We start from the raw sequence: 144179 nt of genomic DNA, 5'->3' as shown, positions 1-144179 counted from the left end.
CATCCCTCTCCAATTCTCCCAAATCCCCCCTCCTCCTCAAAGCTGCCTCCTCCCTACTTCGTCTCCCTTCTATCTCATACCTCCACCCCCCCCCCCCCAACCTGATACTTTCCTCTGCCCCCCCTTCAAACAACCCCTCACTGTGCCTCATCCCATCACCATCAAACCTTTCGCCCTCCTCATCCTTCCCTTTCTTGTAACTCTTCTGTAATCTCTGACACACTATCAACTGCTCTCCCTACCTCCCCCTCTCATCCTTCATCTGACCCTACCCCTCACCTCCCCTGTCCTGCACCCGATGCTCCCCCTCTCTCCTCACTAACGGTATGGACCTCAAACATCCGGGGCCTTCGCTCAAACCTGATTGATCTCTCCATACAGGTTGCTTCTGACAATCCAGAATTGATTTGCTTAACAGAAACTTGCCTCCTTCAAGATGTCTCTGATTCCTTAATATCTCTTCCTGGTTACTCCCTCCTCAGGTATGATAGACCTGAGCCTCGTCCTGGTGGTGGGGTTGCTATCTTTATCAAAAACTCTCTTCCTCACTCTCCTTGCACTGCCGTCTCTCCACCTCACCCCCACGAGTACCTCTGGCTACGGCTTCCTCTCCACTCCCACCTTTTGGTCATATGTGTTCTGTACCGTCCTCCAAACAGTGATGACTCCATTTACATCTCCCTGTCTGACAACATGGACCAACTTCTATCATCTCATCCCAACTCTCACTTCCTCATATGTGGCGACTTCAACTGTCATCATGCCAGCTGGCTGGGTGTGGGTTCCTCTCTCACCAGCCATGGCACCTCAGCAAAGGACTTCTGCGACTCATTGGGACTGACACAATCTGTCAATTGCCCGAACCGGATCTCAGTCAATGGAGTATCTTCTCTTCCAGACTTGGTCATGACAAACTTCTCTGCAAATGTCTGCTGCTCTTCTTTTGCTCCCATAGGTTCTTCTGATCATGTGCTTGTTAAAGTGGACATCTCTCTGGCCATTCTCAGAGAGCCTCCTCAGCGTCGACGAGTCTGGCATTTCACACAGGCTGACTGGCACGGGCTGCAAGCAGCCAGCAATCATCTGGACTGGTCTCCCATCTCCACTGCCTCTGACATCAATTCTTCCTGGGAATTCTTCCAAAGCAAACTGCTCTCTCTCTCTCATGCACAGATTTATCCCATCTCGTCTTCAGTTGTCTTACCCTTCCTCCCATGGTACACTGAATCTTGTGGTGAGGCAGTTGCCCTGAAACAACTTGCCTTTGCCTCTTGGAAGGCAAATCCAACTGAAGGCAATCTCAGTTCCTTCCACCAAGCTCGGAACAAGTGTATGTCTACATTCAGGAGTGCCAGGAAGCACTATCTCTCCACACTCAAGAATGAACTCTCAAACCTGTCTCCTTCCTCCAAATCCTGGTGGCATCTAGTCAAATCCGTTTCTGGTGTTTGTTCCCCCTCCGTCCCCTCCCTTACCTCAAATGGCCACACAGTTGACACCGCAAGTGACAAAGCCGAATGCCTCAACTCTGTGTTTGCCTCAAAATCTTGTGTCCCGAATCCATCCCTCTCTGTACCCACCTTTCCCAGTCGAACCCAGCTGCTCCTGGACTCTGTGTTCTTCTATCCTGACAAGGTGGAGAATTTTTTGTCAAACCTCAACTCAGATTCTACAACTGGACCAGATGGCATCAGCTCACGGGTCCTAAAATCCTGCTCTGCCGCTCTATCTCACCCTCTCTCTGTTCTTTTCACCCTCTCTTTTGCTCAAGGTCATCTGCCAGCATCTTGGAAATCAGCAAACATTACTGCTTTACACAAAAAAGGTGCAAAAACAGATCCTTGCAACTGCAGACCAATCAGCCTGCTCCAAAATATCAGCAATGTCATGGAATCCATCATTGCTTCGGATATCAAATCCTTCCTCTTCTCCAATGGCTTGATCTCTGATCATCAATTTGGATTCCGACCAGGTCATTCTACTCTGCACATGTTGCTTCTGCTGTCTCAACAATGGATTGAGGTCCTCAATGCCAAACAGGAAATCAGAGCTGTCTCCCTTGACATATCACGTGCCTTCGATACGGTCTGGCACCCAGCTCCGCTCACCAAACTCTCCTCCGATGGTATCAATGGAAATCTCCATGCATGGCTTGTAGTCTTCCTCTCTGGTTGTAGTCAACGTGTGGCCCTGAATGGATTGCTCTCATCTCCCCTGCCTGTTCTGGCTGGAGTTCCCCAAGGTAGTGTGCTGGGCCCTGTGCTTTTACTTGTCTTCATCAATGATCTCTCCGACTCTCTGGAAAATCCTCTCTATCTCTTTGTTGATGACTCCACTCTCTGCTGCTCCATTCCTCATCCATCAGAGTGGCAGTCTGCAGCCTCCTCACTCTCTGCAGACCTGGACAAAATCACAGACTGGTCAAACAAGTGGAACACGTCTTTCAATCCTGACAAATATCACACTCTTACCATGTCTCTCCGAAAAGACCGACTGGAAAACCCTCCCAACTACTTTCTCAACAATCCTCTCCAAGAAGTTCAGTCGCTCAAGCTTTTGGATATCACTATCTGCCATGATCTTTCTTGGGAAAACCACATTTCCAAGCTGGTCTCCAAAGCCAGTCGCCGACTGGGCATCCTCCGTCGTGCGAAGTCCTTCCTTGGCACACCTGAGCTCCTCACCACATACAAGGCTTTCATCTGCAGCTCAATGGAATACTATTCCCCCTTCTGGGCCGGTGCTCCTGCCTCACACCTATCTCGGCTTCACGCTGTTGAAACCAAAGCTTTCAGAATCATTGGAATCTCCTGCGATGAAGCTACTTTCAGCAAAAGATGAAATTAAAGGGCCTTTAAATTAAAAATTAAATTAAATTAAATTATTTTAAATTAAATTAAATTTAAATTAAATTAAATTAAATTAATTAAATTAAAGGGCCTTTCACTCACTCACCGCAGGCAGGTTGGTGGTCGTTCTGTCTTCTACCGGCCCCTCTCCGGCCTTGCTCCGCCAGCTCTCTCTGTGCTCTGCCCCCCAAATATTCCTACAGGTCGCACAAGATCTGCCAGCAACCCTCTTATGGTTAAACTGACAAAATCTTGGCTCTCTGCTCACCTTCACGCTTTCATTCCCCTTTTCTCCCACCTCTGGAACAAACTCCCCCACTCCCTTCAATCCCACTCCTCCCTCCAGGTCTTTAAAACAGCTATTCACTACCATCTCTTATCTTCCCCCATCCAAAACCTTGATCTTTTCTACCCCCGCTAATTCACCCCAGATACACTTTTTTGAAATTCTAACTTCTTTCCTGGAAGTCCCTGCAGTGTCCATATGTTTTATACCTCTCCCACCTCCCCCCAAGCCCTCTCTCTCTCCCACAGATCTCTCGATGTCCCTGCTCTCGAATGTTGTGTGTGTTTCCTTCCCCCTCTGTCCCCATATTTTCTACCGCTTCCCTTATTTTGTGTTTTATGTGTCGGTTTGACTTTTTGTGTGATTAATGTTGGTTCTTTCACGAGCCTCGATTTTGTATCCAAAAAAAATAATAATTGCAGGAGTAAATAATATATGAGTTATTGTAGCATAGAATTATTGGTAATGGCAAAGACCCATTAATAATTCAGTGGTTGACACCACCTGATAATACATTGCTCTGTTTAAAATGCTATAACTGCAAGTATCAGGACCAATCAGCAATACTTCATTCCATCCCTACTTTCAATGGATCAAACACCATCCTTTATCGTGGGGATGCGGCGAGTGCACACCTTGGTGGGGGTTGGGTGGAGATGGGAAGGAAAAAGAGGGGAAGCAGCTGGTTTTGTCGACGATTAAATTATTAACTAGAAAGGCATTTGCTATAGTCGGTAGAGCGCATCCCTCCGCCAGGCTAAACAATTTACGTTTTCTATCCCACTGAACCTAAATATAATTGGCTTGTTCTTGCGGCATAACAAACTCGTCCACCAAGTTTCCTATGAATCCGTCCACAATTTTTTGTGATATCATGCTATATATCGTTTTTGGCCTCATCACTCAATGGTGAAGAATCGATTAAAAAATAAAAACTTCTGGTGTCTGGATCGGGATTCTGATCTTCACCAAAATCGAATCGATTTGTTCTTGTCACACACTCAACCTGTCCACCAGGTTTCGTCCGAATCGATCCACAACATTTTGAGATATCCTGTTCAGAGACAGGCAGACAGACAGATGAAAAATCACTCATAGAGCGACACTTGGCAAAAGCGAACAAAGTAAAATGGCACTAAGTAGAGCATCCTTTTGACCTCACAAATAATTGACCTCACGAATCGATCCACAACATTTTGAGATATCCTGTTCAGAGACAGGCAGACAGACAGATGAAAAATCACTCATAGAGCGACACTTGGCAAAAGCGAACAAAGTAAAATGGCACTAAGTAGAGCATCCTTTTGACCTCACAAATAATTAGTGGTTGAATTCAGTGACCTGATATGCAAATGGTCTTCAAATTTTAAGTTAATCGGATGAAAATTGTCAATTTTTAGAAATTTGGCCTATGTTCACCTTTTGGCCTATGTTGCCACCAAAAATAGTTGGTGGTTGGTTTCACTAAGCTGATATGAAAATCCTTTTCAAATTTCAAGTCAATCGGATGAAAATTGATGATTTTAGAAACCTGGCCTTTGTTAACCTCAAAGATAGTTGGGGGTTGAATTCAGTGACCAGATATGCATATCGTCTTCAAATTTTAAGTTGATCGGATGAAAATTGACAATTTTTGAAATTCGGCCTATGTTGACCTTTTGGCCTATGTTGACCTTTTGGCCTATGTTTACATTTTGGCCTACGTTGACCTTTTGGCCTATGTTGACCTCATAAATAGTAAGTGGTTGTTTTCAGTAAGCTGATATGCAAATCCTCTTCAGATTTGAAGTCAATCGGATTAAAATTGAGGATTTTAGAAATTTGAAAGAAAGTGGTTTCCCTTTGGCCTATGTTGACCTTGTGACCTATGTTGATCTCAAAAATAGTTCGTGGTTGAATTCAGTTCGCAGATACGTTAATCCTATTCAAAATTCAAGTCAATCGGATGAAAAGTGAGGATTTTAGAAATTTGAAAGAAAGTGGTTTCCCTTTGGCCTATGTTGACCTTGTGACCTATGTTGATCTCAAAAATAGTTCGTGGTTGAATTCAGTTCGCAGATACGTTAATCCTATTCAAAATTCAAGTCAATCGGATGAAAAGTGAGGATTTTAGAAATTTGAAAAGGTTGTTGGCCTTTTGGCCCATGTTGATCTCCAAAATATTTGGTGGTTGAATTCAGTTTGCCGATTTGAAAATCCTATTCAGATTTCAAGTAAATCGGATGAAAATTGAGGATTTTAGAAACTTGAAAAACGTGGTTGACCTTTTGGCCTATGTTGATCTCAAAAATAGTTGGTGATTGAATTCAGTTAGCGGATATGAAAATCCTATTCAAATTTAAAGTCATCGGATGAAAATGGAGGATTTTTGAAATCTGGCCTATGTTGACCTTTTAGCCTATGTTGACCTCAAAAAGATAATTGGTGGACGAATTCAGTCAGCTAATATGCAAACCCTATTCAGATTTCAAGTCAATCGGATGAAAATTGAGGATTTTCGAAACTTGAAAAGGTTGTTGACCTGTGGCCGATGTTGACCTTTTGGCCTGTGTTGACCTCACAAACAGATGGTTGAATTCAGTCAGCTGATACGCAAATCCTATTCAAATTTCAAGTCAATCAGATGAAAATTGAGGATTTTAAAAATTTGAAATGGTTGTTGACCTTTTGGCCGATGCTGATCTCAAAAATAGATGGTGGTGGACCTCAGTTTGCTGAAATGCAAATCTTATTCACATTTCAAGTCAATCGGATGAAAATTGAGGATTTTAGAAATTTGAAAAACTGTGCTTGACCTTTGGCCTATGTTGACTGTGTGACCTATGTTGACCTCAAAAATAGTTGTTGGTTGAATTCAGTTAAATGATATGTAAATCCTATTCAAATTTCAAGTCAATCAGATAAAAATTGAGTGTCCTACTATAATTCACCAAATGTCTGTCTGTCCGTCTGTCTGTCTGTTTGTTCAAGGGTACCGCAAAAACGGCTTAACCGATCGCAACGATATTTTGGGTGGGTAATCCTGGGACCCCCTGGAGTAAAATAGGCTGTATTGTTTTTCCAAGTTTTCCAAGTTTTCCAATTTTCCCAAACACAATGGAATAATATTTACCGATATTAACAGTGATGTGGCTTTTGTTGAAATTCTACATACCAGGAGAGAGTAGATCGAATCCTGACGAACTCCTCCTATATAAATGTGCGGCTCCGAAGTAACATGGCAGCGTGTGCAAAGCGACTGAGAAACAGGTATAGCAGCCGCTTCCATGTTGCAGATTCGGTGCGCACTCTTCACATATAAACGTGCGATTGAGAAAGACGTGTAGCGGCCGCTTCCGTTTTGCAAAATTCAATCTTTTTTCAAAATGGGCGCCAAGTACTGTTTAGATTTTCATGATTTTCGTGTGATATGATTCAGCGGATGTTTATATGAATCGTTTAAAATAAAAAAAAGCCTTCAATTTCTGATATTTTGCCTTTTCATTTGGGCCTCCCAATTGAAGCCCCGCCCATAGGGTGGGTACCGTTGCTAGTTTTAGAAATTTGTGAAAAGTGGTTGACCTTTGGCCTATATTGACCTTTTGAGTTTTGACCTCAAAAATAATAGGATTCTGTCAGACCATAAACTCTACCATTTGGTGGAGTTTCATGAAGATTGGTATAAAATTGTGACCTGTAGGCAAGTATAAGTGAGCAGGCACACAAACACACACACACAAACCGGAGTGATCAACATACTTGTCAAAAAAAACTTGTTTTTGCCAAGTAACAAACAGAATAATGCCGCAACCAACCAATATACTTGAAAAAATCATCGATTTTCACAAGTACCAAACAAGGGTGAAAACATAACCTCTGTCCACCTTTGGTGGTGGAGGTAAAAACGTGGATTCATCATTCTGCAGCAATGATAGGTCACAGAGAATTCTGTTGTTATAAAGGAATGTGATGGATATTGAAGGAAATTAAAGGAATGTGGGAGGAGATTGAAGGAATGTTGGATGGCATTGTGTCGGTCATGGCAGGCATACACTGGTTGTGGTATATGTAGGAACTATTAATATAGGGAAAATTAACTCTGTAGATTTGTAAAATAGGCATACTATTTTGGGTAGATGACTGAAAGAAAATTTGATGTAAAAAAAAAAAATCTGGTATTCTTTCAACAACAAGAAATGGCAAATACTTCATGAGTAGATCAATAGCTGTCAACTTGTGGTTGGAAGAACGGTACAGGGAGCAAAGTTTAGGGCTTAGGAAGCAATTGGAATATTTTCAGGGTCAAAATGACTATTTCCAGATTGAATACCAGAGGCTGAATAGAAAAGGGGTGGCAATGTTTGCAATGGGAATTGAAGAAAGAAGTAAGGCTTTTTTAGGCTAGAGAAGGCTATAAAAGAAGGAACTGAAACGGATCATGTGATTGGGAAGCAGAAAAATAATCACAGGAAGGGAAAAGTTGAAAAGAAAAAGCGTTCCAAACTTATGCCAGGAGTTTAAAAGATAAAATGGAAGAGCTTGAAGCTGAAGTAGATGGGGAAGAGTATGACAGATACAGTAAGTGAGATGTGCTTTAATGAGGAGTCAAATCTTGAACTCATCAAGACTTGAACTCATCAAGATGTATCGGTGTGCCAGAAAAGGGAAAACAGGTGTCACAATCTGAATAAAAGACATATTGAAAGAATCGGATGACATTAACGAGGGAATTAATGGAGAGGATTCCATATAAATTGAGATTGGAGATTGAAGGCATTATAAGATAATTTCAGGATGTGTTATAGGGCTCCAGGAATGAGGGAAGAGCGCGCATTGAAAAGTGAGTTTTTGTATACAAGGTCGAGGCTCGTGGAAGAGCTGAAGCAGAATGGAAGGGAACAAATGGAAAGGGGGTAAGACCAACAACAGAGTCCAAGTGAGAGTGAGACCAATGGCAGGGGGAGGACACATTGAGTGGGTGAACAAGTGTTACACGCAAGCTAAAACACAGCAAGAAGAGAAAGGGGGAAATTGGGATGAAACAGAAAAGGCACAAATCAACCACCAACTAACAAATGAAAAGATGTGAGGGGGAGGGAGTGGCGGTACGAGGGGAAATCACAATAACCTGGAAAAGGGCGCACTTGGGGATGGTCAACAATATTATATTGGGGTCAATGACCCCAGACACATCACCTAAAACCACATCACACATGACCCCAGAAACCCCCTCCACCCCCCACCTCCCTTCCAATCTTCAAAGATAAGGAATGGATATAAAATGAACAAGACTCTCTCAAACCCTGTACCTTTTGCAAATCTCCTGTCTACTCCACTGGTTGGTGCTCAGATTAAGGCCTAAAGTATTGTTGCTTTATACTTGCTTAGATATATGCAACTTTTATTTGCCTTTTCTATTGTTCCATCTGCAATTGTCCTCATCTTTCTTCTTGTTTTTCTCCCAATGTACCTTTTTTGTTAAAGTTAGATCACTTTAACAAAATGTGACTCAGTTGATCAACTTGTCTTTATTTGCACATGCGTATACAACTGTGAGTGTGATTTTTCTTTCTGGAATATTCTAATATCAACAGTCCACAGTTATTCCCATATACGGCATTCCGACAACTCACTTCGTTGTGCGTTACAATCCATGCGAATGGTGATGTTGTCCTGATGCGTTTTTGTTATTTTTATTTTAAAATAATGTGATGAATTTTCAATGATAATGAATAATATGATGAATTTTTGTGATTTTCAGCTGGTGACCTTATCCTGCAAAAATGAGAACCATAATTTTGTTGCTCGGCCTGGCCACTGTGCTTTGCGCTTTCCTGATTGGTAAGTTCACGCTATCACTTCAAGCAGTATTTTCAATGACATCACGAGAAGACGGTTCAACCAGTAATTCATGATTATGGTGTTGACTTCATTATTACCCTCGCCTAAGGAGAGAGTATTGCATTTGAGTCCGTTCGTTTGTTTGTTTGTTTGTCCGCACAGAATAAATATGATTTTCTCTGCAACCGTTGGTCCGATTGACAGGAATTTTTCACCATATGTACAACTCCACGTGCAGAATGTTTTCATGATAATTATGACGTTAGAGTTCACAAGGTATTGGTGCCGTCTTGGAAAACCCTAAAAAATTTGCACCTCTATATCTCAGAAAGCGCAGCATAGAAAAAAATGAACACATGGCTCATTGTAAAGAACTCTCCATGGGGAATAAAATATGTTAATGATGATGTCATGGGTGCCTCCATTATGACGTCATAATTCGACAAGTACAAAACTTTATCCGATCAAGATGAAATTTATTGAGCGTCATCTTGGGATAAATTGGTGGAGAGAAAAAAAGTAATTATGACGTCATCGTTCACGTGGTTCGGCCGCCATGTTGGAAAAACCGAAAACATTTGCACCTCTATATCTCCAAAAGCGTTGCATCGAAAAAATTGAGACATGGCTCATTGTAAAGAGCTCTCCATGTTGAATAACATCTGTTAATGATGATGTCATAGGTATCTCCATTATCATGTCATAATTTGACAAGCACAAAACTTCATCCCATAAAGATGAAATTTATTGAGCATCATCTAGGGATAAATTGGTGGAGAAAAATAATGATGACATCATCCGTCACGTGATTCGGCCGCCATATTTGTTTTAACACAGAAGCCTTAAAAACCACTGCAAACACGTCCTGACGAGGGTCTGCAATCTCTGATTGCTCTTTCTAGTTGTGTTTGAAATTCTGCAGTTTTAATCCATTGTTCTTCAGCTCTTACTAACTTTTGCTCTAAGTTGCAGCACAATAACACATTGCATTGCAAGAAAATATATCATGTAATCTGAGATTTAAGAGTTGAATCCTGACAGCAGCCATTAAACATGTGCAGTGAGTTACATTTAGATTCAGTCAACAACACTTGTACAGCTCATTTTAACTGCGTATTTAGAAAAGATGAACTAATTCTGCATTTACAATATTTTTGTGTAATACTATTCTGCATGTGTAATAATAATAATGACAAAATTTAACCATAGACAAAAGGTTCACATTGATTTCCACAGTAAAAAAAAAGTTGCTTGATAGTTTTGTAGCCACTGGATTTTATGCGTTAACATATTCTTTCACAATTCCTTACAATGGCAGATGATATACAAATGCCATGAGCATTGCAAACCTTCCACTTCACGAAGCACTAAAAAAAGAAATATAGGTAATTATTACTGTTGAAAAAACATCATTGTTTCCTGCCTCTTCGATCCAAGGTGTGTGTGTGTGTGTGTGTGTGTGTGTGTGTGTGTGTGTGTGTGTGTGTGTGTGTGTGTGTGTGTGTGTGTGTGTGTGTGTGTGTGTGTGTGTGTGTGTGTGTGTGTTTACCTCCAGTATCAGAGGCGAAGCCTTCAGGTGAAAAGAGCGATGAAGAGTTTGTTCCAGAGCACGTGAAAGTCGTGCTGTCGCAGGCTGTCCAGAAAATTCAACTAATCCTGGAGCAAATTCGTGCCTCCAACATGGGAAAACTTACAAGGTAAATATTATTCTTCAATTCTCTGCTGATTTATTCTTTAATTATAAAAATAATAATATTCTTCAATTCTCTGCTGATTTATTCTTTAATTATAAAAATAATAATATTCTTGAATTCTCTGCTGATTTATTCTTGAATATTAATAATATGCTTGAATTCTCAGCTGATTTATTTTTGAATAATTATAATATCTTGAAGTATTTGCTGATTTATTCTTGAAAAATAATAAAAATTTATATTCTTGAATTTGCTTCTGATTTATTCTTGAATAATAATAATAATGATATTCTTGAATTCTCTGCTGATTTATTCTTGAATATTAATAATATTCTTGAATTCTCAGCTGATTTATTTTTGAATAATTATAATATCTTGAATTATTTGTTGATTTATTCTTGAAAAATAATAAAAATAATATTCTTGAATTTGCTTCTGATTTATTCTTGAATAATAATAATAATGATATTCTTGAATTCTCTGCTGATTTATTCTTGAATATTAATAATATTCTTGAATTCTCAACTGATTTATTTTTGAATAATTATAATATCTTGAATTATTTGCTGATTTATTCTTGAAAGATATTTAAAAATAGTATTCTTGAATTTGCTTCTGATTTATTCTTGAATAATATGGATAATATTCTTGAAATCTCTGCTGATTTATCTTGAATAATCATAATATTCTTCAATTCTCTGCTGATTTATTCTTGAATAATATGGATAATATTCTTGAATTCTCTGCTGATTTATCTTGAATAATAATAATAATATTCTTCAATTCTCTGCTGATTTATCTTGAATAATAATAATATTCTTCAATTCTCTGCTGATTTATTCTTGATTAATATGGATAATATTCTTGAATTCTCTGCTGATTTATCTTGAATAATAATAATAATATTCTTCAATTCTCTGCTGATTTATCTTGAATAATAATAATATTCTTCAATTCCCTGCTGATTTATTCTTGAATAATATGGATAATATTCTTGAATTCTCTGCTGATTTATCTTGAATGACAATAATAATATTCTTCAATTCTCTGCTGATTTATCTTGAATAATAGTAATAATATTCTTCAATTCTCTGCTGATTTATTCTTGAATAATTATAATAATATTCTTGAATTCTCTGCTGATTTATTCTGGAATAATAATAATAATATTCTTCAATTAAATGCTGATTTATTCTTGAATAATAATGATAATATTCTTGAATTCTCTGATTAATTCTTGAATAATAATAATAATATTCTTGAATTCTCTGCTGATTTATTCTTGAATAATCATAATAATATTCTTGAATTCTCTGCTGATTTATTCTTGAATAATAATAATAATAATATTCTTGAATTCTCTGCTGATTTATTCTTGAATAATAATAATAATATTCTTGAATTCTCTGCTGATTTATTCTTGAATAATAATAATAATAATATTCTTCAATTCTCTGCTGATTTATCTTGAATAATCGTAATAATATTCTTCAATTCTCTGCTGATTTATTCTTGAATAATAATAATAATATTCTTGAATTCTCTGCTGATTTATTCTTGAATAATAATAATAATAATATTCTTGAATTCTCTGATTTATTCTTGAAAAATAATAATAATATTCTTGAATTCTCTGCTGATTTATTCTTGAATAATAATAATAATAATATTCTTCAAGTCTCTGCTGATTTATTATTGAATAATCTTAATAATATTCTTGAATTATCTGAATTATTCTTGAAAAAGAATAATAATATTATTGAATTCTCCACTGATTTATTCTTTAAAAATAATAATAATATTATTGATTTCTCTGCTGATTTATTCTTGAAAAATAATAATAATATTATTGAATTCTCTGCTGATTTATTCTTGAAAAAAAAAAATAATATTATTGAATTCTCTGTTGATTTATTATTGAATAATAATAATATTCTTCAATTCTCTGCTGATTTATTCTTGAATAATAATAATAATATTCTTCAATTCTCTGCTGATATATTCTTGAATAATAATAATAATAATATTCTTGAATTCTCTGCTGATTTATTCTTGAATAATAATAATAATATTCTTCAATTCTCTGCTGATTTATTCTTGAATAATAATAATAATAATATTCTTCAATTCTCTGCTGATTTATTCTTGAATAATTATAATATTCTTGAATTCTCTGCTGATATATTCATGAATAATAATAATATTCTTGAATTCCCTTTCTTAGACTGCTGTTGTTAAATGGTTTTCCAACCCTGTGGGGTGATTATACATTGCTTATTTTGGGTTGTGGTCTCCAACAATTTGAGGTTTCCCTTTTTTCATGACTCTCATGTTTCTTCCGGGCTGAAAGGATGGTCTAGACTCTAGAGGTATGCAAATTCACCCCGAAGATTGAATCTCAATATCCAGTGTTTCCTAGGCAGGGTGATTCATCAATGTTTGTGCAGTCCACCAGATGGACGCTAAACTGATGTGGAAAGTTGTTGGATGTTAACAAAATATCCCACAGTGTCCTTTGCGAGGACTAGGCGAGCTATATCTCACCGGCACCATAAACAAATTACAAATTCCTGCCATATACCTGCTGCTGGGAAGGCAACAACAAACCACCAAGTGTCATCCTTGCCAATAAACTCATTCGGCAGTACCGACACTCTGTACCGAAGGAGAATGGTACATCAGAATCAGAATGCTACTTCATTATTTTTGTCTATTATTACATTTTTTTGCTCTTTTTAGACATGACTGTCCTCATGAAAGGTTAACAGGTAAACCTAAAAAGAAGACAAATTCTGGGTCACACATTACAAACAGAAATATTCTCAAAGTTCCTTTTTTTAAATCATTATGTGAAGAAGGTCGCCCCAAAATGGAGAATTCCAAAGGAAGGAATGGCTTTCAGTCAAATGGCAATAGCAAGGAGGGCAGGAGTGATTATCATGAACAATAAAAATAACTTTAAAACGGAAGGATATGATAAGAGATTCTTGTCAATAGGAATTGCTCTTGCACTGGGGCCGATAATCATGCAGATTCTGATGCTCTAATTAATTGCTCAAGATTACAACACAAGACCTTGTTTGGTATTTTATTGTTGTTTTTCTTTTACTAATCATTGCCATGCTTTGCTTACACGTTTTTGTTTTTCGTTTGTTTAGGGACTTGATTGCTGAGACCATAAAGGTTATGAAACCACACGTGGATGATTTGAAGGAAAGAATTTCCCAGCGACTTGATGCATACATTGCATCAGAATAAAGAAAAACAGGCGACAAGTCCATTCCCCACTTCCCTTTACTTTGCTATCTTGTCTTCAACAACAATTTATTCACAGCCTAAGGGTAAAAGCATGAGAATTTGACCAATCGTTCACTCTGAACACCAGAATTGCCAATTACAATGATCGTTACCTTACTGAACCACCTTCAGAAGCCATTTTTCCCCACAGAGCAGGGGTTGGCCATTTTTGGGCACCATGGTCCCCTTTTTGAAGGAATGTTTCATGGCCGGATGCCCTTCCTGCCACCAGCCCTGTTAGTTGCCTCTTGCGACACGCAGGGAATTACCAGTGAACTGGTACTCAATTTGCCAACCTCCAGGCGCAGGATGACAGGCTGAGTCAACCCCCCTGACGTTAATTCAGCAATGGACCTGGATTCAAACCCAGGATCCTTGGATCCCAAGCCGGCACCCTAACCGCGATGCCAACACTAGGCTTGATCGTTACCTTACCAATAAAGCAAACACTATGGTAATGGAAAGGCATTGATTTTCACACCTCAGGAAATGAGTAAAAGGTGCTGAACATACACTACTACAATTTTCTCCCTCACACCCCTACTCTTCCCACCAACATTCCAGACAAAGATATGCATATCTTCAGATAAGCAAAACAATATTAAAGTGTCATCCCAGCAGTCAATGAAAAATACACACGAGTAATTACTCATTTTCAATCAATGCAAAATGGAGACTTTCTGACAACCTTGATCAAACTCCGATAAATGTAATATTTTGGAGACTGGAATAAACCTGTTTTGACCCATTGCTATCTTTTGTTTGTTTCCCTCATTATTAGACATGTTGGGTATTTTAAAAGCTTTTATGTACACCTGCATTTTGTAATCTTATTATAATGGAGCAAATGTAAATGGTTATGTCTGTATATTTGTTACTAAAACGATTTCTTCTTCTTCAAATATAATTAAACCCGAAAAACACGGTCCTTGAAGCCGTGAGGCGGTGAAGCCGTGAAGCTATGTGATTATATATCTATTAATTACATACTGCTTGAACGTCAGTTGCATCCTGTCTATTAATTAAGTACGTCTATTAATTACTTACTGTTGGAATATACCTTTCGACCCTTCATATTGCTGAGGCCCCTGAGAACTTTTAAGTCCCCCAAGACCCTTAAGACCACCAAGACCGCTAAACACCCAGAAAACCCAAAGACCCTTAAAAACCCTGAAGTCCCATACCCAAAATACCCAGAAGACCTAAAAGACCCTGAAGTCCAAAAATACCCCAAAAACCCTTAAAGACCCAACATATCCCGAAGACCCAAGATACCCTGAAGACCGAAAAGATCCTGAAGAACCAAAAGACCCAGAACACCAAAATACCCCAAAGACCCAAAACACTCTGACAACACAAAATACCAAAAATACACCAATAACATAAAAGACTGAGGAGACCCAAAAAACCGAGAAGACCCATTAGACCCAAAAGACCCCAAAGATCCTTAAAAACCATGAAGACTGAAAAGACCCATAAAGGCGCAGGTTACCCAAAAGACGGAGAAGATCCAAAAGACCCAAAGGATCCAAAAGACCCAAAAGATCCTTAAACACCTGTACACCCAAAAGACCCAGAGAAACCAAAAAACACTTAAAGACCACGAAGACCATTAAAGACCACAAAGATCCAAAATACCACAAAGACCCGTAAGATGCTTTAGACACATTCGACCACCTTGGACCCTTGACCATTTCGAGCTTTACGCCAGTTGGTCCTTTTTAGATCTACTATACAAGAGAACCGCTGGTCTGTGTGTCGCCATTTTTCTCAGAGATGGCAGAAAGCATCTTCCTCAAACTTTCAGAGGGTCATCACTGAGTGTCGGGGAGTATTTTGGACAAAAAACTTTTCCAAAAAAAAAAGTTCGTTTTTTGGGATTAAAAAAAAATCGCTCTATAGACTATAGTGCCAAAGCGTTCTTGATTAATGACAGTTATATACAAGTAGACATTCGAATAAATCAATACAAAACAATCACCAGACATTTTAACACAAACAAAACAATTCTGGAAGCGGTCGAAGTTGGTGGTTGGGGGAATGTCATTCCAAAAGACACATGTCTTGGCGCGAAGCTTTGTTTTATCAGCTCCTTGATGAGCTTCATGTAAGTGGGAGAGAATTTCACACTGCATCATCTGCGGTATGACAATGCGTTCACTTTTCATAATGACCCCATCCTCAATGGCTAGTTCGTCTCTATAGGCCTGGGCCTATAGAGACCCGTAAGTATTGCTGAACCGTACCCGAACCGAACAGTACCCGTATTGCTGAAGCTGGTGAGGTACGGACATACGTCGATCCGGCCATCCATTGATAATGATGTGTTTCAATTGCTGCAATTCCTCATCCATGTGCATAGGTTGGCGTAATTCTGCAAGCTTATTGGCAAAAAACTGGACAAGACTGATGGATGCACCAGTGTCCAGGGTGTCGACATGGTTTTCGCATGGTTGGCGAGACAGCTCATCAGCCAGAAGCATGTCCTTTCCTAGGACGTACACAATGGTCAGGTCATAAGGTAAAACACAGAGAGGTAGCCGTTGAAGTCACTGAGGCGCTGCTGAAAGGTCCTTGAGGTGAATCATTTCTCATGGTTTATGCTCGGATTCCACAGTGAAGCGACTTTGGTAGACGTATGTGCAGAACCTCTCGCACCCATAGACTACTGCAAGTAGCTTGCATTCAATGTTGGCATACCTGGTTTCAGCGTCACTGCGAGTCCTCAAAGCAAATGCTATGGGTCTGCCATTCTAGCATAGAGTGGCGCCGAGCCCGTGCATCGATGCGTTCACCTGTATGACAGTCACGCTGTGTGGATCAAAGTCGCTGAGCGTCACCTGGCGATAGAGTAGTTTTTTGATCAAGTCAAATGTTTGTTGGTGTGACGAAGTCCATTCAAATATAGCACCGTTTTTTAGGAGTTCCCCAAGTGGTTTAGGTTGTTCCGAGAGATGCAGTACGAATGATGCCATTTAGGTCACAATGCCGAGGAACTGTTGTAGTTCTGTGATGTCAGTGGGTGCCTTCAATTTGCTGATCGCCTCAACTCTACCAGGGTCTGGGTGGAGTCCATTTGAATCAAGGATCACTCCAAAAAACTTCACACATGGCCTCTTAATTTCACATTTGTTTAAGATAAAGACGAGACCATGTTCACGGGCGGTGGTCATGAGGCAATGGAGGTTGATGTCATGTTCCTCGTTAGTCCGGCCATGGATGATGTCGTCAGCAATGCCATAAGCGCCTCGGCAGTGCTCCAGTATCTCCTCCATTTTATGTTGGAATGCGTCATGGCTCATGTTGAGACCAAATGGCAGCCTGAGGAAGCGATAATGGTTGAACGGGCTGTTGAAGCACGTGAGCATGCTGTATTCATCGTCCAGCTCAATAAACCAGTATCCATACATCCAGTATCCATACATCCAACTTAGAGAATACCGATGAAATGTGGAAATATGGTGTAATTTCCTCCAGCATTGGGGTATCATAGTGGGACCTTTTGATGGCCTTGTTGAGGTCCTTCGGGTCAAGACATATCCGGAGCTGACCATTAGGTTTCCTTGTGTAGACTAGGCTAGATACCCAGTCAGAAGGTTCAATCACTTTTGTGATGACTCCAAGGTTTTCCATCTCGTCGAGCTTGCGCTTCACTTCCTCCTGCACGTGTATGGGACAGCGGCAAGGTGCGTGTTTAGGTGGAGGTACGGAATTATCCGTGGTGATGTGTAACTTCCCCTTGAAATGACAAATCCCTTTAAATCTGTCTGTGTAAAGCTTACAGAGGTCGTCTTTGGATGTGCCAGGTAGGGCTGTGATTTGTCATCGTCCTTCACAGAGCAGTTGAGCACCACAAGCCATAGGGTGGTTGATGTTGGTCGGCCTAATATGGCTGAGCCAGCAGACTCTGTGACGTAAAACTCAGCATTGGCTGTTCTGCCCTGGTAAGAGCAGGGTATACTGCACGCCCAGCCCCAAAGTCAGGTATGTTAGATCACTCATATGCATGGAGGGTAGTCTTCTTGGGAATAGTTGCACCATTCTGGGGAAAGCCGTAAAAGTCGTGAAAACATTTCTTTGAGCACCTGTGTCTATCTTGGCTTTGGGACTGGCTGGAGTGTTGGGACGGTTGTCCAGTCGGATGTCTGTGATGGCAAATACTTCATCCTGCTCTTCACCCAGAGCGAGGCCAACAGAAGCAGCCCGCACAATATCGAACGTCAGAGTCTCAAACCCTTCCTCCAGAGTAAGGGAGGGTGGAGCGCATGCAGGTTTCCCGGTGACAGAGGGCATCCAGTGGTCCGGAATGCTGGATCTCCGTGGGGAGCCTCTGCGCTGCTGTCGACTTCGACTGGGTGCGCACTGTTGCTGGGTGGATTTGCAGATGGCTTTCCAGTGTCCCCGCTTGCCGCATCCATCACATGTGGATCCAAAAGCTGGGCACTTGGTTCTGGGGCCCTGGGAGTGATCCCCACCACACCATCGGCAATGATCTTTTTGACCATTGGACAGCCTAAATTGCAGTGTCGTTAGGGATTTTTTCCAGGTGGGCCTGGGTGGCCTCTTCCATACGAGCCAGGTCCACCACATTGTCCAATGTGAGGTTTTCGTCCTTGCCGAGCAATGTTTCTTGGACTTTCTTGTGCCTGGTGCCGATGATCAACTGTTCAATTAGACGGTCTTCCAGCTCTTTAGTGGTGTCAAATCTGCACTTTTGAGTCTGTAGCTGTGATCCGGTCATTAATTCATCGATGGATTCAGCAGGTTCCCGTTTATACTTCTGTAGGTGGAAACAATCGGTCGGAAGTTGGTCCTTGGCTACAGATGTGTTGTGAAACTTCTCCCATATTTTATTGGGTTGTTTGCGATCATCGTCAGATAGGTCCCATAAATTGCACATGTGGAGGCCTTTCTGTCCGACCCACAGTAGGATGTAGGTTACTTGCTCCTCTGGGCTTATTCCAGCGAGAGGTCCCCCGAGTAAGAGTTCAGCATACTGCTTAAAAGCGGCGAATGCAGAGGGCAGGTCTTGGGTCTGCCAGTCCATTCTAGGTGGATCAATGCCAGACAGGTTAGCCATGCTGGTCATGGGAGAATGTGCGTGTGTCGTCAAGGAAAAAAAAATCGTTCGAAGAACGTGTCGGAATGGCGTCTTCCCCGAAGCAGGCCCGAAGCGCACAGGGGTTGGGGCACCGTCGACGAAAATGTGCTCTTACCCTGTCAAGTGGTTTAAAAGTGGAACACCGCTGCCACCATGTGATAGATCGGGACTGAGCGAGGTGAGGTAATAACCACGGGAAGAGCACGTACACAAATAACCACGAGCCAGGTTCAGTTAGTTGCAAGAGGACCTGTATTGACCAGTGCACCGGAAGAGGAAGCACCCCAAAAATCATGTGTATAACAAACTCAACAAAAGTACAGAATTATAGGGGTAAATAAAATACGAGTTATTGTAGCATAGAATTATTGGTAATGGCAAAGACCCATTAATAATTCAGTGGTTGACACCACCTGATAATACATTGCTCTGTTTAAAATGCTATAACTGCAAGTATCAGGACCAATCAGCAATACTTCATTCCATCCCTACTTTCAATGGATCAAACACCATCCTTTATCGTGGGGATGCGGCGAGTGCACACCTTGGTGGGGGTTGGGTGGAGATGGGAAGGAAAAAGAGGGGAAGCAGCTGGTTTTGTCGACGATTAAATTATTAACTAGAAAGGCATTAGCGAAATTCGATAGAGCGCATCCCTCCGCCAGGCTAAACAGTTTACGTTTTCTATCCCACTGAACCTAAATATAATTGGCTTGTTCTTGCGGCATAACAAACTCGTCCACGAAGTTTCCTATGAATCCGTCCACAATTTTTTGTGATATCATGCTATATATCGTTTTTGGCCTCATCACTCAATGGTGAAGAATCGATTAAAAAATAAAAACTTCTGGTGTCTGGATCGGGATTCTGATCTTCACCAAAATCGAATCGATTTGTTCTTGTCACACACTCAACCTGTCCACCAAGTTTCGTCCGAATCCATCCACAACATTTTGAGATACCCTATTCAGAGACAGGCAGACAGACAGATGAAAAATCACTCATAGAGCGACACTTGGCAAAAGCGAACAAAGTAGAATGGCACTAAGTAGAGCATCCTTTTGACCTCACAAATAAGTAGTGGTTGAATTCAGTGACCTGATATGCAAATAGTCTTCAAATTCTAAGTTAATCGGATGAAAATTGTCAATTTTATAAATTTGGCCTATGTTGACAGCAAAAATAGTTGGTGGTTGGTTTCACTAAGCTGATATGAAAATCATTTTCAAATTTCAAGTCAATCGGATGAAAAGTCAGGATTTTAGAAACTTGAAAAAAGTGGTTGACATTTTGGCCTATGTTGATCTCAAAAATAGTTGGTGATTGAATTCAGTTGGCGGATGTGAAAATCCGTTTCAAATTTAAAGTCAATCGGATGAAAATAGAGGATTTTTGAAATCTGGCCTACGTTGACCTTTTGGCCGATGTGGAACTCAAAAATATAATTAGTGGTTTAAATTCAGTCCGCTAATATGCAAATCCTATTCAGATTTCCAGTCAATCGGATGAAAATTGAGGATTTTAGAAACTTGAAAAGGTTGTTGACCTTTGGCTGATGTTGACCTTTTGGCCTATGTTGACCTCACAAACAGATGGTTGAATTCAGTCAGCTGATATGCAAATCCTATTCAAATTTCAAGTCAATCAGATGAAAATTGAGGATTTTAGAAATTTGAAGAAAGTGGTTAACCTTTGGCCTATGTTGACCTCACAAACAGATGGTTGAATTCAGTCAGGTGATGTGCAAATCCTATTCAAATTTCAAGTCAATCGGATGAAAATAGTGGATTTTAGAGATTTGAAAAACTGTGCTTGACCTTTGACATATGTCGACCTTGTGACCTATGTTGACCTCAAAAATAGTTGTTGGTTGAATTCAGTTAAATGATATTTTAATTTGAAATCCTATTCAAATTTCAAGTAATCAGATGAAAATTGAGTATCCTACAATAATTCACCAAATGTCCGTCCGTCCGTCTGTCTGTCTGTCCGTTCAAAGGTACCGCAAAAACGGCTGTAACGATCGCAAAGATATTTTGGGTGGGTAATCCTTGGACCTCCTGGAGTAAAATAGGCTGTATTGTTTTTCCAAGTTTTCCAATTTTCCCAAACACAATGGAATAATATTTACCGATATTAACAGTGATGTGCCATCTATCTATAATTCCAGTAATCTCTGTGTGTATGTTTGTATGTATGTATGTATGTATGTATGTATGTATGTATGTATGTATGTATGTTTGTATGTTTGTCTGTGACCGCTGTTTCTCGACAACTACCGGTCCGATATACTTGAAACTTGCCAGGTATATTGCTGGGGACCCGAGGATGTGCCTTTTCAAGGTTTCATATTAATCGGAGAAGTAGTTACCGAGCTATGTCCAAAAAACGCTTCAACCAATCAGAGAGCAGCGAGCTATCACGTGTGCCGAACGTGGCGAACAGACTCTGCCTCGGACGGCACATTTGAGAGCGTATTCATTTATTTCACGTTGGAAAACTATGTTGCCGTTAAACTATGTTTTAAAACTAATTAAAACTAATTTGCGATTCATCGTAACTGCGATTTGCGACCTTCCGGACAGTGAAGACTTCACTTCCGGCAGCCAATCACAGAACGCTTTGTTGCGTAGGCGTGGCCGATGTGAGAGCGAGCCGAGCCGAGCGCGTGCGCCATTACGGTTCGTAATTCGATTTCTTCCGGAGAAAATAATAATTTCTCGATTTCTTATGCGCATTATTTCTCCCAATTCAGTCAGAGCGAAGGGCGGAAGCGAAGAGCGTTGTTTTTTTTGTTTACGGGCGTACGGGCGGGGTAGAGCGTACGGGTAGCGTTTTTTTTTTTTTGGCAAGGAACGGGCACCCACGTACGGGCATGCCCTAGTGGTTGGAAATTCTACATACCAGGAGAGAGTAGATCGACTCCTGACGAACTCTTCCTGTATAAACGTGCGGCTCCGAAGTAACATGGCAGCGTGTGCAAAGCGACTGAGAAACAGGTGTAGCAGCCGCTTCCATGTTACAGATTCGGCACGCACTCTTCACATATAAACATGCGAATGAGAAAGACGTGTAGCGGCCGCTTCCGTGTTACAGATTCGGCGCGCACTCTTCACATATAAACGTGCGACTGAGAAAGACGTGTACCGGCCGCTTCCGTGTTACAGATTCGGCACACACTCTTCACACATAAACGTGCGACTGAGAAAGACGTGTGGCAGCCGCTTCCGCTTTGCAGAATTCAATCTTTTTTCAAAATAGGCGCCATGTACTGTTTAGATTTTGATGATTTGCATGTGATATGATTTAACCGAAGTTTATATGAATCGTTTAAAATAAGAAAAGCCTTCAATTTCCGATATTTTGCCTTTTCATTTGGGCCTCCCAATTGAAGCCCCGCAAATAGGGCGGGTACCGTTGCTAGTTTTAGAAATTTGTGAAAAGTGGTTGACCGTTGGCCGATATTGACCTTTTGAGTTTTGACCTCAAAAATGATATATTCTGTCAGACCACAAACTCTACCATTTGGTGGAGTTTCATGAAGATTGGTTTAAAATTGTGACCTGTCGGCAAGTATAAGTGAGCAGGCACACAAACACACACACACAAACCGGAGTGATCAACATACTTGTCAAAAAAAACTTGTTTTTGCCAAGTAACAAACAGAATAATGCCGCAACCAACCAATATACTTGAAAAAATCATCGATTTTCACAGGTACCAAACAAGGGTGAAAACATAACCTCTGTCCGCCTTTGGTGGTGGATGTAAAAACGTGGATTCATCATTCTGCAGCAATGATAGGTCACAGAGAATTGTGTTGTTATAAAGGAATGTGATGGATATTGAAGGATATTGAAGGAATATAACCACCTTTAGAGGCCATTTTTCCCCGCAAGCGGGGGTTGGCCTTTTTCGGGAACCGTGGTTGTTGTTGTTTTTTGGTCCCCTTTTTGAAGCAATGTTTTACGGCCGGATGCCCTTCCTGACGCCAACCCTTTTTGCCGCCTTTAACGACAAACAGGGAATTACCAGTGAACTGGTACTCAATTTGCCGACCTCGGAAGGATGACAGGCTGAGTCAACCCCCCTGGCGTTAATTCAGCGATCGACCGGGATTACGAACCCAGGATCCTCGGATCCTAAGCCGGCACCCGAGCCGTTAGCCCAACACCAGGGAAGGAATGTTGGAGGATATTGAAGGAATGTTGGATGGCATTGTGTCGGTCATGGCAGGCATACACTGGTTGTGGTATATGTAGGAACTATTAATATAGGGAAAATAACTCTGTAGATTTGAAAAATAGGCATACTATTTTGGGTAGGTGACTGAAAGAAAAGGTGATGTAAAAAAAAAAAATCTGGTATTCTTTCAACAACAAGAAATGGCAAATACTTCATGAGTAGATCAATAGCTGTCAACTTGTGGTTGGAAGAACGGTACAGGGAGCAAAGTTTAGGGCTTAGGAAGCAATTGGAATATTTTCAGGGTCAAAATGACTATTTCCAGATTGAATACCAGAGGCTGAATAGATTGCAATGGGAATTGAAGAAAGAAGTAAGGCTTTTTAGGCTCGAGAAGGCTATAAATAAAGGAACTGAAACGGATCATGTGATTGGGAAGCAGAAAAATAATCACAGGAAGGGAAAAGTTGAAAAGAAAAAGCGTTCCAAACTTATGCCAGGAGTTTAAAAGATAAAATGGAAGAGCTTGAAGCTGAAGTAGATGGGGAAGAGTATGACAGATACAGTAAGTGAGATGTGCTTTAATGAGGAGTCAAATCGGAGGGCAGGACTTGAACTCATCAAGATGTATCGGTGTGCCAGAAAAGGGAAAACAGGTGTCACAATCTGAATAAAAGACATATTGAAAGAATCGGATGACATTAACGAGGGAATTAATGGAGAGGATTCCATATAAATTGAGATTGGAGATTGAAGGCATTGTAAGATAATTGTAGGATGTGTTTTAGGGCTCCAGGAATGAGGGCAGAGTGGGTTTTGAAAAGTGGGTTTCTGTGGGTTTTGTGGGTTTGAAAGTGGGTTTTTGTATACAAGGTCGAGGCTCGTGGAAGAGCTGAAGCAGAATGGAAGGGAACAAATGGAAAGGGGGTAAGACCAACAACAGAGTTCAAGTGAGAGTGAGACCAATGGCAGGGGGAGGACACATTGAGTGGGTGAACAAGTGTTACACGCAAGCTAAAACACAGCAAGAAGAGAAAGGGGGAAATTGGGATGAAACAGAAAAGGCACAAATCAACCACCAACTAACAAATGAAAAGATGTGAGGAGGAGGGAGTGGCGGTACGAGGGGAAATCACAATAACCTGGAAAAGGGCGCACTTGGGGATGGTCAACAATATTATATTGGGGTCAATGACCCCAGACACATCACCTAAAACCACATCACACATGACCCCAGAAACCCCCTCCACCCCCACCTCCCTTCCAATCTACAAAGATAAGGAATGGATATAAAAGTGAACAAGACTCTCTCAAACCCTGTACCTTTTGCAAATCTCCTGTCTACTCCACTGGAAGGTGTTCAGATTAAGGCCTAAAGTAGTATTGCTTTATACTTGCTTAGATATATGCAACTTTTATTTGCCTTTTCTATTGTTCTATCTTCAATTGTCCTCATCTTTCTTATTGTTTTTCTCCCAATGTACCTTTTTTGTTAAAGTTAGATCACTTTAACAAAATGTGACTCAGTTGATCAACTTGTCTTTATTTGCACATGCGTATACAACTGTGAGTGTGATTTTTCTTTCTGGAATATTTTAATATCAACAGTCCACAGTTATTCCCATATACGGCATTCCGACAACTCACTTCGTTGTGGATTACGATCCATGTGAATGGTGATGTTGTCATGATGCGTAATTGTGATTTAAAAAAAAAAAAATAATATGATGAATTTTCAATAATAATTAACAATATGATGAATTTTTGTGATTTTCAGCTGGTGACCTTATCCTGCAAAGATGAGAACCACAGTTTTGTTGTTAGGCCTGGCCACTGTGTTTTGCGCTTTCCTGATTGGTAAGTTCACGCTATCACTTGAAGCAGTATTTTCAATAACATCACGAGAAGACGGTTCAACCATTAATTCACCATGTGTTATCTTGATTATTGTATTTGAAATTCTGCAGTTTTTATCCATTGCCCTCAGCTATTACTAACTTTTGCTCAAAGTTGCAGCACAATAACACATTGCATTGCAAGAAAATATATCATGTAATCTGAGATTTAAGAGTTGAATCCTGACAGCAGCCATTAAACATGTGCAGTGAGTTACATTTAGATTCACTCAACAACACTTGTACAGCTAATTTTAACTGCGTATTTAGAAAAGATGAACTAATTCTGCATTTACAATATTTTTGTGTAATACTATTCTGCATGTGTAATAACAATAATTACAAATTTTAACCATAGACAAAAGGTTCACATTGATTTCCACAGTAAAAAAAAAGTTGCTTCATACTTTTGTAGCCACTGGATTTTATGCGTTAACATATTCTTTCACAATTCCTTACAATGGCAGGTGGTATACCAATGTCATGAGTATTGCAAACCTTCTACTTCACGAAGCACTAAAAAAAGAAATATAGGTAATTATTACTGTTGAAAAATCATCAGTTTCCTGTCTCTTCGATCCAAGGTGTGTGTGTGTGTGTGTGTGTGTGTGTGTGTGTGTGTGTGTGTGTGTGTGTGTGTGTGTGTGTGTGTGTGTTTACCTCCAGTATCAGAGGCGAAGCCTTCAGGTGAAAAGAGCGATGACGAGTTTATTCCAGAGCACGTGAAAGTCGCGCTGACAAAAGCTGTCGAGAAAATTCAAGTAATCCTGGAGCAAATTCGTGCCTCCAACATGGGAAAACTTACAAGGTAAATATTATCTTGAATTCTCTGCTGATTTATTCTTTAATTATAATAATAATAATAATAATATTCTTTAATTCTGTGCTGATTTATTCTTGAATAATAATAATATCTTGAATTCTCTGCTGATTTATTCTTGAATAATAATAATATCTTGAATTCTTTCCTGATTTATTTTTGAAAAATAATAAAAAATAATATTCTTGAAATCTCTACTGATTTATTCTTGAATAATAATAATATCTTGAATTATTTGCTGATTTATTCTTGAATAATAATAATAATATCTTGAATTCTCTGCTGATTTATTTTTGAAAAATAATAAAAATAATATTCTTGAATTCACTGCTGATTTATTCTTGAATAAAAATAATAATATTCTTGAATTCTCTGCTGATTTATTCTTGAATAATAATAATATTCTTGAATTCTCTGCTGATTTATTCTTGAATAAAAATAATAATATTCTTGAATTCTCTGCTGATTTATTCTTGAATTATAATAATATTCTTGAATTCTCTGCTGATTTATTCTTGAATAAAAATAATAATATTCTTGAATTCACTGCTGATTTATTCTTGAATAAAAATAATAATATTCTTGAATTCTCTGCTGATTTATTCTTGAATAATAATAATATTCTTCAATTCTCTGCTTATTTATTCTTGAATAATAATAATAATATTCTTCAATTCTCTGCGGATTTATTATTGAATAATTATATAATATTCTTGAATTCTCTGCTCGTTCAGTCTTGAATAATAATAATATTCTTCAATTCTCTGCTGATTCATTATTGAATAATAATAATATTCTTCAATTCTCTGCTGATTTATTCTTGAATGATCATAATAATATTCTTGAATGACCTGATTTATTCTTGAAAAATAATAATAATATCTTGAATTCTTTGCTGATTTATTCGTGAATAATAATAATATGTTGAATTCTCTGCTGATTTATTTTTGAAAATTAATAAAAAATAATATTCTTGAATTCACTTCTGATTTATTCTTGAATAAAAATAATAATATTCTTGAATTCTCTGCTGATGTATTCTTGAATAATAATAATATTCTTCAATTATCTGCTAATTTATTCTTGAATAATTATAATAATATTCTTGAATTCTCTGCTGATTAATTCTTGAATAAAAATAATAATATTCTTGAATTCTCTGCAGATTTATTCTTGAATAATAATAATAATATTCTTGAATTCTCTGCTGATTTATTCTTGAATAATAATAATATTCTTCAATTCTCTGCTGATTTATTCTTGAATAATCATAATTATATTCTCGCATTATCTGATTTATTCTTGAAAAGGAATAATAATATTATTGAATTCTCTGCTGATTTATTATTGAAAAATAATAATAATATTATTGATTTCTCTGCTGATTTATTCTTGAAAAATAATAATAATATTATTGAATTCTCTGCTGATTTATTCTTGAAAAAAAATAATAATATTATTGAATTCTCTGTTGATTTATTATTGAATAATAATAATATTCTTCAATTCTCTGCTGATTTATTCTTGAATAATAATAATAATATTCTTCAATTCTCTGCTGATATATTCTTGAATAATAATAATAATAATATTCTTGAATTCTCTGCTGATTTATTCTTGAATAATAATAATAATATTCTTCAATTCTCTGCTGATTTATTCTTGAATAATAATAATAATAATATTCTTCAATTCTCTGCTGATTTATTCTTGAATAATTATAATATTCTTGAATTCTCTGCTGATATATTCATGAATAATAATAATATTCTTGAATTCCCTTTCTTAGACTGCTGTTGTTAAATGGTTTTCCAACCCTGTGGGGTGATTATACATTGCTTATTTTGGGTTGTGGTCTCCAACAATTTGAGGTTTCCCTTTTTTCATGACTCTCATGTTTCTTCCGGGCTGAAAGGATGGTCTAGACTCTAGAGGTATGCAAATTCACCCCGAAGATTGAATCTCAATATCCAGTGTTTCCTAGGCAGGGTGATTCATCAATGTTTGTGCAGTCCACCAGATGGACGCTAAACTGATGTGGAAAGTTGTTGGATGTTAACAAAATATCCCACAGTGTCCTTTGCGAGGACTAGGCGAGCTATATCTCACCGGCACCATAAACAAATTACAAATTCCTGCCATATACCTGCTGCTGGGAAGGCAACAACAAACCACCAAGTGTCATCCTTGCCAATAAACTCATTCGGCAGTACCGACACTCTGTACCGAAGGAGAATGGTACATCAGAATCAGAATGCTACTTCATTATTTTTGTCTATTATTACATTTTTTTGCTCTTTTTAGACATGACTGTCCTCATGAAAGGTTAACAGGTAAACCTAAAAAGAAGACAAATTCTGGGTCACACATTACAAACAGAAATATTCTCAAAGTTCCTTTTTAAAAATCATTATGTGAAGAAGGTCGCCCCAAAATGTAGAATTACAAAGGAAGGAATGGCTTTCAGTCAAATGGCAATAGCAAAGAGGGCAGGAGTGATTATCATGAACAATAAAAATAACTTTAAAACGGAAGGATATGATAAGAGATTCTTGTCAAAAGGAATTGCTCTTGCACTGGGGCCGATAATCATGCAGATTCTGATGCTCTAATTAAATGCTCAAGATTACAACACAAGAATTTATTTGGTTTTTTATTGTTGTTTTTCTTTTACTAATCATTGCCATGCTTTGCTTACACGTTTTTGTTTTTCGTTTGTTTAGGGACTTGATTGCTGAGACCATAAGGGTTATGAAACCACACGTGGATGATTTGAAGGAAAAAATTTCCCAGCGACTTGATGCATACATTGCAACAGAATAAAGAAAAACAGGCGACAAGTCCATTCCCCACTTCCCTTTACTTTGCTATCTTGTCTTCAACAACAATTTATTCACAGCACAAGGGTAAAAGCATGAGAATTTGACCAATCGTTCACTCTGAACACCAGAATTGCCAATTACAATGATCGTTACCTTACTAATAAGACAGAAACACCATGGTAATGGAAAGGCATTGATTTTCACACCTCAGGAAATGAGTAAAAGGTGCTGATCATACACGACTACAATTTTCTCCCTTACACCCCTACTCTTCCCACCAACATTCCAGACAAAGATATGCATATCTTCAGACAAGCAAAACAATATTAAAGTGTCATCCCAGCAGTCAATGAAAAATACACACGAGTAATTACTCATTTTCAATCAATGCAAAATGGAGACTTTCTGACAACCTTGATCAAACTCCGATAAATGTAATATTTTGGAGACTGGAATAAACCTGTTTTGACCCATTGCTATCTTTTGTTTGTTTCCCTCATTATTGGACATGTTGGGCATTTAAAAAACTTAAGTGCATCTGCATTTTGAAATAATAATAACTGCTTCTGTTTGCCCTCACCCCCTTTTCTCTGATATAAGACTTGCGGATCGAGAAAATTCCAGGCAAAAAAAGCAAACCGCATTAATCAATCTGCAATGCATTTTCCTTTTTTGTATACAGAATCGAGGCTCGTGAAAGAGCTAACACATTGAACATGAAAACATGCGCAGACACATAAAACAAACAATGAAGGGAGCGGGAGACAAGAGGGGGAGAGAGGGAAGCACACAAGTACAACAGTAGAGAACAAGGACGTCGGTCGATCTGTGGACAGATGATTGGTCATGGACTGGATGATTGGTAGGTCGGAACTCATCTGAATGTCCCCATCTCCGACCTTGTGGGAGAGCCGGTGAACAATAATGTGATTTGATTAAAAATAATAATAATAAGAGTTTCTTACAAGGAACTTCAATAAAGGATGCCACTCGACCCATTAAACCTCCGCTAGCCCAGCGGCATAGTAAAAAATACGAAACCAATTGTTCAAATTGTTCTAAAAGCACCAAAATTGGCACACATGTAGATTAATACATTCTGAACAATTTTTGGATATGGAGGCATTCAAGATTCCAACAGACAATCCAACTGCACTGAGGCGCTGGATGGTTGCCGGACCAGAGGTTGACTGGGACTGGGCTTTTGGTCGACTATATAACTACAATCTGACCATACTGTAAACTCCCCGTACTCTGTGTATTATTTTGACTACCATTCCATTGCAATTTTGCCAGCAATTTGAGGGCCATTTTTGAGAAGATTCATCTAAATATCTGTTAAACACTTATTGATGTTAATTCTGATGTAAAAAAAAGGAATTTTGGCCCATCTAGCACCATACTAACGACACATAATGAAGTCTATGTAATGACGCTAATGGTAAATGGCGGCCATTTTGAACAATGGCCGCCATATCTTCCACAGGGCTAATCTTGAATGCCTCCATATCCAAAAATGTTTAGAATATATTAATCTACATGTGTGCCAATTTTGGTGCTTTTAGAACAATTTGAACAATTGGTCTGCTATGCCGCAGGACTACGCTAGAATTGGCTAGTTAAGCTTGATTATCCTTGCTATATCCTTTTAAAATTGTTGAGAGTCAAGCAAGGAAGCAGCATGTATCATTTTTAAAGCCATCAGTATATGACTCAGGCCAGGGCTCGAACCACCAACATTCAAGACTCAGAGCGGACACTCTATCCATTAGGCCGAGTCTGGTATATAAATCTTAAGAATGCCCTTAGTTTTAAACTGAGAATAAAATACATGTCTGAAATCGATACGGATCGTAATAATAAACCACTAGACAGTATTGAATGTTCTATGCTGACTTGATTAACATTAGTCACGAAGAACCAATAAACTATTTTTGACATGTTGATAAATTGCTGACAATCATTTCAAAATTCCATCTTGTAACGTCTACAATTAAAGTTTTTGCAGTCATTTCCTTCATAGAGTGTGCCACATTTAAATGACCCATCAGGCTTATTTGTTAACAAATTTGTTTGAAATAACTTCTGCCCTGCTGATGAGTGAACCCAAATCTGTTATTTTCAAAGGGTGAAAAAAAGTCAGCAGAGATGAAATGAGGAAGTTCTTTACAAATATGGCAGACTAAGTACCTAATCGAAAAGCTAAAAATGGGATTAACTTGAAAAAAAGAAATTTGTATTTGGAGGAAACTGACTGAATTAGAGATATTGTACTCTCGTAAAAATGAAGAGATGAAGGGAGATATATATATATATATTTATATATATATATATATATATATAGAGAGAGAGAGAGAAAGAGAGAGAGAGAGAGAGAGAGAGAGAGAGAGAGAGAGAGAGAGAGAGAGAGAGAGAGAGAGAGAGAGAGAGAGAGCTCTCTCAACAAATTCCAGTGTTGTTTGCATAAGCGCAGACACTAATACGTTTATTGAGTAGATAAGTATGGTGGAATTTTCGACCTTCCCACTGTACGTGTTTTACCACAATGAACAATTCTTGAACATGAATTTCATTGAACATAAATGTAATTTAACAATAAATTTAAGAACAATAATAAATTTAACAATAAATTTAAGAACAATTAATTTAATTATTGAACATAAATGAATTTTACCACAATGAACAATTTTACCACAATTGTTGCCGATGCTAGACCGATCTGTACAAACGTTATGTTGAGAATATACACAGGCTGTTTCAAAAGTTAGTTTACTGAGAATTCTGTTCTCCTATTCATTTAATAAATAAATAATAATAATAATAATAATGAAAAATGAAAAACCAATATATTTAGAATCGTCTTAGTTGCAAATCCAAATTGTACACAAACTGTTTAAATTTTTACGAAACCATTTTAATCTTACATCACGACTTTACAGAAGGTGCTCGAATTGGCCACCTTTGCTCTCCATACATTTTCACACCTTTTGATAACATTATGAAATCAATTAAGGCAGACATCCATGCAAAGTTCAATTTTGTTGCGAAAAACATCAAGCGATGTTTCATGTTCCATCAAATATCTCATTAAGCTTGTGTATTGCTCGTCTTAATGGAAAAGTAACACTTGGAAACTTATTCTCAAATGCTGTAGAAATCTCTCGAATTCTTTCGTTTTCCACCACAACTACAAAATAGAAATTCTTTCCTCCTTAGTAAGATTCCGCTTCATCTCTAGAGTAGCACTGTGCTCACCTACAACAAAAAATAACTTTCTCTCCAACCACCCCCCCCCCCCACCCCCCCCCAAAAAAACCTCAAGAGTTGGGTAAAGTAACTCAATACAAGAACATAATTCTCGGTAAATGAACTTTTACAATAGCCTAGATCTACAGTCGTCGCCAAAAATATTGGCACACTTGCACTTTTTTCAAATAATGCACCATTTATTCCAGAAAATTGTTAAAATTATTTTTAAAACTTTTGGTATCCACATATGTGTTTCTTTGGTTTGCAGTGGAACAAAACAAAGATAGCTGAAAAAATAAGGAAACCTTATTCCACACATAAATCCTAAAATGGCCCAGACAATATTATTGGCACCTTTTAGAAGTTGTTAGAAGTAATTAGATTTCAATCAGATGATTCTCCTTTACTTTGGAAATAAAGTGAGTTGCAGGTGCCTGCAATAAAATTTTAAAATCACTCATTCAACCAGTTTGGATAGAGAAAAGGAGTCATTCCGCTGTTTTGTGTCGCTGTGTACCGCAATGAGCATGGAGAAAAGAAAGAAAACCTGAGAATTGTCTGAAGAGACCTCAATTTGTTAGCTCTTTCACGAGCCTCGATTCAGTATACAAAAAGAAAAAAAAAAAAGAAAAAAAAAGAGGTCAGACAAGATTGTAGCCAAGCGTGGACAATCTCAAGGCTACAAGTCCATCTCCAGAGACCTTGATGTTCCTGTGTCCACCGGAAGCAATGTTATCAGGAAATTTAAGGCACATGGCATTGTAGCCAACCTCCCTGGACGTGGCCGCAAGAGAAAACTTGATCGAAGATTGCAGCGAAAAATTGTTCAAATGGCGGAGAAAGCACCTCAATCAACTGCCAAACAGATTCCAGCTGATCTTCAGACACAAGGTACGACAGTTTCAACTCGCACCATCTGTCACCAACTCAATGAAAGGGGTTTCTATGGTAGAAGACCCAGGAGGACCCTGCTGCTGAGAGAGAGACCTGCTGAGAGAAAGCCCGACTGGAGTTTGCCAAAACACACCTGAACAAGTCAAAATCCATCCTGTGGACAGATGAGACCAAATTAGAGCTTTTTTGGTAAAGCACATCATCTCGATGTTTACAGAAAACAAAATGAAGCCTTCAAAGAAAAGAACACCTTCCCGACAGTCAAACATGGAGGAGGTTCAGTGTTGTTTTGGGGTTGCCGTGCTGCCTCTGGCACTGGGTGCCTTGAATGTGTCTTCCTCGGTGATGTTTCCTGGGCACCGCCTCTCCCACAAGGTTTATCTCATGTATTTCGTTGTCTGTTGGATTAACTCCTGGCAGAGATAGCGTCTGTTGCTTCTACACCCCATACCTTTGCCATTTGCTCAAGTGGACATGCAAGTCGATTGTCAGTGTCTCCAGAAATCGAGGCCATATTATGCATGCGGCAGATGAGGTACTGCAACCTTTATTAGTCATGTTCATTTTGGCATCCTTGAATGAATATCTGTTATTCATTCCAATCTGCGATTCCCCCTGAATCCCAGCTTGAAAAATTAATTGAAGCTCTTGAAGAACTGCGAGATGGGAACATGGAAACAATGGATACAAAAGGTGATGCTGGAAGTCTTCTCATCAGCATCTTGTCATACACTTTTACTGCATACCCTTACAACCTTTACTTTTGGAGCCCTGTGCTGAAGGAGATTGATGACGCTCAAAAATACCTTCAAACGCCTCGCCTGCGAATAGACCAGTGTGCATTGAAGATGGAAGTGCTCTTACTTTTTTTCACGAGGAACGAGATGCACCTGTCACCGGGGCTGATGCCAAGGCCATAAAAAACTGCAAAAAAAGTTTCAACAGAATTCCGCGTGAGATGGAGGAAGAGAATGACTGGCGAAGGAGCAGTAGTCGCAGGTTTGACTCTGCAACAGGAACTCCGCACAGAACAGTACAAAGTGTGGGCATTTGAATTGCTTCAGTGGATCGTGAAGTGGGCTACATTGAAACCTTACCCAACCTCTTCATTGCATTGCATATTCTGCGAACAATTTGTGTTTCAATAGGCAGTTGCAAGCACAGCTTTTCCAAGCTAAAACTGATCAAGAATTACCTCAGGTCTTCCATGAGTCAAACAAGGCTCAGCAACTTGGCAATCTTGTCCATAGAAAGTGATATTGCCCATAAAATTCACTTTGATGAAGTTTTGAATGATTTTGCCACACTTAAAGAAATGAGGATATTTGTACATACTACAGTGATCCAGTTGGTCAATTGGACCAAATTTTCATTCATCTAATCAATGTAGAAAGTCATGGCGATCAGTTTGGTGCATCACACTCCCCTTTGGAAAGGTCCTTGCATTTCCTTTGGAGATAATCTTGCCTTGTCTTCCTCTGCTGCTCTGTCTCACCAGCTCTAGTCTCTAGGAGGATTATAGTCCGTGACTGGATGGAGCCTTCAACATAAAAAAAAATGGAGGAACTATTAATATAGAGAACATCAACTCTGAAGATTTGAAAAATAGGTATAGGATGTAGGGTAGATGCCTGAAAGAAAATGGTTGTGATGTATTTTTTTCTGGTATTCTTTGAAGAATAAGAAATGACAAATACCCATCTTCCCATCCATGGTACACTGAATCTTGTGGTGAAGCAGTTGCACTGAAACAAATTGCCTTTGCCTCTTGGAAGGCTAATCCAACTGAAGGTAATCTCAGTTCCTTCCACCAAGCTCGGAACAGGTGTGTCTTCCCTCAGGAGAGCCAGGAAACAACATCTCTCCACTCTCAAGACTGAAAGGGCGTGTCGGGACGAGCAAGGGCGTGTCGGGACCTGGTTCGTGCCATTGACCGAGTGGTTCGCACCAACCGGAGCTGTTTTCGGATGACGTGCTGATGTCCTTGGACTTCGCGCGAGGCTCTGGGCTGACCGGGCCGACGTGCATCGAAGTCCTTTCCAAGGGTGTGGTGCTGACCGGGCCGCCGTGGTGCTGACCGGGAAACGTGGTGTGGTGCTCACCGGGCAAACGTGGTGTGGTGCTGACCAGGCCGCCGTGGTGCTGACCGGGCAAACGTGGCGTGGTGCTGACGGGGCCCCCGCAGCCGTGATGCCCTCCCATCCCGCCCCCCCCCCCCCCAGAATTTCCATGTTTTAAACGTTCCCCAGTGTTTACCCTGGATTAGAATAGGTACACCGTATCCCTGCGTGTCGTAAGAGACGACTAAGAGGGTTGGCGTCAGGAAGGGCATCCGGCCATTAAAAAACATTGCCTCAAAAAGAGAACCATGACAATTACAATTACATATGGGCAGGGTACAGCCCGAAGTGGAGATCGGTTTCTGAGGTTTGGGACATGGCATGTAGGGACAATGACAGGGAGATCAGGAGAAGTGGTGGAAGTATTGGTCAGAAGAAGAGTGGACATATGTTGTGTGCAAGAGACAAGATGGAAGGGAAGTGGTGTGAGAATGGTGAAGGGTAGGCAGGGACAGAAATACAAGTTTGTGTGGCAAGGGTGCCTGGAGGGCGTGAATGGTGTTGGTGTCCTGTTTTCTGAGGAGTTTGTAGACAGTGTGGTGAGTGTGACTAGAGTGAGTGATCGGTTGATGATGGTGAAAATGATGATTGGAAAGCTCTTGGTGAATGTCATCTCGGGATATGCTCCGCAGGTTGGTCGGAGCGATGAAGAGAAGGACAAGTTCTGGTGTGCGATGGAGAAGCTGATGGAAAACGTGAAAGATGAGGAAGTTGTTGTGGTAGGAGATCTAAATGGACATGTGGGAAGGAGTATGGATGGTTTTGAGGGAGTTCATGGGGGTTACGGATATGGTGTGAGAAATGGAGAAGGTGAAAGGATTTTGGAGTTTGCTGATGGAGCTGATTTGTTGATATGTAATACTCAGTCCCAGAAAGAGGATAATAAGCTTGTTACATACACGTCAGGTGGGTCGACGACAACCGTTGACTACCTGATGGTGCGTAGGCGAGATAGGGGGCACCTCCGGGACACAAAGGTGATCCCGGGGGAGGAGGCTGTTTCACAGCACCACTTGGTTGTCTGCGACATAAGAGTGAAAGGTGCGAGGAGAGCTCGGCGGGTGAAGTACCAACCGAGAATGAAGGTGTGGAGGTTGAAAGAGGTGACAGTAAGGGAGGCATTAAAAGAGAGGCTGAGTAGGGTAGAGGATGATGTGGTTGAGCTTGAAAGTGGTTGGATGTCAATGAAAGCTAGTCTGTTGGGAGCCGTTGGTGAGGTATGTGGATGGACAAAAGGACCACCAAGGCACTCGGAAACATGGTGGTGGGATGATGAAGTTGGAAAGAGGATTGACGAGAAGAGGAAGAAGTTCAAGGAGTGGCAGAAGGCGAAGGGTACAGGAGCAGAAACAGCAGAGCATGAAAGGCATAAGGCAGCCAAGAAGGCTGCAAAGAAAGAGGTAGCAAAGGCGCAGGAGGCATGTAGGAAAATGTTCGGAGAACGCTTGGATTCGGAAGAGGGTCAGAGAGCAGTATTCAGGATTGCAAAGCAGATGGCGAAAGAGAGGTGTGATGTGATGGGGGTGAGTTTCTTGAAGGATGAAGTGGGGCAAATCGTTGTGCACCCAGATGGAATTAAAGGAAGATGGAAAAGATATATGGAAATGCTGTTGAATACAGAGAATGAATGGGATGGCAACATAGAGAGTAACCCAGTTTTAGGACCGGCAGAGAAGATAACTGAGAAGGAAGTTGAGGAAGCAATGAAAGCAATGAAGAGTAGAAAAGCGGGAGGGCCGACGGGAGTTGTGGGAGATATGTTGAAGGCAGCAGGAAGTTGGGGTGTGAAGAGAATGACAGAGATCTGTAATCTGGCGGTGAAAGAAGGCCGCATTCCAGTGGATTGGGAACCGAGTACCCTCGTCCCTCTATACAAGGGGAAAGGTGACCCTCTAGAGTGTGGCTCGTACCGAGTGATAAAGTTATTGGAGCATGGAATGAAGGTATTGGAAAGGATGTTGGAGAGGAGGATAAGGAAGAAAGTGAAGATCGACGAAATGCAGTTTGGATTTATGCCAGGAAGAGGAATGACAGACACGCTTTTTATTGTGAGGCAGTTGCAGGAGAAATACATGGAGAAGAGGAAGAAGTTGTTTCTTGGGTTTGTTGATCTGGAGAAAGCATTCGATAGGGTTCCACACAAAGTATTGACATGGGCAATGAGGAAGTTAGGAGTGGAGGACTGGTTGATCAGAGTAGTGATGGCAATTTATGAGAGAGCGCGCACAGCTGTAAGGACGAAGGATGGGAACAGTGGTGAGTTTGAGGTGAAGGTGGGAGTGCATCAGGGGTCGGTACTAAGTCCACTACTATTTGCAGCTGTGATGGAGGTGCTGGCTCAGAACGTAAAGGAGGGTTTACCATGAGAGTTGTTGAATGCAGATGAACTGGTGTTGATTGCGGAAAGTATGGATGGACTGAAGGAAAAGATGAACAAGTGGAAGGAATGTATGGAGACAAAAGGTCTGAAGGTGAATATCGGAAAGACGAAGGTGATGGCAAGTGGTCAAGCATGTGGTGAGGTGGAAAGAACTGGGAAGTGGCCCTGTGCTGTGTGCAGGAAGGGTGTCGGAGTGAACTCCATTCAATGTACAATGTGCGCTGAGTGGGTTCATCAAAAATGTAGTGGTCTGAGAGGGTCATTAACCAGTGTGGCAGCTACATTCAAATGCAAGGTGTGCACAGAGGGAGCTGCACATGGAGGAAATGTTGAGTTGGATCTTGGAGACGGCGTGAAGCTGGAAGGTGTGAAAACATTTTGCTACCTCGGAGACATGCTGAATGGAGAAGGTGGATCAGACACGGCAACGGTTGCTCGAGTGAGATGTGCATGGAAGAAGTTTCGGGAACTGAGTGGCGTGCTGATGAGGAGGGGAGTGTCGTTGAAGCTGAAGGGAAAGGTGTATGCTGCATGTGTGAGAAGTGTTATGATTTATGGGAGCGAGACATGGGTAATGAACATAGAGCAGCAACGAAGGTTGGAAAGGGTGGAAATGCGAATGGTTCGATGGATGTGTGGAGTATCGTTGAGAGAGAGGAAGACAAATGATGAATTGCGAAAAATGATGGGAATAGAGCTGGTGATTGATGCTGTGAAGAGGAACAGGTTGAGATGGTTTGGTCATGTGTTGAGGAAGGATGAAAGTGACTGGTTGAGAAGAGTGATGGAAATGAATGCAGAAGGAAGTAGAGGACGGGGAAGACCGAGAAGGATTTGACTAAAGATGGTGGAAGAAGAAATGCAGGCAAGGGGGTTAACAAGGAGAGATGCAGAAAATAGGGCAAGATGGAGAAGATTGTCATGGGGACCGAAAGGCTAACCCCCGCTCAAGCAGGGAAAATGGCCTTAAAATGCATGTTGTTGTTGTTGTCTCAAGACTGAACTCTCAAACCTGTCTCTTTCCTCCAAATCCTGGTGGCGTCTGGTCAAATCTGGTTCTGGTGTTTGTTCCCCCTCCATCCCCTCCCTTACCTGGAATGGCTACACAGTTAACACCGCACGTGACAGAGCCGAATGCCTCACCTCTGTGTTTGCCTTAAAATCTTGTGTCCCAAACCCATCTCTCTCTGTATCCACCTTACCCAGTCGAACCCAGCTGCTGCTGGACTCGACCAGATGGCATCAGCCCACGGGTCCTAAAATCCTGCTATACCGCTTTTTCACACCCTCTCTCTATTCTCTTCGCCCTCTTTTTTGCTCAAGGTCATCTGCCATCTGCTTGGAAATCAGCCAACATTACCACTTTACACAAAAAAGGTGCAAAAACAGATCCTTGCAACTACAGCCGAATCAAGACTGCTCCCAATTAACAGCAAAGTCATGGAATCCATCATTGCTTCAGATATCAAATCCTTCCTCTTCTCCAATGGCTTGATCTCTGATCATCAATTTGGTTTCAGACCAGGTCACTCTACTCTGGACATGCTACTTCTGCTGTCTCAACAATGGATGGAGGTCCTCAATGCCAAACAGGAAATCAGAGCTGTCTCCCTTGACATATCACATGCCTTCGATACGGTCTGGCACCCCGCTCTGCTCACCAAACTCTCCTCCTATGGTATCCATGGAAATCTCCACGCATGGCTTGAGGACTTCCTCTCTGGTCGTCGTCAACGTGTGGCCCTGAATGGATTTCTCTCATCTCCCCTCCAGTTCTGGCTGGAGTTCCCCAAGGTCGTGTTCTGGGACCTGTGCTTTTTTCTGGTCTTCATCAATGATCTCTCTGACTCTGGAAAATCCTCTCTATCTCTTTGCTGATGACTCCACTCTCTGCGGCTCCATTCCTCATCCCTCAGCTCGGCAGTCTGCAGCCTACTCACTCTCTGCAGACCTGGACAAAATCACAGACTGGTCAAACAACTGGAACATGTCTTTCAATCCTGACAAATCTCACACTCTTACGATGTCTCTCTGAAAAGACCGACTGGACAACCCTCCCATCTATTTTCTCAACAATCCTCTCCAATAAGTTCTGTCACTCGAGTGTTTGGGTCTCACTATCTGCCATGATCTTTCCTGGGAAAACCACATTTCCAAGCTGGCCTCCAAAGCCAGTCGCCGACTGGGCATCCTCCGTCGTGTGAAGTCCTTCCTTGGCACACCTGAGCTCCTCACCACATACAAAGCTTTCATCCGTAGCTCAATGGAACACTGCTCTCCCCTCTGGGCTGGTGTTCCTGCCTCACACCTAGCTCGGCTTCACGGTGTTGAAACCAAAGCTTTCAGAATCATTGGAATCTCCCACGATGAAGCTGATTGTGAGGGCCTTTCACTCACTCACCGCAGGCAGGTAGGTGGCCTTTCTGTCTTCTACCGACTCCTATCCGGCCTAGCTCCCCCAGCTATATCTGTTCTCTGTCGCCCAAATATTCCTACAGGTTTTTTTTTTTTTTTTTTTTTTTTTGTATACAAGATCGAGGCTCGTGAAAGAGCAAACATTAATCACACAGAAAGACAAACCGACACATAAAACATATAACATCGGGAGCGGTAGACAAGATGGGGAGAGAGGGGGAAGGACACAAACACAACATTTGAGAGCAGGGACCGAGAGACATGGAGACATCGAGAGATCTGAGAGAGGGCGAGGGCTTTGGGGGGGGGGGGGGGCATGGGAAGGGGGCGGTGGGAGAGGTATAAAACATATGGACACTGCCAGGACTTCCAGGAAAGAAGTTGGAATTTCAAACAAGGTGGATCTGGGGTGAATTAGCGGGGGTAGAAAAGATCAAGGTTTTGGATGGGGGAAGATAAGAGATGGTGGTGAACAGCTGTTTTAAAGACCTGGAGGGAGGAGTGGGATTGAAGGGAGTGAGGGAGTTTGTTCCAGAGGCGGGAGAAAAGAGGAATGAAAGAGTGAAGGTGAGCAGAGAGCCGAGATTTCGGCAGTTTAACCATCAGAGGGTTGCTGGCAGATCTTGTGCGACCTGTAGGAATATTTGGGGGACAGAGCACAGAGAGAGCTGGGGGTGCAAGGCCGGAGAGGAGTCGGTAGAAGACAGAAAGACCACCTACCTGCCTGCGGTGAGTGAGTGAAAGGCCCTCAGAGATAGCTTCATCGCGGGAGATTCCAATAATTCTGAAAGCTTTGGTTTCAACAGCGTGAAGCCGAGCTAGGTGTGAGGCAGGAGCACCGGCCCATAGGGGAGAACAGTATTCCATTGAGCTGCGGATGAAAGCCTTGTATGTGGTGAGGAGCTCAGGTGTGCCGAGGAAGGACTTCGCACGACGGAGGATGCCCAGTCGGCGACTGGCTTTGGAGGCCAGCTTGGAAATGTGGTTTTCCCAAGAAAGATCATGGCAGATAGTGAGACCCAAAATCTTGAGCGACAGAACTTCTTGGAGAGGATTGTTGAGAAAGTAGATGGGAGGGTTGTCCAGTCGATCTTTTCGGAGAGACATAGTAAGAGTGTGAGATTTGTCAGGATTGAAAGACATGTTCCACTTGTTTGACCAGTCTGTGATTTTGTCCAGGTCTTCAGAGAGTGAGGAGGCAGCAGACTGCCGATCTGACGGAAGAGGAATGGAGCGGCAGAGAGTGGAGTCATCAGCAAAGAGATAGAGAGGATTTTCGAGAGAGTCAGAGAGATCATTGATGAAGACCAGAAAAAGCACGGGGCCCAGAACACTGCCTTGGGGAACTCCAGCCTGAACAGGAAGAGGAGATGAGAGAAACCCATTCAGGGCCACACGTTGACGACGACTAGAGAGGAAGTCCGCCAGCCATGCGTGGAGATTTCCATGGATACCAAAGGAGGAGAGTTTGGTGAGCAGAGCGGGGTGCCAGACCGTGTCAAAGGCACGTGATATGTCGAGGGAGACAGCTCTAATTTCCTGTTTGGCATTGAGGACCTCCATCCATTGTTGAGACAGCAGAAGCAGCATGTCCAGAGTAGAGTGACCTGGTCTGAAACCAAATTGATGATCAGAGATCAAGCCATTGGAGAAGAGGAAAGATTTCATATCCGAAGCAATGATGGATTCCATGACTTTGCTGATAATTGGGAGAAGGCTGATTGGTCTGTAGTTGCTAGGATCTGTTTTTGCACCTTTTTTGTGCAAAGCGGTGATGTTGGCTGATTTCCAAGCAGATGGCAGTTGACCTTGAGCAAAAGAGAGGGTGAAGAGAACAGAGAGAGGGTGAGATAGAGCAGCAGAGCAGGATTTTAGGACCCGTGGGCTGATGCCGTCGGGTCCAGTTGCAGAATCAGAGTCGAGGGTTGACAGAAACTTTTCCACCTTGTCAGGAGGAAAGGACACGGAGTCCAGGAGCAGCAGGGTACGACTGGGTATGGTGGGTACAGAGAGGGATGGGTTTGGGACACAAGATTTAGAGGCAAACACAGAGTTGAGGCATTCAGCTTTTTCACGTGCGGAGTCAGCTGTGTAGCCGTTTGAGGTAAGGGAGGGGATGGAGGGGGAACAAACACCAGAAACGGATTTGACCAGACGCCACCAGGATTTGGAAGAGGGAGACAGATAAGAGAGTTCGGTCTTGAGAATGGAGAGATATTGTTTCCTGGCTCTCCTGAGGGTGGACACACACTTGTTTCGGGCTTTGTGAAAGGAAATGAGATTTCCTTCCGTTGGATTTGCTTTCCAGGAGACGAAGGCAAGTTGTTTCTGGGCAACAGCCTCACCACAAGATTCCGTGTACCATGGACGGGAGGAAGGGTATGACAACTGAAGACGAGATGGGATAAATCTGTGCATGAGAGAGAGCAATTTACTTTGGAAGAATTCCCAGGATGAGTTGATGTCAGAGGTGGTAGAGATGGGAGACCAGTCCAGATGATTGATTGCTGCTTGAAGACCGTGCCAGTTGGCCTGAGTGAAATGCCAGACTCGTCGACGCTGAGCAGGCTCCCTGAGGATGGTCAGAGAGATGTCCACTTTAACAAGGACATGATCAGATGATCCGATCGGAGCAGAAGAGCAGCAGACATTTTCAGGGAAGTTAGTCATAACCAAGTCCAGAAGAGAAGATGTTCCGTTGACTGAGATCCGGGTCGGGAAATTGACAGATTGTGTCAGTCCCAGTGAGTCGCAGAAGTCCTTTGCTGAGGAGCCATGGCTGGTGAGAGAGGTACCCACACCCAGCCAACTGGCATGATGACAGTTGAAATCACCACATATGAGGAAGAGAGAGTTGGGATGAGTAGATAGAAGTTGGTCCATATCATCAGACAGCGAGATGTAGATGGAGTCATCACTGTTTGGTGGACGGTACAACACACATATGAACAAGAGGTGGGAGCGAAGGGGAAGCCGTAGCCAGAGGTATTCCTGGGGGTGAGGTGGAGAGAGTGCAGTGCAGGGCGAGTGAGGAAGAGAGTTTTTGATAAAGATAGCAACCCCGCCTCCAGGACGAGGCTCAGGTCTATCATACCGGAGGAGGGAGTAGCCCGGGAGAGATACTATGGAATCAGAGACATCATAAAGGAGGAAAGTTTCTGTTAAGCAGATCACGTCTGGTTTGACAGAAGCAACCTGTATGGAGAGATCAGTTAAGTTTGAATGAAGGCCCCGGATGTTTGAGGTCCATACCGTTAATGAAGAGGAAGGGGGAGCATCAGATACAGAACAGGGGGGAGGAGGGGTAGGGTAAGATGTGGAAGAGGTGGAAGAGGTAGGGAGAGCTGTTGAAGGTGTGTCAGAGATTTCAGAATAGCTCGGAGAAAGGGAAGGATGGGGTGGACAAAAGGTTTGATGGTGATTGGGTGAGCCACAATGAGGCGTTATTTGAGGAGGGGGAAGAGCGAGGCAGAAGGTTGGGGGAGATGGAGGTGAGAGTTTGAAGGGGGAAGAAGCGGGGAGGACGCTTTGAGGAGGGGGAGTGAGAGGGGGGAAATTGAGAAGCAATGAGGGTGGGGAGATTTGAAGGGGAGGGGTGAGGGGGGAGTTTGGGAGGGAAGGGACAAGGGGAGGGATTTGAAAGGGATGGGATATGGGGGAGATTTGGAGGGGAGGGGTGAGGCAGGAGTCTAGGAGGGGAGGGGCGCGGGGGCGTCTTGGCGGGGAGGGGTGAGGGGGTAGTTTAGGAGGGAGGGGGCAAGGGGGGAGATTTGAAAGGGATGGGTGATGGGGAAGATTTGGAGGGGAGGGGTGATGGGGAAGATTTGGAGGGGAGGGGTTATGGGGAAGATTTGGAGGGGAGGGGTGAGATTGGATTTTTGAAAATGTACGATTTATGGGAAACGAACATTTATTGCAAAATGAGTTTCTTGTGACCTTCGAGGTCGCACAAGATCTGCCAGCAACCCTCTTCTGGTGAAATTGCCAAAATCAAGACTCTCTGCTCACCTTCACTCCTCTTTTCTCCCGCCTCTGGAACAAACTCCCTCACTCTCTTCAATCCCACTCCTCCCTCCAGGTCTTTAAAACACCTGTTCACCAACATCTCTTATCTTCCCCCACCCAAAACCTTGATCTTTTCTACCCCCGTTAATTCACCCCAGATCCACTTTTTTGAAACACTTGGCTCTTGGGAACCTTCAATGCAGCAGAAATTTTTTTGTAGGCTTCCCCAGATCTGTGCCTCGCCACAATCCTGTCTCTAAGCTCTGCAGGCAATTCCTTCGACCTCCGGCTTGGGTTTTGCTCTGATATGCATTGTCAGTTGTGAGACCTTATATAGACAGGTGTGTGCCTTTCCTAATCATGTCCAATCAATTGAATTTACCACAGGTGGACTCCAATCAAGGTGTAGAAACATCTCAAAGATGATCAAGAGAAATGGGAGGCACCTGAGCTAAATTTCAAGTGTCATAGCAAAGGGTATGAACACTTATGTCAATGTGATATTTCAGTTTTTTATTTTTAATAAATTTGCAAATCTTTCTAAAATCCTGTTTTCTCTTCGTCATTATGGGGGTATTGAGTGTAGATTGATGAGGGAAAAAATGAATTTAAATGATTTCAGCATAAGGCTGCAACATAACAAAATGTGAAAAAGTGAAGGGGTCTGAATACTTTCTGAATGCACTGTATAAGCCTGGTGTTGGCTTAGCAGTTTGGGTGCTGCCTTGGGATCCTAAATTCAAATCCCGGTTGATCGCTGAATTAACGCCAGGGGGGTTGACTCAGCCTGTCATCCTTCTGAGGTCGGCAAATTGAGTTCCAGCTTCTGAGATGAATGATCCCGGTGTGTACCCCAATTTAGAATAGGTACACTGTAACCCTGCACATCGTAAGAGGCGACTAAGGGTTGGCGTCAGCAAGGGAATCATGCCATAAAAACATTGCCTCAAACAGGGAACCATGATTGTCATGGGGCCTGCAAGGCTAACCCTTGTTCTGGTGGGGGAAAAGGGCCTCAAAACGATCATTCATTCATTCATCAATCTGTACATATATATCATGATAGATGTGCTGAGTTTAGTTTAAATTTCTACCTCAATAACATTTATACCTAACATGACATCTGACATTTGACCTCTTGATGCGGAAATCTAATCAGTTCATGTTTGCATCATTACACATACTTTACCAAGTTTGAATTAAATCCGTTCAGCTATTCTCAAGTATCACAATTTTACCTGACCTGACCTCTGACCTTTCGCCTCTTGGTGCCGAAATATAATTAGTTCATCTTTTCATCATAATATATACTTATACCAAGTTTGGTCAAAATCCCATCACTGGTTCACAAGTTAGCTCAGTAACATAATTTTTACCAAAAGGGACCTTTGACCTCTTGACCCCATAATCTAATCAGGTTATCTTTACACCATGATACATACTTTACCAAGTTTGACTTAGATCCCTCCAGCCGTTAAGTTCATGCGATAACGCAAAAACCCATCATGGTTAGCTGGGCAGCCAAACCGAAAACAAAATGCCTCCAGTGACTTCAGCATTGTCGGCATAAAAAAGCGTTCTATACTAATGCCAGGAGTTTAGTAAAAGTTAAAATGGAAGAGCTTTAAGCTGAAGTAGATGGGGTTTAATGATGAGTCAAATTGGGGGATAGGACTTGAACTCAACAAGATGTACAAGTGTGTTAGAAAAGGGAAAACAGAAGAAGATGTCACAATGTGAATAAAAGACATATTGAAAGAAAGGTATGACATCAACGAGGGAATTATTGGAGAGGGTTCTGTATGAATTGAGATTGGAGATTGAAGGCATTGTAAGATAATTGTAGGATGTGTTTATGGGGTTCTCGGTATGAGGGAAGTCAGGATTGAAAAGAGGGTTTTTTTGTGTACAAGGTCGGGCTCATGGAAGGGCTGGAGCAGAATAGAAGGGATCAAAATGGAAAAGAGGAAAGACGAACAGCAGAGTACAAGTGAGAGTGAAATCAATGACAGGGGGAGGACACATGGAGGGGATGAACAAGATACACACAAGCTAAAACACAGCAAGAAGGGGAAGAGGAAAATTAGGATGAAATAGAAAAGGAACAAACCAACCAACCACCTCAGGGATCAGTTCTAGGACCATTTAGTATTCAAAATTTACATCAGTGACATATTTGGACAGTCAGGTTAAGAGTCTAGTCTAGTAGGAAGACTAGGTCCCCCTGCACCCCCCGGAGATATACTTCTAATCAGTGTTTCTAGATTGGATAAAATGTGTAGAAAATGACTAGCTATGGCCCCAAGCTGAAAAAATGTCCCACATACCATTTTTATGCAAATTACTGCTGCCATTATCAAAAAAACGATTTTTGACATATCTCAGCCAATATTGCAGATAATTGAAAAATGAAGGTGTCTAGACCCATGTTTTGAAGGGCATAGATCATGATAGAACTATTCATAACATGATTACATGTGTCTATGGTATACTAGTATGCATATTAGTGCTTTATTTACAAAATAATCACAGTTTTACGAAATAATAGACTCATATTAAGGTCCGTCTACACAGACGTTAACACAAAGTTTTATTTTTCTAAATATTACAACTGTCAAAATAGTCCTAGCACTCAATGTGACCACTCTTCTCTTGCTTGTTTTAGATAAACATCATTAGCATTAGTGATTCTACACTGAGTCAGTCATCATCATTTTCATCGAAATCGTCAGAGTCAAACTCTTCTTCTCCTTCCTCTTCCTCCTCCTCTTCGTGCTCTCCTGTGTTCAGAAGATCCACCAGTGAGGTTGGTAGGATGGGACCACTGGACCACATTGGTTTCAACAGTCCTTCATCAGTCCTTATCCATCCTTGCTCCTCATAAGGTTTTGGCTTTTCGATGATAGGTTGATCGGCTCTTTTGTACAATGCTACGCGGTGGTTCACACGCTGGATGTGCGGCTTCAGGGCAGACTGGCATGGAGGAAGGCGAGCCAGATCAACCTTGGACTTGGATGTGAGGGTCTTGTCCTCTCCCACCATTTTTCGTAGCAGCTTGGCACGGACAATGTCCACTGATGACTCGCGACTCTGGCCGTACATCACACAGGTGAATTTTTCTAACTGCCTCTCCACCTCAGGGTTGGCATCCCAGTTGTCACCCAGTTCACCGAATGCCCTGTGAAACCTGGGATTCTTCTCCAGCTTTTTCAAGGGCCCGACTTTTCCCTTCCCTTTGAAGGCACTGGTGCAGTCTTCTCCGCTGAACACATAGTACCCCAGGAGAGTGGCACAGTAGTCCTCTCCCAGGGATTCTGCCAGCTCAGAGACGTTGACAAGTTGGCGATGCTTCCCTGACCCTGTATCCAGGTACACCGTCAGCTTGATGTTGTGGGCATGGTGGAGCAGGATCAGGAGGATGTCTGTGTCCGGTGTTCTGACTACAGCGTTCTTGTATCCGATGGTAGCAGCATGATGGAGGTACAGAACCACCCTGGTATCAGTCTCTTCCTGGTTGCTGTAGATTGTGGGGAGTTCACGTACCTCGACCTGAAACACAAAAAGGCACCGCATTTCAATCACCAGTCACTGCCAGTTTCAGATCTAGACAAACATCACAGGTAATCACCTTTTTTTCAGGAAAAATTACAAATTGAATCGCCATTCACGAAGGGCTTTCAATTTTACCTTGCCATTCGTTGAGGCAAGTTGGTGGGCCTTCCCCTCCACGATCAGCACAGCCATCTCTGTTCTCTCCAGCCTGGTAGCTGCCTCTTGTCCACTCCACACTTTCAGAAGAAGCTGGCACATCTGCTTTTTGTTGTCGTCATTTGCAAGGAACATTTTGAAGTCATATGGCTTTCTGGTTGCTGGTCCAGCCAGAATGATCTTCTCTGAGCTGCCCCGCCTCAGCCTTTCCTGCGCTTTGATTGACTCAGGATGGTAACTGTCAGTGGAGAACAGAAAGTGCTGCTTGGCCACCATCTGATCAAGCACCTGCAAGCATATCTCACCACATGTTGGGGGAAGGTTGGCAAGGGTATGCAGCAGCGCCATTCCATCCTGGATGAACAGGGCATCCTTGGGGTATTGCAGATCTTGTGGTGTGGTGTCCTCTAAAAGGTAGTGCAGAATGGAGGCTTTGTTGGTTTTGCAGAAGGTTTTGCTCATATCCATTCAGTTTCAGTTCCTCGACATAGAGCAAGCGCAAGGAAGAAAGCTGTAGAACTTTATTCTGCTGGATGACCTGGGTTTGAATGTGTTCCAGTACTGAGTTGAATGCCTTTTCATGGGCGGCTGACATGCAAGCCTGCTCCTTTGGTGCTTCGGCTCTGTGAATCGCACGCTCATAGTTGTAGAATGCTGTGCGGAAAGCTTTAAAACATGACGGATGGTGTTTGGCCTCACATGCAAAGAGGTCTTTGTTTTTCACCTTTCGATGGAGTCGATAGAGACCCATTTTCTCAGCCCGTGTTTCGATTTGCTCCCATGCATTTTCTTTGTTTTTAAAGGATGGGAAGGTTGTAGGCCTCTCAGTATTGCGATGAGCATCTTTGGTCTCAACTTTCTCACAAAATATACACTCTGGCGGGAAGATGGGTTCAGCAGAACCTCCTGGTTTACGAGGAGAGTGATGCCATGATGAGGTTGATGGCCCTGGTTCTGTATCATCTCCCAGACGATGAAAGTGGCGGACAAAGTGCTTATAACACTTGCTGTGATATCCTACTCTTTCTAGGTCATCAGGAAGAGTTGCCGGGATCTGATCACATACTGATTGCATACGACATGGGGAGTCATGCGGTTGGTTGAGACGTCTATCCCGGATCTTTTGAAGCAGTTGCAGTTTTTCTGAAGCAGATCCTTTAATTTTACGGAGGGGCGTGAAATCCCCATGATCAGACATGGATGGTACATGAAGGATGCATGTAGGAGGAGAGCTTTGGGCTGCAGGTTCTACACTCCGTTTTCTTTTGGGCATGCTTGCTGTCGATGTCTACCATCACTGTTAAATGACAAATAAGAAATCACGAATGATGTTAAAAGTGCCTGTGAAAGGAGGCTCTGAGTTTTCAGTGAGGTAACAGAGGTTCTGAGTCATGTTCTACACTAGGGTACTTTTTAGCTTACTAAACCATGTTTAGTGGCATCAAAAGTGCTAATAGCTAAAACATCTAAATTCTTCCACACTAACGTTAGCTATCTAGGCCAATGAAACATTGTGCTAAGTTACTGTAGCTAGCTCAGCTGTCGTGCCTCTTTCTGGTTCAATTCATATACAGAAGTCAACAGATATGTCTCATGTTTGGCATTAACAAAAGTTTAAGTTACACCGACATTAGGAACATACTGTACATAGATGAGGCTAGCTTTAACGTTAGCTAACATGGTGCTAGCTGGCTCAGCTGTTATTCTGCCTGTTTATGATTTCATGCAGAAACTGAAGTCAAGAGTGTGAGTAACATTATAGTTAGCATCTTACCTGGCTAGATTGGAGGATGAATACCAAGAACAACACACAGATGGAATGGAAGACTGAACTTTCAACTGAGGTATTCAATAACATCAACGTTACCAATTGATACGAGCGCGCGACATTACCAATTGATACGAGCGCGCGAGCGCGCATGTTACATGGATGGAAATGTAAAATGGCAGCTATAGCAGCACTAATTTGGATCTCTAGTCTGTCATTTCTGCACTGTGATTGGATAACATAAAAAAATATGTTTGGGAGTTAACAGCAGGAGTTGGTAGATTTTACGTGGGCTGGGTGAGAAACCTTTAAATAAGCAAGTGAAAATCTCTCGCAATACAAAGTCAATGGTGGGAAGAAAAGTTGAGTGGTACCAATGTTACTGCCAATGTCCCGCCCCTATGCAAGACTCAGGAGCATCTTGTTGACATTTAACCTTGAAAATACCTGGGTTTAGACCCCTTATGTACCATGTTAAGTTATCTGCAGTATTAACGTATCCTTATCATTTGTAAAACTGATTATTTTGTAATTACAGCATTAATATGCATACTAGTATACCATAGACACATGTAATCATGTTATGAATAGTTCTATCATGATCTATGCCCTTCAAAACATGGGTCTAGACACCTTCATTTTTCAATTATCTGCAATATTGGCTGAGATATGTCAAAAATCGTTTTTTTGATAATGGCAGCAGTAATTTGCATAAAAATGGTATGTGGGACATTTTTTCAGCTTGGGGCCATAGCTAGTCATTTTCTACACATTTTTTCCAATCTAGAAACACTGATTAGAAGTATATCTCCGGGGGGTGCAGGGGGACCTAGTCTTCCTACTAGACTAGTCGGCTTTCAAAATTTTCAGATGCCACACAGCTTGGAGCTAAGGAAGATAGCTGAGTGCAGGGTGAACATATTCAGGGAAGTCTAGATACTTTCATAGATTGAGCAAAAAATTCGAAAATGCAAGGTGCTGGGGTTGGGTAAGAAAAATCAAGGCAGGTGCAAAGTGCCTCTCCCTTTATATAAGGGATCGTTTCTGTTTATGCAACTTTAACACAGGGACTGAAAATTCGTTTCTCAGCTTCCACTGGACGAAATCGGCTGCAAATTTCAGAAGTAAATGCTTTGTACATCGAGGTAATATGTTCCAAATTTCAGCAACGTGTTTATGCATTCTTGAGTTTTATTTAGAAAACCCTTGAATTCTCGTCGGTGTCTGTCCATCCGTCCGTTCACCCAAAATGTGTTGGTGCTCATATCTCAAAGGCCAAACAAATTATTTAATTATTACATTTAAACTAGCTGAAACTTGGAATATACATCGGCGTATACGTCTAATTAATGGCTTTTGAAACAAATTCCATCTAAGTGCCATACTTTTTGCTTTTAAATAAAAAAACACATACGTACATACATTTTTGGGAAAATGGCAGGGGCATAGAAAAGGCTCCTTTATATAAGGGTATGTGCCATGTGGCAAAGTATGGAAAAGAAGGGACATTCCATCGCTTGCAGAAAATGCCAAACAATACAAAATAAGGGGCACCAGAAGTAAATGTATTTTATTTGCCAGATGTAGGGCACCCCTTTATATGAACTTTTCTAGAACATTACTTGGTTCCTCCTCAGAACACAAGGGTAGTCCAGCATGCACAAGATATTTTTTGGAATGCCCCTTATTTTGCATTGTTTGACATTTCCTACAAGCGATGGAATGTCCATTCTTTTCTATGCTTTGCCACATGGCACATACCCTTGTATACAACAGGCATTTTAAGGCCATTTTCCCTGCAAGAGCGGGGGTTAGCCTTGTGGTCCCCATGACAATCTTCTCCATTTTGCCCTATTTTCTGCATCTCCCCTTGTTAACCCCCTTGCCCGCATTTCTTCTTCCACCATCTTTAGCCAAGTCTTCCTCGGTCTTCCCCGTCCTCTACTTCCTTCTACATTCATTTCCATCACTCTTCTCAACCAGTCACTTTCATCCTTCCTCACCACATGACCAAACCATCTCAAACTGTTTCTCTTCACAGCATCCATCACAGGCTCTATTCCCATCATCTTTCGCAATTCATCGTCTTCCTCTCTCTCAATGATACTCTGCACATCCACCGAACCATTCGCATTTCCACCCTTTCCAGCCTTCGTTGCTGCTCTACGTTCATTACCCATGTCTCGCTCCCATAAATCATAACACTTCTCACACATGCAGCATACACCTTTCCCTTCAGCTTCAACGACACTCCCCTCCTCGTCAGCACGCCACTCAGTTCCCGAAACTTCTTCCATGCACATCTCACTCGAGCAACCGTTGCCGAGTCTGATCCACCTTCTCCATTCAGCATGTCTCCTAGGTAACAAAATGTTTTCACACCTTCCATCTTCACGCCGTCTCCAAGATCCAACTCAACATTTCCTCCATCTGCAGCTCCCTCTGTGCACACCTTACACTTGAATGTAGTTGCCACACTGGTTAATGACCCTCTCAAACCACTACATTTTTGATGAACCTATTCAGCGCACATTGTACATTGAATGGAATTCACTCCGACACCCTTCCTGCACACAGCACATGGCCACTTCCCAGTTCTTTCCACCTCACCACATGCTTTACCACTTGCCATCACCTTCGTTTTTCCAATATTCACCTTCAGACCTTTTGTCTCCATACATTCCTTCCACTTGTTCATCTTCTCCTTCAGTGCATCCATACTTTCTGCAATCAACACCAACACCAATCAATACCCTTGTATAAAGGAGCCTTTTCTATGTCCCTGCCATTTCCCCCCAAGAATGTCCCTTTTTTTCTATAGTTTGCCACATGGCACGTACCATATAAAGGGGCCTTTTCTATGGACCTGGCATTTTTCACAAGATACATTTTAAATACGAACAAAATACATTTGTTCATCAGACAAGACTTTATTCAAGACTATATAAAAGACTTGAAAAAGTAAGGGGAAAAAAAGATTCAACCCAGACGGGATTAAAACTCACAATCCCTAGCTTGGGAGTTTGATGCCTTATCCATTAGGCCATTGAGACAGCACATTGGAATAAAAAATTTTTTTTTTTAAGGGATATAAAGTGTGTATATATATATATATATATATATATATATCAGTCACTATGCGACCTTCATATCATCAGTGGAGAACCGCCAGCAAGGTGTCCCATACAGCTGCTGCTGCACCTTGCTGGGAGCGATACGCACCGCCTGCCACGCGGTGACGTTATCTCTGGTATCCACTCATCATATGGAGTCGACCTGGTTGTGGTTGGGAGTTACTAATAATGGTATCTGTAATCTGGTTCTCCAACCTAATGAGCGGACAACATGACGTCATCGCCATGCACGTCCGCCTTGCCTGCAAAGTTCCAGAGGAACCATCTAGCAGTGCGTCATTACGGATTATAAATACAGATACTGTCACAAGTGCATGCAAAACTCACAGTTACCGACCTGGTTTCGCCCTTGTTGGGGCTTCATCAGGGCAACGCAGTGAGGCTTTCCATACACTTGTAACTCTGTGACCCTTTCGGTTTTTATATCAGTCACTATGCGACCTTCATATCATCATTGGAGAACCGCCAGCAAGGTGTCCCATACAGCTGCTGCTGCACCTTGCTGGGAGCGATACGCACCGCCTGCCACGCGGTGACGTTATCTCTGGTATCCACTCATCACATGGAGTCGACCTGGTTGCGGTTGGGAGTTACTAATAATGGTATCTGTAATCTGGTTCTCCAACCTAATAGTTCTCCACTGATGATATGAAGGTCGCATAGTGACTGATATAAAAACCGAGACTTTACAAGTTACACAGAGTTACAAGTGTATGGAAAGCCTCACTGCGTTGCCCTGATGAAGCCCCAACAAGGGCGAAACCAGGTCGGTAACTGTGAGTTTTGCATGCACTTATGACAGTGTCTGTATTTATAATCCATAATGACGCACTGCTAGATGGTTCCTCTGGAACTTTGCAGGCAAGGCGGACGTGCATGGCGATGACGTCATGCTGTCCGCTCATTAGGTTGGAGAACCAGATTACAGATACCATTACATATATATATATATTTTTTTTTTTTTTTTTTTTTTTTTTTTTTACTTTAGAGAAAAAACTATGGCACTTAGGTGGAATTTGTTTTGAAAGCCATAAACTAGACCTATTGGCAGATGTATATTCCAAGTTTCAGCTAGTTTCAATGTATAGTCCTTCATATATGAGCGCCAACACATTTTGAGCGGACGGACGGACGGACACCAACGAGAATTCAAGGGTTTTCCAAATAAAACTCAAGAATGCATAAACACGTTGCTGAAATTTGGAACATACAGTATTACCTCAACGTACAAAGCATTTACTTCTGAAATTTGCAGCCGATTTCGTCCAGTAGAAGCCGAGAAACTTAATTTCAGTCCCCATGTTAAAGCTGAATACAGAGAAACGATCCCTTATATAAAGGGAGGGGCGCTTTGTGCCTCCCTTTGATACATACATAACTGATGAACAAATGTACCCTCCAGGTCTTTAAAACAGCTGTTCACCACCATCTCTTATCTTCCCCCATCCAAAACCTTGATCTTTTCTACCCCCGCTAATTTCACCCCAATTCCACTTTTTTAAAATACCAACTTCTGTCCTGGAAGTCCTTGGTGTCCTTGTGTTTTATACTTCTCCCTCCCCCCCCCCCCCCCCTTCCCACGCCTCCTGCCCCCAAGCCCTGTCCCTTCCACATATCTCCCTGCTCTCAAATGTTGTGTTTGTGTGCCTCCCCTTCTCTCCCCATCTTGTCTTCCACTCCCTCTTTTTATACATTTTGTTTGTCTGGTTGATTTGTTTGTGAAGTAAATGTTAGCTCTTTCACGAGCCTCGATTCAGTATACAAAAAAAAAAAAAAAAAAATACATTCATTCATTCATTCATTTATTTAGGCCAAATGGATAGGCATCAGACTCCGGAGCTGGGGATTGTGGGTTCGAGTCCCATCTGGTTCGAATAGCTTCCCCCCCCCCCCCTTACTTTTTCAAGTCTTTTATATTGTCTTCAATAAAGTCTTGCACGATGAACAAATGCATTTTGTTCGTATTTAAAACGTAATTATTCTTAAACCTGATTTTCAGCGTCATTTTCATTATTGTACCCCATCAAATTGTTTATCGTTTTCAACCAAGAAATACTCCTTAGAAAAGTTCATACAAAGGGGCACCCTACATATTTTCTTCATATAGGGTAAATATATTTACTTCTTCATGCAGCTGTATGAATCAAATTGGCGCCCCTTTATATGAACTTTTCTTGAACATTACTTGGTTCCTCCGAAGAACACAAGGGTAGTACAGCAGGCACACGAGATTTTTTTGAATGTCCCTGATTTTTATCGTCTGGTATTTTCCACAAGCCATGGAATGTCACTTCTTTTCTATTGTTTGGCATTTTCTACAAGCTGTGGAATGTCCTTTCATTTCTATAGTTTGCCACATGGCAAATACCATATAAAGGGGCATTTTCTATGCTACTGTCATTTTTCCCATGAATGAAAATAGAGATTAGATGATGCAAGGGGCAGTCTTGCATCACAGAGGAGAATGGTAATATAGATGGGGGTAAGCATATAACACAGTGCCAGGCATCTATCTGTACATAAGAAGGCTTTGGCTTATATTCATAGGGGGATAAATTATTTTAACCATGTACAGGAATATAGTGAGGCCTTATCTATAATTTTGTGTTCAGTTTTGGTCAGCACATCTGAGGAAGGACATAGCTGTCATAGTATGGACATATCTCCACTCATTAATTCATCTTTTTTTCCTACCTGTGGAACCAACTTCCACATTCTCTTCAATCTCATTCTTCCCTCCTGGTCTACAAGACAGCTGTTCACCACCATCTCCAACATCCCCCCATCTAAGACCATGATATTTTCTGCCCCGGTTCTCCCCGCTCCCTTCCCCATCCACTTCTCACCCAAGCTCACCCCTTTCAAAATTTCAAGTTTTTCCTTCCTGAAAGTTTGCTTCTGTGCATCTCCCATACCCCTCATTCTTCTCAACATACAACATCCCTTATCTGTCCGTTTCCCTCTATTTTATCCCTCAACACTCCTGTGGTTGTGCAGGGAGGAAAGGAATGCTATTAATGACAAGCAGAAGGCATTTATTGCTGTCTCCCCCTCCCCCGTCTTTCTACTGTTCCTTTTGTTATGTTGCATGCTGATCCGTTCTGTGTTCTAGCTCTTTCAGGAGCCTCGACTTTGCATAAAAATATATACAATAATAAAAGAAGAGGAGAGTTAGGATGACGTACAGGCAGGGGTCTTTTACTCAGCTAATGATTTATGCATATAATGGTCTCCTTGGAAAGCTGGTGGCAGTAAAGACAATGAATAGATTTAAACTACAATTGGATAGGTACCTAGAAGCAGGCGTATATGAGGCGTATATTAGCAGGACTGCGCAGGCTTGATGGGCCTTATGGCCTCCTCCTGCATTGAAGCTCCTTTATGATACCTTGTACGAAAAAAAACAAAGTTAAAATTAATGTTCATGTTCTTGATTGTATATGCTACTTTCAATCAAACCCTGGTGTTGGTGTAGCGGCTAGGGTGCCGGCTTAGGATCCTAGGATCCTGGATTCAAATCCCGGTCGATCGCTGAATGAACGCCAGGGGGGTTGACTCAGCCTGTCATCCTTCCGAGGTCGGCTAATTGAGTACCAGTTCACTGGTAATTCCCTGTTTGTCGTTAAAGGCGGCAAAAAGGGTTGGCGTCAGGAAGGGCATCCGGCCGTAAAACATTGCTTCAAAAAGGGGACCGAAAAACAACAACAACCACGGTTCCCGAAAAAGGCCAACCCCCGCTTGCGGGGAAAAATGGCCTCTAAAGGTGGTTTTTAAAAAAAATCAAACTAATGCAGTTCCTTTATTTGAGCAAAATGTCACGTGCATGACATTCATCATTGTAGTTGCAAAAACGTATTTATTGTGTTGTTGCAGATACATTTTGAATGGCCAATGATAGCAAGTCAAAATAGCCATTAAAGTAGCTATTCTTCAAAGCTAGAAGTTCAATGTTGGGCATTTTATCATGGAAAAGACATCAACAATGAGGCTGATGCAATTTTAGAAATGGACATGCATAATTCTGCCTTGCAAATGCTTTCCTGTCTATACAACAAGAGATCTTTCAAGACGAAACCATGCCACAAGTGAACAGTGATCAAGGAAACAAGCAATGTAGAAATGGTCAATCGATGGTGATGGTGAAGCCACAAGTAAGTTGTGATAGGGGGTGATTGAGGAAAGCACCAAGAGACAGGGTGACTGGTAGAGGACGTAAACGTTTTTCCAGCACACTCCCAACTCCCCCAGCACTGTCCACGCAGCCTGCAGAATAAAATGTCAAAGATTAACAGGAATAGTAAATTTACAGAAAACGATGGCAAGGAAAATCAATAAAAAAACCAAACAAACAAAAAGGAATTCTTTCAGTTTTGTGTACCTTTGAGTTATTGATTACCTCTAAAGAGGGCATTTTGCCAGGGTAGCTTGAGTTGGTATGCTGCAGAAACACACGACTTGTGTGATCTCATGTTTGCACTGAGCTCAACAGCAAACTGTAGCTGAGCAAAAATAATTTAAAACATTATTAGCAGGAGATAGAGAAGGGAGAGGAAAGGGCAGGGGTAGAGAGAGAAGGAAGAGGAATAAGAAGAAGCGGAGGAAGAAGGAAAAGAAAGACCAAACTGAGGGTAATATTATCAGATATAGAGTGGCATTAGGGCAATTGAAAAGCAGTATAAAAAAACTAGAACGGCACTCTGTAGAGCGCATACCTCCACCAGGCAGATCAGTTTACATTTTGCATCCCACTGATAGGCCGGATCTGGATCCGGACCTGAACCAAAATCTATTCGGCTTGTTCACGTCACCTAACCAACTTATCCACCAGGTTTTGTCATCAACTCGTTCACAACTTTTTGAAATATCATGCCTAATATCGTTTTTGGCCCTATCATTCAATGGTGAATAATAACCTAAATTTTTTTAAAACATCGTATCTGGATTCGGATCTTCACAAAATCAAATCAACTCTTCCTTGTGACACAACCAACCTGTCCACCAAGTTTCAGCTGAATCTATCCATAACCTTTGGAGATATTGTGTTATACATCGTTTTTGACCCAATTTCTCAATGGTGAAGTATCACTAAAAATTCTAGTATCCTGATCTGGATCCGGATGTTCACCAAAATCTAAACATTTCATCCTCGTTGCACTCCAAACCTCTCCACCAAATTTTGTCAGAATCCATGCACCACTTTTTGAGATATCCTGTTCACAGACAAACAGACAGACAGACAGACAACAGACAGACAGGGGTGAAAACATAACCTCCATCCACCTACGGTAGCGAAGGTAGTGAAACTTTATTTTTGAGGTTGAGGCAAAGGGTAAGGAGCAAGTATATGTGTAAGCTTTGCTGTAAATGCTCATTCTATAATATTATGGTCATTGTGAAATCACATGAGGATCGCGTGCCCGCACTGATTAGCCGGGGGAGGGGGCTGGTGATATTGTGATCACGTAGCAGTGAGTCCCTTATTGGCTGATCTGATCGCATCGGGGGCTTCTGCACAATTTGCTTGATGGAAAACACAAATGGACAGATACACGAGGAATGTGGCAAAGTGTAAGGGAAAGGAAATGTCGGAGCTCAGACACACATTTTGGGCAGAAACACTTCATTCGACACTGCCTCTTAATTACATTAATTGCGTCACACTTACTTATGCTAACTTGCATCGTGAAATAACCATTATAAACAAAACCTATAACCATTATAAACAAAAACCAAAACCAAAACCAAAACCGTTGATAAGGACCAGCTGGCTTGGCAAGGGCTAGCGAGCTAACTAACTGAACACACCCCTGGATATCTCACCAGCATACAGACAGGGGTGAAAACATAACCTCCATCCACCTACGGTAGCGAAGGTAGTGAAACTTAATTTTCTTAAAGCTGGTAATAAATACTTAAAGCCTGGTGTTGGCCTAGCGGTTAGGGTGCCGGCTTGGGATCCTAGGATCCTGGGTTCGAATTCCGGCTGATCGCTGAATTAACACCAGGGGTGTTGACTCAGCCTGTCATCCTTCTGAGGTCGGCAAATTGAGTACCAGTTCACTGGTAATTCCCTGTGCATCGCAAGAGGGGACTAACAGGTTTGGCGGCAGGAAGGGCATCCGGCCATAAAACATTGCTTCACAAAGGGGAACAAGGTGACCGAAAAAGGCCAACCCCTGCTCTGCGGGGACAAAAATGGCCTCTAAAGGTGGTTCTATACAGTATACATCCAAAACACTGACAAAATGACAGTTTTTTTTATTAAAGACTAAATATTAATCATGACTTTTCCTTGTAATGAAAACGTACCTTGTTCAGTTTCCAACGCAGTTTTTGTTTTTAAAATGTACATAAACTCAGAGGTGATGTTGAGTGTATGAAAGTAGGCGTGTACATTTCATATAACTTTAAAGTGTATGTGGACACAAGTTATTTAAAGTGTACATATAGATAATAACTTGTAAAAGAAGAAGTTAAAAAAAAAAAATCTGTCGGGAATTTCCCCCATGCAACCCAACTAATTAATTACGTACATAGGCATTTCATTTCCAAGCCGCTTTTTACTTTACTTCACCAATTATGAATTTCATGTCCATGCTCATGTGAAATACAGTTTGAAAAGACAGGCAAAAAAACAAAAAAATTAAAGACCACTATTTTCTTTCCTCTGCATTATGAGAACGTACCTTCTTTGGGAGGTGTATATTACACTGCTGCCACGATCGTTCCAAACAAAATATGCATTACCTTGTTTCATGTGCATGTATTGCAATCAAAATGGACCTTTGTTTCCTCAAAACGGTACCTTTACTTAATGATAGAAGACGTATTGTTCAGTCTTCAAATGTATACAAGAGGCCTATGAAGCCAAAGAGATATGAGGAGTTAAAAAAATGGCGGCGATTTCTGGCTCGGAGGAAAAGACGTGGTTTGTAAAATGAGTGGCGCTTGTGGCACAGACACAAACTCACCTTTTTATTTATACTAGGGCATTGCCCGTACGTGGGTGCCCGTTCCTTGCCAATGCCCGTACTATATATACTAGGGCATGCCCGTACTATATCTATATCTAAAATTATATCCCCCCCTCTATTTACATGAAATGGTTTGGTCCAAAGCGAACGGCTTGCGAGTGGTGACAATCCCCCCCCCTCTATTTACATGCAATGGTTTGGTCCAAAGCGAACGGCTTCCGGAGTTTGGTAAAGAAATCGCCATCGCGTGCACAAACGCGCAGGAAAGCGAATGAATCGCAAATTCGTTTTTATTAGTTGTAAAACATAGTTTAACGCCAACATAGTTTGCAAACGTGAAATAAATGAATACGCTCTCAAATGTGCCATCCGAGGCAGAGTGTGCCCGCCACGTTCGGCACACGCGATCGTTCGCTGCTCTCTGATTGGTTGAATCGTTTTTTGTACATAGCTCGGTAAGTAATTGTCCGATTAATATGAAACCTTGAAAAGGCACATCCTCGGGTCCCCAGCAATATACCTGGCAAGTTTCAAGTATATCGGACCCGTGGTTGTCGAGAAACAGCGGTCACAGACAAACAAACAAACGTACAGACAGACAGACAGAGATTACTGGAATTATAGATAGATATCTAAAATTATATCCCCCCCCCCCCTCTATTTACATGAAATGGTTTGGTTCATGAAATGTTTTGGTCCATTCGCAACGCCAAAGCGAACGGCGAACGCTTTACATGAAATGGTTTGGTTCATGAAATGTTTTGGTTCATTCGCAACGCCAAAGCGAACGGCGAACGGCTTGCGAGTACAGTGACAATCCACCCCCCCCCCCCCCCTCTATTTACATGAAATGGTTTTCATTAGTTTTAAAACATAGTTTAACGCCAACATAGCGGCAACATAGTTTGCAAACGTGAAATAAATGAATACGCTGTCAAATGTGCCGTCCGAGGCAGAGTGTGTCCGCCACGTTCGGCACACGCGATAGCTCGCTGCTCTCTGATTGGCTGAAGCGTTTTTTGGACATAGCTCGGTAAGTACTTCTCCGATTAATTTAAAACCTTGAAAAGGCACATCCTCGGGTCCCTAGCAATATACCTGGCAAGTTTCAAGTATATCGGACCGGTAGTTGTCGAGAAACAGCGGTCACAGACAAACAAACGTACAAACAGAGATTACTGGAATTATAGATAGATATATATATATATATATATAGATATATATATATATATATATATATATATATATATATATATATATATTTATTTATTTATATATATATATATATATATATATATATATATATATACACACAGTGTGTGTGTGTGTGTGTGTGTGTGTGTATGTGTGTGTGTGTATGTGTGTGTGTGTGTGTGTGTGTGTGTATGTGTGTGTGTGTGTGTGTGTGTGTGTGTGTGTGTGTGTGTGTGTGTGTGTGTGTGTGTGTGTGTGTGTGTGTGTAATGTTACCGATAGACTCCTAAACGGAGAGGCTTACGTGCTTGATATTTGGCATAGACATGGCCATTGAGCCTGGGACGAACATGGCCGAACTCAAAATATTTGACGATCCATATTTTTTATTCATATTTACCTCAGCGCATGGAATCAACGGAATCAGAGCAGGCGGGCGCTGATTCGCTCAGAGCGATCACGTGATGACGCTATGACCCTATGAATGCTATGACGCTATGAACGATATGACGCTATGAAAAAAAAAATCGCTATGACGCTATGAACGATATGACGCTATGGAAAAAAAAAATCGCTATGACGCTATGCAACGCTATGAAAAAAAAAAATCGCTATGATGCTATGAAACGCTATGACAAAAAAAATCGCTCGCTTTGCCAAGGGGCTCGCTCCCCCCCCCCCGTTCCCCTCCCCTCCCCCTCCCGGCAATGCCGGGTACTTCTGCTAATATATATATATATATATATATATATATATATATATATATATATATATATATATATATACACACACACACACACACACACACACACACACACACACACACACACACACACACACAGGCAGTCCCCGGGTTAAGAACGAGTTCCGTTTTTAAGTATGTCTAAGTTGAATTTGTATGTAAGTCGGAACAGTTACGTACGGTTCACATCTAGTGTCAATTAGTCAAATGTTTGTCTTAGTATATAGTATATATTTTACCTAAAACATCTATAGGTATAAAAAAAACATGAAAGAAGCATTTCTTAAACTGTTTAGATAGAAAAGGAAAGATAATGATTAAAGGTTAACACTTACTCTCGTTCCAATTGGTGTCTTGCAAACCTTGAAACAATCATACCTTGATATATCTCTCCGAGATGATGGACCTGGTGCTGGAGAGGATGGGATGGACCTGGTGCTGGAGAGGATGGACCTGGTGCTGGTCAATTTTCTTTAAGTAAACATCAAGGGTGGCTTGAACAGAGCTTTTCTCATATTTCTCTTGTCTACTGCTCCCCTTATTATATACTTTGTGTGTCTGTTTGATATTTTTTCTGCGTGATAAATGTTAGCTCTTTCACGAGCCTCGATTCTGTATACAACAAAAAAAAACCAAAAAAAAAGTAAAAATAAATAAATAAAAAAACAAAAAAAACAATTTTTTTAATAATAGGCTTTACAGAGGTCGGTACGTAAGTACGGGCGTTCGTAAGTCGGGCGTTCGTAACCCGGGGACTGTCTGTATATATATTGTTATGTTTGTGGGAGTAGCAATGGAATACCTTAGGCCAGGTAGGATTGTATAGGGTAGTGTGCTCCCAAGGTTGCGAAGAAGAAGAAACCTTCCTGTAACTAAGTCAGGTCCAGATGTCGTGTAAGTGTATATTTGTCTCCATGCGAGGGGTAGAGCTGTGCTAATTAGTGAGTGTATATAAAGGTAACTTTGCCCTGTATGTAGTCGCCTCTATTTTTTTCCCCTTCGTTCCTTATGACCCTTACACCACCAGCCATGCATTCAGCACCTACATTAAATTAAACCACATAATCGCTGACCGGATCCTTAACACTACCAATGACGCCAACCTGCCGAGCCATCTCATGAGGCATCAGGTAGGCATCGTGAGGCCCTGCCGCGAAAGGAATGCTTGATAGCCAAAGACTGATGTGATGGCGCTCTTTGATTGGAGCGCGGGTGACGTCAGAGAGAACATTCCAGCAAGAGCAGTAAACAAAGAGAAGCGACCGCTATCTTTCTCTTTTCTGTCCCGGGCTGGTCACAGGCGGTCGCAGTTATACGCTTCTCTCTGTCCTGGGGTTTCATTGCAAGCGGTCGCATTCCCATACGCATTTCCATCTCTCGGTTCCCGGTGTTCGTGGAAATCAGACGCATCTGCATTATCTCTCTTGGTTCCGACATTCATTACGAACAGTACATTTCGCATTCCTTCTGTCTGATCCCGAGTTTGTGCCAGGCGGTCACAGCTTATTATTTACTCTCTTGCCCTGGTCGCATTTTCGCTCTCCCTGTTCCGGGCTGCAGGAAAGGCGGACACATCCTTCTCTTGTTTATCCTTTGTGCTGGCTTTGTGATGGCTGCGTTTGGCGCCGTGTATGCCTGAGAGGAATATCGGGGCTCGGTACAGCCGAGCGGGAAGGACGAGGGCGAGCCTGGTCTGTTCGCCTCGTGTCGGCAGCTGGCGGTGAATGACTTCGCGCCAACACACGTGTTTCCGCGCAGGGACGCAGGACCCGTGCCACCCCGGACACGGACAGTCAAGGATGCTGGAGCTGAGTATCAGGCAAACGCAACACACGACATTTTGTTACTTTCATTATTTTATCATCCCCTTGTGTTGTATATGAGTCTGTTTGGGGGCGTATCAATTTAGGAAATAGTTTTACGGCACATTCTTTGTTATCTTGGCATTTATTTTATTAAACCATTATTTGTTACATTTTCAATTCCTGTGTCTTGTATGTTTATGGTTCGGAAAACCATAGTCACGTCCGGCCGTACAGGTAATGACCTCGCTGCCCTCCACTACCCCCGCGGATGTCACTATCGCCATAGTTGAGTATACGCCTCGGAGTTAAAGCTCGGTTGGCCACCCGTCAATATATATGTGTGTGTGCATATATATATATATATATATATATATATATATATATATATATCTATATATAAAACACAGTTTGTGTGTGTGTATATGTGTGTGTGTGTGTGTGTGTGTGTGTGTGTGTGTGTGTGTGTGTGTGTGTGTGTGTGTGTGTGTGTGTGTAATGTTACCGATAGACTCCTAAACGGAGAGGCTTACGTGCTTGATATTTGACATAGACATGGCCATTGAGCCTGGGACGAACATGGCCGAACTCAAAATATTTGACGATCCATATTTTTTATTCATATTTACCTCAGCGCATTTCAGCGAAGTACCCGCTAATCTCAGCCGGTTCCAGAGCAGCTCGCTGATTCGCTCAGAGCGATCACGTGATGTTCCATTACCGCCGCCAGACTGATTCGCTCAGAGCGATCACGTGATGTTCCATCCCGTCACACGTCACACGTTTTTTCACCTTTTATGCGATCGTGTTTTGTATCGATTTTGTGCGATATGAATTAAATGTCTTTGAAACAGCTGTGAAACGTCTTTCCACAACCCTTCCATAACCGATTGGAGCAGTTTATTGCCGCACAAAACGAGATCCGCGAAGCGAGTTGGTCGAGCCGTTTCGCTCAGAGCGATCACGTGATGTTCCATCCCGTCACACGTCACACGTTTTTTCACCTTTTATGCGATCGTGTTTTGTATCGATTTTGTGCGATATGAATTAAATGTCTTTGAAACAGCTGTGAAACGTCTTTCCACAACCCTTCCGTAACCGATTGGAGCAGTTTCTTGCCGCACAAAACGAGATCCGTGAAGCGAGTTGGTCGAGTCGTGCTGACCAAGATGGCGACACAGCGGCTTCACTTTTCACGGAGTATGAGCATTCTATATATTTTCAATTCAGTGCGCCCGTGATTTGTGGCATAGACATGACCATTGGGCCTTCACGGTGTAATTTGTGCGAGGCTTTTGTCCGAGTGAGCTTGAGTCGAGAGGGCGAATGTACGGGTTGGGAATGTACGGGTCTCCCTTCCCCCGCCCGGCAACGCCGGTACTGGAGGACGTCACAGGATCGGTGAGTCTCCAAAATCCGCTTCGTGCTGTTGCGAATATGCAGGACTATGTCCGATTGTTGTGCTGCTCTCCGACCATGCGAACTGCAACGTCATTGTTGACTGGCCATCCCCTTCCCTCCCCCTTCCCCCTCCGTCCCCCCTTCCCTTCCCCCTCCACTTCTCCCCTCCCCCTCCATTTTCCCCCACCCCCCTACCCCCTCCACCCTACCCCCTCCCCTTCTCCCCTCCCCCTCCCTTTTCCCCCTCCCCTTCTCCCCTCCCCCTCCCTTTTCCCCCTCCCCTCCCCCACCCTTCTCCCCTCCCCCCCTCTTCTCCCCTCCCCCCCATTCCCCTCCCCTCCCCTCCCCTCCCCTCCCCCCTCCCCTCCCCTCCCCCCCCCCCCATCCCACCCCCTCCCACAAAGGCGCAGGAGGCATGCAGGAAAATGTTCGGAGAACGCTTGGATTCGGAAGAGGGTCGGAGAGCGGCATTCAGGATTGCAAAGCAGATAGCGAAAGAGAGGTATGATGTGATGGGGGTGAGTTGCTTGAAGGATGAAGTGCGACAAATCGTTGTGGATCCAGTTGGAATAAAAGGAAGATGGAAGAGATATATGGAAATGCTGTTGAATGCAGAGAATGAATGGGCTGGCAACATAGAGAGTAACCCAGTTTTAGGACCGGCAGAGAAGATAACTGAGAAGGAAGTTGAGGAAGCGATGAAAGCAATGAAGAGTAGAAAAGCGGGAGGGCCGACAGGAGTAGTGGGAGATATGTTGAAGGCATCAGGAAGTTGGGGTGTGAAGAGAATGACAGAGATCTGTAATCTGGTGGTGAAAGAAGGTTGCATTCCAGTGGTTTGGGAACTGAGTGCCCTCGTCCCTCTATAGAAGGGGAAAGGTGACTCTCTGGACTGTGGCTTGTTTCAAGCGATAAAGTTATTGGAGCATGGAATGAAGGTATTGGAAAGGGTGTTGGAGAGTAGGATAAGGAAGAAAGTGAAGATCGACAAAATGCAGTTTGGATTTATGCCAGGAAGAGGAACGACAGACGTGCTTTTTATTGTAAGGTAGTTGCAGGAGAAGTACATGGAGAAGAGGAAGAAGTTGTTTCTTGGATTTGTTGATCTGGAGAAAGCATTCGATAGGGTTCCATGCGAAGTAGTGACATGGGCATTGAGGAAGTTAGGAGTGGAGGAATGGTTGATCAGAGTAGTGATGGCAATGTATGAGAGAGCGCGCACAGCTGTAAGGACGAAGGATGGGAACAGTGGTGAGTTTGAGGTGAAGGTGGGAGTGCATCAGGGGTCAGTACTAAGTCCACTACTATTTGTCGCTGTGATTGGAGTGCTGGCTTGGAATGTAAAGGAGGGCTTACCGTGGGAGTTGTTGTATGCAGATGATCGGGTGTTGATTGCGGAAAGTATGGATGGACTGAAGGAGAAGATGAACAAGTGGAAGGAATGTCTGGAGACAAAAGGTCTGAAGGTGAATATCGGAAAAACGAATGTGATGGCAAGTGGTAAAGCATGTGATGAAGTGGAAAGAACTGGAAGTAGCCGTTTGCTGTGTGCAGGAAGGGTGTCGGAGTGAACTCCATTCAATGTACAATGTGCGCAGAGTGGGTTCATCAAAAATGTAGTGGTCTGAGAGGGTCATTAACCAGTGTGGCAGCTACATTCAAGTGTAAGGTGTGCACAGACGGAACTGCAGATGGAGGAAATGTTGAGTTGGATCTTGGAGACGGCGTGAAGCTGGAAGGTGTGATAACATTTTGCTCCCTATGAGACATGTTGAATGGAGAAGGTGGATCAGACTCGGCAACAGTTGCCAGAGTGAGATGTGCATGGAAGAAGTTTCTGGAACTGAGTGGAGTGTCATTGAAGCTGAAGGGAAAGGTGTATGCTGCATGTGTGAGAAGTGTTATGATTTATGGGAGCGAGACATGGGTAATGAACGTAGAGCAGCAATGAAGGCTGGAAAGGGTGGAAATGCGAATGGTTCGGTTGGATGTGTGGAGTATCTTTGAGAGAGAGGAAGACAAATGATGAATTGCAAAAGGTGATGAATGCTGTGAAGAGAAACAGGTTGAGATGGTTTGGTCATGTGTTGAGGAAGGATGAAAGTAACTGGTTGAGAAGAATGATGGAAATGAATGTAGAAGGAAGTAGAGGACGGGGAAGACCGAGAAAGACTTGGCTAAAGATGGTGGAATAGATGGTCGGATGGTCGGAAATACTTGGCAAAAGATGGTCGGATTTTCGTTTTTGACAAAATGACGGAAAAACTTGAACAACGCTACTGCATCAAATTTTGTGTAAAGCTTGGCGATTCCCAAGTGGAAACGATCCGCAAGATTCAACACCGTTCATTCCATTATGAAGGAGGATTTGGGCTTCAGGAGAATCTCAGCGAAGTATGTACCAAAGCTGCTAACGATTGAGCAGAAGCAACTCCGTTTGGAGATCGCACAGGACATGCTGGAGACTGTGAACAGCGATCCCAGCTTCCTCAACACAGTGATCAATGGCGATGAGTCCTGGGTTTATGGGTACGACCCAGAAACCAAGTTGCAGTTTTGATGCAAGTTTGATGAAACACAAAATTTGATGCAGTAGCGTTGTTCAAGTTTTTCCGTCATTTTGCCAAAACGAAAATCCGACGGCGCTCACTTACATGTCCTCACTCATCGGCGGTCTGCCGTCGACTGACAGCTTCTGCGGTATATATATAAAGGAGGAGTGTCTGTGTGTGTGTGTGTGTGTGTGTGTGTGTGTGTGTGTGTGTGTGTGTGTGTGTGTGTGTGTGTGTGTGTGTGTATATGTGTGTCTGTCTGGATGTCCGCTTATAACTCAAGAACTACACATCGGAGAAACGTTTTAGACACAGATTCGGAATCAGCATAAAATCCCGGTGGTTATAGGCTACGTTTTATTTTAATATCAATGGTTTAAAAAAACCGCGCCACCTGCAATTCCATGGTGGTTTGTGGCGGCGCTAGACGTTCGGGGTGTATTGCAATGGTTTGTCGGGTTTGGCTGTGGGTCCAGAATAGCTCCCATTTCCTCATGTTCTTCCACTTTTATTTTGATTCTTCTGTTACAACGCCTTCCTTATGTACCTTATATCCCCCCGACGAGGCCTCTACATAATTTCATGCGGCAGAATTTCGTACATTTTGAGTGAAAGAAGTGAGACGAAGTTGTAGGAGGAGGAAGAGGCGCGGCCACTGTGGAGGGCCTCGATCGTGAGTGGAAATGGCGGGAATTACGTTTGTATCGCAAAGTAAAGGATCTGCATTCATTTCTGAACTTGCATTGGTGAATTGTTATGCATCTGCATTATTTTTCATAAAAAAACTTTATGTTGAACTTGAAGGCTCCAAGCACGGACTATATATATAGCCCTCATTGAGGTAAAAATAAAAGTAAAAATCCTGCTATCGCTTGCCAAGCTAGCCGTTCCCCCAACCCCCCTCCCCCCTCCTCCTCCCCTACCTCCTCCCCTCCCTCCTCCTCTTCTCCCCTCCCCCCCTCTTCTCCCCTCCCCACCCTTTCCTCCCCTCCCCTCCCCCCCCCGTTCCCCTCCCCCCCCATTCCCTTCCCCTCCCCCCCGTTCCCCTCCCCCCCCGTTCCCCTCCCCTCCCCTTCCTCCTCCCCCCTTCCCCCGCCCTGCAATGCCGGGTACTTCCCATGGCCAGCTGTACGTGGGCTGCTCGAGGGTTGGAAAACCAAGCAATCTTTATGTCTTGGCACCAAGTAAGAAAACCAGAAATGTTGTACACCAAGAGGTTTTGAGAAATTGAAAATTGACAAAACGCCATGTAGGAAATGTACTGTGATATTGCTCTAAAATATACATGTTCTTTTCATCATATATTTGTATTATTCTTATTCAACCCAGGCGAAGCCCCCCCTCCCCTCCCCCCTCCCACTCCCCTCCCTCCCCCTCCCCCCCCTTCCTGCCCCCTCCCCCCTTCCCCTCCACTCCCCCCTCCCCTCCCCCTCCCCCCTCCACTCCCCCTCCCCCCCACTCCCCCCTCACCTCCCCCCGCTCCCTCCTCCCCCCTCCCCTCCCCCCCACTTCCCCCCCTCCCCTCCCATTCCCCCCCTCCCCTCCCATTCCCCCCTCCCCTCCCACTCCCCCCTCCCCCCGCTCCCCCTCCCCTCCCCCCTCACCTCACCCCTCCCCCCTCCTCCTCCCCTCCTCCCCCTCCCTCCTTTTCTCCCCTCCCCCCCTCTTCTCCCCTCTCCCCCTCTTCTCCCCTCCCCACCCTCTCCTCCCCTCCCCACCCTCTCCTCCCCTCCCCCCCCGTTCCCCTCCCCTCCCCTTCCTCCTCCCCTCCCTTCCCCCACCCGGCAATGCCAGGTACTTCCCATGGCCAGCTGTACGTGGGCTGCTCGAGGGTTGGAAAACCAAGCAATCTTTATGTCTTGGCACCAAGTAAGAAAACCAGAAATGTTGTATACCAAGAGGTTTTGAGAAATTGACAATTGACAAAACGTCATGTAGGAAATGTACTGTGATATTGCTCTAAAATATACATGTTCTTTTCATCATATATTTGTATTATTCTTATTCAACCCGGGCGAAGCCGGGTACCTCAGCTATATATATATATATATACATATATATATACACATATATATATACATACATATATATATATATATATATATATATATATATATATATATATATATATATATATATATATATATATATATATATATATACATACATATATATATATATATATATATATATATATACACATATATATATACATACACACACACACACACACACACACACACACACACACACACACACACACACACACACACACACACACACAATATGAAATATTAAATCAATCTTAAATTCATGGAAAAAATACATTTTAGGTTTATTTTACCAAAATGAGGTACAGAAAACAAATATTATTATAAACTCTGGAATTGTAATATAATGGGCTAAATTGTCTCACAGTTTTAAAAGTATAAAAGGAAGTTTCTGACCAACCTGATAAAATGCGTTGACCACGCTGGTTCAATTAAATTAGGGTTAGTTGTCTGAAATGTTAGGATTTTTTATCATATCAGCAAACACTTTTAGTAGGTGTGCTAGAACCCTCCATTTTCCTACTTCTCACTGTGGTTAAAATAATTATTTTATATTTTTTTGAATGACATCTTTTTACATTTGCCATTTCAAAATTTTATGTTTATTCCGTTTTTTGTGAAAAAAAAAGCTTTTAGATTTTGTTTATAAATGAAAGTGCTGGATAATAAAGCGACAAATTCATTAAATAATGTTGATAATTCGGAAAAAAAATGAACCAAATTTAAAGATGAGAGAGCTGAAAGATAAAGTGGTTTTGAAACAATAACAAAAGCATTGACAGAACCTGTGATGTTGCTTGATGAAAATACGAAGCATGGAACCCACCATGTCCAATGTTCATAGCCGCAACACAGTCTTGTCCTAGAGTCACAAAAATAGCCTCATTACAAAAAAAAAAACTATTTCCTTCTCATAATTCGTTTTTGTGCAATGTTTTTTTCAATTACAGAAATCATTATTGCTAGAGTCATCGACATTATTATTTAAATCTGACAAATATAAATAAATGATCATGCCCCAAAAGATCAATTCCATGCTTTGAGACGAAATTATAATGAGTCCAAATATTAAATCTATATAATTTATATTAAGCATCATTTGTATTCAGCAACTAACCCCAAGCTTATAATGACAGGGGTCGAAATTATCGACGGCATCGACGGCAAAAGCCGGCGTGCCCAAGCTATTTGCCGTGCTGCCCCCGAACTTTTCATGATCACTACGGCAGAGAGTTGCAGTGCCCTTTTTCTTTAGTTGCTGCTGGCCCCAGTTCTCAGCAGTGAAGCGTATTCTTGGGGATTGGAGGCTAAAACTGGGGTTGGGTATGCAGGAACACCTTCTGCGCATCAGCACAGAAGGGCCCGACCCCGACGACTTTGATCCTACACGTAGCGTTGCCAGGTGGCATTCTATGAGTGCATTTGGACGTAGGCCTGATACTACACCCCTCTCCCCCAAGGGTGATTGAATTGTAATCATGTATACCTGACTCAAGACTGAGTCAGTATTGAGTAAAGATGATGTCTGATGATGATGATGAAAAAAGTTCAACTCTGTCAAACAAAAGTTAAACTTTGTTACATGGACATGATGACAATGCAGTTCTGAGTTGAGTTGAGTTTTCTGAAACTGTTTATATTCTAAAAATACATTATTAAAAAGTTTAAGTTGATTTACTTGTTCTGTCAGTAACATTTCCCTGCCTGTTTAAGTTACCGACACACTTTGCCTTTGTGCCCACAAGAATAATTCCAGATTGCCTTGGTGCCCCCCAAACCCAAAAGAAAATGCCTTGGTGCCCCCCAAACCCAAAAGAAAATGCCCCCAAAAATTTGAAATCATCAAAGGCAAACATTGCTGTGCCCTCCCTGCAGAGTAATTCGACCCCTGCAATGACAATCATTATAATGATACATTGTAATGTCAATAAAATAATATGAACACAGCACAATAGTCAACCACCCCCCCACCCCCAAAAACATGAATATTTATCAAATATTTATCAGTGAAAATATTAAAATTCAGAAACAGCTGAGTTATTCGCATTAAAACAGAATTAAATATCAAAGGATGAATCAATCTTAAAAGGACCAACTTAATTCAGCATTTACTATGACACAGGATGAAATATTTTTATACAGGTTTTATAGAATTTAAAGATATTATAGATTTAAAGAAAGAGGTTGATGTTCCATAAGTACCAATTAAAAATTAATTTGTGTCGAGGGGAAGATTAAGATACGATTGCATAGACAGCTTCCAACCAAAACTAAGTGACTGAAGGTTGAAACTGCACATGCTGGGAATTAATATCCGTGGATAGCAGGCTTGAGGCTCAATTTGGATGAACAGGTGCTTGAGTGGACGACATCGTCCGCATTCTGTGCATGTTCCAACACGCCAGGTATAAAACAGGATCATCATAAATTGAATTATCCAGGGTTCCCAATCCAGCCCAAATATCAGGGATGCAATAACGGCAGAAACGCAGTGCACATGCAGTGTTTATAATTAACTAGCAGGAGTACCCGGCATTACCGGGGGTGCTGGGAGGCAGAAAAGGGAGGGGTGAGGTAGGGAGTGGGGGGAATGGAAGGGGGAGGCAGAGGAGAGGTGAGAGGAGATGGAGGGGAAAGATATACTACATATACATCTTTGGGGAGGGGGGGGGGTGGAGTGAGAGGGTAGATTTGACAGGCCCCTCCGGGGAAGGTAAGGAGGAAAAATTTACCCATGCAAAGAGAGCTTTAACCTCAGTGTTGCACAGGTAAAAAAGGAAATTGTAATACCCTCTGCCACCATCACCAGGCGGCGCTACACGGTACACATTTACATAGAGAATTTACGCCCCTCTCCTGACCCCCCACTCCCCTGAATGAGGCCGCGGCCACTTAGCCTATGTTACCCCACAGACAAAGTTGTATTTGTATTTGTACCCCAAGTAAAGTATATAAGCGTTTATAGCTGGAGTACCCCGCGTTGCTCAAGCAAAAATGAACATTAACATATTTGAAATGAGGGCAAATATAATGGAAAAAAAATTGCATCCAAATCAAAATCCATCACAAATATTAAATCATCATTTTACCCTTTCGTTCAATATATGCTGCTGAATGTGCCATTGATCACGCTTCTGAGTTAAGTTTGATGCCGTTCAGGAAGAAGAAGCCTTACCACCAACCTCGACCGCTTCCGGAATTGCTCGATTATATTATTTGTGTTCAAATGTCTGGTAATTGTTTTGTATTTATTTATGCGAATGTGTACTTGTATATTACTGTCATTAATCAAAAAGGTTTAGGCACTATAGAGCACTTTTTAAGAAGAAGAAAAAAAAAACAAAAAAAAAAAACACGTTTTCCTGGCCTAAAACACTCCCAAGCAGTCACTGATGAACCTCTGAAAGTTTGGCAATGATCCGTTCAGCCCTCTCTGAGAAAAATGGCAACACACCGACGATGCTGCCATCTCTTATAAAGTAGATGAATAATTGTATAGGCACAAAAACGGATGACACAAATTTGTGGACAAAGACAATAAACAAACACAACACTTGTTGAACAAGAAAATAACCCCCTGCTAAAAAGCACTATGTATACACACACAAACATAAAAATTGACCTGGAAACAACAATACAGCAATTAGAAAACATAGCATCATACAAATACCTTGGAGTAGAATCGGGCCACCAAATATGTCACAAACAAATGCGCAAAAGAATCGCCAAAGAATATTGGAGCAGTTGAAAAGGCTGACACAGTGGGAAAGGATGGGATTCAAGGTGAGGAAATCAAGGAGAGCTGTGAGACTAGGGGTGGTGGATCAGGTACACAGGTTTGGAATAGGATGGGATGGGGTACCATCATTGACAGAGGCCCCTTGAAGAGCTTGGCAAGTTGGTATATGGTGGGGTTAAATGATGTGCGAGGGGTAGAGGAAGCAAAAGAGAAGCTTTACAATGATTGAGGAGGAATGATGAATGTGGTTTGCCAGGGAAGGTGTAGACACGGTGGTTCGAGTTTGGGTTGACGCTACGAATATTGTTGCCAGTGATGACATATGACATTGTGATAGGGCATGTGGCAAGAAGATGTTGGTGAGGTGGTTTGTGAGATGTTTAGGAGTACCATGGTGTTGAATGAACTTTGCTTTCTATGGTCAGGGTGGAACCGGTTTCCATTAACAGTAATAACCAATGACTGAGGAGTATAAGGTAGTGAGGATACAAGAGTTCATGATGGTAAGTGATTCAAGTGATCTGGATGTGAAGAATGCTCTCCTGGAGAAGAAAAAGTTAGAAGTGGGAGGTAAGAGCTGTGGTGGATGAGATGGAGGAGCAGTTGTAGCAGAAGGTGATGATGTGAATGGTGCAGCATGGAAAGCAAAGTTGTGGGTGTATAAAGAATGGTCGATGGCGAAAGGCATGCATGAAGGAAAGGAGGAAGATGGTTGAGAGAGAGGAGACAGGCAAAGAGGAATGGATGGGAGATGTGAATACCATGGGGCAGGTGCAGTAGGGGGGGCTTGGATACAGTGGGAGGACGTGCAGGTCAGGAAATTGAAGTGGCAAAAGATTTGGAATATGGAGCCCATGCTGTTGACTTTTCTATTGCAGGCAACATATGATGTGCTTCCACTGACAGAAATCTTGAGGATGTGGGGGTTGGGGCAGGAGGAGAGCTGTGGAGGTCAGGGAACGCTGCAGCATGCACCGAGTGCAAGTTCAGTAGCAGTGGCAGCAAGAAGGTATATAATAGGTGGCCGCACAATCAAGTGCTCGCGGTGAAGATGGACATGGTGCTGCGAGAGGTGACGAGATTGAGGGAGAGGAGAGGGAGGAGATCGATGGTCGAGAGGTGTTATTTGTAAGAGTGTCAGGTTATAAGAGGTGAATTGAGGTGGATTAAGGAAAGAGGTTTGGCAAATGCCCATGATTGCCAAGTAATGGCAGAATTAAAATTATAGTTGGTATTCCTGGAGGAAAATCGATATGACAAGGTTATGGCCAAACATTGTCATTTGGTTGGGTATAAAAAGGCAGTTCTATTGGGGGGAGTAGTCAGTGTCTTGGGAGGAGAACATGGTGGATATACATGACAGGAAGAGGGGAAGGTACAGTGAGCTAGCGGCAGAGTGTAGGGGGAAAGGTTGGTGAGTATATTGTCAGCCACTGGAGGTTGGACATAGAGGACATGTTGGTGACTCCATTTATGCTTTTCTGGCTTTACTTGGAATGTGTGGGAAGGTAATAAGGAAAAGGTGTGAGAAATTGGCTCAGGTAGTGATGAGAATCGATGCGACAAGGCTCGATCTGGATTTGAAGGAAGTTCAGCTCGAGTAGTGTAGGTTGTAATTTTAGTTAAATTGTTGTTTATCCAACTCATTATATGGTAGATGCTCACTGAAGGCTTGCTGTTGCCCGTCTGTAGACTAGGTAACACTGTCGGCAATTTCAACTGCGACAAATGCCTCAACATGTGAAAAGAAGCATGAGCGCTTTAAGCTGACATATGACTGATATGATATGAAAAACATTGTTCACATTTTTTACTCCTTCTCTAGTCAATATAGGAACCCACTGCAAACTTTCCCCCTCACCCTACATTTAGCAAACAATGATCAAAACAAACGAAACTAGAAAGGCACTCGGTATGGCGCATACCTCCACCAGGCTGAACAGTTTACATTTTGCATCCCACTGATAGGCCGGATCTGGATTCGGACATGAACCAAAATGTAATCGGCTTGTACTTCTCACCAAACAAATTCATCCACCTACTTTTGTCATAATCCATCCACAACTTTTTGAGATTTATTGTTCACAAACAAACAAACAAACAGAGCCAGACAGCCAGGGGTGAAAACATAACCTCCATCCAACTTTGGTGGCGGAGGTAAATATGCAAATCCTGTTCAAATTTCAAGTCAATTGGATGAAAATTGACGATTTAGAAATCAGGCCTCTTTTGTCCTTTTGACCTTTAACCTAAAATAATGTGTGGTTGAATTCACTGACCTGATATTCAATTCCTGTTTAAATTTCAATTCAATCAGATGGAAATTGAGCATTTTAGAAATACCACCTAAATTGTTGTCCTTTGGCATATGTTGACCTTTTGGCCTACACCACAAAAATTATTTGTGGTTTAATTTAAGGGCCAATTATGCAATTCCTCTTCAAATTAAGTAAATCAGATGAAAATTGACAATTTCAGAAAATTTGCCTATGTTGACCTTCTGGCCTACGTTGACCTCAAAAATAATTAGTGGTTGAATTCAGTGACCTGATATGCAAATCCTCTTCAAATTTAAAGTCAATCGGATGAAAATTGAGGAATTTTAGAAATTTTACCTAAGTGTTGACCTTTGGCTGATGTTGACCTTTTTGACCTCAAAATCAATAGGCTTTTTCATTATGACCAACGTTACCATTTGGTGAAGTTTCGTGAAGATCGGTTTAGCATTGTGACCTGCAGGTGATTCACATACAAACAAACTGAGTCAGACAGAATAACACAAGCGACCAACCAATATACTTGAACAAGAATGACCACACTGCACTTAACTCTACGAACTCGCCATCTCTGTCCACCCAATTCCCTTATCCTTGCTGTTGAAGGTATTATACAATTCATCTCCGAGGGTCTTCATGGTTTGGTTCAAAATAAATTACGAATCTGACGCACAGCTGGCTCTGGTTTTAGGCAACCAGTGCACCCAATGTGGCAGGAAGGGTTATGTTATTATCTTCCCTGGGGTATATAAATTACAGGATATCTAGGTTCGGGCCTCAATAACTACAGAGATTTATTCAGTAACCAAGTTTCCGCCATCTCACTCTCTGTGGTAATAAACCTTTTATTCATAAAAACCTGTACGTGGTCATTGAGGTATGGGACTTTGCCATAAAGTGGGACTGTATTCGCTTTAAAAATCCAGTAACAGGCCGATTGGGAAATGCGCATTCAACGCGCCGTTCAAAAATTAAGCAACTATTTTTTAGCGAGGTGCGTACGGGCTTGATAGAACGTTACTAATAATTTAACACTCGACCCAAACAAAGTCAATGTAAATCTGATGCAACAAAGCTGGGCAGTGTATAATCAGCAGAGGCTTATACAGGCCTAATGAGTTAGGTCCACCAAGAAACAATATGGCAGCCATATCATTTCATCTCGGCACTATGGTGGGTGAGGTTAAACAACAGATGTGGTCGGTCCGGCAGCTGTCCAACCAATAGATGCACATTTCAAAAATCAACCCACAGCAAGAACCCAATAACAACAACAACAACAACAACAACAACGCAAAGTTCGTGTATACGTGCAACATGTTACAGGTAAAAATCTTCGATTTTCGCAAATAACAAACAGGCAAACAGACAGACAGACAGGGGTGAAAACATAACCAGGGGTGAAAAACAGGAACAGGGGTGAAAAAAGTAAAAAATAAAGAGAAGGGAGATATTTGGCATAAAGAGAAGATGATATCGAGGAGTACCAGAATAACGTGCAGCAGCTGTAACAAAGGCTCCCTCACTGTTTCCCTGGCGATGATATACCATCTCACCTCCAAGTGAGAGGCAAGGAGAAATTGTCTGAAGGAAGTGTAGCACAGCCACACCTATAGGGGAAGCATGGATGGCAGAATGAAGAGCTGTGTAAATTTCTGTTTGAAATGACAAGTTAAACAAAACTTTCCATCAGCCACAAAGTGACTGTACTATTGATTTCTGATACAATTTCTTCAAATGCTAATCAAACAATCTTCTCCATTTTTTACAACTTACCAGTGCCCTCGATTACGTTTGGGTTGCCCACAGTGAGTGAAATCGTGTGATCTCTACCTCGTTTCTCCAGTGTACCCTGCCACGTCTCAAATTTCTCCTCATGTGTCTAGAGTGAAGGGAGAGAGGTGTAAATAAGCAATAAACAGGCCTTGGAAAAAAACATTTTTTCCAGATAATCCTATTTATCTGTGTCCACGATGCAAATCCCCTTCCCCACCCAAAAGAAAGAATATTGCTGGAATGGAAAGAAAACGACTCGACTCAAGTGTTATTGACATCATTGTTTGAGGAATTAATATTTTGATATCCATTAAAACAAGGAAGTAACACATATGACCTGATGATCCTATCGAATGTGAACATAGAAAACAAATCACCCTCCCCCGACTCCTTCCCCAACCCCAAATCTTCAGCCTCCCCCACCCCCACCATATATATCCGCAACCCCCCTTCCACAACCCCACTGTACCCATCCTCAACCCCCACTCCTTCACCCCCACTGTACATGTCATCGATCCCTCCCCCCAACCCCCAAAGCTTCAACCTCCCCCTTCCAAAGCTATCCAATCTTTACTCTCACCGTCCTCCCGCTCACAAAAACAAACGGACATTCCCACATCAAAACAGAGGAATATTTAAAGCTTCCTGCTCCCCTATCATGCCATCACCGACTTCACAGAAACCCGTCACAGTCACCTGTTCAACTTACAATTTTAAGAGAAAATAGTCGGAAATAATAGCAAACCTGCCTAACCTCCGCAGTCTGCAGTAAAAAGCGCTGCTTGAGAGAAATGGTTCTAAAGGACAAATGATAAAAATATAAATAAAGAGCAAATTCTAAAGGGTTCTGAAGGATAACTTCAGAGGATTTCTCAGGGGTAAGTTCTAAAGTTCTAAAGGGCATCAAGTTAAGCGTCCTGGAGGGAACTCTTATTTCCCATAACACGTGGGATTAAACTCAAATGGCAGTCGGAGGAACAAAAGAACAGAGGTGTTTCATAAGCCTTGGTTTTGAGAACTTGACAAGGTGTTGGTTACTGCAGGAAGTGGTAGTAGTCTTCGTTCGTCTGCAGCACATGTTGCCTGGGAGCATCATTGGCTGTGGGCACTGCTGTGCCGCTGATGCAATGCCCTCTGCTGGTTAGGGCAGGAATTTGGAATTTGGACATGGTGCCGGCAATACCTCGACTACTCTTCGCAAAGGACACTGTTGGATCTATAACATCCTCCAACTAATGTTAGTAGACGGGACGCCCGTTAAACGTCCATCTGGGGTACGGCACACACATTGATGAATCACCCTGCCTGTGAAACACCGGCATGACAGTTTATAGCTGGGTCAGTTAAACAGCTTAGAGGCTAGTGTGTGTTCCTTTAGGCCATCCTGGAGGAGGAGGAGGAGGAGGAGGAGGACGAGGAGCATGTGTTTGTTTGGCGGCTGTGTTAGTTTGGGGGGAGGAGGAGGAGTAGTAGTAGTAGTAGTAGTAGTAGTAGTAGTAGGAGTAGTAGGAGTAATAGTAGGAGTAGTAGTAGTAGTAGTAGTAGTAGTAGTAGTAGTAGTAGTATAAAGTTAATAGAAACTAGGTTAAAGTTACTGTTACTCGTAGTAGTAGTAACATAATCGAAAATTTGGAGGATTACGGAAGTGTTTCTTTCAATAGATGGTACATAGTGCTTCATAAGTTGTTTTTTTTAATGTTAATTATAATGTACATTTTACGTCACAAATCTTTTTAATAAAAAAAGGAATGCAGGTATATGAAATGATGTGAACAGATAAAGACTGACCTGCAGCACAAGCCTTGCTCTCCCATTCTTTCCAAATTGCCCCTCAGCCCTTGCTGAAAGACTCCCAGCACCATCAATATCCGCAACAAACCAGGGAAGAGCCTGCATTTTTAGATAGAAAGCAATATCATTTTGTCTCTCCAGCATAAATTAAAATTTATTTCCTTTCCTTGGCACTTATTTTCCTTTTTGTCTTCTATTCTTTCCTCTGTCCTTTTGTCTTTTATCCTCATCCCCACAAATCTTTCAATTGCCAACATCTGTCAACTTCACCTTCATACCTTCTCATTATTTCCATCCTACCATTCCATTCAAAAGGTTAAATCATTTTTCACGTCTGCCACACACTCGACCCTATCATGCCCGACACACAACTATTTTGACAAATCAATCAATCAATTTCTTAAAGAATCAAAATCTCAAAGTACTGCATTTGCAAAGAAGAACGAGCCAAGTCAAAATGAAATAAAACAACCATAAAAATATGGAATTTTAAGAGAGATTTGAAACCCCTGCATATTAATATAGGCCTTTCAAAATGATGTAATCCACCCTGTTGCTGTAATCCGCCCTCAGTGCGCATGAGTGAGCGCATGAGCATGAGCTCATGAGCATGAGCATAACCACACAGCAAAAATGTTGATTACAGCACGTTTCCTTATTGCGCATGAGCATGAGCTCATGAGCATGAGCATAACCACACAACAAAAATGTTGATTATGGCATGTTTCCTTATTTTGGGCATGTGAGATAAGGATTGGTACCAAAATGGATCACAAAACTTCTAAAAGAAGCCGAAAATACTTCGAAAAGTATCTGAGAGAAAGGAATATGCCTCTGCACAACAAAAGAGTTTCATAACTTTCTCAGTTCGCCCAAAGGACTGAGATCTAGCAGCTGGTTGTACTGCAAAATCCTGACAATGTGGGCCAGAGCAACGTCCGAACTGTGGATGGGCATGTTCTACCCAAACCCCAGACAGATCGTGAATGAATGGACTTTAACCTTGCAGAAGTGCTTCCTGTGAACATGTCAGACTTGGTGATTTATGTAATGGACATCTACAATTGAAAAGACAATGCTGCACGTCATTGTCAACAGAGCAATGGCTACCGACTCTTCAATAAAGGATATCTTCAAGACATGAAAATACTCGTATATTGTGCTAGCTATTATCCATGTGGGAGCGAGCTGTACCAGGCAGACTTCCCTGAGGGAGACAGAGTATCTGTTTTGCATGCTTCTGAACACTGATGGGAAGGTCACATCTGTGGCTTGTGACTGCACAGCGTAAGTTTAAAATCAACTTTTGAAATGATTATATTTACGATGAATTATATTGGGGTTGGGAAGGGGTGAGGGGATGGGAACTGTGAGAGCTGTTATAAATATAGTTTGTTTGGTTCCAGGGCCACAAGAGAGAGTATACAAGATTTTTGCACCGATTACTAAATGGAGAATTACGTGTCGTTATCTCCATATGCGGGTTTCAGAAGGTGGAACAGTGCCCTCCCAGGTGTCAAAGTATTCACTTCTGTGTGTGTGTATGTGTATGTGTGTCTGCGTGTGTGTGTCTGTGTGTGTCTGCATGTGTGTGTCTGCGTGTGTGTGTCTGTGTGTGTGTGTCTGCGTGTGTGTGTGTGGCCTCACACAGACAAAAATGGCCTCACACAGACAGACACACAGACCAACAGCTCTCTTATATAGTAGACCAGCAGAAGTACCCGGCATTGCCAGGCGGGGGAGGGGAGGGGAACGGGGGGGGGGGGAGGGGAGGAGAGGGGGGAGGGGAGGAGAGGGGGGGAGGGGAGAAGAGGGGGGGGAAGTACCCGGCATTCCGTGTATAAACGTGAGGGAGAAGAGGGGGGAGGGGGAGGGGTAAGGGGAGGGGGGAGGGGAGGGGGAGGGGAGGGGGAAGGGGAGGGGGAGGGGGGGAAGGGGAAGGGGTAGGCAGTAGGGGAAGAGGGAGGGGGAAATGGGAGGGGGAGGGGGAAAGGGAGGTGGAGGGGAGGGGAGAAGGGGACGGGGTAGGGTGGAGGGGGAGGGGAGGATGGAGGGGGGAGGGGGAAGGGGGAGGGAAGGGGAGGGCCAGTCAACAATGACGTTGCAGTTCCCATGGTCGGAGAGCAGCACAACAATCGCGACATCGTCCTGAATCTTCGCAACAGCACGAAGCGGGTTTTGGAGACTCACCGATCCTGTGACGCCCTCCAGTACCGGCGTTGCCGGGTGGGGGAAGGGAGACCCATACATTCCCAACCCGTACATTCGCCCTCTCGACTCAAGCTCACTCGGACAAAAGCCTCGCACAAATTACACCGTGAAGGCCCAATGGCCATGTCTATGCCACAAATTAAGTACGTGAGCGAGTCGGGCGCACTGAATTGAAAATATATAGAACGCTCATACTCCGTGAAAAGTGAAGCCAACTGGCGGCGGGCATGGAACATCACGTGATCGCTCTGAGCGAATCAGCGTGCTGCTCTGCCACCGGTCAGAATCCGTGTATAATATTCCTCGCTGAAAAAAAATCTATGTGAAACATGCTACTATCTATGCTAAATCATGCTAAATGCTAATCATGCTAAAATCTATGCTACTTGCTGTGAGTTTATGGCGGCAAGGAACATCACGTGGTCGCGTCACGAACATCATTCGTGATCACGTCATCACGTGATTGTGATCGTCATCAATGAGCGCGAATGAGCGAATCAGCGTGCTGCTCTGCCACCGGTCAGATTCCGTGCATAATATTCCTCGCTGAAATGCACTGAGGTAAAAATATGGTAAAAAATATTATGAAATAAATTTTTAGGTCAGCCATGTTCTTCCCAGGCTCAATGGCCATGTCTGTGCCAAATATCAAGTACGTGAGCCTCTCCGTTTAGGAGTCTATCGGTAACATTACACACACACACACACACACACAAACTGTGTTTTATATATATAGATAAATAATATGGGTGCTCCTTTGCTAATGGAATGCCTACAAATGGCATATATATGGAGATCCAGGCATTAATAATTACAAATATATTTAATCTTACAAAATATAAGCTCCTATCTTGAAACATGGTCACAGCACATCAATCAAATAGTGAAAGCTTCAATTAAACCAAGAAAGGAGAAAACGTTTTCATGATACTGCACTCAGCATGTGTTTGGATATTCCTTACAAATTTTACGTATTTAATTAATTGTGCAGTTACCTCAACTGTCATTAAAAAAATTTCACAGTAATAGCACTTGTCGTCATAGTAGTAGTAGTAGTAGTAGTAGTAGTAGTAGTAGTAGTAGTAGTAGTAGTAGTAGTAGTAGTAGTAGTACAACACCTGCTACATTTATATATGACCTCACCTCTCCATTCTTGGTCTCTCCTTCCCCAAAATATGTGGCACCAAAGTGATATCCTGACTGTCCTGGAACACCCAAAACAATGGCGTGGCTGGCCTGCTGACCACAAAAAAAGAAGAGAATTACTTTTAATAAAATAAAATCTCTCCATTGTTTAGACGAATAACTAGTCCTACCTGTGAAGGCCAGTGATGATCTGCGTCAGGGGACAGGCGGAATAAATAGTCCCGAGTGGGCTGACGGTGTCAAAATGATCAGTGTGAGAAGAGTAACACATGTATGATATACAAATACATAAAGTCTGATTTAGAATTTTCAAAAGGAAGGGGCTCCACCTATCATATATCCATTTAATGTCAACAATATCAAAATCATAATCGTGTTCTAATAAATTTAGTCTTCACATTAGTAATGATCATATCATTGTTACCTTGTGGTCACAAAACGAAAAGCGGGGTTAAGTGTTCAGTTGAGTATGCACGGAAGTATGTCATATGTACGTCTACCGTATGTACTTCTGCATTTTTAAATTTCGTTTTCTCGGCAACCATTGTTTCGTATTGACATAAAAGTTTCACTGTAGTATGCGTCCACTCATGTAAATTTTATGAGTGCCATCTTGTTAAATTAATTTATATATTTTTCTTTGCAACCGTTGGTGAAATTGACACAGTTTTCACCGTAGTATGCGTCTACTCATGTTGAATTTTTACGGCGTAGCCCATAGGGCAAAGCAGTCCAGAACAGTGTTTGTTTATCCGTCCGTATGTATGTATATATGTACACTACCGGTCAAAAGTTTTAGAACACCTCAATTTTTCCAGTTTTTATTGAAATTTACGCAGTTTAATGTCTCAATGTACTCTGAAATTAAGCATAGAACAAATAAACAATTGGATATAAAATAAGAAATCATAGAATAATTTTGTTTAACAAAATTTAATTTAAATTTTTGACTCAGCAAAGTAGCCACCTTTTGCAGATATAACCGCCGAACACACTCATGGCATTCTTTCTACAATGGAAATCAAATATTGTTCGGGAAGTTCTTCCCAACACTGTTGCAGAAGTTCCCACAAATGTGTTGCACTTGTAGGTTGCTTTGCCAGTCCAGTTCACCCTTCTGTCCAGTTCATCCCAAATCAGCTCGATGGGGTTTAAGTCTGGAGACTGTGCTGGCCATTCCATGATTTGAAGCCTACAGTCTTGTTCTTTTCCTCGAAGGTAGTTTTGACATCGCATGGAGGTGTGTTTAGGGTCATGATCTTGCTGTAGGATGAACCCCTGACCAACTAGGCGTATACCAGAGAGTATTGCATGGCACTGCCAAATGCTGTGGTAGCCCTTTTGGTTCAGGGTGCCAGTCACTCTGTGCAAGTCGCCGACTCTGGATCTAGCAAAAGAGCCCCAGACCATCACGCTTCCTCCTCCATGTTTGACAGTTGGTGTCACACACTGAGGAACTATCCTTTCACCTACTCGACGGCGGACAAAAACCCTGCGTGATGAACCAAAAATTTCAAATTTTGATTCATTGGTCCATAAGACCTTCTTCCAGTCTTCAGTAGTCCACTGGCGGTGCTTCATGGCCCAGGCAAGCCTCGTTTTCTTATTTTGCCATCTTAGCAATGGCTTTCTTACTGACACTTGACCTGTCAAACCTGCAGCTCAAAGTCTTCTCTTCACAGTTGAAACTGAGACTTGCTTACTTCGACCAGTGTTAAGCTGTGCTTGAAGCTGTTGTCCTGTGAGCAGCCTATCACGCAAGCTGTTGACTCTCAGAAACCTGTCTTCTGATTCTGTTGTGGCTTTGGGTCTGCCAGACCTCTTCCTGTCAGAGTTTCCTGCAGTTTCCAAGTGCCTTTTGATGGTGTAGGAAACTGTACTCACTGACACCTTGGCTTTCTTTGCGATTTCTCAAAAGGAAAGACCTACACTTTTAAGTGTTATAATGGTCTGTCTGTCTTCCATTGTTAATTGCCTTTTTCTCGACATTATGATAGCAATATACGACTTCCTGCAGTGCAATTTTGTCCAAATAATGCTTCAGAGGGTGTAGTAACAGTCTGTTCCAATACTGCTTTTATACAGACAGGGGTTTGTAATCAAGTAATCAGCAGAGGTTGGGATACCTGTAGGAATTGTTTGCATCATCTTTCAACGCTTAATTTACTTACATTGCTGCAGAACAGCTGTAAGTTGTTAACCCATTACTTGTTCCCTGAAGAAGGCCTTTTTTTTTACAATATAACTGTGCAATTTACATTATTTTCCCGTTGTTGCTCACCTAAACTTTTCTTTTTTAACCTCGAGCAGTTTACTGCTTACCTTTGTACCATTTCAGGTTATTCACTGGACTTGAATTGCTTAAATTTCAATAAAAACTGGAAAAATTGAGGTGTTCTAAAACTTTGGACTGGTAGTGTATGTATGTCCCCTCAAACCATAGACTCCTTTAGAGACTTCTCTAAAGTCTCTAAGACTCTATCTCTAAGTCTCTACTCTCTAGTCTCTACTCTAAGTCTCTATAGACTTCTCTAAAGGAGTCTATGCCTCAAACCATAGACTCCTTTAGAGAAGGAGTGGAACGTCACGACCTCGGGGTTTGTAACTTGAGTCTGAAGGATTAACTTAAGTCCTGGGCTAAAATGACTTCTAGAAGGGCTAGAGACACGATCTCGGGGTCAAAATAGGGGTTTTTGAGGACGGCGACTTCAATAGCGACATTTTCAACACCACCTGGGGTCATCTTCAAGGTCAAAAGGTCATATTTCAAGGTCAAATTAGTGAATTTTGGCAATTTTTGCCCGTTTTTTGTGTAACTCATAAACGGTGAGAGATGGCTGATTATAATAAGAGGCAAGTTTGTAGAGCTGTCCAAATTTAATATATATTGTCATATATCGTATTACACAAACATACAAACATACAGCAAATACACATTCGAATAATAACAATGCACCGTTTTTCAATAATATTTTGTAAAAAATGTCTATTACAACTATGTCTATGTCTATCACTAGTTGGAGAGCTATCGCTAGTTGGAGAGCTTTTCTTGCCTCCTGAGGCATCCCACAGCCTTTTCTTTGTCACTGACATTGAGGACATGAGCTTTCAATAGAATGTTAGCTAAAGTAGTACATGCTGCATTATTACTAGCTAAAGGTGCATCTACAAAGGATAACAGCTCAGCAAAATGAAAGCAGCAACGCATTTTAGTCATGCCATGCAAATTATAGGCATTATGTACAAAGAAGACGGTTGACATAGTCGGCACACTCAGTCCAACTCTATTCAAATTATCTAGGAACTCGGATGACACCTCGTTACCATCTTCATCATCCATTATCTCCTCCATACTGGTGCTATCACCATATTTATGAACAAGGTATCTGGCCAAATAAACAACTTTATGCTTAAGGGCATCATCAGACCTCAAGAGTTCCTGAGTGTCATGAGGAGTGATCTCGTCAATGAGTTCACTTCGCTCATCTGGATTTATGGAAGTACCACAATTCTTGTCGCAAACAAGCACACGAGAACTAGATTCTCGCATAATGTCATGCTTAACGAGTGTCTGCAAATTTGCAATTTTAGCTGCAGCCATAATGTCAACTACGTCAATGTAGAAGTTTCCACCACATCTTTGCTTGGCTTGGCCGAAAAACTTTTCCAAGGCTTCATCCGCGAATATAGCAGGAAGAACGTAGTCAAAGTCTTTCTCTGCCAGAAGCAATTTGGCAGCATCCACATTATTACGTGTGGACACAGTGAAGGCTTCAGCAGTTTGCCGAGTTAGCTTCAGCTTACGACCACCACCTCCTTGCCATGCGCAGGTAGATATAATTTGGCAGGCCTTCTCCAGCCTAGTGAAACTTGTACAGTCTGCTGTCCAAGGCTGTCTGGGTTCGTCGCGCAGATGGATAGCTGAGAAACGGTCTTTCACATTCATCATCTTGAACCACTCACTCATTGTCTGGGTGAGAATGATGGTGCCTTCGCTGATGCCCAGTGAATCCTTGAAGGTCTTTAAGGCAGCGACAGTCTTGTCATTGACCACCTGACATACCAAGGGTACGCTCTGGCGTTGAAGGTGCTTGGGGAAAACAGTGGTGTGCATCAGCTTGGTTAAGCGAATAGGAGTAGCTCAGTCGATCTCATAAAGCTTCCGAATATCACTCCAGTAAGCTTTGTACTCATTGCCATGTACGACAAATGAGAGTGTCTGGCCATCAACAGTAATCCAGTTGTTGCGAACATTTTTGAAGATGTGCACGTAGTCGTACACTAAGAACATAGATTGCTCTTGAATCGATAGCACTTGACAACTTCCCGGTCCTCCAAGTTTTGAATAAACACTGCGATTGGTATTGCAATTGTCACATATCAAAGAAATCACAGTACCGCCAGCACCAACTACAGCTGAGGCAGCTTCGATGAGGAGTTCCTTCAGCTGATCGGCAGTTCGTTTTTTGCAGGGCAAAACGCGTAGAATATAGCGTGGACCACCCAAATTGGCAGGCAGGCAACTTCAACAACAATAGCATGTGAAGCAAGCATTTCATGGTCACCCCCCCCCCCCCCCCCGCTGCACCATTTTGAGCGTATCCTAGAATATGCCCTCCAGAAAATCGCAATGTCTCGACCAGCTTTACCTCGTCAAACATTAAATTGACCAAACGCTGCTGCGGCTTAAGCTGGTCGAACAGCGTTTTGAGGTTGGAGTCCTGCAGACTACTAGAAAGCACCTGTTTTACCTTTTTTGTTGATGGTAGAATGATTAAGCCGGATCGACGAATCATTTTGTATGCACTGGGTGATATGTTGTGAAGCTGCATTGCGAAAATCATAGTATCGGTATCAAATCGGCGACCATCAGGAGGTATGAACACATGCCGCAGCTGCGACAGAAGGAAGGTTAAATGAGGAAGCTCGTGTGCCTCAGTCATCTTGCAGAGCTGGCTTATTACGTGCTGAAGAATTTCCTGGCTTGTGTACTCATAGGTGTTTACCTGGTCAGTTATGGATCTAATCTGGGACAGTTTTGAGAGCAAGCTGTTCTTTTGCAAAGGAAAAAGTCGTTTGGGCACCTCAATGCCATCTTTCTCAACTCTATTCAAGAATAAGAATCCAAAAGGTGAGCTGACTTGTTGGAAATGAAAGAACTGCCTGACAGTTTGTCCAGTAGCGTCAGTTATTGATAGGTACAGGTTTTTCTGGTCTTTTATGACGTTAAAGCCAGGAAGATAGGAGCTGATTTTGGCGCAGAAGTGGTCGAAATCTTGGATCTTGTCTGCAGCCTCAGCAGCTGCATGCACCTTCTTAGTTCTTGATTCTGATGTAGAAGATGATGTTGGGCGTGGGGCTGAAGTAACCTGCTTCAAAACTGATTTCGGTAATCCAGGAAATATTGATGGGGGTTCTTTGGGTCGCTTGCCACCCTTAACTGACACCCATTTACAATTGAAATGTGTCTCACAAATATATATCTCCTTCAAGCGCCTCAAGCTTTCTTTCTCATTCGGCATTGCCAATATCCATCTCTCCCTCTCCTCAGGATCTTTTGGGAAGGATAGGACCTTTACATAAGGCGTCCCATCATAGTTTCCTTTACAGCCAAAGCAGCTGCAACGACGTGGCATCTTGTCATGAAAGCAGGAAACAAAACAAAGATCCTGTGAGATCACCAGCTGGACAGTTTCTGAAAGAGAAGAGAAACATATTATTTTGCTGATTTCCGATATTAAATGTGAAATATCACAATTAATTTTAAAATAAATAATAATTAATACACAAATCAAAAAAATTAAAAACAAAATTGTTTAAAAATAAAGTTGCCAAATGGAAAAAAATAATGTACATTCAAATCATTTTTTCGAGGGAAACTAATCTGTTATAATACAGACTATTATATTTTATTTATTTATTTATTATTTTATTACATAAATTACATGTCATATGTCAATTTCATTCCAATCCATCCAATAGTAAAGTGCTGTGGTATTTGCATAGAAAACGAGGCATTCATAGAAAACGAGATAGAAAATGGGAACTCAGACTCAAGTTACAAACCCCGAGGTCGTGACGTTCCAGTCCTTCTCTAAAGGAGTCTATGGTTTGTATGTTTGTGTAATACGATATATGACAATATATATTAAACTTGGACAGCTCTACAAACTTGCCTCTTATTATAATCAACCATCTCTCACCGTTTATGAGTTAGACACAAAAAACGGGCAAAAATTGCCAAAATTCACTAATTTGACCTTGAAATATGACCTTTTGACCTTGAAGATGACCCCAGGTGGTGTTGAAAATGTCGCTATTGAACTCGCCGTCCTCAAAAACCCCTATTTTGACCCCGAGATCGTGTCTCTAGCCATTCTAGAAGTCATTTTAGCCCAGAACTTAAGTTAATCCTTCAGACTCAAGTTACAAACCCCGAGCATGGGACGTTCCAGTCCTTCTCTAAAGGAGTCTATGCCTCAAGCATATACCAATCAGAGCTGAGGATCTGGTCACATGACAGGGCGGTGTGATTACATCTGATGTCATTACGGCATACAACGGCTGACTCCACACTCCGGCATTTTGATTCCAATGTCGTTCAGGCCGAATATATCGTTGAACTTGTCATATATCACAATCGCCATGCTCTACCTTTACGTTTTTCATTCAGCGTGAAACACAAACAAACTGATTGTTAAAGTGATCATCAAATATTGAAAGCATAGTCATCTTCAATATATTAAAGTAGCGGCAGTTTTGTGTTCGGCCGTCATGCTACGTCATTACGTCTTTGATGTCATTTCGACGGCTGACTCCACCGACCGACATTTTAATTTACTAGTACACCCGCTCACTACAGGAGCGGCAGAAATGGTCATTCCTCTTTGGGGTATATACATTACAGTAGATATATGGTCAGGTCTCAAGAACATTGGGTGTGTGTTCATTTACCAAGTTTCTTGCAGAGAGATCGCCATTTGGTTGAAGCATTCGAGCAAGCACTCCATTCAAAACCGTTAAGGAACAGCTGGCTTGGCAAGCGCTAGCTAGCTGCTTGGTAATTGAGCACACCCTGGTCTTCTTTCCTTTCAATTTCATGTTAAACAGCAGGAAAAGTGGGTTTCATTGGTGGTTTTCAAAACAAAACTTTAATTTGTGGGTTTCAAAAGGCCGCTACGAAAAACGCCACTTTTGCAGCAGGAAGGGTCATGTTATTTACCCAACTCTTGTGGGGTTTTTAGATTACAGTAGATCTTCGCTCAGTACTGCAAGTAAAACTTACCTCATGGATGTCAGGATTCCTCTAAATTTCTTTGTTCAATGTTCTAAACAGCATTAGCGACTGTTTAAAAAGCTAATCATATGTGTTTGTGGTCTATAATATTTTACAAGCCCAGCTAACAGGGCCACTGTTAGACTTCCAGTCTTGTTTTAGTGATAATTATGAGTCAGTTCATATGGTATGGCAGCCATCTTGGACCTCCATATCTCCGAAACCATTCCATGGAAAAAATTGAAACATGGCACATTGTAAAGAACTACACATGGGAAATAAGTGTTGTTAACGATGACATTATTGGTGCCTTCATTATGACGTCATAATTCAACAAGTACCACGCTTAGACCGATCACTTAAAAATTTATTGAGCGTGATCTATGCAACAATTATATTCCAGAATGTAAATTTATGAAGTCATCAGTCACTTGGGCTGGCAGCCATATTGGATCAAAGAAAAAAACCCTTATTAAAAAAAAAAGAAAAAAAAAAAAGAAGAGTTGGCTCGAACCAGGCCGACAGTGTGAAGTTGGTATTGCTCCCACCTCAGATCTCAGACAACTCAGATCACTCCCACCATCCCTTCTCCCTCCCCTCACATCATCGGTAAATAACCTATGAAAACCATCCAGTTCATGAGACGAAATTTCCCACCAATGATAATTGCTGAACGTGTCGACTGTCACTATCTGATGTACACCTTAGAGTCGTTTTCAAGAGCATAGATATCAAGAGATACATAAGTTATTAATCATGATCACTGTCATGTTCGTCGAATGGAGTTTCTGATGTCTTGTACACACATCGTGCACACAAACATGCTTCTATGTAAGACAAACCAGCCATCCGACACGGACAATTTATTGGTATATTGCAGAGCTTGTCACTGCAGTACGGATGGGTGATGCTCCTCAGTTCACTTGGGGCACAATCGTTCTCTGGCACCTTGAACTCCAAGCAACTGTCTTGTTGCTTGTTCCACACATCTCCTGCAGGATTATGGTGTGGTGGATCAGCTACATGACTTTGGCATCATATTGATGTTTGGAACATGGACCTCAAGACATGCTGCCTAAAAGCATCTTCGGTTGGTGGCAGTGAGGCTCCTGTTTGATCCGTTGTTGATGACAATACATAACTGAGTTCATCAACTTGCGCCTATAAAAACCAAAACAGTTTATTTCACCCATTCTGCTCCCTGGTTTACCCCTGAACTCCGCCTGATGAAAACTCGTGCTCGCCAACTTGAAAGACTCCGCAATAAAACAGGTCTCACAGTTCACTCCCAGGCCTACAAGGACCACATACAACACTATAAAGATGCCCTCTCCCGCGCCCGCTCCGCCTACTACTCTCAAATTATCCACTCTGGCTCCGGAAACCCAAAAGCACTCTTCTCTACAATAAACAAACTCCTCAGCCCCCTGAACACCACCACCCAGTCATTCACAATAGACAACTGCATCTCCTTCCTTTCATTCTTCCAACGCAAAATGGAAAACATCTACAACAGCTTGACCACCGCCGCACCCGCTCCCCCTCAAACCACCTGCCCCCCCTTATCCTGCCATCCCCTGTCTCAATTCTCCACAGTCTCCCCTACTGACCTCTCTGAACTCCTCATCGGAATGAAAACTGCCACCTGCACTCTTGACCCCATCCCCTCCAGCTTTGTCAAGGCCTCCCTTCCTGCTCTCTCTCCACTTATCATTGCAACAATAAACTCCTCCCTGTCTACAGGCATCGTCCCACCATCCCTCAAAATTGCTGCTGTTACCCCCATTCTGAAAAAACCTGGACTAAACCCTGACACCCTAAATAACTTCAGACCCATCTCCAACCTACCCTTTCTGTCAAAGGTTTTGGAACGCGCTGTAGCCACTCAACTCAAACATCACCTCTCTGCCAATAACCTGTATGAAACATTCCAATCCGGATTCCGCTCCAACCACAGTACTGAAACTGCTCTCCTCAAAATCACCAACGACCTTCTCCTCTCCTCTGACGCTGGCAACCTCAACATTCTCATCCTCCTCGACCTCAGCGCCGCCTTTGACACCATCGATCACACCATCCTCCTCACCCGACTTGAAACCACCTTTAACATTACCGGCACTGCCCTCTCTTGGATTAAATCATACCTCTCTGACAGACGTCAGTTCATCTCCATCAATAACTGCAAATCCCCCACTGCTCCCCTCCCCCAAGGTGTCCCCCAAGGTTCAGTTCTTGGCCCCCTCCTCTTCATCCTTTACCTGTCCCCCCTCGGTCACTTAATCCGCCGTCATGGTCTCCAATTCCACTGCTTCGCCGATGACATCCAGCTTTTCATCTCCACCAAGTCCATCTCCACCGCCACCCACTCTATCCTGACAAACTGCATCACTGAAATAAAATCCTGGCCTCAAATCAACTTCCTCAAACTTAACTGTGATAAATCTGAAATAATCATCATTGGCCCAAAAACGCTCACCAAGTCCACCCATAACTTTGCCCTCAACATCGACGGTTTCCCAGTATCCACCTCCCCTCACATCCGGAATCTTGGCATCATCTTTGACCAAACCCTCTCCTTCGACAAATACACTAAACAGATCACAAAGACAGCCTTCTTTCACCTGAAAAACATCGCCCGTCTCCGTCCATCCCTCTCCTCCGTGGCTGCAGAAACCCTCATCCACGCCTTCATCACTTCCCGTCTGGACTACTGCAATAGCCTCCTTTATGGTTCACCCTCAACAATCACCAATAAACTCCAATACATTCAGAACTCCGCTGCCCGTCTACTCACCCATTCCCGGACCCGTGACCACATCACCCCCGTCCTTTACAAGCTTCACTGGCTCCCCATCTCCCAGAGAATCCAGTACAAAATCCTCCTCTTGACCTACAAAGCCCTCCATAACCTGGCCCCATCCTACCTGGCTGACCTCCTCTCCAGACACACTCCCACCCGCAACCTCCGCTCTGCTGGTACCAACCTCCTGACCCCCCCCCCCCCCATCCGGACCAAATTTAGATCCTGGGGGGACAGGGCCTTCTCCATCGCTGCTCCCACCCTCTGGAACTCGCTACCTCACACCATCAGAGACTCCTCCTCACTCACCACATTCAAAACATCACTCAAGACCCACCTGTTCAACACTGCATTCAACATTTAACCCACAGCATCTAACCCCTGACTATCTCCTCTCCTTCTCCCTCCTTTGTGCTTTGAATATTTCCCTATTGATTCTTCTTTTTTTGCAATTGTTTTTATGTTTTGCTATGCATTATGTTTTGCACTCTGTCAAAGCATCTTTGGGCTTCCTGAAAAGCGCTATATAAAATAAATGCATTATTATTATTATTATTATTATCAAGCGTTCTGCAGTTACCAGCCTTCTTCCCACACAAGAGCCACACAAACAACCGAGCTGGGATGAGTGCATTGGACAGAGATGCTGATCTTACAAACTCCAATAGCAATGTGGACAGAAATGACATGGGCCATGAGCTTTGTAAAGGCAGAAGGTTTACCAATCTTAAAAATTGCATTTGTTGTATCGCAACCTGGTAACATGTGCCCTACTGGCAGACACTGACACACTTGCTCACCCAATTTGCTTAATATAGTGTGGACAGGTATGTAGTGTTGACATGTGACCATCTTTCCTAAATAACCAGCACGCATGTAGACTTCATGAGCCAGCACATCTCTAGTGCTGTAATACAGTAGAATTAATACAGTAGGACATCTGTATGATCACAGTGAACAATGAGTCTGGAATGGGTTTTTCACAGATTGATCGCATGGATCACGGTTCTTGGATCTGCCTCCTCTTGTGTAGAGAACAAATCTGGGATCAGCCGAGTTCCACTGTTATCTACCACCTTCACGAACTTCCCTTCTGTAAACCTGCCAGATAGCACAATTCATTGTTTCTCTCGGAGACATGTTGGTGCTTTAGAGGCAACGCAGTCACTCACAACTCAGCAAGTGCAGCCTTGTTTGCAGACCCTTTCAGAAATAGCCGATAGTTTGGATCATCATGAGAGCCTGATATCAGGTGGCTCGGAGTGGTGGCAGGAAATTCAATCCAATAAACAATCTCCCGGTGTGTACCCCGGTTTAGAATAGGTACACCGTATCCCTGCGCATCGTGAGAGGCGACGAAGGGTTGGCGTCAGGAAGGGCATCCGGCCATAAAAACATTGCCTCAAACAGGGAACCATGATTGTCATGGGGCCCGCAAGGCTAACCCCGCTCTAGCGGGGAAAATGGCCCTAAAACGATCATTCATTGATCTTGAATGATCTTGATTCAAATGAATTGATTCATTGATGCAGACTAAATATATCCATTCACAAAAGAGAACGGTTGTGATTTTGATAGTGTTTGCATTAAATAGATGAGGTTAACCCCTGCTCTAGCAGGGAAAATGGCATTAAAATGCCTGTTGTTTGTTGTTGTGTTGCATGAAATAGATATATAATAGGTGCAGCCCCTTCCTTTTGAAAATTCCAAATCCAATTTTTGTATATCATACATGGGTTACTCCTCTCACACTGATCATTTTGACACCAATCTCACCTTTCTATCTCAAATGGTACGGAAGTTACACATATTCCATTCAATTGCGTTATAATGATTTTAACAGTTACCACAGGAACACAGCTAAAACGGGAGTTTTTGAACATTTTCTTCCAAATCAAAAATAGTTTTGATATATATATACAGTATATATATATATATATATATATATATATATATATATATATATATATATATATATATATATATATATATATATATATATATATATATATATATATCAGTGGGGTCACCCGTGGGAATCCCACGGGCATGGATGTGTGTGACATTTCGACATATTGAGTAAGATGCTGCACCTGCACATTCAGTTTCACAAAATGGTTACTGCCAATTTATCAGATCCACAAATAATGTAATCTTCACAATGTATTTACTTCTGATAACATGTGAATGCATGTACGTGCACATGGGAAATACAGTTTGATATGTGTTATTAGTTATTACATCATGTAAAATGTGACTTTAAGAGCTCAAAGCCTCTCCCTCCCACATCACGCACACGGGGGAGAGTGGGTCACACACACGGGGGAGAGTGGGTCACACACACGGGGGAGAGTGGGTCACACACACGGGGGAGAGTGGGTCACACGCACAGGGGAGTGAGACACACACACATACACACACACACACACACACACACACCTGGTTTTTTCATTTCTGTTCCTCACAATTATGTCTCTCTCATATTCACAGACAAACACGCACACATCCACATACATCCACACACACATATATATGCACAGATATACACATATACACCTAGAAAAACATCCACACACACATGTACAGTTGTACACACATAAACACATATATACACACACACACATATATATACACACACACATATACACATACAGACACACACACATGTACACCGACACACATGCATGCACATACACACATATACACACGCACACACACATATATATGCACATATATACACATATACACATCCACACACACACCCACACACATATACACATAGACACACACATATATACACAATACACATACACACACACACATACATATACACACACACACAAATATATACACACATAAATATATACACACACAAATATAAACACACACACCTCGTTTATCATTTCTGTTCCTCACAATTCTGTCTCTCTTATTCACACACACACACTCACACACACACACACACACACACACACACACACACACACACACACACACACACACACACACACACACACACACACACACACACACACACACACACACACCAACAGGCATTTTAAAGGCCATTTTCCCTGTGTTACGTGCTCCTCCCCGACCCCCTGGTCACGGTGTATCTCCGAGCCCCGAGAGGAGTCACGGCAGAAAAATGTGTTATTCTGTATGTCAAAGATCAATGGTGAAGCCACACCAATTGTTACAAACCAACAAGTATTGTATCAAGATCACACAAGAATAACAGTACAAAAACAATAGTAATCAATTGTACAACAAATAGTATATCATTCCTATGATGGTACCATCAGGTTCGTACAATATAACTCACTGTGCTCCAAATGATTGAAAAGAAGAAGATTCCCAATGTCTCTATTCCCCGGCTTCAAGCCAAAGTCGATCCGCTCTAGCGATCGACAGATCAATGTCCAATCGAGACCAGAATCCCGTTGGGTTGGCAGTTACAGTCCTGTTGCCAAAGCTGTGCAAAGGCGCCCTCCAGGCGACTGGGAAATCCAAAGGCGCCCTCCAGGCGACTGGGAAGTCACACCCTCGGGTATGGATGTTCCAAGGCTCACAGTCGGCGACACGCAGACTTTCCACTCAAAAGCCACGTCACACACACACACCCCAGATCGACGTCTGAATGCGGTGAAAATGGACGAAATGAGACGAAACCTTGAGCGAAGCGCGCGTCAAAATGGCCGACGGCCCGGTCTCATGGCGCAACGGCACGACGATGATGACGATGATGATTCTCTTCAGAATCCACCGCAAAACCTGACACGCAGGTTGATCTGTCACAGCGATAACAACTCTGTCGCAGGAATCCCTTTCCTGGGAAACCAAAAGTTCGCTAGTGACCTTTGCTCGCCAACGTTCGCTCCAGACCGCAAAGCAACTATGCTTCTTGTCCGACTCCACTCGCTCCGCCTTTTTTTCCCTCTTCTTCCTCTTCGTCGTCCGGTTCCCGATCCGGTTTCCTGTTTCTTTTAACTCTAACTTTTTCACCTTTTGAAAACAGTTCATAGACAATAAACCTTTTGAAAACAATGAAAGTACATGGAATCAAAAATGTTTACAGTGCATGAAAACCACCACAACGGAAGTGACGAATCCGTAACACCTGCAAGAGCGGGCGTTAGCCTTGTGGTCCCCATGACAATCTTCTCCATTTTGCCCTATTTTCTGCATCTCCCCTTGTCAACCCCCTTGCCCGCATTTCTTCTTCGACCATCTTCAGCCAAGTCTTTCTCGGTTTTCCCCATCCTCCACTTCCTTCTACATTCATTTCCATCACTCTTCTCAACCAGTCACTTTCATCCTTCCTCAACACATAACCAAACCATCTCAACCTGTTTCTCTTCAGAGCATCCATCACAGGCTCTATTCCCATCATCTTTCGCAATTCATCATTTGTCTTCCTCTCTCTCAACAATACTCCACACATCCACCGAACCATTACCATTTCCACCCTTTCCAGCCTTCGTTGCTGCTCTACGTTCATTACCCATGTCTCACTCCAATAAATCATAACACTTCTCACACATGCAGCAAACACCTTTCCCTTCAGCTTCAACGACACTCCCCTCCTCGTCAGCATGCCACTAAGTTCCCGAAACTTCTTCCATGCACATCTCACTCGAGCAACCATTGCCGAGTCTGATCCACCTTCTCCATTCAGCATGTCTCCGAGGTAACAAAATGTTTTCACACCTTCCAGCTTCACGCCGTCTCCAAGATCCAACTCAACATTTCCTCCATCTGCAGCTCCCTCTGTGCACACCTTACACTTGAATGTAGCTGCCACACTGGTTAATGACCCTCTCAAACATTTTTGATGAACCCACTCAGCGCACATTGTACATTGAATGGAATTCACTCCGACACCCTTCCTGCACACAGCACACGGCCACTTCCCAGTTCTTTCCACCTCACCACATGCTTTACCACTTGCCATCACCTGCGTTTTTCTGATATTCACCCTTCAGGCCTTTTGTCTCCATACATTCCTTCCACTTGTTCATCTTCTCCTTCAGTCCATCCATACTTTCTGCATTTCAACACCAGATCATCTGCACACAACAACTCCCATGGTAAACCCTCCTTTACGTTCCGAGCCAGCACCTCCATCACAGCTACAAATACTAGTGGACTTAGTACCGACCGCTGATGCACTCCCACCTTCACCTCAAACTCACCACTGTTCCCGTCCTTCGTCCTGACAGCTGTGCGCGCTCTTTTGTACATTGCCATCACTACTCTGATCAACCATTTCTCCACTCCTAACTTCCTCAATGCCCATGTCACTAATTCACGTGGAACCCTATCGAATGCTTTCTCCAGATCAACAAACCCAAGAAACAACTTCTTCCTCTTCTCCACATACTTCTTCTCCTGCAACTGCCTCACAATAAAAAGCGCGTCTGTCGTTCCTCTTCCTGGCATAAATCCAAACTGCATTTCGTCAATCTTCACTTTCTTCCTTATCCTCCTCTCCAACACCCTTTCCAATACCTTCATTCCATGCTCCAATAACTATCGCTCGATACGAGCCACAGTCCAGAGGGTCACCTTTCCCCTTGTATAGAGGGATGGGGGTACTCAATTCCCAATCCACTGGAATGCAGCCTTCTTTCACCACCAGATTACAGATCTCTGTCATTCTCTTCACACCCCAACTTCCTGCTGCATTCAACATATCTCCAACAACTCCCGTCGGCCCTCCCACTTTCTACCCTTCATTGCTTTCATCGCTTTCTCAACTTCCTTCTCAGTTATCTTCTCTGCCGGTCCTAAAACTGGGTTACTCTCGATGTTGCCATCACCTTCCCATTCATTCTCATTCATCCCATTCATTCTCTGCATTCAACAGTATTTCCATATATCTCTTTCATCTTCCTTTAATTCCCCTGGGTCCACAATGATTTGTCCCACTTCATCCTTCAAGCAACTCACCCCCATCACATCATACCTCTCTTTCGCTATCTGCTTTGCAATCCTGAATGCCGCTCTCTGACCTTCTTCCAAATCCAAGCGTTCTCCGAACATTTTCCTACATGCCTCCTGCGCCTTTGCTGCCTCTTTCTTTGCAGCCTTCTTACTTTCATGCTCTGCCTTTTCTGCCCCCATACCCTTCGCCTTCTGCCACTCCTTGAACTTCTTCCTCTTCTCATCAATCTTCTTTCCAACTTCAGACACACACGTACACCGACACACACACACACATATATATATATATATATATATATATATATATATATATATATATAATATATATATACATACACACACACACACACACACACACACACACACACACACACACACACTCTATCTCGACAATTTGCTGTCTGTGGCGATACGTGAACGAAGCTTCGCCCCTCTCCCAACATTGTTGAATATGTGTAAGTTAAACATTTAATCGTGACGATGGAAACGTCTGACGCGAATTCTTCATCAATCTCGGCAATTTTCTGTCTGTGTCAACTTGGGCGGTGCAAGATATATCGAGCCGCAAAAATCGGCAATTATTTAATATGTCTCGATTATCGTAAGATATTTTCCGAGATTATCGCGAATTAAAGTTGAAATAAAACTGTGTGAGAGAGAAAGTGCAAGACACCGCTGGCCTAACAAAAGAGGCCTCAAAGCTATTCGTGTAAACAAAATGGTGGATATTTGTTTTTCAAGCCCCTCCCAGACCGGGTGTAGCCACTCCTCCGAAACAGATGAAGCCCCTCCCAGAACGGATGCAGCCACTCCCCAGGACAGACTCACAGAATCACCGACGGAGAATATAATTATATATATATATATATATACATAGTTACGTGCTCCTCCCCAACCCCCGGTCACGGTGTACCTCCGAGCCCCGAGAGGAGTCACGGTAGAAAAATGTGTTATTCTGTATGTCAAAGATCAATGGTGAAGCCACACCAATTGTTACCAACAAACAAATATTGTATTAAGATCACACAAGAATAACAGTACAACAACAATAGCAATCAATTGTACAACCAATATATATTTCCTATGATGGTACCATCAAGTTCGTACAATATAACTCACTGTGCTCCAAGTGAGCGAAAAGAAGAACATTCCCCAATGTCTCTATTCCGGCATCAAGCCCAAGTCGATCCGCTCCAGCGATCGTCAGAACGATGTCCAATCGAGACCAGAATCCCGTTCAGATGACAGTCACAGTCACGCGGCGAAAGCTGCGCAAAGGTGCCCTCAAGGCGACGGGGAAATCCAAAGGCGCCCTCCAGGCGACTGGGAAATCACACCCTCGGGTAGTGCTGTTAGCTAGATTCAAAATCCCGTCTCGGAACCGTCTCGATAAATTTTCAATTTTCATAACGGGATCTCGGCTCGGCTCGGTTCCCGGCAAAGTAAAAAAAATATAAAAAAAATAAAAAAAAATAATAATAATAATAAGGCTTCACAAATAATGGAATTTCATTACAATATATAAACAACAATGAAAAAAATTCATTTCTGATGTTGAGTACTTAAATTCCGACTTAGCTTCCATTTACCGGGATGAAATAAAATACACCGCCTACATGCAGATGATCGGCCACCGCTGGGACCGGGTTATCTCATTACAGTTTGTATTGTCGTGTAATTTCTTGCTCGGAATGTCAGAGAGAGGGAGAAAATGTTTCTGCCCAGGCATATTCGAGTCCTGGTTGGAGTTTCATTATCATTTTGTGAGTTGTGATCGCCAAGGGGCAAGCTCCCCCCACCGTTCCCCTCCCCTCCCCCGCCCGACAATGCCGGGTACTTCTGCTCGTAAATTATAAAGCAGGCGGTGTAGTGATCACCCCCCCCCCCCTCCTTATTTTGACTCTGTGACTAAAGTAAACCTAATCAACTTATCAGGCCTAAAGTGGAGATAAGATAACCAAAATACTTTCACATTCAAACCGTCACACCAAACCCCGAGGGATTCTTACAATTTATAGATTTAGCGTTGCAATTAAACATAAACGTTCATCAAAAACTCATTTCATAAAACTACATAATGTATTGTACTTGTATTAATACATTGTGTGTAGAATAATCCGTTATAAACGTGTTTTTAATCTAAATAAACATCGTCCCTCCAATCACGGGGCTCGAGCGAGTCCCTCGATATTAATGTGCAAAAGACCATAGCAACCACATTCCGTAACTCGTCTCCAAGGACGGACACGTGACCGCAGCGGGGCGGGGCGAGGCGGAGTGATACAGCGGAAGGATTCAACAGTTTAAATAAAGCCGCGACGCGGCGGATTTTCATTGGGACCTTCATCCTGATTTCGTTACCTCCGCCACCAAAGGTGGATGGAGGTTATGTTTTCACTCCTGTCTGTTTGTCCGTTTGTTTGTGAACACAATATCTCAAAAAGTTGTGGACGGATTCGGACGAAATTTTGTGGAGATGCAGCGTGTGTGACAAGGACGACATGATTAGATGTTGGTGAAGATCCGGATTCCGAATTCGGATTCGTTTGCAGTGCATCGTTTGTTGACGAGGGGAAAATCCTGGAACAGTGAGTTTACTTTATCTATCATCGTTTGTGTCAGTTCAGCTGCACTTGCGAAAAATGATGCTTGTGCAGAAGCAGAGTAATGAAAGCAAGGCTCAATAAATGCCTCTATTATGGAAAATATCTGCAAGAAGTTGGAATTTTAACCGGGATTTTTTTACCGAGAAATTGCGTCAATCAATTTATCTCGGGACCGTCCCGAGACCGTCTCCAAAGCCGAAACCGCCGGGATTTCATCCCGGTCTCGGCTCGGTTGACAGCCCTACCCTCGGGTATGGACGTTTCACAGCTCCAAACCGGCGAACCGCAGATTTACCTTCAAAATCCACGTGACACACACACACACCAGATAAACGTCTGGATGCGGTGAAAATGGTTGAAGCGAAGCGAAAAACCTTGCGCGCTGCGCAAAGCGCGTGAGTCAAAATGGCCGACGGCCCGTTCTCGAGGCGTAACAGCACGACGATGATTCTCCTCGGAATCAACCGCCAAAACCTGACACGCATGTTGATCTGTCACAGCGATAACAACTCTGTCACAAGAATCCCTTTCCCGGGAAACCCGAAGTTCGCTCGTGACCCTCGTTCGGCAACGTTCGCTCAAGACCTCAAAGCAGCTCGGCTTTCTTGTCGAACTAACTTGCTCTGCCTTCTCCTCCTCCTCTTCCTCTTCGTCGTCGTCCGGTTCCAGTTTCATTTAAAACATTGACTTTTTTACCTTTTGAAAATAGTAACCTCTAACTCCCTTAAACGACAACAATAATAGTACATGGAATCAAAAATGTTTACAGTGGATGAAAACCACAACAACGGAAGTGACGAATATATATATATATATATATTGTAACGAATTTGAGAAGTGTAACGAATTTGAGAAGTGTAACGAATTTGAGAAGTGTAACAATTTTGAGAAAGTGTAACGAATGTGAAAAGTATGGTTTTGTTGTGTGTAACTGACCCTCGTAATGTAAAGAATAGTCGCCGCTCGTCCTCTTAGTTAATTCCATAAACCTACACACAGGACACGATATATCCTTTTAAATAGTTAGTCCCTTATTCTCTGTAGGCTAAGGATGTGTTTCCCACTAGTTTGACTCTTCATTGCACCGAATTAAATAAGAGTAGGCCCTCCGACGCCCCATGGCAGCTTCCAAGTGCCAGGTTTGCCACTTTGCTGCAATTGGCTCCTTAGGCACTTTGCTGCATTTTCATCTGCCGTCCACTTTGCTGCATTTGACTCCATTACGCACGAGGTAACGCCGAAGAAGAAAGGCGGGTCTCCACCTCGTCATAGAGGGGAGGAGTAAGTCGGCCCCGCTCATCCAACCCAGAACGAGGGGTTTGGCTTGAGAGGGCGGAGCGAGAACGCTTGGGGGAGGTTCGCCAAGGGTGAAGGGCGGGGCCTATTTAACCCGCCGCGGGACGCTCCCCAAGCAGATGAGCTTTCACGAGATGAGCTTTTACAGAGATGAGTCCAGGAGATGCGCTGGAGACGAGCAGGTGTGACCGAGCCGCCGTGAGACGTGCCGCGCTGCAGGAAAAACGGACCGGGGCAACGCAAGGAGCGCACGAGGCAGCAGTACGGAGAAAGGAACTTCGCCCGCGCAGTTTGGGACCAAAGCTCGGCTTCTTGACGGCGGTGCCTTCTGGCCCGACCGTGCCCAGTACCCGCTGAACCTTCCTTGCCTCTAAAAGCCACCCATCTCCAAGCCATTCCTTCCGGCCTGCATTTCCCCGTGTAAGTGTGATCGTCCGTCTGTCTTTCACGTTGTCCTGGGGTTTATTAATTAAGCTTGTATAGGTAAGCTAATGATTTCACTGTGTGTCTGCTCCTTCCATTTTCTGTATATAACCAACTGCTCTCTTTGCCTTGGCTTGTGTAAATAATTAATAAAACCTGTTATTCCTCCGTACGTCTTCTTCTTCTTCCTCTTTACATTCGGTCGCTTTAGAGGTTTCCAAATTGAATATCTGTGGTGCGATTTCGGCCAACGTTTGGGAATCGGGTTTAGTCGGGGAAAACTGTCGCGGTGCCTCCGCTCGGCAAACCAACATCCTTAACCGCGGACCGTAACAATATATATATATATATATATATATATATATATATATATATATATATATATATATATATATATATATATATATATATATATATATATATATATATATATATATATATATATATATATATATATATATACAGACTTGGCATTTAATATGGAATATTTTTTTTTTCTTGACTTGGGTTTACTTTCTTAATTCAGTATATCAATCTGGTGAGTTTATTTTACCCTTTGGTGATTTATTTGTTGAAAGAACCATGTCACTGATTGTCTGTCGCAGCAAGAAGGCAACAACAGGATTATATCACAGGTGGCGTGGCAAAATGTACGGACAGGTGCATTTGATGATTGGCTTCAAAGTCGGGTATACAAGCATTGTTGTGTTCTGTATTGGTGGAAAACAACTGCTGCACATCTCCAAAAGTTATTGCCGCTTCCTCTGGAGATGGTCCGTCAACTCGACAATGCTGTTTGTCATGGAGTGGTGGCTTTACCAAATTACGGCATGAAACAGTGTGCTATTGCTCGGCAGTATGGCATCACTCAAGGTCAGGTGTCAAAGATCCTGAAACGAAATGCTCAGAGGGGTGTCCCTACTCCAATACCGAGGCCAGGATGTCCCCACAGAACCACAAGGAGGGATGATCGCCAGCTGCACCGGTTAGTCCGCAATGGCCGTACCAAGTCAGCGAATCGGCTTAGAGCTGAGTGGCAGCAACTGAAAAATGTGCCTGTATCCAGAAGGCTAGTCAACCAACGACTGGTTCAAGCAGGCTATCGTGCCAGGCGTCCCCTGAGAAAGCCACGCCTGATCAGACAACACCGCCAGCGCCGATTGCAGTGGGCCAGAGAGCACCGTCAATGGCAGCCAGGACACTGGAATCACGTGATCTTCAGTGACGAGTCTAGATTTCTGGTCTATCGTCAAGATGGCCACGTCCGAGTGCGCAGACAAGTGCATGGAGCCTACAACAAAGATTGTATAGTGCCAAGAGTCCAAGCTGGAGGTGGTGGGGTGACCGTTTGGGCTGCTTTTCATGCAGGGGGCAAAACTGACCTGGTTGTTCTGAATGGAAACCTGAAACCAGTTCAAGTACAGGGCCATTCTGGAAGAAACATTGCTTCCATTTGCTCGTGTAGCCTTTCGAGGAAACTTTGTCTTCCAAGATGACAATGCACGGCCTCATCGTGCTCGCATGATCCAACACTTTCTTGCTGACCGTGGTGCAGAGCATATGGAGTGGCCTGCCATGTCCCCGGATATGAATCCGATAGAGAACTTGTAGGCAGAATTAACGCATCAAATCGACAACTTGGACCAGCAGCCTACATCTGTGCGTGAATTGCAGCAGACTATTGTCACTACATGGCAAGCGATTCCTGTCCAAACCTTGGCAAATCTCGTGAACAGCATGCCTCGACGTGTATGTGCTCTCCTGAATGCTCGTGGGGGTTACACGAAGTACTGAACTGTAATTTTACTGTCCGTAATCCCAATCATATTTTAGCTTTTGCTTTTGTTAAAAAAAAATTTGGCTAATGTGCAAAATAAAGAGATACTTCTGGAAAACGTACAGAAGTTTAACACAGTACTGTCCATGAATTGAGTTCGATATCAGTTTACATCACTTTCAATGATCAATTTATTTGTTTCGAAATGTCAAATCTGGTTTTTGTTTCTTTTAAAGGTCACATTAACAAAAACTAGAATAATTTCAACATAATTCCAAGGAACTTTTGGTTCTAAGACATCTTGAAAAGTAAGTTCACCCCCACAAAAAAAATATTCCATATTAAATGCCAAGTCTGTTTTTATATATACATACATACATACACATAGAGTATATATATATATATATATATATATACTAGCTGAGGTACCCAGCTTCGCCCGGGTTGAATAAGAATAAGACAAATATATGATGAAAAGAACATGTATATTGTTGCGAATATGTGATTTGGTGGCCTCCATATCCGCTTGTAAATATTCCCCTATTTCCCCAATACTCCCCAACTATCCCCAATCCCCCATTCCCTCGTCCCATTGTCTGTAAACAACACTCTGTAGAACCGATCTTCCCCTCTTTCCCCCATTAACTGTCGTACCCAGGTCCACCGCATCTCACGTAGACAACTTTCGGACATCTTGCTAGTTATTCTTAGTCTATGTCAGTTAAGGACTCGTTTCCATTAATTCTGACTCTTCGTTGCACCAGAATGTGATTGTATGGCACCAGTAGTGAGTTTAGGATCTCCCCATACCTCCCCGCATCTCTTCCCCATGAAGAAACTACAACAACAACAACAACAACAACAACAGCAGAGGTGGGCGGCGCGGCCGCGGTGCGGGGAGTGTGCGTCCTCACTCCGGCTCGGTTAGCCGCCATTACCCATGGGCGCCGACGGGGTTACCACGAAGGGGCTGCCTGTCGGCCCCTCGTCAAGGGCGGAGCCCGGTAACCCCCGCACCCAATAAGAAGCAACGGGCCGATTCCATCTGGGGCGGAGCTAACGAGCCGAGGGCGTGTCACTCCCCGCCGGATATACGCAGCGACTGACCGGACGTGACGTGAGATGCGCCCCCAGCTTGGAAAGACAAGTCGCGACCTCCGAGCGCTGAGCGACCTCCCCGCATCTCTAGACCGGACCGGGTCGATCCTGCCCTGAGCCCAGGTGCACCTGGAGCCATCGATTCTGCCTTTCCTTGCCATCAATCCCCGTGTGAGTCAGTTTTGTCCTGTTTATCTGTCGTCTGTCGGGGCTACTATAAGACCGTAATTAAGTGCCCACCTTTCTATGCTGTCTCTCTCATCCCTGTAATCTGAACCTTCCGCAATATTATAACCTCCTCCGGAGGTCTTGAGAACCGTACCCCTGGTGTCGTATCATTTTTAACCCAGCCGTTGTGTCCTTTCCTTCATTGATCTAGCGTAGCGCGATTAGTCAACGTTCGGGTATAATCGGGTAACTTGTGCGGACACGGCGGCCATTCCACTCGGCCCACCATAACATCAAAGTCGTGTCTGTAACAATTGGTGTCAGGAGTGTCGGATTCGGACCTGGGACTAAATTTGTTAGGCCCAAATTTTGGAACACCAATTGTACCATTAGGGTAACAATTGGTGTTGGGAAGTAGAATTCGATCCGGAGCGCGTTTACGCGCTCGAAATTATAAAGGCGAAATTTGATTGTGTTTTACAAAATATAAAAACCCGAATTTTGAAAGTCGCGCTATGGCAGACCAAGACGGTTGGGGTCCGGTAGAGGAGAGTGAGGCAGGGTCGATCCAGGACCAAATTGAGGGACATGAGGAGAGCGAAGCAGTGAGGGTAGCAGACGCACAAAATAGCGTCGTTGCGCCCGATGTTACGGGCGCGCAAAATGGCGCCTCGCACATGGCGACCGCGCCCGCGACCGTGGTAGCGCCCCTGGTGGATTCGAACCTTTTCCTCCTGCAAATGAGGGCCTTTATGGAACAAATGGGTGAGCGATTGGAGGGCCAAATGGGGGTAATGGGAAACCAAATGGGGGTAATGGGGAACCGGATGGATGCTCAGAGTGAGCAAATGAGGGCTGATAGTGAGCGATTGGAGGGCCAAATGGGGGTAATGGGAAACCAAATGGGGGTAATGAGGGACGAAGCGAGGGGTACCGGTGAGGGGTTAGACAAGAAATTTGAGAAGTTAGACAATAATTTTGAGGAGTTAGACAAGAAATTTGGGAGGTTAGACAATAATTTTGAGGGGTTAGACAACGGGATAAAAGAGGTGAGAAATGGGTTAATGGGGGTAGAAAACAGAATGGCCGCTCAAGAGAATCAAATGGAAGGGATGCAAAAGGGGTTAGAGGGGTTAGAAAACAGGATGGAAGGCAAATTGAGGGACATGAGAGACCAAGCGGAAAGGGAAGTTAAACAAATGGGGCAGCAGATAGAGGGGGTCAGAATGGGGGTAGAAACCAAACTGGATGCTCACAGGGAGGAAATGGAGCAGATGAGGGTGGCATCTGGGCAGGAGATGCAAGTGATGGGAGAGGAGATCAGAAGAGGAGTGAGTGAGGAGGTCGGAGGAGTGCGCGAAGAGGTGAGGCACTGTAAGGAGCGCATGGAGAAGGAGGTGAGAAAGGGGACTGTAAAATTGCAAGGTGGTATAGAGGAGTTGACGCTGGGAGTAGAACAACTGACAGTGGGACAAAAGGAGTTGGGGGACCAGGTAAAGAAGAACACAGCGGTAATAGAGGGTTTAAAATCGACACAGAAGGAGATGAAAAAGGACGTAGGGGTAATTAAAAAAGAGTGTCAGACGGTACATGAGGACCTGACGAGGAAAATGAACAAAGTGGTAGAGGTGATGGAGGTTAAAGAGCGGGAGGTGCGGGAGCACATAGAAAAAAATTAAGTGGAGTTAGAGGAAGAACTTAAAGGGGCGCACGAGGAGATGAAGGAGGTGAAGCAGAAATTAGAAGAAGTGGAAGAAGGGGTGAGCGAAATTAAGAAGCGACGGAGAGAGGATAAGAAAGAGATAAAAGAGGAGATAAAAGAATTGGTCCGAAGTCTGTGTTCGGATCGTGATGATGTGCTCATTAACCGGATGAGGGATTCGCAGGTGATGGAGGAGAAGCGAAGAGGAAGAGGACCCGGTGTAAGTGGTGACCAATATGGTCGTGCGTATGATGCGCCAGGGGATTTAATAAGCTTGGGGGTCGAGAAGGACCCGGGTGTTCGTGAGAGGCCGTTGGTGAAGTGTGCGACAGGTCTGGTGTGCGAAAAAGGAGGTGTGCGAGAAAGTCCGACTCTGGGGTGTGAGAGGAAAAAGTGCGTGCCAAGGAGTGAGGGTGCTGTCGAGAGTGAGTCGGTCGTAGCGCGTGTGCGAGGGAGCACATGGAAGCGCGTAGTGAGGAGTGTTACGGAGGGTGTAAAGGGAGAATGCACGCCTGTGGTGAGTGTTACAGAGGATGTAACGGGAGAGGGTGTGCGAGGAAGATGTGTGACGGACAGGTGCATGGGGAGAGAGTGCGCTGTCGGGAGTAAGGGTGAGTGCGTTGTCAAGAGTGGTGGTGAGAGTAGTGAGAGTGACAAGGAGCGTGAGTTGGTTGTGACAGGTGAGCGAGGTGTGACAGGTGAGCGAGGATGTACACCTGGAATGGAAGGATGCACACCTGGAATGGTAGAGCGTGAGTGGGAATGCACGCTGGAATTGGTAGTGAGGCACGTGGTTGGGTGTGCGAGTGAGAGCACACCTGTGATTGTCACAGAGGAGGTGACCAAGGAAGGGGCGCGAAGAGGTGTGTTGGTGAGGTGTGCGAGCGACGAATGTGTGCCAAGGTGTTCGGTGGTCAGGTGTGTGACCAAGTCGGTAAGCGGAATGAGTGTACCGAGGTGTGTAAGGAAAGGTACGAGGAGCATGGAGACGGCTGGATGTGTGAGCAAGGAACGGGCTACGGGGTGTAAGCATGCAGGTGAAGCATCGACGTTAAACGGAGCAGCGGTTAGGTCGACTTTTAGCCGAAGCGGGCCCTCGGTGCGCGCCGGGCCTCGCTTTGAACGGCCGCGTCCGTGCTCCACTAGGCGGAGCGGGCAGCTGGATAAGAAGGGTCGTCATGGCGACCACTTTTTGTTGAGGCATTCCGGCAGGTCGAGATCGAGCCATGGGATGGCTCCACGCCGAGCCGGTGCGTGGGATCTCGGCCCGGGTAAGCCCCCGTCCCTGCCACGAATGCGGGACGTACCCAGCCGCTGGCACCAAACAACCCGCATTCATGGCTTGGCTTTACGAAGCCGGGCTTTGGACAGGAATTGGCGCACCGAGAGGCATTAGTGAGTAGACTGTGTGATGAGGATAGTGTTTTGGCCCCAAAATTAGAGAAAAACAAAATTTGATGATTGGCAAAGGAGTGGCAGTAATGATTGGCAGATGATGGGTAGTGATTGGCAAATTTTTGATTTGTTGAAATTTGATGTGCAAAATTGGTAGTGAGCGATGGGCTCGGTGGGTAAGAGTGGCATCCCTGCCACCCTTCCCATAGTGGGGCAAATGCGCAATAGCTTATGGGGTGTATGGCAGTGAAAACTAGCCCGGGTGGGTTAGGATATGGTGTGTAGGGATCTAGCGAAGATGACATTAGGTAACGTTAAGTTTAGTTAGTGACTGATACCTGTAGTGGGGACACAGGTAGTTTAGTGTGGATAATAATGACGTGGGAGCGCAATAGTTTAAAGGGACGACTGGGAAGCGCAAGTTTCAGAGGGGAGTAGTTAGATGAGATGATGCTGTGTGAGAGCTGGACAGGTGTGTGGAGCAGTGTGGAGCAGTGTATGAGTAGTGAGTGTTGTGGAGCAGCGCGAATGCGCTTGGGGAGAGAAGGGTGCAGGCGGCACCAAGTATGAGAGCACAGGTGTGCAAGTGCAGGTGTGTGAAGTAAGTGGTACGGAGTGGTGTGCATGGTGCGAAGGTGTGAATGGGGGAAGAGTGGACCCCTTTCACGAGTACCCGGGGCGGGTAGTGTAAGTGTTAGGTAGAGGGTATAGGTAAATTGTGGTTGGATATTGGCATTTGTGGTGCGGTTGCAGAATGGTATTGTGGATGGGTGCATTAGTGTTGTGGAAATGGCTGGGCGTGTAGCCTGTTAGTGTGTGTAGTTGGTTGGGCACTCCACCACTGTGAGGATGTCGGCCAGGTGAGGCCGCAGGTGGGCTCTGGGAGCCGGTAGAGTTGTGGATGGGGCCCGAGGATCCGGAGGACGGACCCGGGTAGCCCAGTGCCAGAGAGGGCACCGAGTGGGGAGAGCGCCAGAGGGCCTTCCCCAGGTAGTTAGGTTAGGGTAAGGAGCAGGTAAGCTCGGAGGCAACTGCAGTGGTGGAGGTGTGCAGGTGGGTAGACCTGCTGGGAGAGCTACACGTCGCGGCCCAGAAATTGTGCGAGGCACCAGGAGATGAATCGGGGGAGTGAGACCCCAAATTGAAAAGCACCACAGATTGGTCAATGGGAATTGGTTTTTAGAACCCATAGTATAAGAGGGCCAATGGTTTGGCAGGAGAAAGACCCCGAGTAATGTAAAGTTGTTAAAGTCATTTAGGAAATAGTTAGGATTGATGAACCTGTCGCACCATACGCAGCCACTTGCCTGAGGTGAGGATGATGACTCCACACCTGTGTTTTCTTTGTTCTGTGTGCAGGAAATGAGAATTGCTGTGTGGATTGGTGAGATGCATCACGACGTGGATGAGACATTGGGGTGATTCCATCTCTCCCTCCTTAGGAGGGACTGATGATGAATTGGTGATGGCAAATTTTGATGTTCAATTGGTGATGGCAAATTTTGATGTTCAGTTGGAGATGGCAAATTTTGATGAGAGTTGAGAATGGCAAATTTGATTGGTTAGGAGGGAGAGAAGACGAATTTGGTATATGGGAGGAACGGGGAAGACAGTAGGGACGTTTGTTGATTTGTAAAGTAGATGTTTATGGGTAGTGTTGTGTTTTGTGGATGCAGTAAGGGGTAAGGGAGGGGCCATGTAGGTTACCTGGTGGGGGGGGGGGGGGGGCGTACGGTAGGAACGTACCTGTCTCACCTGGTTCCCATGTGCCCCCAGTGTGCATCATCTTACATTGCGTGCACTTTTGCGCCCTTACCACCTTACTCACTTGTCTTTTCTTTTGTCTCCCACCTCCGAGGATCTGGCTTTGGGGCAGAGAGAGAGGAGAGAGAGGTGCTGGCTCCGCAGTTGTGGGCCTGCACTTTCGCTGCTTGCTGCTGGGATCGATACACCATATGGACCGCAATTTTGGTGGCCACCCACAATGGACCGCAGTTCTTTTGCGGCCAAGCACCACCCGTGGATGGACCTATGGGTCAACGTGGCACCTATGCCAGACAGGTGAACCACTAATAGTTGGCCCCCTGACGGCCACAATAAAGAAATGGACGCGGTTGGCGCCTTTCTTTATTTTGAAAGAAGTACGAAGGCCAAGTGCACCACACGAAGGCAAGACCAGCGGCAGAACATCGGCCGGCTGCGACACCACCGGTGATTTATAAACACTTTATTGGTGCACCGGATGGTGATGACTGTGTTATGGGGTGGTGCTTTTGGTGCTTGGAAGGGGTGCTCTGCACATTATTAAAGGCCGTAAGGCCACAGAGCACTCGTGGGTTGGTGTATCGATGCTGGCATGCGTGCTCTCTCTATGCATAACATCTGCATGTGTTCCTCCAAAAACAGGTCCTGGATCGTAGTGTAAATATCAGCGTAGTCTTGTAAATAATGCTCCCTACCGGCTGTATGTTTAGTTTGCGAATTCTTTCCGCGATTCGGTTATCCTGTGGGTGTGTTTCTGTGAGGAGAAGGGTGCAACGTCGCAGGGGGACATATTTACTCATTTGTGAATATCTGTAAAACTGTCGCACTCAGGGTAGAGTTAATAGTAGAGGGAACTACATCTGAGTGCCACACTAAAATAGGTAAAAATTTATCGGGTCGGGACGCCCCGAGGGTAGAGAAGGGTGCAATGTTGCAAATATGGGATTTGGCCTCCATATCCGCTTGTAAATATTCCCCTATTTCCCCAATACTCCCCAACTATCCCCAATCCCCCATTCCCTAGTCCCATTGTCTGTAAACAACACTCTGTAGAACCGATCTTCCCCTCTTTCCCCCATTAACTGTCGTACCCAGGTCCACCGCATCTCACGTAGACAACTTTCGGACATCTTGCTAGTTATTCTTAGTCTATGTCAGTTAAGGACTCGTTTCCATTAATTCTGACTCTTCGTTGCACCAGAATGTGATTGTATGGCACCAGTAGTGAGTTTAGGACCTCCCCATACCTCCCCGCATCTCTTCCCCATGAAGAAACTACAACAACAACAACAACTACAACAGCAGAGGTGGGCGGCGCGGCCGCGGTGCGGGGAGTGTGCGTCCTCACTCCGGCTCGGTTAGCCGCCATTACCCATGGGCGCCGACGGGGTTACCACGAAGGGGCTGCCTGTCGGCCCCTCGTCAAGGGCGGAGCCCGGTAACCCCCGCACCCAATAAGAAGCAACGGGCCGATTCCATCTGGGGCGGAGCTAACGAGCCGAGGGCGTGTCACTCCCCGCCGGATATACGCAGCGACTGACCGGACGTGACGTGAGATGCGCCCCCAGCTTGGAAAGACAAGTCGCGACCTCCGAGCGCTGAGCGACCGCCCCGCATCTCTAGACCGGACCGGGTCGATCCTGCCCTGAGCCCAGGTGCACCTGGAGCCATCGATTCTGCCTTTCCTTGCCATCAATCCCCGTGTGAGTCAGTTTTGTCCTGTTTATCTGTCGTCTGTCGGGGCTACTATAAGACCGTAATTAAGTGCCCACCTTTCTATGCTGTCTCTCTCATCCCTGTAATCTGAACCTTCCGCAATATTATAACCTCCTCCGGAGGTCTTGAGAACCGTACCCCTGGTGTCGTATCATTTTTAACCCAGCCGTTGTGTCCTTTCCTTCATTGATCTAGCGTAGCGCGATTAGTCAACGTTCGGGTATAATCGGGTAACTTGTGCGGACACGGCGGCCATTCCGCTCGGCCCACCATAACATCAAAGTCGTGTCTGTAACAATATTTTAGAGCAATATCACAGTACATTTCCTACATGACGTTTTTTCAATTTTCAATTTCTCAAAACCTCTGGGTATACAACATTTCTGGTTTTCTTACTTGGTGCCAAGACATAAAGATTGCTTGGTTTTCCAACCCTCGAGCAGCCCACGTACAGCTGGCCATGGGCAAACACTTCTGTGAAGTTCAGGCCTACAACCTTCATTGATTGCCCCTGCGCCTTGTTGATGGACATAGCAAAACATAGCCTGATGGGGAACTGAATCCTCTTGAAGGTGGAAGGTCAGGTGGAATAAGTGGTATCCTTGGAGTGAATACTTTCTCTCCTCTGTATTGTCCTGAGAGGATGGTTGCCTCCAGGACATGCGGCATCATTTGCTGGATTGTCAATCGTGTTCCATTACACAGCTTTGGTGGATCAAGATTCCTTAGAAGCATGATTGGGGCTCCCACCTTGAGAATCAACCTGTGTGCTGGGAGTCCTTGAGGCTGAAGACTGTTGAGAAACTCAGTTGGGAAGTTTACTGCCTGATCTTCATCTGTCACTTTGTCAAGAGAATCATAATTTCTTTCATGACCGGGCAGCGAACGTCATTATGTGCGACATTACGTCACTCCTACGGTCGTGAAAACATTTGTTTTACTTCAAAATATATTTAAAATAAATAAAATAGTACATAAATTAACAATAAAAGAAGCTAAAAAACAATTTAAAATGCAATAAAAAGCACATTAAAAATATATAAATATGTACGTACAGTATACTGTACATACGCACAACTGCTGATTTTCATTCAAAACAGAGGCGACGTACAGTATTCCTTTACTGTGTCTGTGTTAGCCATGGGTCCGAAGCAGGATAATGCTAGTGTTTCCAAAGCGTAATGTGGTTACGATGGACGATAAGGTAATTCTGATTAAAAGGTATGGAAAAGGTGGAAAAGTGTCGGTGATAGCGCATAGACCTTATCGCGAATCGGAACCGCAATGCGTCATGGGATCGGAAAGGGGCAATAGCGCCGCCACAAACTACACCATGGAATTGCAGCTGGCCCGGTTTTTTAAACCATTGATATTAAAATAAAAAGTAGCCTATAACCACCGGAATTTTATGCTGATTCCGAATCTGTCTAAAACATTTCTCCGATGTGTAGTTCTTGAGTTATAAGCGGACATCCAGACAGACACACACACACACAGACACTCCTCCTTTACATATATATATATATATTATATATATATATATATATATATATATATATATATATATATATATATATATATATATATATATATATATATATATATATATATATACATACACATACAGTATATATATATATATATATATATATATATATATATATATATATATATATATATATATATATATATATATATGTATATATATATATATATATATATATATATATATATACATATACATATATATATATATACAATATACGTATATATATTTATATATAAAAGAAAGTTTTTGTTTGTTTGTTTGTTTGTCTGCGCAAGCTAATCTCCTGAACGGTGAAAGACAGGAGGAAACCTCGAATACAAAAAATGACGGGACGGGCCCCGGGGAGGTTATAGGCTCGGTGGTGAGGCCGGTCGAGGCCGCATCGGCCGGGCTGGGTCCATTGCGCAATTAAAAGCTGAGCTGAATTATAGTAGTTAATCTTCTTCGGCCGCGAGTAAAAGCTGAATTATAGTGGTAAATTCATTTTAAAAGAACCCGGGCAATGCCGGGTGCTTTCGGCTAGTACATATGTATATATATATTATATAATATATATATATATGTATATATATATATATATATATATATATATATACATACACACACACACACACACACACACACACACGATTGTGATTGAATTTAAACGATTTCAGCATAAGGCTGCAACATAACAAAATGTGAAAAAAGTGAAGGGGTCTGAATACTTTCGGAATACACTGTATATCTCTCTTTTCAAAAATTCAATGTTTGTTGTTAGGAAAACAATTTGGCTTCTCTGGCAAGATTTATTCTGTTATGTATAACTCTATTTTCACGGAGTGGAATTAGATTGCAAATGTGGGTGGAGTCAGGCCAGCTGTCCAGCCAATATTTGTCGTGAAACATACTGTCGCGTTCCTGGCGATTAAAATATTTACCAGGAAACAGATTAGCCGAGCAAGCTTTAACTCCGGGTGTTCATCAAATATCCACATTTCCAAGCTGGCCTCCAAAGCCAGTCGCCGACTGGGCATCCTCCGTCGTGCGAAGTCCTTCCTTGGCACACCTGAGCTCCTCACCACATACAAGGCTTTCATCTGCAGCTCAATGGAATACTGTTCTCCCCTCTGGGCCGGTGCTCCGACCTCACACCTAGCTCGGCTTCATGCTGTTGAAACCAAAGCTTTCAGAATCATTGGAATCTCCCGAGATGAAGCTAACTCCTCGGGCCTTTGACTCGCTCACCGCAGGCAGGTTGGTGGTCTTTCTGTCTTCGACCGACTCCTCTCCGGCCTTGCTCCCCCAGCTCTCTCTGGGCTCTGTCCCCCAAATATTCCTGCAGGTCGCACAAGATCTGCCTGCAACCCTCTGATGGTTAAACTGCCAAAATCAAGACTCTTTGCTCACCTTCACTCTTTCATTCCTGTTTTCTCCTGCCTCTGGAACAAACTCCCCACTCCCTTCAATCCCACTCCTCCCTCCAAGTCTTTAAAACAGATGTTCACCACCATCTCTTATTTTCCCCCATCCAAAAACTTGATCTTTTCTACCCCTGCTAATTCACCCCAGATCCACTTTTTTTGAAATTCCAACTTCTTTCCTGGAAATCATTGCAGTGTCCATATGTTTTATACCTCTCCAACCTCCCCCGAAGCCCTCTCCCTCCCACAGATCTCTCGATGTCCCTGCTCTCAAATGTTGTGTTTGTGTCCTTCGCCCTCTCTCCCCATCTTGTCTACCGCCCCCCTTATTATATGTTTTATGTGTTGGTTTGACTTTTTGTGTGATTAATGTTCGCTCTTTCACGAGCCTCGATCTTGTATACAATAAAAAAAAATATATATATATGGCAGAGTTCATGCATGTGGGGAGGGGGGTAAGGAGGAGAAGGATGAGGATGCTGAAAATCACTTACCTCATGGATCCCGCCAGTCTTCAACCTGCAAAAAGTAACTCACACCGAGGCGGATTTAAAATGTACAAAAATAAACACGTTTATTAAACGGAACCCGACAACAAGGAAAACGCGACGCTCAAATAAATGTCCTAAATTTGGACGTCCCCCACACCAGACCCCCACACTGGACGTATAAAACACACGAGGGGAGAATATAACTGTAAATAACCGTGTGTGTGTGTGTGTGTGTGTGTGTGTGTGTGTGTGTGTGTGTGCGCTCAATTGGCGCCTTGGCAGCGATCGTCCAACCCCGAGCGCGCAGTCTTGGTGCGGCACCGGTCTTGGCGGGAACCGCCCGGTCGTTGGCACGAACCTCTCGTTCCACACTGCTCGGCCATCGTACACTGCAGCGGCAAGCCTCGCGTCCCTGCGCGATCGCTCACAAGGTCCCGTATGTGAACGCAGGGGAGGAGAATCGTCAGCGCTCCGCCATCTCTCCACCGTCCGTCGTCGTCGTCCAACAAGCACGAGTCCAAGGTCAATGAGCAAGGGCCATGTCCAGCACAGGGAGAAGGTCCAGAACAAGAGAGCAGGGAGAGAGGAAAATGTCGATTTCTCTTCACCTTTTATCAACCCCTCGTGACGTCAACCCCCTCTCTCTACCAATCAGTGCCCCGCTTGGTGCTCGCCTCTGACGTCCTCTGTGGTCTTTTCCAATCGGTCCTCTGCTTCCCTCTCAGCCTTCCTTCCACCAACCCGTGGGTGATGTCTTGCCCCGCCCCTGGCCAATCACAAGTCCTTCCTTACTCCGTTCTTCCCATTGGTCAACTCCCGCCCAATAGCGAGTCGCTTCTTGGGCTGCCTTGGCCAATCACGAGTCTCCGGAGCTTTCTTCGGCCTGCTTGCGCGATGTGTGTTTAACCAGGCGGTGTTGTTAGCCCTGGTGTTGATGTCTGGCTTCTGGTTGATTTTATTGTGGGGGGGATTTAATTAGCATGTGTGGTGCTTTTAATGGTGTGGGTTCCTCACTAGTGTTTAGGTGCAGTGCCATAAGGGACAAAGGATAGATCACAGAGGTTTCACACACAGGGGAATCAACATAATCCCTACACTAGTTAACACGCCCCATTCCTCGTAATCGGGACAAATATACACTTAATCTGACATTCGGGCTAAACAGGTCCCTGACTTATGTACATCAAAATGGTCCTTTCTACCCACGATCATCAGAGCACCGACCTATACAGATCTACCTGAATCTATATATCACTACCCCAAAATTCATAACAATACATACACATTTTGACATTTGATTAATTATATATAGATAGAATAGATTGGCTCACATCCAAATGAATGGGCAAAATGAAGAATCTAGCATTCAAAATAACTGTGGTGTTGATGAAAGGAGCTATTTATAGCATTTTTTTCACCATTGGACATTAAATAAAAAGTAAGACAGATTGCACTAAACAATACATTAACTATTTGTAGCATCATATAAAAAGAATTTTCATACTCAAGCAAAAAAATACAAAAATAACAAAATTAAGAATTTCATGATACAGTTGATGATATCACCATGTGAGTTATGTGGCAACTTTTGCTTTGCATGCGTGATCATCTCAGTAAATATTATGCTGTGTTGCATGGCCAAGTACATGAGAAAACCTGATTTTGAAACTCACTTTCAAGTGAAAGCTGATGTCTTTGTTGAGAATCAATCTGACTCCATCCATTTTAACTGGAAATACATCTGCAGAACAAAAAACAAAGAAGGCAGCACACAGTTAAAATGATTGGAGGAAAAAAAAACCACTTGCAGGCCCATGCACACATGTACACAAGATGGTGGTACGAAAAGGACGCGTCGTTTCTCACTCCCTGTCTTTCTCGACGATTCCACCGCCTAAACTCACCTGTGATGATACATGTGCCTCCATTCCGAAGAGGAAATATGTTAAGACTTCGAAACTTGGCAGAGGCAGAGAAGGAGACGAGAATGGAATCGAGAGGCTGAAAAGCATGATGCGGTGCAACGTGGAGAGGAGACCCCCGTAGAACCGCCAATATTGGAACAGCACGGAGTGCTCACGAAATGGAGACGTGGAGTGCTTGAATATATGTCGCTGTAAGGAACAGAAAATGAGAGAGGCGTGCACACCTTGTATTGTAGGAGTAGGATACACAGGCCCGAGCGAAGCGGCGAGGCTAACATCTTCGTTGGGATGTTGACCGGTCCTAGTGGCAGCACCAGAGAAGGAATAAAGTATGCGCAAGTGGGCAGACCATTGTGGTGGAGATACTGCATGGGCGAACGGCCGAGGGAGCTCCTGGGAGGCATTGAGTGGATCTTCGGAGACTGTGAGGAATGGGGGTGACGCAGCTGTCGAGTCGGAGAGAAGTTGCTGCATGTAGCTGAGACATAACACACAGATATGTATATATACAGTATATATATATATATATATATATATATATATATATATTGTAACGATTTTGAGAAGTGTGTAACGAATTTGAGAAGTGTAACGGTTTTTGAGAAGTGTAACAATTTTGGAGGAAGTGTAACGAATGTGAAAACGTTACAATGTGAACGTTACAAAAGTATGGTGACACCCTGTTAATGTAAATAATGGTCGCAGCCGTCCTCCTAGTTAATTCCATGAAACTTACACGCAGGTCACGATATATCTTTTAAATAGTGTATTTCCTTATTCCATGTAGGCTAAATATGTGTTTCCCACTAGATTGACTTTGCATTGTATCAAACAAAATAAGCGTAGGCCCTTCCAATTTCCCCAAAACCTCCCTTCCAATTGCCTCCCGCATTTTGGCCGGTTTTCTTCAAACCACCATTGGCCACGAGGTAGGGTTGAGGAAGAAAGGCGTGTCTCCACCTCGTCATAAGAGGGAAGGAGTGAACCAGCCCTAACGGCCAATCAGCACCGCGGTGAGCAACCCGGTAGGCGTGCCCTCGGAGCCGGCGGCTTGATTTCGCCCGAGGTGATAAAAGCGACTGAAAGGGACTGCTTCAAGAGATGACTTGGAGTTGGAGAGGCCTTGGGAGATGAGCAAAGAGACTGCACCAAGAAGCGGTGAGATGCGAAACGCTCCAAGCCAAAGAGGAGAGGTACTCGGCAAGGAAACCAGCTTTGGAGAGACGCGCTGAAAGGAGAGAGACGGCCCCACCCCAAGAAAAGGAGCAGGTGTGCCGAACCAGCGCGTGACGTCTGCCGCAGTGGATACACGACGGAGGGTTTCCCGCCAAAACCACGAGGCATTGTGAGCTGCGGCCTCCCGACCTTGCCTCCCTCTCAACCAGTCCATCTCAAGCCTTACCTGCCTGCATTATCCCCGGTGTAAGTGTGAACGTCCTGTCCTGCTCGTTGTCTTGGGGTTAAGTAAGAATGAATAGTGTAAGTTAACGATTCGCTGTGTTACTGCTTCTTCCATCCATTGCTTGTGTGTGTATAATAAAATCTGTTCTTCCTCCGTATTCTTCTTCTTCTTTTTCATTCTCTTTCGGTCGTTTTAGAGATTTCCCGATTGAATATCTGTGGGGCGATCTGGTCAACGTCGGGTGAAATCGGGTTCTAATCGGGGAGTAACTGTTCGGACGCGGTTAAATACACCACCGCTCGGTCAATATAACATCTAAAGCCGCGTCTGTAACAATATATATATAGATATATATTGTAACGATTTTGAGAAGTGTGTAACGAATTTGAGAAGTGTAACGGTTTTTGAGAAGTGTAACAATTTTGGAGGAAGTGTAACGAATGTGAAAACGTTACAATGTGAACGTTACAAAAGTATGGTGACACCCTGTTAATGTAAATAATGGTCGCAGCCGTCCTCCTAGTTAATTCCATGAAACTTACATGCAGGTCACGATATATCTTTTAAATAGTGTATTTCCTTATTCCATGTAGGCTAAATATGTGTTTCCCACTAGATTGACTTTGCATTGTATCAAACAAAATAAGTGTAGGCCCTTCCAATTTCCCCAAAACCTCCCTTCCATTTGCCTTCAGCATTTTGGGCGGTTTTCTTCAACCACCATTGGCCACGAGGTAGGGTTGGAGAAGAAAGGCGTGTCTCCACCTCGTTATAAGAGGGAAGGAGTGAACCAGCCCTAACGGCCAATCAACACCGCGGTGAGCGACCCGGTAGGCGTGCCCTCGGAGCCGGCGGCTTGATTTCGCCCGAGGTGATAAAAGCGACTGTAAGGGACTGCTTTAAGAGATGAGAGATCAGAGGCCTTGGGAGATGAGCAAAGAGACTGCACCAAGAAACGGTGAGATGCGAAACGCTCCAAGCCAAAGAGGAGAGGTACTCGGCAAGGAAACCAGCTTTGGAGAGACGCGCTGAAAGGAGAGAGACGGCCACACCCCAAGAAAAGGAGCAGGTGTGCCGAACCAGCGCGTGATGTCTGCCGCAGTGGATACACGACGGAGGGTTTCCCACCAAAACCGCGAGGCATTGTGAGCTGCGGCCTCCCGACCTTGCCTCCCTCTCAAGCAATCCATCTCAAGCCTTACCTGCCTGCATATATCCCCTGTGTAAGTGTGAACGTCCTGTCCTACTCATTGTCTTGGGGTTAAGTAAAAATGAATAGTGTAAGTTAACGATTCGCTGTGTCACTGCTTCTTCCATCCATTGCTTGTGTGTGTATAATAAATCTGTTCTTCCTCCGTATTCTTCTTCTTCTTTTTCATTCTCTTTCGGTCGCATTAGAGGTTTCCCGATTGAATATCTGTGGGGCGATCTGGTCAACGTCGGGTGAAATCAGGTTTTAATCGGGGAGTAACTGTTCGGACGCGGTTAAATACACCACCGCTCGGTCAATATAACATCTAAAGCCGCGTCTGTAACAATTGGTTGTCAGGAGTTGGATTCGGACCTGGGACTAAATTTGTTAGGCCCAAATTTTGGGACACCAATTGTGTTATATCAGTAACAATTGGTGTTGAGTGAGATCGGACCCGAAGCGCGCTTAACGCGCTCAAAATTACAAGCTGCCGAAATTTATTTTGTTTTATAAAACCCGAATTTTGAGATCGCGCCATGGACAATCAAGGCGATCGGATGTCGGTGGGAGAGATAGACAGGGTGGAATCGACCCAGGACTTCGGGGAAATGTATGTGGAGGAAAGGGAGGAGGAGAAAAATAGCAATGTGGTTGCGGAAGTATCAGACGCGCAAAGTGGCATCCTCGCGCACGTGGGTGTAGCGGCACCAAATTTTGCCGCGCCCGCGACAGTAGCAGCGCCGCCGTTGGATTCGGACCTTTTGTTGCTACAAATCGGGGCCCTTATGGACAAAATGAGGGACGAAGCAAGGGCTGATAGTGCGAAAATGGAAAGCAGAATGATGGGGGTAATGAGGGACGAAGTAAGGGGTACCGGTGAGGGGTTAGACAAGAAATTTGGGAAGTTCGACAATAATTTTGAGGAGTTAGACAAGAAATTTGGGAAGTTCGACAATAATTTTGAGGAGTTAGACAAGAAATTTGGGAAGTTAGACAATAATTTTGAGGGGTTAGACAACGGGATAAAAGAGGTAAAAAATGGGTTAATGGGGTTAGAAAATAGGATGGAAGGCAAATTGCGGGAGATAGGGGAGCAATCCGCCCGAGAAATCAAACAAATGGGAGAGCAGATAGAGGAGGTGAAAATCGGGGTAGAAACCAAACTGGATGCTCAGAGGGATGAATTGGGACAGATGAGGGTGGCATCTACAAAAGAGATGGAGGAAATACGACGAGGGGTAAGTGAGGAGGTTTCGGGGCTGCGCGAGGAGGTAAAGCGAGGTGAAAAGCGTATAGAGAAAGAGGTGAGAAATAATACGGCTAAGTTACAAGGGGGAATAGAAGATCTGACGAAGGGAGTAGAACAGCTGACAGTCGGACAAAGGGAACTAGCGGACCAAGTGGAAAAGAACACTGCAATCATCGGGGGTTTAAAAGCGACACAAAAGGAAATTAAAAACGAATTAATAGCGACACAGAAGCAATGTCAGATGGTACGTGAGGAACTGACAATGAGGGTGGACGAGGTGACAGAGATAATGGAGACAAAGGACCGGCAGGTGAGGATGCACATAGAGACGGTCACGGTAGCCCTAGAGGACGAACTTGAGGAGACGCACCGAGAAATAAAAGAGGTTAAACAAAAACTAGAGGAAGTGGAAGAAGAGGTGAGTGAAATTAAGAAGGGACGGACAGAAACTAAGAGAGAAATCCAGGAGGAGGTAATGGAATATGTACAAGGTCTGTGTTCAAATCATGATGAGGTGCTCACTAACCAAATAAAAAGTTTGCAGGTGGCAGAGGAGGTGCGACGACGAAGTACGGAGGTGAGTGGCAATGTATATGATGTGAGGAAAGCTTCAGTCGGCTTGGGGGTTGCTTTGGATCCGGGTGTTCGTGAAAGGCCGTTGGTGAAGTGTGCGACAGGTCTGGTGTGCGAAAAAAGAGGTGTGCGAGAATGTCCGACCATGGGGTGTGTGAGGAAAAAGTGCACGCCAAGGAGTGAGTGTGCCGTCAAGAGTGAGTCGGTCGTGGTGCGTGTGCGAGGGGGTACATGGAAGCGCGGTGTGGTGAGTGTTACGGAGGAAGTAACGAAAAAGTGTGCGCGAGAAAGGTGTGTAACGGACGGGTGCATGGGGAAAGCGCATGCTGTCAAGAGTAAGGGAGAATGCATGCCTGTGGTGAGTGTTACAGAGGGTGTAACGGGACAATGTGCGGAAGAGTGTGCGCGAGAAAGGTGTGTAACGGACGGGTGCATGAGGAAAGAGTGTGCTGTCGAGAGTAAGGGTGAGTGCGCGACCGAGAGTGGAGGTGAGAGTAGTGAGAGTGAAATGGAGCGTGAGTTGGTTGTGACAGGTGAGCGAGGATGTACACCTGGAATGGAAGGATGCACACCTGGAATGGTAGAGCGTGTGTGGGGATGCACACTTGAGTTGGTCGTGAGGCACGCGGTTGGGTGTGCGGGTGAGAGCACACCTGTGATCGTCACAAAGGAGGTGACCGAGAAAGGGGCGCGAAGAGGTGTGTTGGTGAGGTGTGCGAGCGACGAATGTGTGCCAAGGTGTTCGGTGGTCAGGTGTGTGACCAAGTCGGTGAGCGGAATGAGTGTACCGAGGTGTGTTAGAGAAGGTACGACCAAGAGCATGGAAACGGCTGCATGTATGAGCAAGAAAGGGGTAGCGTATGCTTGTAAGCATCCAGGTGAGGCGTCGACGATAACCGGGTTAAAGGTTAGAACGACTTATAGCCGACTCGGGCCCTCGGTGCGTGCCGGGCTTCGCGTGCCGCGAGAACCAGCGGGGATCCGAACCACGGCGGTTTCGAAAGAACCGCCGTGCGCGATCCACGCTGGGCCTCGCGTGGAACGGCCGCGTCCGGGCTCCACTAGGCGGAGCGGGCAGCTCGATAGGAAGGGTCGTCATGGCGACCACTTTTTGTTGAGACGTGCCGGCAGGTCGAGATCGGGACATTGGATGGCTCCACGCCGAGGTGGTGCATGGGATCTCGGCCCGGGTAAGCCTCCGTCCCTGCCCCGAATGCGGGACGTATCCAGCCGCGGGCACAAAAGAACCCGCATTCATTGCTCGGCTGAACGAAGCCGAGCTTTAGAAGGGAATTGGCGCACCGAGAGGATGTAATAAGTAGACAGGTGATGATGATAGTGATAGTGAATTGATACGAAATTTATAATAGTGGGTAGAATTGGCAGTAAATGGAAAATTTTTGAATTGGTTGGAATCTGGACGAACAAAATTGATAGTGAGAGACCCCCGATGTGGTGGGATGGCAAATCCACCATCCCTCACAGATGGGCGCAAATGCACAATAGTTTATGGGGTGGCTATGACAACCGAGCCAGGGAGGGCTTGGATAATTGTAGGGATCTAGCGAAGATGACATTAGGTAACGTTAAGATTAGTTAGTGACTGATACCTGTAGTGGGGACGCAGGTAGATTAGTGTGGATTATAATGACGTGGGAGCGCAATAGTTTAAAGGGACGACTGGGAAGCGCAAGTTTCAGAAGGGAGTAGTTAGCTGAGGTGATGCCGTGTGTGTGAGGATTGAACAGGTGAGAGTGGCACCAGGTGTGAGGGCACAGGTGTGCAACAACAGGTGTATGTGGCTGTGTGGAATAAATGGTAGTGTGGAATATCTGGAGTATTGGAATGGATGGTCGTGGAGTGAGAATGGTGGAAATTGTGGAGTGGAGTGGATGGTGCGAAGGTGTGAATGGGGGAAGAGTGGACCCCCACCACGGATACCCGGGGCGGGTAGTGTAAGTGTTAGGTAGAGGGTACAGGTAAATTGTGGATGGATATTGGCCTCTGTGGTGCGGGTGGCAGAATGGTATGTGGATGGGTGCATTAGTGTTGTGGAAATGGCTGGGCGTGTAGCCTGTTAGTGTGTGTAGTTGGTTTGGGCACTCCACCACTGTGAGGATGTCGGCCAGGTGAGGCCGCAGGTGGGCTCTGGGAGCCGGTAGTAGTTGTTGTGGATGGGGCCCGAGGATCCGGAGGACGGACCCGGGTAGCCGAGTGCCAGAGGGCACCATGGGGTGACAGAGCCAGGAGAGGGGCTGTCCCCAGTTAGTTAGGTTAGGGTGAGGAGCTAGGTAAGCTCGGGTGGCAACTACAGTGGTGGAGGTGTGCAGGTGGGTAGACCTGTTGGGAGAGCTACACGTCGCGGCCCAGAAATTGTGCGAGGGCACCGGGAGATGAATCGGGGGAGTGAGACCCCAAATTGAGAGGCACCACAGTTTGGTCAATGGGAATTGGTTTTTAGAACCCATAGTGTAAGTGGCCAATGGATTGGCAGGGAGAGATCCCGGGTAGTGTAAAGTGTGTTAAAGTCATTTAGAAAACTAGGGCATTGCCCGTACGTGGGTGCCCGTTCCTTGCCAAAAAAAAAAAAAAACGCTACCCGTACGCTCTACCCCGCCCGTACGCCCGTAAAAAAAAAAAACAACGCTCTTCGCTTCCGCCCTTCGCTCTGACTGAATTGGGAGAAATAATGCGCATAAGAAATCGAATTACGTACCGTAATGGCGGTCAGCTCGTAACGCGCTCAGCTCCGCTCGTCTCACATCGGCCACGCCTACGCAACAAAGCGTTCTGTGATTGGCTGCCGGAAAGCGTGCTGCCGGACAGTCTTCACTGTCCGGAAGTTCGCAAATCGCAGTTACGATGAATCGTTTTAATTTAATCGCAGTTTGAATTCGTTTTAAAACATAGTTTAACGGCAACATAGTTTTCCAACGTGAAATAAATGAATACGCTGTCAAATGTGCCGTCCGAGGCAGAGTCTGATCGCCACGTTCGGCACACGTGATAGCTCGCTGCTCTCTGATTGGTTGAATCGTTTTTTGGACATAGCTCGGTAAGTAATTGTCCGATTAATATGAAACCTTGAAAAGGCACATCCTCGGGTCCCCAGCAATATACCTGGCAAGTTTCAAGTATATCGGACCCGTGGTTGTCGAGAAACAGCGGTCACAGACACACAGACACACAGACACACAGACACACAGACACACAGACACACAGACACACAGACACACAGAGATTACTGGAATTATAGATAGATAGTTAGGATGAAGGATCTCCTCGCACCATCTGCATCCACTCACCTGAGGTGACAGGTACTCCACACCATGCCATGTTTTGATTATTTTTTATGATGCAAATGTTTGGATTGTGAGACGCATCATGACGTGGGTGTGACATTGTGCGTAATTCCATCTCTTCCTCCTTATGAGGATTGATGATGAATTGATGATGGCAAAATTTTGAAGTAGAGGGATTGTGGAGACGAATTTGGTATCTATCTATAATTCCAGTAATCTCTGTGTGTATGTATGTATGTATGTATGTATGTATGTCTGTATGTCTGTGACCGCTGTTTCTCGACAACCACGGGTCCGATATACTTTAAACTTGCCAGGTATATTGCTGGGGACCCGAGGATGTGCCTTTTCAAGGTTTCATATTAATCGGACAAGTAGTTACCGAGCTATGTCCAAAAAACGATTCAACCAATCAGAGAGCAGCGAGCTATCACGTGTGCCGAACGTGCCGAACAGACTCTGCCTCGGACGGCACATTTGAGAGCGTATTCATTTATTTCACGTTGGCAAACTATGTTGGCGTTAAACTATGTTTTAAAACTAATAAAAACTAATTTGCGATTCATCGTAACTGCGATTTGCGACCTTCCGGACAGTGAAGACTTCACTTCCGGCAGCCAATCACAGAACACGTTGTTGCGTAGGCGTGGCCGATGTGAGAGCGAGCCGAGCGCGTGCGCCATTACGGTTCGTAATTCGATTTCTTCCGGAGAAAATAATAATTTCTCGATTTCTTATGCGCATTATTTCTCCCAATTCAGTCAGAGCGAAGGGCGGAAGCGAAGAGCGTTGTTTTTTTTGTTTACGGGCGTACGGGCGTACGGGCGGGGTAGAGCGTACGGGTAGCGTTTTTTTTTTTTTTTGCCAAGGAACGGGCACCCACGTACGGGCATGCCCTAGTAGGGGAAATATGGGGAAGACGTGACAGTAGTGACGAATTGGTAATGTGTAGATTTTGTACATATGGGGTAAGGGCAAGGGTAGGGTAGGTGACAGGGGGGTGACGTACAGTAGGGACGAGCTTTCTCACTTCGCCCTCCGTACGCATTTCGCCTTGCATTGCCTTATTGACGTGTACCCTTGTGACCTTACCCCTCGCTCAATTGTCTCTCTTTTGTCTCCCACATGACCTGTGCGCCATTGGGTGCCGAGGGGAGCGTGCGTGAGGTGGCCATTGTGCGCCCGAGATTCCCAGAACCAGCATGCATTGCGTTGATGTACCACTTTATGGACCGCTGTTCTGCGGCCAAGTACCACTTGATGGACCCCAGGTTCTGGGGCAGGGCACCTCTGTTGGAGACCGGCCATGGTGGCCAGGGAATCTTGCTTGCGGACCTCGGTAAGGTGGCACCTATGCCAAACAGGTGGACCACCCTTAGTTGGCCCCTGTTGCCCTAAATAAAAATGGACACAAGTTGTGCTTTTTATTATTTCCAACTAGGCCGCATGAAGCCAGAAGACGTCGGGAAGAACATCGGCCCAGCAGAGAAAGAGAAGACCACCACCAGTTGTTTTGTTGTGTTTATTATGAACCATGGTGACTGCGCACCGAGTGGTGCTTTGTGGTGCTTTTTGGTGCTTTGGGGTGCTTTGGTGGTATTGGTACTGGTGCATCGATGCAATGCGTGCTGTCTCCTCCCTCCCAACAGGAATTTCTTTTTCTTGTTCCCTAAAAAGAAAAAAAAAACACAGGTCCTGGGTTGCGTTGTAAATAAGAAATCACGTCATTGTAAATAATGCTCCCCACCGTAAATGTATAGTTTGAGAATAATTCCGTAATTCGGTTAGCTGTGGGCTTGAGTCTGTTAGACAGGGTGCAATGCAATAGGGGGACATACTTATTTGTGTTTTAAAATTGTCACACTCAGGGTCAGGTTAATTGTAGAGGGAATTACACCTACGTGTCACACTAAGTTAAAGTTTAGTAGGCCCGAGGACGTGCCTGAAGAAAGGAGGGTGCAGTGTAACGATTTTGAGAAGTGTGTAACGAATTTGAGAAGTGTAACGGTTTTTGAGAAGTGTAACAATTTTGGAGGAAGTGTAACGAATGTGAAAACGTTACAATGTGAACGTTACAAAAGTATGGTGACACCCTGTTAATGTAAATAATGGTCGCAGCCGTCCTCCTAGTTAATTCCATGAAACTTACACGCAGGTCACGATATATCTTTTAAATAGTGTATTTCCTTATTCCATGTAGGCTAAATATGTGTTTCCCACTAGATTGACTTTGCATTGTATCAAACAAAATAAGTGTAGGCCCTTCCAATTTCCCCAAAACCTCCCTTCCATTTGCCTTCAGCATTTTGGGCGGTTTTCTTCAACCACCATTGGCCACGAGGTAGGGTTGGAGAAGAAAGGCGTGTCTCCACCTCGTTATAAGAGGGAAGGAGTGAACCAGCCCTAACGGCCAATCAACACCGCGGTGAGCGACCCGGTAGGCGTGCCCTCGGAGCCGGCGGCTTGATTTCGCCCGAGGTGATAAAAGCGACTGTAAGGGACTGCTTTAAGAGATGAGAGATCAGAGGCCTTGGGAGATGAGCAAAGAGACTGCACCAAGAAGCGGTGAGATGCGAAACGCTCCAAGCCAAAGAGGAGAGGTACTCGGCAAGGAAACCAGCTTTGGAGAGACGCGCTGAAAGGAGAGAGACGGCCACACCCCAAGAAAAGGAGCAGGTGTGCCGAACCAGCGCGTGACGTCTGCCGCAGTGGATACACGACGGAGGGTTTCCCGCCAAAACCGCGAGGCATTGTGAGCTGCGGCCTCCCGACCTTGCCTCCCTCTCAAGCAATCCATCTCAAGCCTTACCTGCCTGCATATATCCCCTGTGTAAGTGTGAACATCCTGTCCTACTCATTGTCTTGGGGTTAAGTAAAAATGAATAGTGTAAGTTAACGATTCGCTGTGTCACTGCTTCTTCCATCCATTGCTTGTGTGTGTATAATAAATCTGTTCTTCCTCCGTATTCTTCTTCTTCTTTTTCATTCTCTTTCGGTCGCATTAGAGGTTTCCCGATTGAATATCTGTGGGGCGATCTGGTCAACGTCGGGTGAAATCGGGTTTTAATCGGGGAGTAACTGTTCGGACGCGGTTAAATACACCACCGCTCGGTCAATATAACATCTAAAGCCGCGTCTGTAACAATATATATATATATATATATATATATATATATATATATATATATATATATATATTGCTACGGTTCTGAGATTTGTACATCTGACATCATTAAAGGCTAAAGGTTTGCCCCCCCATAGTTAGTCCACGAGCAACACGTAGGCCCACTTAGAGTATTAGTTATGTCATGGTATGTGTGAGTATAGGCCATTTCCCTAGTAATATCTGCATTGTGTAAAGACATGAGCTTAGGTCCCTTCATTTTTGCGCCACCCTCCAATTCCATCTATGGGCATAATTGATCCCGCGCCCCATTTGGCTGATCCCTCATTCTGTTACGCTTTGGGCTACCCGCAGCAGATTGTTACGCTTTGGCTGCCAGCAGCGTTCGCTGCCCTTTGTCCGCTCGCTAGTCGAGTAGCCCGAGGTAGGCCTGAGCAGAGGGAGGAGTGCAGGGTCGGGGTGTGGTGGCGCAAGGCAGCGCGTCAGAGGCGATGACGGTAAGGGCCACCAGCCAACCAGGGCTCTGAAGGGAATGGCGTGATAGGGCGTGGTAAGGGCGTCTAGCAAGTGCTAGAAGGTTCGCGGGGCGTGGATATAAAAGCCTTCGCACAAAGCCCTTAAACAGGACTTATGAGAGAGGACTCGCGTGCACACGACAGTGGCGAAAGGACTTATGAGAGAGGACTCGCATGAAAGTACTTGCCAGAGAACCAATGCACGAGAAGTTACCAGGAAGACTTGCACGAGAGAAGAGGGCTGGTTGAGAGCACTTCATTGTGTGAACACTTCGAGGCTTAGCGCTGTAGTGAACTATTACGTACGCAGCCACGCGAGTGAATGCGGCAATAGCCGCCAGTATTAACCGCCAGAGCCCAGACCCTACCGTTCGCCGCGTAATTATCCCGTGCGCGCCAACGACACGCGGAAAGCTCCTGCCGTCTCTACTATCCATCTTCGCGGTACGAGCTGGGGACCAGAGAGGGAGTTGCCCGGACGCCATCCCTGGACATGCTGATTTTCATCTGCAATCCCCGTGTGAGTGTCTGTGTGTGAGACGGGCCCGTCTGTCTGGGGAGTAAGTTAAGACTGTTATTAAGGCTGCACTGTCTTCTTCTTCTCATCATTGTACATAGTGTGAATAAATTCTGTTCTTCCTTTCTTCCCAATTCGACCGCTTCTGATTTCTCCATTGGGTAAGCGTGACACGAATAAGAACTGCTTGGATCGGGGTCTAGTAATTGCTAACGGCTCGGATCACGGGTTCGCTACTGCTCGGCGTATCCACCAACACCCGTGATTCGGGCGAGGCTTATGTCCTCGTTTCAGGGCAGCGCTAGTACTTAGGTAATAGCGAATCTGGTCCTACAACCCTATTTAGCGCTGTCCGGAAAGGACGTCATAGGCCTCGGGTTGCGCCTGGTCAGTCAAAGACAAGGGGACTAATCCCCCCTTGTTAAGGGGAGAAGGCCGGCATTGAGATCCGCAACAATATATATAATATATATATATATATATATACACACAATCACAGATAGATATACAGACACACGTGCACCGATGGATAGATAGATGGACAGACAGACACAAGAGATAGATAGATAGACACACACAGAAAGATAGACACAGCCACACACAGATACACACACAGATACAGATACACACACACACACACACACACACACACACACACACACACACACACACACACACACACACACACACACACACACACACACACACACACACACACAATAAAGTGGAAGCATTTGTAAGGAATCTGAGATTCTGTTTAGAGTACACAAGCTCATCTCTTACCTGTTTAGCCTGGGTTTGAATCGCGACAAGCTATAAACTGTCATCTCGGTATTTCACAGGCAAGGTGATTCACCAGTGTGCGTCATCCATTGAATGGACATTAGGCCACGTAACCCCTCTGCCATCATTAGTTGATGGATGTTAAATATCCCACAGTGCCCTTAACCAAAAGAGGCTTGTCATCAATGGCATCCTGCTCAAACTATAAATTGCTGCCCTGACTAACTGCTTGAAAGGCAATGGCAAACTACCCAGTATCACCCTTGCCAAGCAGCCATGGATATTTTCCCTTTTTGGTGCAGAGAAAGACAGTTTGCTTTGAAAACAAACACGTTAAGCTTCATGCACAATGGTTCGGTGCGCAAGCTCCATGGATATAAAATGGCTTCTAATTGCAAGTTGTCACTACTCCTAGTATATAGAAACTCTGGTTATGTTTGAAGGAGAATACATTAGTTCCCAATATAATTAAGTTTTCTCATTGACTGAAAAGGACATTATTAGTTTGACGGAATTATTTGTGGCATATATGTTTTATTCCTGATATGTGAGCGAACCAGGCACACTGAGATTATACACCACCCATGAAACTTCGTGCTTCCACTCACACAATGCATTGTCAGAGGGTTCTTTTGTACACCTCACATATGCATGAAAATAAAGTGGAAGCATTAGTTATGGAGTCCCAGTTTCCGTTTCAAAGATAATTGGTTGGTAAGTGAATTTGAAATGTTTTTTTTTTCTCTATCATTTTTCTTTTTACAGAAATATAGTCACTAACTGTTAAAGCTGATAAGGTTTCTCAGTACATTAAATTGATGGAAAGGTAATGATATGTTGACATAATTGACTGAATAGGTTGGGGTTTTCTTTTTGACAAAAAGTTTTTTTTTAAACTTCCGGTATGTGTATGAACCAAGCACAACGAGTATACACAAACATGTGTGCAACAAAAATGCAATAACTCAAAATTGCATGAAAAAAGAATAATAATAAAAAAAGATGATCATTATACATGATCATCGTGATGGTACGAGTGGTGACGATGGGTTTGTTTTTTTCAAAATAAAATAAAAAAATTAATCATAATACAAAAACATTTATTTGGTGGAAGTTTATTTGTAATATTGGTCATATTAAACATTTGTAATTTATTTGCAATCTCAAAAGGTCCAAGTTATGTAAAGCTCCAAATGGTCAAGGGTCCAAGCTGTCTCATCTGTCTGAAGGATGCAAGGACTCTAAATGGTGTTATGGTCTAAGCTCTAAGGGGTTGTAAGAGACTGAAGGGAATGATAGGCTGTGTCAACCCACCTGGTGTCAATTCAACGCCACGACAGGGGCTTGAACTCAGTACCCTAAGACCACAAGCCAGCCACCTCAACCGTTAAGCCAACACCAAGATTACAATTCATAGGTATTTGTGGGGAAATTATGTGCCCAGACTGGGAATCGAGCCCAGGCTTTCTGGTAAAGTTCACTAGAGGACCTGGGTTCGATTCCCGGTGTGGGCATGTAATTTCCCCACATATACCTAATAGCCGGCGAAGCCGGTGTTGTGAATGAACGCGTACGTATTATGTTGAAAAGCCAGATTTTGCAGGATCCTTTGAGAATTTCGAAGCTTTGACGCACCAAATCGCTCCATGGAGGCAGCCATCTTGCGGATGCGGAAGTATGCATAAACAATTGCGAAAATGTTCAATAGGAGTTTGTTTCACCCGTCTTTTTTTGATTCACAATCTTATGTTGAAAAGCCAGATTTTTTCAGGATCCTTTGAGAATTTCGAAGCTTTGACCCACCAAATTTGCTCCATGGAGGCCGCCATCTTGCGGATGCGGAAGTATGCATAAACAATTGCGAAAAAGTTCAATAGGAGTTTGTTTCACCAGTCTTTTTTTGATTCACAATCTTATGTTGAAAAGCCAGATTTTGCTGGATCCTTTGAGAATTTCGAAGCTTTGACGCACCAAATCACTCCATGGAGGCCGCCATCTTGCGGATGCGGAAGTATGCATAAAAAATTGCGAAAAAGTTCAATAGGAGTTTGTTTCACAATCTTATGCACCTCTAATTTGTAATTAAAATACTTTAAGACCAACCTCGTCCCCAGGCCCGCACGGGCCCTGGTTATCTTCAACGAAAATCTTCACCAAACACCGGAACCAATGAGATTCGAGTATTTGAAAAAATATTTCAAAAAAGCTTATTACCACGTTTCGGAGGCTGAAAACGGCGTCAAATATTTTTTTGTCAGTTTTTGTATTTTTGTATTTTGTTTTGTTTGTATGTTTTGTTTTCTATTTTGTTTGTATTTTGTACATTTTGTTTTGTATTTTGTTTTGTTATTTTGTTTGTATGTTTGTATGTTTTGTATTTTTTTGTTTCGTTTGTATTTTGTATATTTTGTTTTGTATTTTGTTTTGTTATTTTGTTTGTATGTTTTGAATTTTTTTGTTTTGTTTGTATTTTGTTATTTTGTTTGTATGTTTGTAAGTTTGTATGTTTTGTACGTTTTGTATTTTTTTTGTTTTGTTTGTATTTTGTTTTGTATTTTGTATGTTTGTTGTAAACCAGGAGGCTTTGGCTTTGGCTTCGCCGGCTCATTGCGGCTTTGCAGTAGGGTCATATTATATAATAATATATATAATTATATATATATATATGTATATATCTGCAGGGATCTGTACATTTTCAAAAACCTCGAATATAATATTGGATCAAATTGCACAGCAACCTGTCATTTAAAAAAAGAATGATGAACTATTACGATTACTATTCGCAACGATGGATACAAAATGGCGCCCATGACCCACGTGACCGGATATTTCTGGGCCATGTCATCCCGCTTCTCCGGGAATCCCCACCCCCAATGCGTCACGTATTTTGTGTACGGCACCAAATACTAACAGCTCAATTAGTCAATAACACAAGATCAAGCAAGAAATACAGGTTTCCTCACGCACTTCACCCTTTCAAAACAAACTACTTCGCACCATCGTCACCACTCGTACTATCACGATGATCATATATATATAATGATCTGTAACTGTAACTGTATGAAGAATGAGCGGGTGCGTCGCCCTGAGCATGAAGAGCGCCCATGGAGCTCGGCTCACCTTCGCTTTTCTGGTGAAGATCTTGGAAAGCGCCCGGATTGAAGAGCCGAAAGGCGCGCCATGATTTCCAAGCAGCATGACGAGCTGACCGAGTCTCAGAACTGAAATGCGAATGGTTCGACAAGGCGACATTGCCCATAGCGGGCCGGCATCATCGTCGTCGTCGTCGTCATCGTACTCGTCGTCGTCGTCGTTGTCGTTGTTGTTGTTGTTGTTGTTGTTTTGGTTGTTGCTGTTAATTTACTTATTCTATGGCATTGAGTTTTAGCGCTTATAATGTCATTTAATTCGTCTTCCATGTGTTATTTTTTTGTGCCGAAAACAAACAAAGAAATAGGAATTCATTATATATGTCTAAATGAAGACTCCAAATGAGGTGAACCGTAAATCACGAGATCCGGAGGTGGCGAGAAAATACCACTGAAAATACCAATAAGAATTGGGACGGATGTGGATTTAATCTGACTCGGTGCGCGAGCCCATTGGGATTTAACCGGATTCGGCATTTGTAGTTTTGCCATTGACATCGTATAAATATTTATACCATCCTTACTTCTGTTGGGGTCATCTGCAGTAGGTTTTTTGCTCAAGTCCTTCACGAACCGGCTGTCCATGCATGAATTCGACTGAAGGTGTCCCAGGAATGTGGAATTCATTGGTGAAAACATTTTGTTTTGAGAATCTTGGCCTCCTTATCATGTCATCAAATTTTCAACAAAGCTATATCATGAGAATATGGAGAAAACAAGTTAATAATTTGGTCAAAAGGTCAATGGTCAGCAAGCATCATATAAAATCATCCATTTTCATCTGATTGACCTGAAATTTTAAGAATTTGCTCATTGGGTCACTCATTTGGTTCACCAATCAAAAGTTAGAAGCAGATTTTTTTTAGGTCAAAGGTCAGTGTTGCATAAAAGTCATCAATATTCATCCAATTGCTGTGAAATTTTAAGAATTTGCTCATTGGGTCACTCATTTGGTTCACCAATCAAAAGCTGGAAGCAGATTTTTTTTTGATCAAAAGGTCAAAGGTCAATGTTGCATAAAGGTCATCAATTTTCATCCAATTGATGTGAAATTTTAAGAATTTGCTCATTGGGTCACTCATTTGGTTCACCAATCAAAAGCTAGAAGCAGATTTTTTTAGGTCAAAGGTCAATGTTGCATAAAAGTCATCAATATTCATCCAATTGACGTGAAATTTTAAGAATTTGCTCATTGGGTCACTCATTTGGTTCACCAATCAAAAGCTAGAAGCAGATTTTTTTTAGGTCAAAGGTCAATGTTGCATAAATGTCATCAATATTCATCCAATTGACATGAAATTTTAAGAATTTGCTCATTGGGTCACTCATTTGGTTCACCAATCAAAAGCTGGAAGCAGTTTTTTTTTTAGATCAAAAGGTCAAAGGTCAATGTTGCATAAAAGTCATCAATTTTCATCCAATTGACATGAAATTTTAAGAAGTTGCTTATTGGGTCACTGAATTGGTTCACCAATCAAACGCTAGAAGCAGATTTTTGGGGGTTTTTTTAAGATCAAAAGTTCAAAGGTCAATATTGCATAAAATATCAATGCCAGTGACCCAATATGGCCCAATTCTTCAAGTCTAACCTGTGTTCTGTCAAAAAGGTCAAAAGTCAAGGTCACAAAATCATCAATTTCTTTCTGATTGACTTGAAATGTGGGTAGGGTTTGCATATTGGCTCACTGGAGCCTATTGCTTTTGAGGTCAAAAGGTCATGGTCGACTAAAATCTGCAATCATTTTGTATTTTTTTTTGTTTGTTTGTTTTTTTTTTGTATACAAGATCGAGGCTCGTGAAAGAGCGAACATTAATCACACAGAAAGACAAACAGACACACAAAACAAATAACATCGGGAGCGGTAGACAAGATGGGGAGAGAGGGGGAAGGACACAAACACAACATTTGAGAGCAGGGACCGAGAGACATGGAGACATCGAGAGAACTGTGGGAGGGAGAGGGCTTTGGAGGGGAGGCATGGGAAGGGGGGGGGGGGTGGGAGAGGTATAAAACATATGGACACTGCCAAGACTTCCAGGAAAGAAGTTGGAATTTCAAACAAGGTGGATCTGGGGTGAATTAGTGGGGGTAGAAAAGATCAAGGTTTTGGATGGGGGAAGATAAGAGATGGTGGTGAACAGCTGTTTTGAAGACCTGGAGGGAGGGGTGTGATTGAAGTGAGTGTGGGAGTTTGTTCCAGAGGCGGGAGAAAAGAGGAATGAAAGAGTGAAGGTGAGCAGAGAGCCGAGATTTCGGCAGTTTAACCATCAGAGGGTGGCTGGCAGATCTTGTGTGACCTGTAGGAATATTTGGGGGACAGAGCACAGAGAGAGCTGGGGGAGCAAGGCCGGAGAGGAGTCGGTAGAAGACAGAAAGACCACCTACCTGCCTGCGGTGAGTGAGTGAAAGGCCATCAGAGATAGCTTCATCGCGGGAGATTCCAATGATTCTGAAAGCTTTGGATTCAACAGCGTGAAGCCGAGCCAGGTGTGAGGCAGGAGCACCAGCCCATAGGGGAGAACAGTATTCCATTGAGCTGCGGATGAAAGCCTTGTATGTGGTGAGGAGCTCAGGTGTGCCTAGGAAGGTCTTCGCACGACGGAGGATGCCCAGTCGGCGACTGGCTTTGGAGGCCAGCTTGGAAATGTGGTTTTCCCAAGAAAGATCATGGCAGATGGTGAGACTCAAAAGCTTGAGCGACAGAACTTCTTGGAGAGGATTGTTGAGAAAGTAGATGGGAGGGTTGTCCAGTCGATCTTTTCGGAGAGACATAGTAAGAGTGTGAGATTTGTCAGGATTGAAAGACATGTTCCACATGTTTGACCAGTCTGTGATTTTGTCCAGGTCTTCAGAGAGTGAGGAGGCTGCAGACTGCCGATCTGAGGGAAGAGGAATGGAGCGGCAGAGAGTGGAGTCATCAGCAAAGAGATACAGAGGATTTTCCAGAGAGTCAGAGAGATCATTGATAAAGACCAGAAAAAGCACAGGGCCCAGCACACTGCCTTGGGGAACTCCAGCCTGAACGGGAAGGGGAGATGAGAGAAATCCATTCAGGGCCACACGTTGACTACGACCAGAGAGGAAGTCCGCAAGCCATGCATGGAGATTTCCATGGATACCATAGGAGGAGAGTTTGGTGAGCAGAGCTGGGTGCCAGACCGTATCGAAGGCACGTGATATGTCAAGGGAGACAGCTCTGATTTCCTGTTTGGCATTGAGGACCTCCATCCATTGTTGAGACAGCAGAAGCAGCATGTCCAGAGTAGAGTGACCTGGTCTGAAACCAAATTGATGATCAGAGATCAAGCCATTGGAGAAGAGGAAAGATTTCATATCCGAAGCAATGATGGATTCCATGACTTTGCTGATAATTGGGAGCAGGCTGATTGGTCTGTAGTTGCAAGGATCTGTTTTTGCACCTTTTTTGTGTAAAGCGGTAATGTTTGCTGATTTCCAGGATGCTGGCAGATGACCTTGAGCAAAGGATAGGGTGAAAAGAACAGAGAGAGGGTGAGATAGAGCGGCAGAGCAGGATTTTAGGACCCGTGGGCTGATGCCATCTGGTCCAGTTGCAGAATCAGAGTCGAGGTTTGACAAAAACTCCTCCACCTTGTCAGGAGAGAAGGTCACAGAGTCCAGGAGCAGTTTGGTTCGACTGGGAAAGGTGGGAAGAGAGAGAGATGGGTTTGGGACTAAGGATTTTGAGGCAAACACAGAGTTGAGGCATTCGGCTTTGTCACGTGCGATGTCAACTGTGTGGCCATTTGAGGTAAGGGAGGGGATGGAGGGGGAACAAACACCAGAAACGGATTTGACCAGACGCCACCAGGATTTGGAGGAAGGAGACAGGTTTGAGAGTTCATTCTTGAGTGAGGAGAGATAGTGCTTCCTGGCACTCCTGAGGGTAGACACACACTTGTTCCGAGCTTGGTGGAAGGAACTGAGATTTCCTTCAGTTGGATTAGCCTTCCAAGAGGCAAAGGCAAGTTGTTTCAGGGCAACTGCCTCACCACAAGATTCAGTGTACCATGGATGGGAGGAAGGGTAAGACAACTGAAGGCGAGATGGGATAAATCTGTGCATGAGAGAGATCAGTTTGCTTTGGAAGAATTCCCAGGAAGAATTGATGTCAGAGGCAGTGGAGATGGGAGACCAATCCAGACGATTGATGGCTGCTTGAAGACCGTCCCAGTCGGCCTGAGTGAAATGCCAGACTCGTCGACGCTGAGGAGGCTCTCTGAGAATGGCCAGAGAGATGTCCACTTTGACAAGCACATGATCAGAAGAACCGATTGGAGCAGAAGAAGAGCAGCAGACATTAGCAGGGAAGTTAGTCATAACCAAGTCTAGAAGAGAAGATACTCCATTGGCTGAGATCCGGGTCGGGAAATTGACAGATTGTGTCAATCCCAGTGAGTCACAGAAGTCCTTTGCTGAGGTGCCATGACTGGTGAGAGAGGAACCCACACCCAACCAGGTGGCATGATGACAATTGAAGTCACCACATATGAGGAAGAGAGAGTTGGGATGAGTGGATAGAAGTTGGTCCATGTTGTCAGACAGTGAAATGTAGATGGAGTCATCACTGTTTGGGGGACGGTACAGAACACATATGAACAAAAGGTGGGAGCGGAGAGGAAGCCGTAGCCAGAGGTACTCCTGGGGGTGAGGAGGAGAGAGGGCAGTGCAAGGAGAGTGAGGAAGAGAGTTTTTGATAAAGATAGCCACCCCACCACCAGGCCGAGGCTCAGGTCTATCATACCGGAAGAGGGAGTAACCAGGAAGAGATATTAAGGAATCAGAGACATCTTGAAGGAGGAAAGTCTCTGTTAAGCAGATCAAGTCTGGATTGTCAGAAGCAACCTGTATGGAGAGATCAGTCAGGTTTGAGCGAAGGCCCCGGATGTTTGAGGTCCATACCGTTAATGAAGAGAGAGGGGGAGCATCGGGTACAGGACAGGGGAGGGGAGGAGTAGGGTAAGATGAAGGATGAGAGGGGGAGGTAGGGAGAGCAGTTGTTAGTGTGTCAGCGATTGCAGAAGAGTTCCAAGAAAGGGAAGGATGAGGAGGATGAAAGGTTTGAAGGTGAAGGGATGAGGCACAGAGAGGGGTTGTTTGAGGGGGGGCAGAGGAAAGAAGAAGGTTGGGGGGGGTGGAGGTATGAGATAGAAGGGAGACGAAGTGGGGAGGAGGCAGCTTTGAGGAGGAGGGGGGAGGAGGGAGAATTGGAGAGGAATGGTATGGGGGGAGATTTGAATGGGAGGGGTTGGGGGGGAGTTTTGAAGGGGAGGAGTGAGGGGGGAGTTTAGGAGGGGAAGGGCAAGGGGGGAGTTCAGGAGTGGAAGGGCAAGGGGGGAGTTCAGGAGTGGAGGGGTAGGGGGGGAGTTTAAGAGTGGCGGGGCAAGGGGGGAGTTTAGGAGTGTAGGTGCAAGGGGAGGGATTTGGATGGGAGGGGCAAGAGGGGAGTTTAGAAAGTGGATGATTAATGAAAGACGAACATTGAAAACAAATTGGGTTTGTTGTGATTTTCAAGTTAGCAATCCGGTTCAGAATGATGGAGGAGGGATGGAATGAATGTGAATTTAGACCATGTAGTGAGGGAGACGTATAAGATATTGAATTTCTTTTTTTTGAGGTGGAATGAGTTGGAGAGGAAATTGAGAAAAGCCTTTTAAATAGGAAGAAAAACAGCGTGTTGTAAAATACCACTGAGTAAAACACTGAAGGGGAAAGGTTATACATATTTAAATAATATTTAAACAGAACTGTGAACAATCTTATGTGCACAAAAATACCAACGGGGGGAGAGCCGAGAGGGACCACCACGAGTCACGTGAAGGGCAAACGGTGGATGGCAAGGAGTTAATGGGGGCGGGGCGAACAGCACACCTGGACAGAAAATACAGGATGAGTCAACAGTACACGTGGAGAAAGGAAAATAAATGTTTTTGGTTTTTTTTTTGTTTGTTTGGTTTTTGGGGGTGGGGGGGGGGGAGGTGGGGATTTAGAACGTTAGACAGAGTATTATGTTCGGGGTAGAAGGGAAAAAAACTAAGAGCCAAGCAAAACACGATTAAGATAACAAACACCGACGGGGGTACAACTACAAGGCCGCACACGAGGAGCAGAACACGATTAAATAATTACAAGTTACAGGAAATTCAAACCAAAAGTAACTATAATCAAAACAATAACGCATGGACGATAAAATAACGAGTTGAAATTTGACAATCTATCTGGGGAAATGGGGGAGAAACACGTGGTCGAAGAACGAACGAACGAACGAATAAGAATGAATAAACGAATGAGAACAGAGAAGGAAATGTTTTTTTTTGGATTTTTTTGAGTTGTGATTTACACAAGGAAGAGGGCTATGGGGTGAAAAGATTGGGAAAACAGAGAACGAAAGTTATTGGATCACAAAAACACGGACCGCTGAGAGAAAAACAAAGCCTCAAGGTTGTACAGTGTTCACTGTACAACTACAAGGCCTCAAAACACGACCCGAATTAACACGATTTTCAATACAGGTATGAAAGATTTGCACCGAAAATCTTCGTCGGGAGACAATATATACACCATAAAATAAATAGTTATAACGAAAATACAAATGGGAACAATTACTTAACTTCGATTTCGATGGATAGCATGGAGAGCTGAGAATAAACGAACCCTCGCCAGCAAGACCGGGAGTGGATGCTGTTTTCTTAGCTGTTTTCGTCATATTTAGCATACAGAAGAAGAATTCCAAATACAAAGTGGATGCGGACAGGCTATAGAGTTTATTATTGTTTTCTATGCAGCCTGTGACTGCTAGATGCATCAATCCTAGGAGGGTGGCTGTGCCGCTGATGCAGTGTCTCCTGTTGCCAGTAAGCTGGTACTCATTTTGCCACACTCAAAAGGATTTTGAGGATTTTGCCAACATGCTGAGTCAACCCTCCTGGTGTTATTTTTTTAACGGCACAACACGAGCTCGAACTCAAGACCCTTAGATCCTAAACCAGCAACCTTAATTGACTCAAGACATTTCAGTTGTTAATTTTTAATTAACCCTTGGATGCAGTGATTGGGCCTCAGAGGCCCACAAGGTTGTTTTTTCTGTTGCAAAAACTATGCTGTACAATATGTTTTATGGAATGAGCCTCATTTTCACCGACTTTCATGTTGTTACACAAAATTCAGTGACAAATAAAATTAAAATTTCATTCAGGCTCGTGGGAAAATCTTCATTCTTCACTTATAACCCGAAAATCCGACACGAATGCAGGCCTGGGGCCTTCGAAGCCCCGCATAAATGTTGTTGTACTACTATGTTATATCATTCTTTTCTTGATATGAGCCTCATTATATGCTTCTATAACTTGGTTACAAATAATTCAGTGACAAAAATATGAAAATTTAAAAACTTTACACGAATACATTTGTGAGGCCTCCGAGGCCCAATGGCTGGCTGCATAGGTGTTGGATTTTTGACACTTGTGGACATATACATTCTAAATAAAAGGATTAGTGAATCATATTTTTTGAGCAAATACTCCTCCATGAGCCTCAACCTTTTTAGAGAAAAAAAAGTTGAAAAACCAAGAACAAAAAAAAAATTGCCAAAAAAAAAAGATTCATTACTTGTATGGGATTCTTCCAACTAATAGGATATCAATGATGCACATTTTCTGAGCAAATACACATCCATGAGCATCGACTTGGATTGAAAAAGGATCTGAAAGAAAAAAATCTATAAAAATTTTTTTTTTTAAACATTACACGAATATATCCGTTGGGCCTCCGAGGCCCAATGGCTGCGTCTATGTAGGATTTTTCCTCTGCATCTAAGAGTTCATGTGTAAAGATTTCTAAAAATATATATTCCACTTTGACATTATGGGGTATTTTGTGTAGTAGATCCGTGACAAATAAATCTCAGTTTAATCCATTTTAAATTCAGGCAGTAACACAACAAAATGTGAAAAAGGTCAAGGGGTGTGAATACTTTTTGAAGGCACTGTAGATTACCTGTGCTCCTTTCCCCATCCCCATCCCCATCCTCCAAACCACTGTGCATAAATAGCCCCATCGTTTGGGCATTTGTGCAGTATAGATACAGATACAGATTCTGCATCCACGACCCATTGGTTTCCTTTGTCCTTGGTTTTAGCGCTGCCACATGGTTTATATTTGTATATACCCTTTATGACTATTTTCCAAACATACTATATGCCAGTGCAAGTAGTGAAAAGAGCATTCACCTTAAGCGCACCACCACCACTACCACCATCATCATCATCATTGTCTACTCAATCCGGGTTTTCATTTGTTGTGATGTGCTGGATGTACATGAGTTGTTGTCAGCACTTTCCTGCTGATGTACTTCTGGGGCAGCAACAGATTTCTACCCCTTCTTGCCTTCATTTCCTTGATGGTGTTTGGGAAAGATGCTCTGGCAAGCTGAAAATTTGAATCTCATTGTTCATTCAGCATGTAGAACAAAAATTTGTGTGACAAAGTTGTTCCCATAATGGTGTTTTGTCTGTTTGACAAAAATTGTACCATAAATGAATAAGAAACTACCTTGTTTTCAAGATGAAGAAACTTTATTTAATTTATTTATTATCACAGCAAGCAACACAAAATGCCTCTTTTAGAACAACAGTAGTGAAATGACATTTTCATTTTATTCATTTTGGGGAAACAAGTGACCTGTTTTTTTTTTGACAAAAGTCACAAAAATGTTTTTTTGATCTAAATGCAAAAATGTATTCATCCGCTACATCATATTTCATACAAGTATTGATGGGAAAGGGCCGGGAGTCGGAGACGGTTTACAACGTTGTTCCACCGACCACCAAGCTTGTGAAACTTGGCACGTTTATTAATTATTTTCCATGTAGTTTTGAACAATCACACTTGTTTCACAGTTGTGAGTTTCCTCGTGCCATTGTAAGAAAAATTGTATTTTGGGTTTTTCAAAAGGGCAAACATTTTGACTTCCCCTCATAGCTCGAGGTAATGACATGTACTTAAAAATTCTGGGTCTAGCAGTGAAGAAAATAATGGATATAAAAAAGACCGTGCGAAAAAATTATGGGAATGCTAGTGAAGAAAAAGATGAAAATAAAAATGCATGAAAACATTTCAAGGCCAGAAGAGCACTCGGTAGAGAGCATACCTCCACCAGGCTGAATAGTATATGTTTTGTATCCCACGAATCTGGCTCCGGACCTGATCCAAAATCGAATGAGCTTGGATGTTCTTGTCGCCTGATCAAATTTCGTCCGAATCCATCCACAACTTTTTGAGCTATCCCGTTGATAAACAGGCAAACAGGGGTGAAAACATCCTCCATCCACCTTCGGCGAGGAGGTAAAAATGAAGGGTTCTCAAAACCAATGGGTTGGTGATTATTTGGTGACGAAATAAATGAACAAAATTTTCATCCTTTCGAGAAGAAAAACGTAGCTACGATGATAACAAATATAACAAGAAGGGTAAGAGAAAGCCAGGAAAGATAAGAATTTGAGAAGGCTGACATAATTATGGGTGATATGGATGTAAAAGCAAATTCAGTCGTTGATAGGGATGTGATACCTATGGATGATCCAACAGTTGTAGAAACTGTAGTAGTAGGTAGGTGTTGATCATGTTGAGAGCCTGGCGTCACTGAAAAAAATAAGAGTGGACAGAAGAGATTAACACAAGGAAGTAAGCAGATGACGACGATGACTATGACTACGAGTATGACTACTACCATCACTACTACGACTACTGCAACTCAAATTCCTCCTGATGGTTATCTTTGCTTCTTTAGGGTCTTTCTTATGACTCCAATGCACTAAGTACAGTGCATTCAGAAAGTATTCAGACCCCTTCACTTTTTTCACATTTTGTTATGTTGCAGCCTTATGTTGAAATCGTTTAAATTCATTTTTTCCCTCATCAATCTGCACTCAATACCCCATAATGACGAAGAGAAAACAGGATTTTAGAAAGTTTTGCAAATTTATTAAAAATAAAAAACTGAAATATCACATTGACATAAGTATTCAGACCCTTTGCTATGACACTTGAAATTTAGCTCAGGTGCCTCCCAATTCTCTTGATCATCTTTGAGATGTTTCTACACTTTGATTGGAGTCCACCTGTGGTAAATTCAATTGATTGGACATGATTTGGAAAGGCACACACCTGTTTATATAAGGTCTCACAGCTGACAATGCATATCAGAGCAAAAACCAAGCCATGAGGTCGAAGGAACTGCCTGCAGAGCTCAGAGACAGGATTGTGTCGAAGCACAGATCTGGGGAAGCCTACACAAAAATTTCTGCTGCATTGAAGGTTCTCAAGAGCACAGTGGCCTCCATAATTATTTAATGGAAGAAGTTTGGAACAACCAGGACTCTTCCTAGAGCTGGCCGCCCGGCCAAACTGAGCAATCGGGGGAGAAGGGCCTTGGTAAGAGAGATGACCAAGAACCCAATGGTCACTCTGACTGAGCTCCAGAGATCCTGTGTCGAGATGGGAGAAACTTCCAGAAGGACAACCATCATTGCAACACTCCACCGATCTGGGCTATATGGCAGAGTAGCCAGACGGAAGCCAAACAGTTCAATCTTGGTTTCATCAGACCACAGAATCTTGTTTCTCACAGTCTGAGAGTCCTTTAGGTGCTTTTTTGCAAACTCCAAGCGGGCTCCAAGCGGGCTTTCATGTGTCTTTCACTGAGGAGAGGCTTCCATGCCTCTTAAAACGTGAACTTCTGGATCAAGTGACCAGAAGTGTGTCAAAATGGTGGACTTCATAAATTCCTTCAAAAATTTTCTTCTCCAGACCCAACAGTCAGCATGCCACCAAATTTGGGTTACAACATTAGGCCAGGGCCCAAATAAGCTGCAATTCTAGTGGTCCTATTTTTGTTTCATGCTGTTTACTGCGTTGTGACTTGTG

General features: G+C 43.5%; 2 protein-coding genes and 2 long non-coding RNA genes across 10 annotated transcripts; 2 read left to right on the top strand and 2 right to left on the bottom strand.

Moving 5' to 3' along the window:
* The first annotated feature begins 8185 nt into the window (after positions 1–8185).
* LOC137431209 (uncharacterized) lies at positions 8186–14698 on the top strand. Its single transcript, XR_010985215.2, has 4 exons — positions 8186–8452; positions 8876–8955; positions 10511–10652; positions 13808–14698. It is a non-coding gene; the product is annotated as an uncharacterized LOC137431209 (long non-coding RNA).
* A 9564-nt stretch (positions 14699–24262) lies between these two features.
* LOC137431205 (uncharacterized) lies at positions 24263–29246 on the top strand. Of its 2 annotated transcripts, none has more exons than XR_010985213.2 (4): positions 24263–24588; positions 25010–25089; positions 25794–25935; positions 28671–29246. It is a non-coding gene; the product is annotated as an uncharacterized LOC137431205 (long non-coding RNA). The 2 variants fall into 2 exon arrangements; XR_010985214.2 differs by having other exon boundaries at positions 24557–24609.
* Positions 29247–46390: 17144 nt separating this feature from the next.
* On the bottom strand, positions 46391–48008 carry LOC144890646 (uncharacterized). The gene is made up of 2 exons (XM_078771525.1): positions 47520–48008; positions 46391–47381 (listed from the first exon to the last, which is right to left on the bottom strand). The coding sequence occupies exons 1-2, from the start codon at positions 48006–48008 to the stop codon at positions 46533–46535; spliced, it is 1338 nt and encodes a 445-aa protein (XP_078627651.1). The 3' UTR covers positions 46391–46532.
* Positions 48009–56278: 8270 nt separating this feature from the next.
* On the bottom strand, positions 56279–133406 carry LOC137431182 (mitochondrial import receptor subunit TOM40 homolog). 6 transcript variants are annotated; one of them, XM_068122233.2, is made up of 9 exons: positions 133209–133406; positions 117180–117247; positions 82094–82189; positions 78737–78838; positions 76949–77054; positions 76660–76782; positions 69943–70019; positions 56839–56941; positions 56279–56705 (listed from the first exon to the last, which is right to left on the bottom strand). In XM_068122233.2, exons 1-9 carry the CDS (start codon positions 133345–133347, stop codon positions 56566–56568), a joined length of 954 nt encoding a protein of 317 aa, XP_067978334.1. In that variant the 5' UTR covers positions 133348–133406; the 3' UTR covers positions 56279–56565. The 6 variants fall into 6 exon arrangements, with proteins under 6 accessions (XP_067978334.1, XP_067978343.1, XP_067978326.2 ...); XM_068122242.2 differs by having other exon boundaries at positions 56839–56935; XM_068122225.2 differs by having other exon boundaries at positions 56839–56880.
* Between the last annotated feature and the right edge of the window lie 10773 nt (positions 133407–144179).

This window comes from Myxine glutinosa, chromosome 1 (assembly GCF_964187855.1).
Source record: "Myxine glutinosa chromosome 1, kmMyxGlut1.1, whole genome shotgun sequence".
NCBI classification, from domain to species: Eukaryota; Metazoa; Chordata; class Myxini; order Myxiniformes; family Myxinidae; genus Myxine; species Myxine glutinosa.
Note: the sequence above shows the minus strand (reverse complement) of the source record. Positions and strands in the feature narration are given on the sequence as shown.

Bases quoted from the DNA above. Each gene is read 5' to 3' on its own strand.
- LOC144890646 (XM_078771525.1), bottom strand. From the start codon at position 48,008: ATGGATATGAGCAAAACCTTCTGCAAAACCAACAAAGCCTCCATTCTG. The intron at 47,382-47,519 runs GTAAAATTGAAA...TTTGTGTTTCAG, and splicing joins TTGCCTCAACGAATGGCAAG to GTCGAGGTACGTGAACTCCC.
- LOC137431182 (XM_068122225.2), bottom strand. From the start codon at position 133,347: ATGGGCAATGTCGCCTTGTCGAACCATTCGCATTTCAGTTCTGAGACT. The intron at 78,839-82,093 runs GTGAGGTCATAT...CTAAAAATGCAG, and splicing joins GAGAGACCAAGAATGGAGAG to GCTCTTCCCTGGTTTGTTGC. The intron at 77,055-78,736 runs GTCAGTCTTTAT...CCTTCACTCTAG, and splicing joins GAGCAAGGCTTGTGCTGCAG to ACACATGAGGAGAAATTTGA.